Genomic DNA, 111,716 nt, shown 5'->3' with positions numbered 1-111,716 from the left:
TAATTTATCTATCTATATATCACCTATGAATCTATATCTATATAATTCTATATATCTAACTTATGCTGTGCTATCTATCTGTCACTATCTAACTTAGCCTATATGAATGTGTCACTATATCTATCCTAACTATATGTCACTGTCTATACCTATCAGTCAATAGCCTATATCTAATTTAAATCTAGCCTAAATATAACTAACCAAAGCGCACTATAAATCTCACTGCTATCACAAAATCACTGCTATCACAAAATCACTCTCCTCTCACAAAAACCCACGAGGTGAAGATGGATTTACTTCACTTTTAAACTGTGGTGAATTAGGTACAGATGTGTGACTGTGTGGCTTGTTCCCGCCCCCTTTAATCAACGCAGTTTCGGCAGCGCCACCTGATGAAACACTTTGAAGCTTCATTTAGCCATAGTCACGTGACATGGGTGTTTCGAATCACAGTTCGGAGCAGTGTTTCGAAATATCTGCGCTTCGGGATCTCGGCAATGCCCCGAAACGTCTGTTTCGCATCTGCCATCCCTATGGATTACCCGTTTGCCTGTCTCTCCTGTCTTGTTTGCCTGTTTGGACTGCTTACCTGTTATGACCTCTTGCCTGTTTTTGACTACGAGTGTGGATTACCCTCTGAATAAAGCTGCATTTGGATCTTCTACCTTCTGTCTCAGAGCAGTACGTTACAGCAGGGCTCCAGACTAACTTTTTTCACTAGGAGCACAATGGCCCCCAACTGAAAATTTTAGGGGCACAACCAGAAAATTTAGGGGCACACACCGTAAATCAACATGCTTACCAAATCTACTAATTTCCACTGTATTACAAATAGGGATGGGTATCGTTAAGGTTTTAACGGTATTACTACTCTTACCAATACTGCTTATCGATCCGGTACTTTAACGGCATTCTTATCAGTTCTTTTTATTATACTGTTTTTGTTTTTTTTTTATGAAAAAAACAACATAATTAACATGGCTTTATAATCTGAAAAGTAAAATATCTATAGCAAAAGAAACTATAGAAACTTTCTTTTCTCCACCGCCATTACTGAACTACAACTCAAACTAGCGCACAACATCAACGTCATCGTTCTCAGCCACTCCCTCTGTTCGCTGATTGGACCGGTAAAAAATTTTTCGGAGAAAACCTAAGACTATACAGCAGTTCCCAGATGGAGTACTGAAGGACGTACGACTGAAACGTGGACAGTCTGGACCCTAGATATACATAATAAAGGCTAGATGTCTTACGGCGGAGTCTCTAACGTCATCACCGGTGGCCATCTTGTCAAAGGCAAGCTTTCTGGCGGGCTCTGTGGTGCCTGATGTAAGGTGAGTGATCTGCACGAACACAAATACTCCTATCTCGCTGAAATCTTGACGGATTTACAAATGGTTTGGTTTCATACAAACGTTATTAACGTGGCTATAATTATGTATGCTTGAACAAATTATGAATAATTATTCATAAGTATGCTGTGTCATAACTACATCTCTGACGTTTATAATAGGGCTGGGGAAAAAATCGATTTGATTAAAAAATCGAGTTGGTAGGTCAAATCGATTCATATTTTCAAAAAATCGTTTTTTTTTTTTTAAATTCTCCCCCTCTGCAGTATAGCGCAATACATACATTTTGCATTCGCCAAATCTTCCTTCAGGGTTTCTAGGGACTAGGGATGGGCAACAGTGGTCGAGTAATCGAGTACTCGAACATGACAGCGATCATCGATCATGAGAACGATGATCGCCCTGACTTTAAAAAAATTGTATTGGTTATTGCGTCATTTTGCGCGGTACCGGAGGTCTGATTGGTTAGCGTTATATACAGCACGCCTCCAGACCACGTCGAAATAAAGTGAAACTGAGGCGTGCACTGCAGTGATGTCTGGAATCACTGTGATCATTGAATGGTTAGTGCAAGATGCGCCAATCTGCAGAGGTGTCAAGTAACGAAGTACAAATACTTCGTTACCTTACTTAAGTAGAAATTTTGAGTATCTATACTTTACTGGAGTAATTATTTTTCAGCCTACTTTTTACTTCTACTCCTTACATTATCAAGCAATTATCTGTACTTTCTACTCCTTACATTTTAAAAATAGCCTCGTTACTCCTATTCCATTTCTGCATGTTTTCATTCCGGCTTGTCATAAAAAAAAAAAAAACTATCCAGACAAATCGCGCCATCTGGACAGAGTGAATTTGATTGTGGTTGGATGAGAAGGATAAACACAAACCATTCCGACACCCTATTGGGTTGTAGGCGATCAATCACGCCTGCACCTGCACAAATCACACACCATGTTGCCAGATAGGGCGGGTTCTCGCCGACGAGCACGCACTTTCAGCCAATCAGCGATCAGCAGGCAGACGTGCTCAGCCTCATTCATGACTTTAGCCGGGTTTTTAGCGCGATAACTCATAGCTGTATATTCCAGTGATCGCTATGGCAGTGGCATAAATATACAGTAAGTTGTATCTACAGTAAAGAGTGGGAGAGTGACTCAACTCTCAAACGTGAATTACACCTGTGACACGAAGACTCTTTTTAAATATAACCGTGACTCCTGTCCATCATCATATACACACTTAGGACATCTGACTGCAACTAGCAACCCCTACAGCTGCTGAAAGAGGTTTAAATCAACGATTAATCCATTTTGACTGTGCTAAGTGCATGTGCCATGTACTTCACGAAAGACATACTGTAGTTTTGTCAAAGCAAAGTGCAACACAAGGGTAAGCGCATTGTTATTTATTTGTTGACGGATTATTGTACAGTATAAATGAATTATGCATTTTGACAGTGGTGTGTGCATTAACGTGTGAAATGCCTGTTAATTACATTGCTTTTTCCAATCTCTATATTGGGCACTTTTTGCAAGTAAATTGGCATCTTACTGTTGACATTGAAAATCTTGTGTTTTTCTAAGGGATTGCTGTTTTGACAGTTTCTACCTGGACATATAGTCATATTTGAACCATTGTACTGGGATTTTTTTTTTTTTTTTTTTAATCATCAATGTTATGCTTTAAGGAGATAAAATGGTAACTTACTTATCAACATTGATTGGTATGGCAATAAAATAATATCACATTATTTTGGCAGTTAAAGTTTTGGGTTTTTTTCTTGGAGTGACTAGTTGCCTATATTGTAAGAGGTGCAAAATTGTTATCAATAACCAGGCATGTTATCAATAACCATTTTTAAAAAATATATATATAAATGTACATTTGGTGAGGTTTTTGGGCTGGAAATTGTTAACCCAATCTGGCCACACTGATCACACATTCAAAAAATGGTTATTGATAACATGCCTCTGAATTTTGACTTTTTGCACCTTTACAATATTTATAGGCAACTAGTCATCAAATCTTCCACTCCATGAAACACGTTAATGCTCAGTAGTACACAATATGGTTCTTTAATGTATTTGCATTGTCCTAAAATGCGTTAATTTTCAATGGGAATATATGCGGCTGAAACGCGTAACCAAGTGCATCTAAAAATGTTCAACATTAACTTTTTAATATAACATTATAGTCATTATGGCCTTCAGAAAAATGTTTTTTTGAGGAGGTGGGGTATGCACTGTGGCGCGGTCTAATCTTTTGTCCTTAAAGGGATACTTCACCCAAAAATGAAAATTCTGTCATCATTTACTCACCCTCAAGTTGTTCCAAACCTGTATGAGTTTTTGTTCTGAAGATATTTTGAAGAATGTTTGTAACCAAGCAGATAGAGCAACCATTGACTGCCATAGTAGGGGCAAAATGCTATGGCAGTCAATGGTTGCATATAATCTGCTTGGTTACAAAAATTCTTCAATCTTCAGAACAAAGAAACTCATACAGGTTTGGAACAATTTGAGTAAATTATGACAGAATTTTCATTTTTGGGTGAACTACCCCTTTAATGGCATTTTTTCCCCTTACATTACTTTTACTTTTATACTTTAAGTAGTTTTGAAACCAGTTACTTTTACACTTTTACTTGAGTAAAAAGCTTGAGTTGATACTTAAACCCCAGTATCTATACTTCTACCTGAGTAATGAATGCGAATACTTTTGACACCTCTGCCAATCTGTCATAGCCTACATAGCATTATAATGAGAATACGATAGAAATAGAATGCTGTAAATTCTCTGTGCTTAGTTGCCTGTGTATCAGCTGTTAAAGGAAATCCACAGAGAAACTAGCGAGAACACTCAGACTAGCGCGTGAAGTTCATGTGCGCATTCACGTCCTTTCTGCAGATGCACGTTGTAAGATTACTTTTATGTTGACTATATCTGATTAATCTAATATAAGAAGCGTTTGGTTGAGCTTAATAAACTAGAAAAGCGCTGCCGTTATACCGGCTGTTGTTCATTCTCTTCAGTTTCAGCTCAAATGCATTAATGCTCGACATTATGGTTTAGAGACGGTCATATTCTTTTTAGATATAGGCTATTTCTTTCTCAGAATCATTGATATTAGTAATGCAGCAGTGCTATACTGTTCTCATATTTTTTAACAGTAGACCTAGTTTATTTAAAGTTGTTTTTCGTTATGAGTTCGAAAACGCGCAGTGATGTCTGTAAACACTTCGATCATGAATAATAAAATTAAGTGCATGATGTGCAGAGTCAATCTGTCATAGCATTATAATGAGAACACTATTTTAATAAAATGTTGTTTCTGTGTGCTTTCGTTGTCCGTGTATCAGCATTGTTAAGGAAAGAGCGCATTCAAAATGTTCTGTTTCAAACCATAGCCTGTAAAATCTAGCATGCTGAAGTTCACGTGCACATTCACATCCTTTTGTGTTAATTTAAGTTGTAATAGGTTCCTATTAATCTTCATATTAATATTGATATAGGGTGCGTTTGGTTGAGTTTATTAACCAGCTAGCAAGCTCTGCAGGGTGGTGTTATTTCACAGTTTCAGCTCAAAGGCAATGCTCGATATTATTGACTTGGTTATTTGAGACGGTCATTTTATAAAGATGTTTCTTTTTCAAAGACATTTATGCATCATAATCTAGCAGTTATTTTTTCCTTGAAATGTTCATGTTTTCATATACCCGTTTTCATGTCACGTTTGTATTTGTCAACAACCATTTTCATAACAGTATTTTCATTATCTCAATGACGGACATGCCCCGCCCCCTGCACATGCCCCGCCCCCGAGTACTCAAGTATTCGTTTTTGAGACCTATCGATGATCGAAATGAGAAATTGACAAAAATGCCCATCCCTAACACAAACAACATGGCAGAAACAGCCGGCGAAAGAGAGCAGCTCCTTCCAAAAAAATGCTCTTCGACTTCAGTCGTGTGTTTAGTTGGTTTGGATTTACGGCATCTGATGAGGAACAGACAACACCTTGATGCAAACTATGTCTTAAGGCTGTTGTTGTTGCTGGCAGCAGTACGACAAATCTGTTTCAGCATTTAAAGCGAAGACATGCGGCTGAGTGGGAAAAGTGTTGCCTTCTTCGAAAAGAAAACCACTCTACCACCTACTTATTGGGTCCTGAGGTGGATCCTGACACTGACCCACTTGAGTGGTGGAAGCAGCATCAGCCCAACTTCACAAGACTCAGTCGTCTGGCAAGAAAATACCTGGCCATTCCTGCAACTAGTGCCTCATTGGAGAGGGTCTTTAGTGTGGGTGTTGAAATTTTAACCTGTAACCGAGCTTGCCTCAAGCCTGCTGTTGTTGATAGGCTCATTTTCCTTGCAAAGAATGTTTAAAATGCAACTAATTTTTTTATGGCGAATGGTGTTACTGTTTACATTTTCAATTCAACTAAGAGTTACCTCAGGATTTTTTGTTGTTTATTAGCTCAATCCAAATACAGTATAAATAATTTGGATGTTTAACAATCTTTGTTGCACACTGCACAGTGTCTTTTCAGTTAGATAAAGGGTTTACCTTTGCAATTTTATGTTGATTCACTTTAATTAAATATAATAAATATATATTTTTAAAATATATGTACAGTTTGCAATTATTTTGTTTTAAATGGGGGGCGGGGAAAAAAAAAATCGAATCATAAATCGAGTTTTTTAGGGGGAAAAAAAAATCGCCCAACCCTAGTTTATAACAAACCAACAGCTTGAAAATCGGTAAAAAATTTAGCAAGTTATGCAGTGTTTCCCCTACCATTGTTTTGGGGGGGCGGCCCGCAAAAATTAGTTTTTGTTTTTCTTAAAAGCAACAAAATCCAGAGAAACAACTCAAGCAAAGCCAACCTCTTTAGTGTTGTAAATAGTTGTGTGATGTATAAATAAATGTAAATATATATTTACCAGATTAATTAATTTATTGTCTATGGCAACACCACGTATCCGTAACACTCCCGCTCCGTGGTACTAGTAGTTTCATTCAAATAATTGTTTTAATTATTTGGTTCATTAATATATGTTTAAATGGACTAAAGCAATGAACATTTTGTCAGATCCTCTACTTTGCATGTTTGTTTAATTCTAATGTTTTTTTTCCCCTTCAGAATCGTGGGAGAATCTTCATTTTACACAAGAAAATTGTGATTCTCAGTTTATCAAGAATCATGCAGCTATTACAATACTTGTGCCTGTGTTTGCTTTCAGATTTCGTTGAAGATCGGCATGAGAAAGGATCCTCTTTATTCTACATCTGTCTTTTTTCCTTCATTGCGGTTTGTGTCATCATCATGACTGTGGCAGTGATCATCAGGAGAAGAGCTAAAAGTGTGTTCATGTCTCATATTTACTTGCACATATCTTTGTGTTTTGCTCAGCAGAATGTATTTTTTCAACAGGTTCAGTGATTACTGGGACAGAATATACTATATGGATGTATAAGAAGACAACAAGTAGAGGCAACAAATCAATTAATCAGTTCAGATTCTCTGCATGCTGAACTGTAATACTCATGACTGAATACTCTTTAAAAATAAAAGTAAAATACCATCATATTCATTTTATCTACATCTTATTTTAATCACAATGTAAAAAAAATTAGTAGAATTCATAACCATGAATTAAATCTCTATTATCTACAGTTCTGCAATCATACTTTTTTTTAATCTTCATTTGTAATTTAGAAGTGTGTGCATTTAAAATAAACGCATATTTTATGTTCTTATGTGTCTTTACATATACATTTGAATATGTAAATGAATATATCATGGCCTTATATCTAGGTGAACTCTTTGTGCACTTTTGTTTACACAGACTCCATCAATCCCACCACAACTGATACAGGCAATATAACCAGGGGCTCCCAATTCCAGTCCTCATGACTGACGCCCCGTCCACTCGGAGATGCGTTTAGCTGTATACGTAAACATTTCGTATTGTTTCAACTAGAGTTGTTCCGATTCCGATACTAGTATCGAAATATCACAGATACCACAGCAAATTCTGGCATCGGTATGGGCGAGTACTTGAACCCATGTACTGATCCGATACCATTTTCTTAAACAAGACCTAGTTATTATGGCCGCTAGCTTTGCCTAACTGCTAACGACTTCTTCGCTGCTCAGAATGCATTGCAAACACAGGAAGTTGTGCTGTGTTGCCACAAGCAACCACCGTTTAGAGCAGCGAAGAAGAAATTAAAAAGCGTTAGCAGTATGTCTGCTGTTTAGCAGTATTTCGTCTCTGTGTGGATGGTGGGCGCCTGCTTCGGCGAGCTTGTGTCTTTCCCTCGGCAGAGCTTCCTCTGCCGTCTCAGTACGGTGTTGTTCCCCTGCCTGCAACAGGCCGGGGCCACCCCTGGGACTTCCGGATGTTGCACTGCCCAAGGCCAGTCCATACGTGTATTCTCCACATGGTAACTCCCTCAGGGCATGATGTGGCTTCCGCAGCGACCCTCCGGGCACGCTTTCCCAGCGTTATCCAATAGTCTGCTGAGTGGGTCTTGCGGAACAGCAGTGTGACTCTCCCTGCGTGAGTTTTCCCGCCCGGTTCAGACGGGGTCTGAGGGGCTCTCGCTGGGCACTGGAAGTGGTAGTAACTAGGGCTGGGAAAAAAATATTGATTTCTCGATTTTAATCGATTCTCACTTTTACAAAACAATATTGATTCTTAAATCCAAAGAATCTATTAGTCATCCTGTTTTCAGTTAGTGAATGAAATAAACATTGTAGCGCACCTCCCATCCAATAAATCACAGTAATCTTTGTGCTTTATTACAAGTGATATGAAACAATGTCTCAGATTTCAGATTACGTCTATTTTTTACGAAATTCAAAAGCATAAATGCCGCTTTGGCGCTGTGGTGCGAGATCGCTCTGCCGCAGCTCAGCTCAAGAGAACCGGCAGAGCGCACATGAACGGATCTTCTCTACCGCCTTAATACCAGTAACAGCGCGAAATAAACATGAATAAGCATCTGAAAGTGTGTTAAAAGATGCAGGACAACTTGCTGAAATCCGTATCATGTCACATAGAATAGCTCAAGTGTTTTAACCGCAGAAAGACGTAAGTAAAATGGCTTGTAAACAACGTCACATATAGCTCAGAAAAACCATATCCAGTGTCCATAAACTCGTTTGTCAGCTTTAGTCAGCTAGAAAAATTTACTCTAAAGAGGAGCATTTTGCTAATTATATGCACCATTACATAGGCTATTGATTGTCATTTTTAATGTTCTTCAATATGTAATGCATGTATGTAGCCTATGAATAATCTGGAAAAATTTTATGACAGCCAAATGTTTATATAAAAAAAACTAATTGGAGTAGAAACATGATTATATAATTGTAAATTATAACTTTATTATTATAAAAACTAAAATCATTAAGGGTAATTTAAGTGTTTGTATACAAATCAGTAAATGTTTACCTTCACTATTAGTTGGCTAATGTAGTATCAACTGACTCCCATAGTTTACAGCATTAGTTCAGAGATTTGTTTTCCTTGAGAAAATTGGCCATGTATTGTACCTGATATATATCTAAAATAATCGAAATTGAATCGAATTGTGAAATTTGTGTCAATACCCAGCCCTAGTATTAACTGTGGCATTTTCCAAAGGGATCCCAATTCATCGGTACAACCGACGTACGTCGAACGTGACCGACTGAAAGGGAACGTCTTGGTTACGTATGGTAACCCTTGTTCCCTGAAGGAGGGAACGGAGACGTACGTCCTGTCGCCACAGTTCCTTACCATCACTGCATGGCCGAGTCACTAGTTCGGCTCCTCAGTGAAAAACGTCTTTTGAAAAAACGCTTCTGGTTTATACCCACAGTGCGGGGCGGATGCAAATCTCGCACACCAATGGCCCATTGGCCTGTTCTCTATATCTCGAAGCTGATAGGGGCTCCCTGAAGTGATCCCGACTAACCCTGAAGTGATCCCGACTAACAGCAAACACAACATCGGCATGAATACAGTAAGAGCTTTGTGCAGCATAACAGCGTCATTCATTATAATGGCAGTTTGGGCAAGTGTGCAGATACACTCGCGACTTGTGATTGACAGATCCGAACATTATAAAGACACTGTCATATAGGGAAGATTCCAGATCAGCTCAGGACATAAGGCAGAGCAGGACACCCAGAACTCAGTTTACACCTATCGAAATTTCTAGCCACTTGGGGACCATATACAGGCAAGGGGAACTCATATTAATGTTAAAAAACCTCATAAAGTGAAAATTTCATGCCATGGGACCTTTAAACCATCTATATTAAAAGTTTGTTTATTGCTTATGAATTTCCAAGATTTTCTATATCAGGGGTTTTCAAACGTTTTAATGGATCCCTAATCAATCCCCTTGTGAGATCAATTCTTTATTAGGCTTACACTATAATACAATTATAATAGCCTATAATATAATGTAAAAACTAATGGAAGTATTTAAACTGATAGTATATTATATCAGTTTATACTACGGGGCCGTTGAATGCTTGAATCTAATTGGTTGATGAACGTTCTGAGGTGTGCAATTATTTTCTGGGAGACGCACAGCGAACGTAGTTCCAGGCAGCTCTTGACCGCATTACAGTTCCATATCACTTCGCATAGTTAACTGTAATAACGGAAATTACAGGACTAAAAAAAAACACCATGACAGACGATTTTCCTAAAGTTAATTTTAATATTTACGGGAACTATAAAACGTTCAACAAATGGGCGGCAGGAGTATTAGACGGTCCAGATGAAGAACAACATAAACGGAAGCGGACATCAAAGACAGCCGGCGGCAACAACAAAAGACATAAAATGATTAGCGAAGAACAGCTAGACATACTCGAGGGAGAAAAACACGAAGAAAACACCAAAAAAACAACAGCTTGGGCAGTTAATGTGTTTAACGACTGGCTTAAAGCCAAAAATACTCCGCTTCGCATCGTGACCGCATCACCACCTCGGGTGTGCATTATCATTCTAATAATTGAACGGCCCGTCGTCAATTATTCCTTACTTAAATGCTTCAATTTGTTTAAAAAAAACTAACTGAAGTAATTAAATAGATCTAATAGCTAAATATGTTCAAGGGAACAACTTTTATAGTTATTTAAACATCACCGAAACCCAAACCACACACACATCTCTATTTAAACTGATGTGTGTTACTTGATTTAGCAAGATGGCGCCGCCGAGTTCGGTCGCCGTCCAGGTCGCTCCGCTTAGACTGTGTTTTTAATTTACTTTTTTATCTACTTTTGCTTTCTCTTTTTACACACATAACGTCTGCACTGATCATCTACGACAAAGAAACACTTTTGGACATTGGACATCGCTTCACTGACCTGTTTCAGGACACTTTATCCTCCAACCCATCGTGGCCATGTGAGATTCTCCGGAACGCCGAGATGAACAATGGCCACCTGAATAATAACCACCCTAGGCGACGGATCAAGAAACACCGCGGGAAACGCGCTAGGATTCGCAACAGACTGAGAAAAAGAGCCCTCAGTCCTCCTCTACCGAGCATTTTGCTCGCCAATGTCCAGTCTCTGGTGAACAAGATGGACGATCTTAGAGCCAGGATAAGTTTCCAACGGGACATTAGGGACTGTAACATTCTTTGTTTGTCAGAAACATGGCTCACGCCCTTGGTCCCGGACGCTGCTGTAACGCCATCTGAAAACTTCTCTGTCTTACGGATGGACAGAACAGCCAAGGCCACTAAATGCAAAAGTGGAGGAGTGTGTTTCATGATTAACAAGAAATGGTGTGACCCCAGGAATATCTACACTCTGTCGCGCTCCTGCTCGCCTCATCTGGAACATTTATCCATTATTTGCCGCCCATTCTATCTCCCCCGGGAGTTTTCATCGATTATCGTTACTGCTGTTTACATCCCACCACAAGCAGACACCGGCTTGGCTTTGTCTGAGCTTCACGATGCGCTCAGTGGCAACATCAACAAACATCCTGATGCTGCTATTATCATCGCTGGTGACTTTAACAAAGCCAAACTCAGGCAAGTCATGCCTATTTTTTATCAACATGTATCCTGTCCAACTAGAGGACAGAATACACTGGATCATTGCTACTCTCAGTTTAAGAATGCCTACAAAGCTCGCTCACTACCGGCTTTCGGCAAATCGGACCATGCCGCCATTTTCCTCACACCGGAATATAAACAAAGGCTTGTTCAAGATCCCCCGGTGCTGAGGTTGGTGACGCGTTGGTCCGCCCACTCAGAAGCCATGCTACAGACGACTCTTGATGACGTAGACTGGGACATGTTTCGGGCAAGTTCATCTGACGTCAGCATTAAGCTTTGTAAACACGCTAGCCGAACAAGCTACGGATACAATAACTATAAGGACCTTCTCAAATCAGAAACCATGGGTGGACAGATCAATCCGTGCAGCAGTAAACAAACGCACTGCCGCTTACAATGCCGGTCTTTTGTCGGGAAACATGAGCGAGTACAAAGCATCGTGCTATGCTCTCCGACGCGCTGTAAGTGCCGCCAAACACAGATACAGGACACGCATAGAGTCACATTTCCAGCTCAATGACTCCCGACGCATGTGGCAAGGACTTAGGACCATCTGTGCCTTTGGAAATAAATCCTCTGCACAGGTGAGCGTAGATCCGTCGTTGGCTGACGAGCTAAACATTTTCTACGGCCGCTTTGAAAACAATCTAAGCAGCGCGAGTCTGCCGATCAGCGCGCTGGGAAGCAGCAGTCAGAGCAGCGATAATCATATGATCACCGTGTCTGAGGATGATGTTCGGAGGGCATTAAAGCGAGTGAACGTCAGGAAAGCAGCCGGACCTGATGGGATTTCTGGCCGTATTCTGCGGTCCTGCGCTGTTCAGCTCGCTGGTTTGTTTTCAGCTATCTTTAATGAGTCTCTTGCTACATCGGTGGGTCATTATCCCTGTGCCTAAGAACAATAAACCCTCTTGTCTGAATGACTATCGTCCAGTGGCCCTTACATCAATAGTCATCGAGGTCTTTGAAGGACTGGTTAAAAACGTCATCTGCTACTCCATCCCTGATACTCTGGACCCCCTCCAGTTTGCTTATCGCCCGAACAGATCCACGGATGATGCCATCTCTCACATTCTGCACTCTTCTCTCACACACATTGACAGTAATAATAAGAACTATGCAAGGCTGCTATTTATCGACTATAGCTCAGCTTTCAATACTATAGTCCCCATAAAGCTAGCTTATAAACTCATGGACCTTGGCCTGAATTCTTCACTTTGCATCTGGATTCTTGATTTCCTTACCGGCAGACCTCAAGTGGTGAAAGTAGGCCAGTACTCATCCAACTCTATCACCCTGAACGTAGGAGCCCCACAGTGCTGTGTCCTGAGTCCCCTGCTCTACTCTCTCTACACACATGACTGCGTGTCATCCCACATCTCCACATCTATTATCAAATTTGCTGATGATACTGTGGTTCTGGGCCTCATTCACAACAATAATGAGACCGCATTCCTGGGTGAGGTAGAGAGATTAACATCATGGTGCCAGGACAACTGTCTCTCTCTGAATGTGAGCAAAACTAAAGAACTGATTGTGGACTTCAGGAAGAGACAGCAGCAGCCCTACACTCCTCTTATGATCAGCGGGACCCCTGTGGAGAGGGTGAGAAGCCTCAAGTACCTTGGTGTAAACATCTCTGAGGACCTGACTTGGACTACCCACATTCAAACACAGGCAAATAAAGCCAGGCAAAGACTTTACCATCTGCGACAGCTGAGGAAATTCAGGGTCTCACCAGCAAACCTGAAAACTTTCTATTCAGGGGCCATAGAAAGTGTACTGACTCAGTGTATCTCAGTGTGGTATGGGAACAGCTCTAATCAAGACTGCAAAGCCCTTCAGAGAATTGTGCGCTTAGCTGAGCGCATCTCAGGGTCTGCTCTCCCCTCTCTACAGGACATATACCTCAAACGCTGCAAAAGCAGAGCTGTTAAAATTATCAACGACTCTATCCACCCCATTAACCATCTTTTTACTTTGCTGCCATCTGGTAAGCGCTTCCGTAGTCTGATGGCAAATACTGAGAGACTCAGGAGGAGTTTCTTCCCCCAGGCCATTAGGCTCTTAAATTCAAAACCAGCCTCTTAACATCTTGATGTCTCTACTTAATATTCACTTTATCAGTAAGATCTTCATCATTCACTACCTCAATGTGACATACTGTCAGTGTCGACCCGTTTGCACATTTACCTCTAATACATTCCTGTGTATCTTAATATTTTAGACTACAGTATAATGCACATATGCACATTGCCTCTTGTACATCATTAACCTTAATTCATTTTCTCATAGCTATATTTATGAATATTTTTTATATGTGTATATTGTACTTCTATGTATATTTTCATCTGTGTTGTATTTTTTTATTTTTTTATTTAATATTGCACTGTCCATGGAGCGGACCTGACTTTCATTTCACTGCTGGTTATATATGCTCTATATAATTGTGTATGTGACAAATAAATCTCTTGAATCTTGAATCTTTGGTGTTAAGAGTTTGCACGCTACACTTGTGGTGGGTGTAACTGTAAATGTCTGTTTTGTTACCGTGCTGTGTCCATCATCTGTTATTTCCACCACTTAATCAAGCCACTCTTCTTTAGAACATGATGAGGTTTTATTCCACGTCTTTGCGTTTCTCGTTGCCTCTCATTTTGAGCTATTTGGACCGACACTTTCCAGATCCTCAGAACTGGAAAGCTGCATCAGAGGTGCCTCAATCGGGGCGGAAGAAACCGCAGGGCGTGCTTCCAAACCCAGAGAGAAGGCACTGGATCTATCAGGTGAAGGAAGAGATAAGGCTGGGCCCATCTCTATCCTCGCTGATACATCCATTTGCGAACCCCAGGACTGTGATCGCAGCTGTGCCTCGGCAGCAGCAGGACCAGAGCCCTGAGGAACGCTAGCCTGAACGTCCTTGCGAAAGAACGCCAGGCGGGATCGGAGTGTCCGTAAAGGAAGCAACTCTAAAGTGAAGAACGCTGACCGTGCATGCTCCTCTCCCAAACAAGCAACACAAAGAATGTGTGTGTCCCCACCCGTAATGAAACGAGGGCAAGGGTGAACACACACTCTAAACTGCTGCTTATCCGCCATAGTGTTTGTTAGAATTACTTTACTGAACTAGAAAAACACTGAATCACTGATCACACAAAGCGCTACTGAAGACAACAGAAGCTAGAGCGGCTTTGTTTTGGCAGGCTTTATACTTCCTGGTTCATGACGTCATCCGCCTCTGACGTTCCCTCACACTATTGGACTGATTTCACATGTGCTTCATGACTTCATCACGCAAGCGTTCCCCATAGCGTTATTCGATGCAACGGGAGTTCCCTTGAAAGGGAACATCTCCGTCTCCATATTTTCATGGTCCCTATGGTGGCTAAAACAGAACAAAATTTTGCATACCTTTTTGCCTCCTTTTTTTGAAGCCCCCCCAACTGCATCCCCCTGACCACTTTCTTATGGACATGGCCTAAACTTCCAAACACCAGAGTTATTCATTTACAACTGTATCCAAGTCTGTGAATGAGATCTACCAGTGGTTGATATTTCAATAGTTTGGAATAGTAACAAGTCTCCATATACAGGTCAAAGCAGCAGCCCACCTCAAAGATACACACAGATTTCATAACCTCTTTTACAACCACAATGTCAGGAGTTATTGGGAATGTTTTTAAAGTAGTCACTGTCAGATGTGTTCTGATGAAACCAGTTACAGTGCTATGCTTGTAAATCTTACTATCGTGTCTATAGATTAACTTTTGCAAGTCCTTTGCAACCAGATTGACATGTCTGGCAACATACAGTTCTTTATAATTGTGGCATCCGTTTAGTATGTGAGCAACCGTCTCATTCTCCTGCTGTGATGGATGTAATATACAGTAGGGCTCATGCTGTGATGGATACCATGTTGCCAGATTGTATTTAGTTGGGAGACACTGTAATCTTGCTTTAATCATGAATATTAGGATGTCATCTGAGATTGATGGGTTTGTCAGAACAGAATGAGACACTGAATGGTCCGCAAATTGAAGTAATGCAAGTTTTCCTTGTAATCTGAGGCCCGTCCAGTGCTGTCCGCTTTGGGTCCGTCTAAGATTAAGAATCGAAGCTCTTGTGTGTTTAATCTGTAGCTGGTGAGGTGTATCGTCTTTATTGAGGATCGCCAGGGTGGAAACCAGCGGATCAGTGATTATGTTGTCATTGAGAGCAACTACTTCCCCGTCGGGTCCCAGCCAGGACAGCTGTATTCCTGTACGCTAGCATAGATCATTTAAATCCAGCCAGTCCAAGCGCACTCCAAATCCGGGAGCTCTGATGTCCAACTTTCCGTTCTGCTTTAGTTTGAACCCCAGAAACTGGGACTCGTTTGTGGAAGCAGCAGGTATTTTGCGACGCTGTAGATGTAAAAACAGCGATTGCCGTGATAGTTCTCTAACAGTTGTGTCATCATTATTGAGCATGTTTAGAAAATGTCCTGTTCTGGAAGCGCTGTAGAGCCATTCAATGTTTGGGGCGCCGAGACCTCCGTCTCTGCGCGGCTGGAAGATAATGTCCCGAGTTGTACGACTATTAAGACAAAACCATTTCCTCACCAGCTTCACCGTTTCATTGTTCATCGCTGACAGTGTATGTTGTGGAATATGTACGATCGGGAAAAGATGTTGGATTTTAGCTGCTGCGATCAGCCTGATGGCCTCAACTTTCATCATTATGGGAAGTGGGGCAACATCGATCAGCCCGAGTCTTTGGGTGTACTCGTGACACAGCTCTGTGATCTGTTCCTCCCAATCGCCGCTGACATTAAATTTATGACCCAGGTAAGGATACGTTTCGTGACGTTCATACAGTCGGATGGGTTTCTGCATTAATGACAAGGCAGGGGGTTTGTCAGACTTTGCTTGATACCATCTGTTTCCTCCACTGCGTCTTTCATAGAATGCAGCACATTTTGTATGTTTGATGTCCAAACCAGACCACCTTATGAACTCATCTGTGCGGATAATAATTCGATTAATAATTCGATTTTTATTTTGGTCATTGTTTTTTTCAGTGGAGCATGTTGGTAATACACTTTCATCACTTGAGGAGATTTCGACATCGTCCGCAAAGCCTTGCACTGGGTTTGGGGATCGTACACCTGCTGGCGCGCACTGGCACAACCACTTCATCCAAGAGTTAATCGCCAGTATGAAATTGACGGCGCTCCACGGGCACCCTGTTTTAATGCCGATCTTGAGTGGTATAGGATCGGTTAGGGCGCTTCCACATATGACTTGGATGTAAGAGCTATTATAAACATCTTTAAATTACGTTTGCATATAGCTGTGGGAGTCTTATTTCCTTTAATGTGTGAGACATGACATCATGGGGCAGTGTGGCAAATGCGTCACGAAAATCCAAAAAGACAGAAGACGTGTTCATTCATCCCCTGCTTATTGATATACGCTTTTTGTTTTGGTGAAAGTATTCCTGTCTCTACTAACCAGGGAAGTATTCGTGACAGCATACACTTCATAAACACCTTATAGACTGTAGGTAGTAATGAGATGTCTCTCCAGGTAGACGGGTCGTCAGGAATATTATCTTTTTTGGGGATACGGTGGATCAGGGCCCTTTTCCATGATTCTGGAACTTTACCATTCTCCAGACAGATGTTAAAGGTCCCATGGCATGAAATTTTCATTTTATGAGGTATTTCAACATTAATATGAGTTCCCCTAGCCTGAATATTGTCCCCAAGTGGATAGAAATGTTGATCGGGGTAAAACCGAGTTCTGGCTGTCTCTCTCTGCCTTTGAGAAAATGACAGGCCCGACTAGCCAATCCTGAAGGCTCCTGGTTTGACGTCCAAGCAGGCACGGTTTCCTCCCTTTCCCCCGCCCAGAGAATCTGGCACGCCCATGCAAACACTCGAGAGATCATTAACGTTACTTGTGAACGAGTGAACACTGGCAGTTTCTCAGTGTTTGGATGTACAAATGAAAACAGAAGTCTTTCTTCAGTTCCTTCTGATCTGTGATCAGTGATTTCTGATGTGTAGCTAATTATTTATTATTTGTGGACACGCAGCGGCTTCTCTCTCTCCCGACAGAACGGTGTTTTCGTGTTTTCTATCTTGAGAGTCAGTGTTTTTGTACGTCCTCGTCGCGTCTATCTGTTCTTAAATGTGCATACAGTCTTTTCTGTTTAACATCAGCAGTCACATCTTTAGAGATAAACTTCACACACGCCGAAGCTCGGCCTCCAACATCCCCGACCCCCAGTACTGCATCTGGCCCACAGCGGAGGCACCAAACGCGGCGTGAGATTAAGCAGAAGGGGGGTAAGCGTGAGGGTATCTGGGCTAGGCTAGCCAGCTTTCCCCACAATAAACTGGATTACATTCGATTACAGCTGTTGTGTCTTTGTTTGCGCTGTGTAAGTTACTCAATGCGCGTCAACGACGCTATTCATATGTTTGGAACATATCTAGAAATAATGCTATATTCAACACTTACTAACTCGTTCATCTCGCTGTAATGATACATTGCATGTGTTACAAAGTTGGTAGAATAATGATGAAGAGGACTCGGTGTGACTGGGACTCGTGTTTATTCAGAACTCTCAGATACAAACACAATAAACTCGCGCTGACTGACAGCGCTCTCATAACTCAGTAGTTACTATAAATAACTTTGTTAGCAATCGCTTCGTCTCCGTGATGTCCGGTTCGCGAACGAATCATTCTTTTGAATCGGTTCTTTTTAGTGAACCGAACCAGTTCACCAAATCGGACTGAATCGTTCTGAACGGTTCGCGTCTCGAGTCAGCGCTGATCCATAATTTACTAAAGTTACTAACTTTCTGACATGAGTGACAGTCCCTCCGACTAGAAATAAACTAATAACCTGAAGTATATGCTAGTAACTACAACAGTTCACCCTGAACTGAGACATGCTGAGAGAACTGATGAGAAGTGAACACAGGTCCATCCGTCTCTCTGGCAGACTCGTGCCTGCTCGTGCCTCGTTAAACCACGCCCCCTCCGCTCATTTAAAATGCAAAGATGTCAGCCAATCACAACAGTGGGCGTTTTTACTGAAGTCTCACAGCAGACACGCCTCTTGAAGCAGGGCATTCAGCCACAGGGCAAACAGCAGTATAGAAAAAATGCCTTTTATTTCTAAATTATGACATTTTATGATGTAAAAATCATACTAATAATATAAGTACACCTCAGGAAACACTATAAAATAATAGAAAAATGCCATGCCATGGGACCTTTAAATAAATTGGTCAGAATTGGACACACTATTTGTTTGTTAATTTTCAGCGTTTCATAAGTCACGCCATCAAGTCTGCTTGCTTTATTATTGGGGAGGTCATTAACCACTTTCTCCACTTCAGTGGCAGTGAACAGCGAAGTGTTAAGTTGGCTAGATTGTACGGGAAATAATGATCCAGTCCATGGCGGTGCATTTAACACGCCCTCAAGCTTCACTTTGAAGTGTAGTAGTTCTGCACAGATAGTATATTATTTGCGCCGACTGGTACATTTGGGTATGTACTGTTGTTGAGAATAATTTGGATTGCTCTAGATTTCCTATTCTGATATCAATATGCAAGTTTATCTTTGCCCACCTGCTTTTGTTGATGGTTTCCACTTTGCGGCGCTCCCAGTGCTGGCTGAACGATGTCCCGCAAAAAGCCCAGCGCCTCAGGAAGGCCTCCGCTGGCTTGCGGCATTCTCTTGAGTACACAAGTTGTGAACTTCAGGAAAGGTAATCCAAACTGCCTTCCATTCTGCAGGATGATTGTAAAAGTTCCGTTCTTATGTTGAGTAACAAATGTCTTAATGTTCTTAAAATGCGGATGAGTCTGATCCATTTTGTCGGCGATTCTCCCGATAAGTGGAAGTTATGTTTATCCTCGAGGTGTTTCGTGACCAGGGTCTTTCTAAACGCTCTTTCCTGATTTTTAAATATAATCCACTCATCCTGGCCTAGAGTTCTTACAGTGGTCGAAAAGTCTGTGTATTCTCCACCAGCTGGGTGATTGGGCACAGGATCGTGAATAGTCCAGCTTTGTTTGTAGATCCTGCCGGTCTGAATCGCGTCTTTAAACGCGCTGTTTACTGTTGTTATGAGGCACATTGTCAAAAGTAGTAGCCAAAAGTCAGCCATGTCAAAATACACTTCCCTGCATTAACGCTGGCAGTTACAACGGGTGTTGCTGTTAGAAGATCATGCAGGTGTGCACTCCGTTGCGGCCATCTTGCGCACACACCGGCACACACACACACACATTATTATTCATATTAAACGATTTTGAAGGAAAGTCTGCGTGAACTTGAATGATTAGCTACACATAAGAAAACACTGATCACAGATCAGGCATTAATGAACACTGCGACTGATAAACTGAATCCACTTTCTCCTAATTCTCTGAGCGGGCAAAGCAGAGAAAGGGGAGGTAACCGTTCCCTGTATGATGACATACAGGGAAGATTCCAGATCAACTCGTCTGAGCTTTCATTTTCTCAAAGGCAGAGCAGGACACCCAGAACTCAGTTTACACCTATCGAAATTTCTAGCCACTTGGGGACCATATACAGGCTAGTGGAACTCATATTAAGGTTTAAAAAAAATTTTCATGCCATGGGACCTTTAAACCATTTATATTAAATGTTTGTTCATTGCTTATGAATTTCCAAGATTTTCTATATCGAACGTTTTAATGGATCCCTAAACAATCCCCTTGTGAGATAAATTCTTTATTAGGCTTACACTATAATACAACTATAATAGCCTATAATATAATATAAAAACTAATGGAAGTATTTAAACTGATAGTATATTATATCAGTTTAAATGCTTCAATTTGTTTAAAAAAAACTAACTGAAGTAATTAAATAGATCTAATAGCTAAATATGTTCAAGGGAACAACTTTTATAGTTATTTAAACATCACCGAAACCCAAAGCACACACACATCTATATTTAAACTGATGTGTGTTACTTTGGTGTTAAGCGTTTGCACGCTACACTTGTGGTGGGTGTAACTGTAAATGTCTGTTTTGTTACCGTGCTGTGTCCATCATCTGTTATTTCCACCACTTAATCAAACTCTTCTTTAAAATATGATGAGGTTTTATTCCACATATTTGCGTTTCTCGTTGCCTCTTATTTTGAGCTATTTGGACCACAAACACGATTCCCTGCTGCTCAATCGTGACATCATTGTCTTCTTCATCTATCTATTTAAACTGATGTGTGTTACTTTGGTGTTTAGAGTTTGCACGCTACACTTGTGGTGGGTGTAACTGTAAATGTCTGCTTTGTTACTGTGCTGTGTGACATCATTGTCTTTCTATGAAACCTGTGAACCGCACCTACCGGTTCTAACACGATAGCGATACTAACTCTATAGTGATTGAACAGAGCACTGCAATTATTTATCATTTTTCATGACGTTAGGAAAAAAAAGGTTAAATAAATTAGCTGCGCACTGTGCGCAGTACTTGGTGGCCTTGTTGTCTGCCTAAATGAATTATAAATATACATAAAATACTAGTAGGCTATTTGCATTATATTAAATAGTTTTTGAGCGGATTATTTTGCACTGAAATGAGTCTGACACACGAGTCTGTCGGCTCTGACAGCGTTGCATCACGTGCACCTGCGCAATATCATAGCCTATGATTTCCCAAAATAGAGTACTATGTTGTCAACTAGTGCTATCATCACAAGAACATTTGAGGAATATGAAACATAATTTAGACAATTGTTTTTGTCATATGTATTATAATAACTGACAGACACTATCATTTCAGCCGCTCTGTGCAGCTCGAACATCAGCTGAGCTTCGCGGCTGAGACACAAATAGACTATTAACTTAAAGCTTTTACTCTTAAACACAAAAGGCACGTCCACTTTAATAAAAAAGGAATATTTATTAAACAAGCCAGATCAAGAGCAGAAAAAACGCTCTCAAAATTAAATAAATAATATACAGCAAACTAGCCTACTTCAGTCTCTGTACAGATCCACTTTTGCGGCACGACTGAAGCGTGGTGTTGTGATGCTTCCCCTCGTGTGTGTGTTGATGGGCGTTCCTCAAGTTTACCGCTATGGGCGTGCGTTTGAGCCAGCGGGGAATGAAAAACAAAGGACCCATGAGAGACTTCCCTCAGTCTCCATGTGCTCTACTTCATTTGCATAAAGATGGGCTTCTGGCAGCTTTTTTTGACGCGCGGCATTTGTTCAAATGCAGCGCCGCCTTCCCGGAATGCTTTACGGTAGGGCTGTAACGATTTGATTGATTGATTGATTGATTGATTGATTGATTGATTTTATTTATTTTCAATCAATCAATCAAATCGTTACAGCCCTACCGTAAAGCATTCCGGTAAAATGCTTTTTTACCGGAATTTGACAAAAAATAAAAATCTTGATTAATTGAACATTTTACCTTAATTACGATTAATGAACGATTATTTTGCTCTTTTTTTTTTCTTGCTTTCCTTTTTTTGCCCTCATAGTTCACTGATGAGGTTTGTACTGTAAATATTTTCTACTATTAAAGGTGGGATATTTTTTTCTAATGAAAAAGTGCATTTCTTTGTGATTTTAAAATACTTGAAGGTAGCGGTTCACTTTCAGCAGTTATTGTCTATTGTCTAAGCTTCAAGATAAACGTTTCTGTAAAAACCACATTATAAAATACATTTCAATTGTATCGTTACTCATTCACATGGGCCATTGGTGCTTGCACTCCGATCATTTATATAGAACTACTACCTTGTACATATAAACTTTACTTTTAGAGGCATTTTAGATACAAATACTTGCACATCACCTAAAACACATTCAGCGATCACTAAAGTGCGCACATTGCATTGCTGATCTCAAAGCTAAGTGTGGTTTGGTGTGGTTTATGTGACACCAAGGCAAATGTCACAGTGTCTTAAAACTATAATCCTGTGGTTGTGTGGTCTAACGGTTCAGAAATGCATGTCCAGATCGCCACACAAATTTGCACGTAACATCTATAAATGAAGAGCTAGGCCTACATTCAAATATTTTGTATACATATTGTATACAATGATAAAATATGGTACTGTTTGCTGCAGATTTTTATATATTTTGAAAAACCAGCAGAAATTGGAAATAGACAGTAAATGTTCCTCATGAGAGGCACTTCTGCTTTCTCCCCACATCTACTCTGCATTTTTTCTAGTTAAGACAAAGGAAGTCAGTGTGACTGTCACACGAGTGTCTCAGAAAGCTGTAGCTCTCTATTCTGTGACAGCATGAACCTGCTTTATATCCTTTTATTGGTCCTTTGGTCAGCTTTCAGTAAGTGAATCACATTTATTTGCCTCAGATTTTCTGTCTTTACTGAGTTAATAACATTTTGCTGTGTTTTTGTACAGATTCGTCTGATGCACGATACTACTATACAGGTGCATCTTTAATCTATACATGTTTCTGTATGTGTGTATATATACACATGTATCTGTATTAGGGGTGTAACGGTATACAAATTCGTACCGAACCGTTTCGGTACAGGGCTTTCGGTTCGGTGCACGCCTGTACCGAACGGTTTCCGAGTGCAATCTCTAACAGTAAACAGTCGACTTGTTTTAAGCGTGAAGTGAACACACTTCAATCCGAGTTCCCACACAAAGTATTTAGTCCATTTTATCACGAAATTCAAACGATAAATGCTGTTTTGACGCCCTATGTGGTGTGACTGATCACTGATCACAGTTCAAGCGGCTGCGCGTGAACGCGATCGATCTCTTCCTAAAGAATAAACATGAATGAACATCTGAAGGTATGCTGAGGATACATTACAACTTACTGTCATGTATCATATGTGGTGTAATCACTAAATCAGTGTTTCAACGGCGGAAAGACGTCAATATAACTGCTTGTAAACTAAACAATGTAATGTAACGTTAACGTTAGCATCACATTTACCTCAAGTAGTCATTCAGTGTCCACAGAATTTAATTCACTAGAGAAATCAACTCTTTCACTAAATATATGCTCTATATTAGCCGTTATATTCATTATATTCTACTTAACCTGTTAGTGATGTCTTGATTATTTCATGCATGTTAAATAAACCTGTCATGAAAATGACAGACACTATGTATAAATGATTATATTTCAACAACGAATTGGAGAAAAAAATGAATTTAGGCTTATAGTTTGGGCTCTGTTGTTAACCTCTAATATTAATGTGCAAGTAAGGGCTCCCTATATCATTTACAGAAATATTTTCAATAAACTTTTAGTTATAACTAAATTTATTCAAGGACAGACACTTTTTCTTCTTCTTCAGTAAACCACTGTTTAATAAAAATAAATAAAAAAACATTTTGTAAAACTGCTGTACCGAACTCGTACCGAACCGTGACTTCAAAACCGAGGTACGTACCGAACCGTCAGTTTTGTGTACCGTTACACCCCTAATCTGTATATATTCTGTATATGTTCCTATATAATATTCTGAGATGTTTTCAAATGCAAGGATAGCAGTCAATATAATTTTTGCTGTGTTTTTGTACAGAAATGCCTAGTACTACAGATCAACCTTCACAGACAGGTGCATTATCTAAAATCTCACTTTATTTCATCTATACTTTTCTTTTTTATTCTGTATTCAGTTCATATAATTTTATATAATCTGCATAATATTTTATATATTCAGTCAATATATAATTTCTTATAATTTTAACATGTGTCAGTCGTTATATTTTTTATAGTTCTGTTAGAGTTTTGTAGAGTTTTGTTGAGTTTGCACATCAACATCAGGCGCATTATCTAATGACTTTAATCTAGTGCTCTATTTTAAAAACACTTTAAAGTGCAATTTAATATCAGGAAAGACCTTTGCGGGTACGGGTTGTGTCGAGCCATTCGTTAGTCTGGTTGTTTAATGAGAAAAATATGAAATGTAGTTGCAATAAAGAATCCGTACAGCTGTAACAGTGCAGGACTTTTATTCTGCTGTGCGGAACTGAGGAAGAATTGATGACGGAACAGTTTGATCTTCCACTGACTAATCAGCAGAAAGGGGCGTATAATTCCTGCCCATGTGTAGAAATCGAATATTAAAACGGTTTGTTCATTTTTCTACCTCTGAACGAAGAAAAAAAAATCAAGCTGAAATCTTGTTGTTCGTTTTTTTTTAAATAATTAAAAAAAACGAAAAACGAGCTGTTTTCTATTTTTTCTTCTTTCAATATTAAATCAAAAATCGACTGAACGAATGATACACGGATTCCATTACACCATTAGACTGTGCAACAAGCCACAGTATTATATTTTATGAGCCTTTGAAAATGCCAGAGAAACAGTGCTTTACATCTCTGTTATGGGAACAATGCACTATGGAAGCTTCACGTTATTCAAGATAGAACTGAAAAGCATCAATAAGTAGCTGACTAATGAATAACTGGATTCAACATCGTGATAAACATTTGTGTAATAGGTGAAATAACTGTCACACAACAGGCAACAGCATTTCCCACTTCTTCAATCAAGCAGTTAATGACACATCTAACAATCTATAAAGCATTATAAATAGTATTTTAATGCATTAAAATACATATATTACGACTAGGGATGAAAAGGTATGGAAATTTCACATCACGATTATAGTGACCCAAATTATCACGGTTATCAATATTATCACGGTTTTCTTCAAATGAGACGAATGTGTTCAAAAAGATGCACACAGATGCAAATAGATGCACACACTGAAACCATTTCAACAAGTTTTATATTTGAAAATCAACGAGCAACAAATAAATCAAGCAGCTCTATGCACTTTTTTTAAGCTAGATTCTATTCTGTGGGATTTCCTTCCTTATAATGGCCGTCGTCAATAGCAACGCATAACGCATAAATAATAATAATTTGGTGTAAATATAATCTCTAATATTATCTCTATAAATATATTCTCAAGCAATATTCTCATCAGTGTTCTATCAGCTATGACACATTTAAATCTAGCATATTTTGTGTACGAGCCCAAACAGTATCCTACTGAAATAATGCATATCCATATTTTCATATGATTTGACAGTTTATTTGAATAAATATCAAAAATACAAAAGGTGTGCATCATACCTGACACCTAGATGAACACTTTCCAGTCAGTTTTATGACTGTAAGTCATTCTCTTCAAATGCTATTGAAGTTAGAAATGTGTATACCAATCTTGTATGTAACTTTAGAGACGGTCTCTAAATTCGCGAATCTCGAACGTCAAGCCGACTTTATGCCAGTCATATCAGATGCGCTGTGGTTCTGCTGTGTTTGTTTGAAACAATTTTGCTGATGAAATAGAAGAAAAACAGTCAACCACTGTATGACAAATGAATCTCCTGCGTACATCACACGTTTTGAGCGCAGATTTCAGCGAGTGAGAGCGCGCTCTGAACAAAACTCCGGCTCATCTGAACGCCTCTGATTATTAGAAACACGTGTGGTTGGTTATAATGCGCAACGCGATTTTAACAGATGGCTTTTGAGAAGACTATAACAAATTCAACCGATAAAGAGGCTAGTGTGAGTGGTAGTAATACCAGATGTAGTTTTGGTATTGAGGTCAAAGTCCACTTGCCTTGCTCGCAGATTTGACGCGTTTCCCCCTATTACAGCGACTTTCTTCTTGCATGTTCTGTCATGTCATGTCCTGTCTTGTCATGTTTTGTTGTCCTTTGTAGTTTTTCATGTTGATTAGTCTTCCCAGGTGTTTCCCATTTACCACATCCCCTCCTTGTTTTCTTGTTAAGCTTGTCTGTCTGTGTGTATATATATGCCTGTGGTTCACTTGTCTTTTGTCGGTCGTTGTTAGCTGTTGAACTGTTTGTGTCTTAGTTCTTGAGTCCCCGGATGTCCCTGTTTTATTTATGGAATAGTTTCATTAAAGTTGTGTTTGCAAGTGGATTCCATCTCTCTGCTTCATCTCTCAGCATTCGTAACACCCTGCTGGTGGGACTGGTACAATGGACCATGTTATCGGGCCCTAAGTAAGTGTGCAGATAATCATATACATATATTATCATATATTTGACATTCAGTTGTTCAAAACTATCTGTTTCTCTTTGTTTTATTAAAACTCAAGCTCAGTTTCAAATTATTTATTTATTCATTTATTTTAATGAATGAACATTACTAGCACATACTGGTGCATCAAAGGTGTCTCATTTCCTTCTTAGTTATCATTTAGTTTCTAAATGTTCCTTGTAATGGTTTAATGGTCATAAATTCAGCTCTTTAAACTGTAAAAATAATAAAACCGCGTCTCTTTATCTTAATGAAGCTCAAGCCTCTTCCTGGACAACGTATTACCAGTTGACAAGTAAGCAGCAGATTTATAGTGTTGTACTGATGAATATTAAAGTAAGATGACTTTTATTATTTATTTGTATTTTTTTTTTTTAAATGTATGAACATTAATAACACCATACTGGCGCATCAAATGTGTCTCACATTGCCTTCTTATTAGTGATCTTTTTTTTTTCCTTGCAATGGTTTAATGGTCATAAATTCAGCTCTTCAAACTGTAAAAATAATAAAACTGTGTCTCTCTTTATCTTAATGAAGCTCAAGCCCCCTCCAGTTACCAGACACCAAGTAAGCAGCAGATTTATAGTGTTGTATTGATGTATAATTTTGGGTATTAAAGAAAGAGCGTCTCAGTTGCAAATGTAATCCTAGTTCCCTGAAAAGGGGAACGTCATCAGTGACCGTGAGTATAAGAGGGTGCCTGTAGTACATGTCATCAACTTCTAGCCTGTCATTATCACTAGAGGCTCTAGCTCTACCCCTAGACACCCCAGAGGAGCTAAAAAAAACTGTATTACCTCAGTAGAAAAGTGTCACTCCCTGTCTTACTATAGCCAGAATCTCAAGAGACCAGCACTCCTAAAGGTGCTTGCCAATGAGAAGGGATGCAAAAAGGCAAAACGCCACTTCTCATTTGAGTCTCAGTCTTATTATAGTCACACTGCTAAATGTCGCTGCTAATTTAGCAGCACATTACTGTAAAAACCTACAGTACAATACAGCATTTTTATATTACAGCAAAATGCTGTAATTTGTATTGCATTCTGGGTAATTTTGTTTGAGTGGGAATATTTTACAGTATAGTTTAGTGTTGCTGTAATCTAGCTGTAATTTGGCTGTAATATGCCAGGAAATAATACAAGACTGCTGTAAACAGCAAAAGCGTGTCACCTGACTGACGTCAGAACACACAACTGCAGCTCACTCACGGATATCTGGATGTCTCATTCGATGGATACCTGGAAGTTTGGTAAGTTAATTTTTAATTTTATAATTAGGTTTAAGGATTTTACGATATAGTGTACAGTGTTTACTAGGGCTGTCATTTTTGAGAAAAATCTAATTCGAACGGATATCAAATATCAAGCAATGTATTCGAATATATTCGAATATCTACGAGCGCCCCACCCCCCGCAAAAGAAAACGTGACTTAATGTACTAAGACACTGTTATAAAGAGACCAAACTCAGTAAACAAAATACTAATAACGTATACTATGTACAAATCAGATGAGCCCAGAATATGAACGCAACGCGTTTAATTACACGTTAAGCGTTTTTCTCCCATAGAAAACCATTAGGCTATAAAAAAATGCTTAATGTGGCTTAATGTACTAAGACAGTGTTATTAAGAGACCAGACTCAGGAAACATAACAAAAATACTGTTCGATAGAACTGCGTGTGCTTGGTTTGATACCACAGTTATCTGCGTGCTTCCTCAGCGATGAACTTCCACATTTACGGCTATCTTTTCTTCAACTCCTCAGGATCCATCTCGACGAGTGCAGGCAGATCGCACAGTTGTGATTCTCCTGGGAGGGGGCGCGCGCGCTGCGCGGGCACAAATAAACTAATATGGATTTGAAATTATTTTATCATCTTGAAATACAGGCAAGGCATATGTATTGTAGATGATTTTGTAAATCTACAATATACATGCATATACTTTTTATATATATTCGTTTGCACGTGACTGTTTAAAACCCGTGTTTAGACCCGTGTTCTCCCTTGTCCTACCCGACTCTGCATGGCACTTTAAAAACCGGATAGTTTATTTATAGTTCGATTACGGCTATTTCACATCATGTTCGAATGCATATTTGAATATCGAATAAAAAGTGACAGCCCTAGTGTTTACATAGTTTTAGTGTGGAAGTTTAGTGAACGTTGCAAAAACACCGTTACAGAGTTAACTTGTTAGATGTCTATTTACTCGCTGTTTCCCCGCTGCTTGTCCTGACATTTTCAAATATAACTCGGCGAATTACCTGGTTTATTTCAAACAAACCAGACCTTGTGATTGTTTGAACGGTGGAAAGACAAATCGATATTGTTTTGTCGAATTTGAATGTAACGTAATAGTGTGTTTTACGATGGTCTGCGAGGTAAAGTTAAGTTACTGCATTTGCTAATGGAGTCTGCTAATTTTGGAGGATATAATGATAACAAGATAACACTGCTAAAAAGATGCGCAGTCAGTTTCCCGGATAATGGCTGCAGCGGTCACGGACTCGCGGTCAGTACTGGACCAATTTGAATAAGTCGTTTAGAGATACAAAAATACGTGAAAACAAGTCTTAAAACTATGGAACTTTCCTTTGTAAATAAAAAAAAAAATATGCAGTCGAAAAGTATTTTAAGAGAGAACAATATCACTGACAATATTTGACGAGTTTTACTCATAATACTCATGTTTTATGTACAGTAGTTACTTCATATTCTGTACTTTGATTCATGTTGTTTTAATATGTTTAGGTCACTGCAACCCATGCATACATTGAGGCACAGCAGGTGATACCAGACACACCCAGTCTCATTATGCTTGGTAAGTACAATCACCTAAAGGATTATTATGATTATTTAGAAATGTTGGCCCATATTGATAGGATAGCATCTTGCAGTTGATGGAGATTTGTGGGATACACATCCAGGGCACGAAGCTCCCGTTCCACCATATCCCAAAGATGCTCTATTGCGTTGAGATCTGGTGACTGTGGGGGCCATTTTAGTCCAGTGAACTCATTGTCATGTTCAAGAAACCAATTTGAAATGATTCGAGCTTTGTGACATGGTGCATTATCCTGCTGGAAGTAGCCATCAGAGGATACATGGTGGTCATAGGTACATAGGTCAAAAACAAGGTCATAGGTCAAGGTACATGGTGGTCATAAAGGGATGGACATGGTCAGAAACAATGCTCAGGTAGGCCGTGGCATTTAAACGATGCCCAATTGGCACTAAGGGGCCTAAAGTGTGCCAAGAAAACATCCCCCACACCATTACACCACCACCAGCAGCTTGCACAGTGGTAACAAGGCATGATGGATCCATGTTCTCATTCTGTTTACGTCAAATTCTGACTCTACCATCTGAATGTCTCAACAGAAATCGAGACTCATAAGACCAGGCTGTCCAATTTTGGTGAGCTCGTGCAAATTGTAGCCTCTTTTTCCTATTTGTAGTGGAGATGAGTGGTACCCGGTGGGGTCTTCTGCTGTTGTAGCCCATCCGCCTCAAGGTTGTGTGTGTTGTGGCTTCACAAATGCTTTGCTGCATACCTCGGTTGTAACGAGTGGTTATTTCAGTCAAAGTTGCTCTTCTATCAGCTTGAATCAGTCGGCCCATTCTCCTCTGACCTCTAGCATCAACAAGATGATGAGGACAGGACTGCCGCATACTGGATGTTTTTCCCTTTTCACACCATTCTTTGTAAACCCTAGAAATGGTTGTGCATGAAAATCCCAGTAACTGAGCAGATTGTGAAATACTCCGACTGGCACCAACAACCATGCCACGCTCAAAATTGCTTAAATCACCTTTCTTTCCCATTCTGACATTCAGTTTGGAGTTCAGGAGATTGTCTTGACCAGGACCACACCCCTAAATGCATTGAAGCAACTGCGATGTGATTGGTTGATTAGATAATTGCATTAATGAGAAATTGAACAGGTGTTCCTAATTATCCTTTAGGTGAGTGTATGTGGTTTTCTACTACAATATATTATGTATACACACACACACACACAGTGACACATATCCATCATACACTCATACACACAGGCACACACACACACACACACACACAGACGGCACGCGCAAGCCCCGAAGCCAGATCGTTTTCACTTTTGTCCTCATAAAGTTTGTCAAGTAAATGCGTTTAAAGGCGTGAACATTTAAAGCAATTGTGCACTATTCAAAAACAACAATAAGGAAAACTTATGCGTTCAGTGCTCAGCTTTTTTCTGTGACACAGAGAGCCGAGCCGTGTCGCGTCTCAGACAATGCGCGTGCCTTGAAGGCAGATCGCTTTCACCTGCGTCCTCACAAAGCTTTGTCATTTGTATGTGTTTTAAGGCCTGCCAGTTTGCATATTAAAGCGATTTTAGACCATCAGATGTGTATTATGTTGAACTAATGCCTGATATATTGTGACAAACGAACACTCAGACAGAAGTTCGCACATCACGTGAAGATTGCGCGCAGAGGACAGCACAGAAACGCAGTGTCAACGCGGTCCTGTGACTTAAGTAAAGTCACTAAAGTAGCTTAGAAACTCAACTGTTATAGGCATATAGGCATATATATATATGCACACAATCACTCTCTCATTAATGCATTCAAATAAATGTAATGTAGGTCCACTACTGTGTTAATTTATCTGTATCTGATGTACAACAAGCAGAAATCTGCCCCATAGACAATAACTGCTGGAAGTGAACCGTTTCCTTCAAGTATTTTAAAAACACAAATAAATGCACTTTTTCATTAGAAAAAAATTCCACCTTTAATATGGAGGACCAAATTACTCAAAATTAAATAATTCAATAAATAATGAATTCAATAAAACAACAATTAATTGTACCAGTTTATTCTGAAATAATTAAATAAATGTATCTATTTCTTTTGTAAAATTACATGAAAACACAACCTTTATTGTTTAATATATTTCAGAATTACCTTTTCCACACACACTATTGTTTAAAAATAGATTTTTTCATTATTAAATGTGCTATTTCAAAAAGCCGTTTTTCATAATAATATGCTGCATTTACGGATGAAGCCTATTTGACGAATCATGCATTCGCCCGCATTTCGGTTTCGGTCCTGCCGCTGGCTCTCCGGAGTCCAGCGGTACCCACATTCTCAGAGCAGTTTCCTCCCTCCCTGGGCCCTGAGAGGGTCAGGTGGGCAGTGTGCGACGCCCCCCGGGCCTTGCCACTCCTTTTCTTCCTCTCCCCCTCACTAGGGGGCAGCAGTGTGGGCACCGAGGAGGCCCCCGGGCCTTCTCACCCACACTCTGCCCCACCTGGAGTGCTCTGGCAACACTCTTGGCTGCCTCCGGGCCTCCCGAGTCGGGTCTGCATACTCCACCTCGCTGCCCCACCCCGGGTACGTCTGTGGTTCTGTTGGTCCCGCTTGTTCGGTCCCTGGGGGCCTGGCTAGGTCTCCCCGGACGGTCTCGCTGGCTCATCCATACCATCAGACTCGGCCACGCGATTCAGTTCGCTCGCCGGCCTCCCAAGTACAGGGGCATCCTCTTCACCACCGTGTGGAGCAGCGATGCCCATGTCTTGCGGTCAGAGATCGATGTCCTGCTGGCGAAGGACGTGGTTCCTCCAGCCGATATGAAGTCAGGGTTCTACAGGCCCTACTTCATTGTACCCAAGAAAGGTGGTGGGTTAAAGCCAATCTTGGACATGCGCATTCTGAATCAGGCCCTGCACAAGCTCCCGTTCAGAATGTTAACACAGAAACGCATTCTCGAATGCATCCGTCCCCAAGAATGGTTTGCAGCAATCGCCCTGAAGCCCTTCGAGTTGTCCCTGTCGCCTCACGGCTTCACGAAGTTGTGTGAACACAGGGACATGGTGCTCCGTCACCTCAGCCGGTTGGGCCTTCGGGTCAACCGAGAGAAGAGCAAACTCTGTCCCACGTAGAGGATCTCTTATCTCGGTATGGAGCTGGATTCGGTCAACCGGACTCCGCGCATCACATGAGAGCGAGTCCGGTCAGTGTTGAACTGCTTGAATACATTCAGAGGCAGGACAGCGGTCCCACTGAAATTCTTTCAGAGGCTCCTGGGGCGTATGGCATCTGCAGCCGTGGTAACGCAGCTCAGATTGCTTCATATGCTTCAAAGCTGGTTACACGACCGAGTCCCGAGATGGGCGTGGCAGAGTGTGAAGTACCGGGTCTCAGTTACTCCTTACTGTCGCCAAACCTTCAACCCGTGGGCGTACCCCTCGTCTCTCTGGGCCAAAGTGTGGACAGGCATGCCGTGGTCTTCACGGATGCCTCATCCACGGGCAGGGGGGCCACGCACAACTGCGTTGGCATATAAATTGCCTAGAGTTGCTGGCGGTACGTCTTGCCCTGGCCCAGTTCAAGAAGCCGCTTCGGGGCAAACACGTACTGGTCCATTTGGACAGCACTGCGGCCGCTGCGTACAACAACCAACAGGCTGGTCTATGCACAACTGCGTTGGCATATAAATTGCCTAGAGTTACTGGCGGTACGTCTTGCCCTGGCCCAGTTCAAGAAGCCGCTTCGGGGTAAACACGTACTGGTCCATTTGGACAGCACTGCGGCCGTTGCGTAAAACAACCAACAGGCTGGTCTACGCTTCCGTTGCATGCTCCGGCTCGCCCGCCATCTCCTCCTGTGGAGTCAGAAGTTTGTGAAGTCACTTTGTGCCATCCACATCCCAGGTGCACTGAACCAGACAGCCAACGAGCTCTCTCGTCAGCCGACACCTCCGGGCGAGTGGCGACTCCACCCCCGGAGCATCAAGCTAATATGGGACCACTTCGGAGCCGCGCAGGTAGACCTGTTCGCCTCTCCGGAGTCGACCCATTGCCAGTGGTACCATTCTCTGACCGGGGGTACCTTAGGCACAGATGCACTGGTGCACAGCTGGCCCCGGGACCTACACAAGTATGCGTTTCCCGCAGTGAGCCTTCTCAGGGAGGACGAGGAGCAGGTCTTGTTAGTTGCGCCCTACTGGCCCAGCCGGACCTGGTTCCCCGAACTCACACTCCTCGCGACAGCCCAAGGAATGACCTGCTTTCTCAGGTGTGGGGCACTCTATGGCACCCGCATCCAGACCTCTGGAATCTCCATGTCTGGTTCCTGGACGGGATGCGGAGGTTCTAGGTGCCTGCCACAAGCAGTGGTAGACACCATCACTTCGGCTAGAGCCCCACTACGAGGCGCCTCTACGAGGCGAGCGAGTGGTGCTCTTCCCTCCGGGAAGACCCCCGAAGGTGTTCGATTAGTGTTGTGCTTTCCTTTCTGCAGGATGGGTTGGAGCAAAGGCTGTCGGGCCGGCGAACCCCCACGTTGTCCTGAGACCCCGGCCTGGATACGTGCCCAAGGTTCCCACCACTCCCTTCCGGGACCAGGTGGCGAACCTGCAAGCGCTGCCTTTGGAGGAGGCAGACCCAGCCCTAGCTTTATGTCCCGTCCGCGCTCTTTGCGCTTACGTTAACCAGACTCAAAGCTTTAGAACCTCACAGAAGCTCTTCGTCTGTTATGGAGGCCAAAAGAAGGGAAAGGCTGTCTCCAAGCAGAGGTTAGCCCACTGGATAGTCGACGCTATCATCTTGACTTACCAGTCCCAAGACGTGCCTTGCCCGTTCAGGTTGCGAGCACACTCCACAAGGATTGTAGCTTCCTCCTGGGCGCTGGCTAAGGCGCCTTGCTGACAGATATATGTAGAGCTGCGGGCTGGGCGACACCTAACATGTTCGCTAGTTTTTATAGCCTCCGTGTAGAGCCGGTATCTTCCCGCATCCTCGCCCACAGTGGACAGTAGCGCTAAGTACCCGTTCTAGTGTCGGCTTGCAATGCCACTCCCGCCCTCTGGGCCGGATACGTGCATCTATTTTGCTCCAGTTGAGTTCCCCGGAAACGGCTAACCCTGTGAGTTCCTCTGTCACCCCTTCGGTGTCAGACATAGCGGCCATCTGACGCCAGGCCTGCACCCGTATGCTTGTGGAATGTGTGTGTAGGCTGGGTTCCATATGTTGCGGTCCCCTAACGGCTACCCCATATGTGGGGTCATATGTGTTCTTCCCCCCTGGGACCAGGTTGGATCCACCCCAGAGACTGCCATAGGTAGCACTACCCTGATAGGTTAGTCCTTATGTGTATTTCGCCATCTCTCCTTCCATTGAAGGACGTGGCTCCGCAGCGTACCATCTCCCGAGACGGGCACGCTTTCCCAGCGTTATCCAATAGTCACGCTGAGTGGGTCTTGCAGGAACAGCAGTTCTACCAGAAAGACTCGGGAGAATAAATACTGTGACAATTATCCATTTATTAACAACCCAGCAAGCAATAAAGTACTTTGGCATAGGCCCCGTCCGTATCTCGCAATCTGAGGGTCCGGACTCTGCATATCCTGCCTGAAGACGAAGGCAGAGGTGCAGCCGACCCCCACGTGAGGTATTGAAGGGACCATCCTGGTGGTGGTGGGGTGGATGTAGGGAAGGATTTGACTTAGAGGTGGTGGGGAGGATGGCGGTGAATTGGAGTGTCAGCATCTGCGAACTCAGACATGAGTAAGTACTGATCTTTTATACCCAAGTATTAGAATGTGATTGGATAGATAAAAAAGTTGAAGTGACGTGACAATTAAGTCTTACCGGCAGAACTTATGCTAAAGCTTTCATTGACTGTCCTTCCCTGCCGGGAGCCCAGACTCCCACTCCAACGCAGGAGTGGTCCAGTGAGCTCAGGCAGGGCACTGGAAGGGCCAGCATCCCTGGCGTGTTGGTAGGGATCCCAATTCTGAAAGGGAACGTCTCGGTTACGTATGTAACCCTCATTCCCTGAAGGAGGGAACGGAGACGTACGTCCCGTCGCCAGGTGCTGTGCTTCAGCTGAAGGCCCGAGTCACTTATCTCGGCTCCTCAGTTGAAAAGCAATGATGCGGTATTCCACTTCTGTATTTATACCCGCGCAGCGGGCGGTGCGTGGAATGCGTGAACCGCATGCCAATGTCCATTGGCTCGTTTTTAATCACTCGAAGTAGATTGGTCTCTGAAAACAGATCCCATTTCCTCGGTCAGTTCCGACGTACGTCTCCGTTCCCTCCTTCAGGGAACGAGCGTTACATACGTAACTGAGACGTTTTCTCCACACATACCGCTTAGAATTAAGGCCAAAAAGTTCTATCTTGGTCTCATCAGACCAGAGAATCTTATTTCTCAACATCTTGGAGTCCTTCTGGTGTTTTTTTTAGCAAACTCCATGCCGGAGTTTATATATATATAATGTGTGTGTGTGTGTGTGTGTGTGTGTGTGTAATATGTGAAGTCATGCATGGACTTTGTTGACATAAGGTTGTTTTCAGAATAAAACATTGTAGGTTATTAACTTTGCATTCTTTCATTTTCAGGACATTCAATCATGACAGCGTCCAGGTGGATGATATCCATTGAGGGAAATGTTCTCTTGACTAGAGCTTGTTCAGAGGCAAGTGAATTTCTTTCTGCATTTTACTTTTGTATTGTAATTAAATCAGGTGTGCAACAGTTGAGTAAGAATTAAAAGTTGGAGGACAGGAAGAATTTGAGGACAAGTTTGAGTGCATTAGTCTTTTTTTAAGCATATTTATTGACTGGTATGATGTTGCTAACAGGTTCCTGGTCAGAATCAACCCTGAAGATGGAAATGCCCGACAGATAGTAAAGTGTACTGCCAGAAAGGAAACCAAGAGGACCAAGAGGGTGGTACAGAGGAAGGTGACATCCATCAACCCATGTCAATAGTTTTATTCTGTCCTTGATGGAGTTAGAATGGAAATTTACCCAACCCTTTTCTTGTATGTTTTTGTTTCATTTACATTTGTGCACACTTAAACGGATAGTTGTCCCAAAATTGAAAATTCTGTCATTTACTCAACTTCAAGTTGTTGCCAAACCAGTATACGTTTCTTTCTTCTATTGAACACAAAAGAAGATATTTTAAAGAATGTTGACGGCACCCATTGACTTACATCGTTTTTTTTTCTACTATGGAAATCAATGGCTACTTCAACTGTTTGGTTACCAACATTCTTCAACAGAAGAAAGAAACGTATACTGGTTTGGAACAACTAGAAATTGGGTAAATGACAGAATTTTCATTTTTGGGTCAACTATGCCTTTAACAGCCATACCTGTAAATTGCTGATGAACTTAACATGCAATGGTTTCAAATAAAATGGTTTTAACAGTTTAATTGATTGAATAAAAAATATTTTTGACAAGAACATTGTCTTTTGATTAGCAGGTATTCTGAAGTAGTATTATAAAATTACTTCATATAGATTTATGCACTGTAATAACTACATATTGTATAATTCTAATATAATATTATTATTAGTAATTAATTTGAAAAGTATAGTAATATTTAGCAGTAATATCAATATAGATATTACAGTACAATACCGTATAATTACAGCATAAGCAGACCAAAATGGCAAAATACAGTAAAATACTTTTTTTTAGATTTACAGTACGGTTCCTGACCTCATGACAGATTAAAATGTTCTCTGATATAATAAAAAAACTATACAAGACAAACTAAAATATTGTAAATAAAATACCATTATTAACTTTTCAAATAAAATAATGGCATTTTTTAATAATTAAAAATATTTTTTTTTACAACAAATAGACTGCAAAACACAGATACAGAATAGCTCAAATCATAATAATAATTTCTGAACATTGACTCTCAGTCTTTTTCTAAGAGAGAATGAAGAAGAATTACACATTTTTTATAATATAATAGTTCTAATAAACTCTAAAAAATGCTGGGTTAGAAACAATCCAAGTTGGGTTAAAAATGGACAAACCCAGCAGTTGGGTTAAATGTTTGACCTGTGCTGGGCCACTTTATTTAACCAAACTATTGTTTAAAAATTACTATATGGCTGGCTTAAAATAAACCCAAAATAGGTTAGAAATTAAAAAATCAGACACATAATTACTAGAGGCAACAATAATAATTATTAATCGTGCTCATTCAGTAAACATACCGTATTAATAAATGTTAATTTCCAACTTTGGGTTCAATTTAATCAAGCAATACAGTAATTGATATGTATTAATACTGTATGTTTAATAAATGAGCATTATTAATAATAATTATTATTGTCTGATTTTAAATTTCCAACCTATTTTGGGTTCATTTTAAAGGTCCCATGGCATGGCATTTCTCTATTATTTTATAATGTTTCCTGAGGTGTACTTATATTGTTAGTATGATTTTTACATCATAAAATGTCATAATTTAGAAATAAAAGGCATTTTTTCTATATTGATGTTTGCCCTCTGGCTGAATGCCCTGTTTCAAGGGGCGTGTCTGCTGTGAAACTTCAGTAAAAACGCCTACTGTTGTGATTGGCTTTGTTGTCTTTTGTCAGCCATTTGAAATGATTATCAGATCTTGTAGTGGAGGGGGCGTGGTTTAAGGAGGTCTACGAGTTCACTTCTCATCATTTCTCTCAGCACGTCTCAGTTCAGTGAACTGTTGTAGTTACTAGTGTTACAAACAGAGGTGACACGGGTAACAGAGGCAGGTGAAAGCAGAGTTTATTTGCAGAACCAGGATGTGAGCAGATGAGGTGAGAGTCAGATTGAGTGATTCAGGTGAATGCTGGATAAGCTGATGATACTGTACGTTTCTTGATTGTAGAACAACGGGACAATGGATCGAAGGAGACGAGGACCAGGAGACAGAACGAGACGAGGAGACACTCAGGATACGAATGAGATCAGGTAAGTAGTCAGGTGAGTCCGAGGAAGCAAGCATGAGTAGTAGCATGTGCAAACGATACCGGACAGTGACTGAGTGAGAGCGTGGGGCTTAAGTGCAGGTGGTGATTGCAGTGATGACGTGCAGGTGTGTGTGCTCAGTACTCCGGTGATAGGGATCGTTGTGGTTGTGAGAGGGTGGAGCCTCCTGGCTCCGGGGTAACGCCAGGCTCTGGGGAAACAGAAACAGAAGGGAAGTGAGGTTTCAGGAGAGACACGTGGAAAGTGGGGTGAATCCGGTACTGAGGGGGTAACTGGAGTTTATACGTCACCGGATTGATCTGCTGCAGGATGTTGAAGGGGCCAATGAATCTGGGACTCAACTTCTTACACTGCAGACGCAGTCTGATGTCCCGGGTGGACAGCCAGACCTTCTGCCCAACCTGGAAAGCTGGTGCTTCTGAGCGGTGAAGGTCGGCTGTCAACCTGCGTCTGCAGAGGGCCCGTTGAAGTTGGTGGTGGGCTGAGTCCCAGACCCTCTCACTCTCCCGGAACCAGTAATCCACCACAGGGATGTCGGAGGGTTCCCCGGACCACAGGAAGAGGGGAGGCTGATAGCCGAGTACGCACTGGAAAGGGGTCAGGCCGGTGGTTGGTTGTCGGAGGGAGTTCTGTGCGTACTCGGCCCATCCAAGGAACTGGTTCCAGGAGTCCTGGTGGCCGTGACAGAAGGTATGGAGAAAACGGCCAATCTCCTGGATCTTCCTTTCCGTCTGCCCGTTCGTCTGGGGATGGTATCCTGACTTGAGGCTTACGGTCACACCTAGGAGCGAGAAGAAGGCTTTCCATACTTTGGAGATGAATTGGGGACCTCTGTCTGATACGATGTCTTCGGGGATGCCATAATATCGGAAAATGTGGTTAAACATGGCTTCTGCGGTTTCCAGGGCTGTGGGTAGTCCTCGTAGTGGGAGCAGTCGGCAGGACTTCGAGAAGCGGTCAAGCACTACGAGGATACAGGTGCAATTGTCAGATATGGGTAGGTCTGTGATGAAGTCTACCCCTAGGATGACCACGGACGGTTGGGAACGGGCAGAGGCAGGAGTTTCCCGGCAGGCAGGTGTCGAGGGCTCTTAGCCATGGCACATTCCCGGCATCCCCGCACGTACCTTCTGACATCAGCTTGCATTTGTGGCCACCAGAAGCGCTGGCGTAGTAGCGAGAGGGTTTCCACTTCAACGACGAATGGGAGGTCAGGATCGGGATGGACCAAGAGGGAAGCTGTCGTGAAGGCGTCCTTCAGGGTCTGGAAGGCTTGGGTGGCAGATGGGGTCCAGGACAGAGACTTGGGCTTGTTGCGGAGAAGGCTGGTAAGGGGGCTGGCGATGGAGCTGTAATTCTGGATGAAGCGTCGGTAGAAATTGGAGAATCCTAGGAATCGTTGAAGTTCCTTGACAGATGATGGGGTTGGCCAGGACCGGATGGCTTCCACCTTCCTCTCATCCATCCGGATGCCACTGTGATCGATGATATAGCCGAGAAATTGCACCGAGGGCTGATGGAAAGAGCATTTCTCGGCTTTAACCTATTCCCTGTCACCGTCCCGCTGGCGGGACACCTGGCACTCTTTTTTTGATCAGCTTTTTTTTGTATCATATATTTGAGTAATTATCATAAATTAGGTATCATTCGAAAGCTTACGAACTCAAAATTCATCCTGTGAAAACCGTTTTGAAATTGGACATTGCGTTACCATGGAAACGGTACTTTAAATTCTTCTTGTGGGCTCCTCCCCTAGTTGGCGTCGTCATGTTTTATATTACAACATTTATTTTAACTACTTTATAATAAAAATCTTTTCTAATCTTGACAAAACACATATCGTCGGAAAGGTCTGAGTCTCAGGGTTCCATATTTGGGGACCATTTTGTGATGGAAGGGATATTTGGACAGAAATTTACAGAAAAATGCATCAAAAAAACAATCAATGGAATATGTGTGACACCCGGTGGATATTTGTGGTACAGCGCCTAAACAAAATCTCATGGGAACTTCAATTTTTGTGATATCAACTTTAAATTTGGAACACAACTTGGTTAGACATATGGCTTTGATTTTATAGTAATTTTAGATTAAAACATTTTTGTAAAATATATATTTTATAGAAAATAAAAATATTTAGTACAGTATTTTTTATTTACAGTAAATTTCAATTTCCATAACTTTTTCATACTTTCATATTTTGAATTGTGTTCACTTCAGCAATAATCTGCCGAGTGTCTGCTTTAAAACAAGACCAAACTTAGGTCTATATTCCAAAGCATTCTTGAATTACAGCCCTTTAAGTTTGGATAGTGCAATGTCATGTGTATTCTCAAAAAGGGGGGTGACAGGTAAGGGGTTAAGTTAGAGCTGGTATTTCCTCAGGCATTGAAGGACCTCCGCAACGTGACGGCGATGGTCGGCCATGCTCCGGGAGTAGATCAAGATGTCATCTATGTAGACCAGCACAAACCTGTGGAGACACTCCCGGAGCACCTCATGTATGTATGAAGTCCTGGAATACGGAGGGAGCGTTGGCGAGTCCATATGGCATCACGAGGTACTCGTAGTGTCCTGTGGGCGTGACAAAGGCGGTCTTCCACTCATCCCCCTCACGTATCCGGATGAGGATATACGCGCTGCGGAGGTCCAACTTCGTGAACACAGTGGCACCACGGAGATGTTCCAGGACAGCTGGGACGAGAAGAAGGGGATAACGGAACTTGACTGTGATGTTGTTCAGGGAGCGGTAGTCAATACAAGGCCGCAAGCCTCCGTCCTTCTTTGCTACGAAGAAGAAACTCGAAGCAGCAGGGGAGGTGGATGGACGGATGTAGCCTTGCTCCAGCGCCTCCTTAATGTAATCCTCCATGGCCTTCTCCTCCGGAAGGGAGAGGGGATAGATTTTCCACTTGGGCACTGGTTCACCTGGCAGCAGATCGATGGCACAGTCCCATGGCCGATGGGGAGGCAGCTTGGAAGCCCGTTGGGGACAGAAGACATCACTGAAGGGGGCGTAACAGGCGGGGACATCCACCGATCGTCTCTCTACCGGACTCTCGATGGACGTGGCACAGACAGGGAGATCTTGGGGACGCGGAGAGGGACGAATCGGTGGAGATGGGAAGCAGTCCGGGAAGCAGTTGTCGCCCCACTTCAGGACTTCTCCCATCTTCCAGGAGATGACTGGGTTGTGCTGCTCTAACCATGGGCGCCCTAGGATGATGTCAGCGGTGGACTCCTCCAGAACCAGCAGGTGTAGTCGCTCCATGTGGAGGATTCCGACTTGCACTCTGATGGGACCCACGGAGCGACTAACCTGCCTCCGACTGAGTGGTCTACCAGTAATCGACTGGACTTGGTAGGTCGTCGAAGTAGCAGACGTGCGGAGCTTGAGCTGGCGGCAGAGGGTTCCCGAGATGAAGTTCCCGGCTGACCCAGAATCGAGGAGGGCAGTAACTGAAAGGGAAATTCCAGCAGCAGTAAGGTTTACAGTTGTGGTGAGTGGCTTCATCTTATTTAGAGAAGGGATGATTGCACTCATCATGGGTCGAGGAGGACAGACTGGGCATTCGGAGATGTAATGCCCAGGTAGACCGCAGTATAGGCATAGATTCTGGGTCAGCCGTCTCTGCCGCTCAGCCGATGTCAGTCGGGTGTTCTCCAGTTGCATGGGCTCGGGGTTGGGTTCTGGAGAGCTGACATCACCTGGTCGGCGGAGGCATGATGAAAATGACTGGCCCTGGTGTTCTTCAATACACGACTGCATACGAGTGGCGAAGCGGATGGAGAGTTGGATGAAGCGTTCTAGCCCGATAGTATCCTCGTATGCAGCGAGATGCAGCCGCACCCGAGGATCCAGACCCTGTCGGTTGGTCGTAATCAGGGACTGCTCATTCCATCCACTAGCAGCCACGAGGGTTCGAAACTGTAGAGCATACTCATTAACAGTGGAGGTACCTTGTTTCGTGGATTCCGGAAGTGCTCGCTGGTGAAGGTGCAGGTGCGCTGGTGGGGAGAGCTCGCCGAACGGTGTCGACGAGCTCCTGGAAGGGATCCGGGGTGCTCATCCTGGTGAAGTGCTGTGTTGGTCCGGTATTCTGTTACAAACAGAGGTGACACGGGTAACAGAGGCAGGTGAAAGCAGAGTTTATTTGCAGAACCAGGATGTGAGCAGATGAGGTGAGAGACAGATAGAGTGATTCAGGTGAATGCTGGATAAGCTGATGATACTGTACGTTTCTTGATTGTAGAACAACGGGACAATGGATCAAAGGAGACGAGGCACGTGCAGGTGGTGATTGCAGGGATGACGTGCAGGTACTTCAGGTTATTAGTTTATTTCTAGTCGGATGGACTGTCACTCATGTCAGAAAGTTAGTAACTTGAGTAAATTATGGATCAGCGCTGACTCGAGACACGAACAGTTTAGAACGATTCAGTCCGATTTGGTTAACTGGTTCGACCGGTTCACTTAAAAGAACCGGTTCAAAAGAATGATTTGTTCGCGAACTGGACATCACAGACCAGAGACGGAGCGATTGTTAACAAACAAAGTTATTTTGTACAGAGTTGTGAGAGCGCTGTGAGCGCGAGTTTATTGGGTTTGTATCTGAGAGTTCTGAATAAACACGAGTCCCAGTCACGCAGAGTCCGTCTTCATCCTTATTCTGCCAACTTTGTAACATATGTAATGTACCATTCTAGCATTATTTTTAGATATTTTCCTATCATATGAAAAGCGCCAGTGAAGCGCATTGAGTACACAGCGCAAACAAAGACACAACAGCAGTAATCGAATGTAATCCAATTTATTGTGGTGATAGCTGGCTAGCCTAGCCCTGAGACCCCCACGCTTACCCCCCTTCTGCTTAATCTTGCGCCGTGTATGGTGCCTCCGCTGTGGGCCAGATGCAGTACTGGGGGTCGGTGATGTTGAAGGCCGGCCAGTCAGTGCAGCCCGAGCCTCGGCGTGCATGAGGTTTATCTCTAAAGATGTGAGTCTGCCGATGTTGAGCAGAACTGACTGAATCAGTTACTCACGACTGTATTAGAACAGATAGACGCGACGAGGACGTACACACAAGACTCACAAGATAGAAAACACTGTTCTGTCGGGAGAGAAGCCGCAGCACGAATATTAAAGTTCTGTGTGAACTTGAATAATTAGCTACACATCAGAAATTATTGATCACAGATCAGAAGGAACTGGAAAAAGACTTCTGTTTTCATTTGTACATCCAAACACTGAGAAACTGCCAGCATTCACTCGTTCACAAGCCATGATCTCTCAAGGACAAATATAGCGCTGCATGGGCGTGCCAAATTCGCTGGGCGGAGGAAAGGGAGGTAACCGTTCCTGTTATGACTTCATAACAGGAAAATTCCAGATCAGCTCGTCTGGGCTGTCATTTTCTCAAAGGCAGAGAGAGACAGCCAGAACTCGGTTTACACAGATCAAAATTTCTAGCCACTTGGGGACAATATTCAGGCTAGGGGAACTCATATTAATGTTGAAAAACCTCAAAAAATAAAATAAAATATTATTAAAAAAAAAATAAAAAAAAACATGCACAGACAACTTCAAATTAATCCATGCGGCTCGTGACGTGAAGTGCTGCGCTTTCAGGGCTGTTGGACATGGTGTTGTATTTGAGGTAAAAAATGATATAAATACTGTTCGGTTTATCGCACAAACCGATCGTTTCTTGTCTTAAGACATTAATGTGTCGTCACAAGCCGCATGAATTAATTTGAAGTTGTCTGTGCATGTTTTTTTTACCCTAATAGATTTAGTCACCATTGACATCCATTATATGACTGACACACAGCAACGGTTGAAGTTAAAAATCTCCATTTGTGTTCTACTGAAGAAACAAAGACACCTACACCTTGGATGGCCTGGGGGTAAGCAGATAAATGTCAAATTTTCATTTTTGGGTGAACTATCCCTTTAACTTGATTAAAACACTGCAACCCTCCCCCGCTCCTTGACGTGACGACGGCTCGACGGTTGATTGAGCGCGGGCTGTTTGAATTCTCTTCAATCTCCACCAGAGCAGTTCCTTCTTCTCAGCGTTGCAGAATTGGTGCATTTTAGAGGGCTGCATTGGGATTGAGTCCCGCCGGGTCCCGCGGGACCCAACGTAAATCTCGCGGGAGCGGGCGGTTTGAATTTTGCTGCGGGCGGGAATGGGCGGCTAAAAAAAACACTGCGGGAATCGCCGGGATAGGGAGGTTGCCTAACGACATGATGGAGAAGATGTCAATAGATGATGTAGAAAAGAACCTCAAAAGAGGTATTTATAGCACAAAACCTAAGCAAGGAAAGTCTGACATTTGGAGAAGTTTCTCAATTGGTTTGGTAGGCAAAGTCATGCGGTATAACGTTATATGTATCCACATATTGCGCAGCTGGCAAATACATAGCTACTTGATCATACCTCACCAAAAACGCTCAGCACTCTCTGCAGGTCAAGTTGACTGTTTGGTGTTTTTGACAAACAATACATAGAAGTTTAGTGAGTGGAAATGGATTGTTTCTAAATGTCCGTTTGCTATTTTGTGTTCACATTACGTTCTGTTGAAGCATGTTTTCTCAGGTTTCCTTTCAGTCGGTCACGTTCGACGGAATTGGGATCTGTTTTTTGTTTCTCAATCTGGTTTTCTGTTTTGCAAAGCAGTCTATTTTTAGGTGCAAAGTTTTTGATAAAAACTAAATTATATTTGAATGTATTTGTCTTTTTTTTTTTTTTTTTACATGCAGGCCAGGGAAACGAAACAAACAACCCCATGAATCTCTTTAATAATATCAATACAAATACGTGTTTTTTTTCCCCTGCGGGACGGGAGAAGACACAAAATCAATGCATCTCTATTATTGTGCGGGAATAAATTCTCAGAGTTCTGCGGGTGCGGGCGGGAGTGGACATACATATTGCGGGAGCGGGCGGGAGTGTAACACATACGTTGCGGGAGCGGGCGGTAATGGTCAGAAATTCGGCGGGTGCGGGCGGGAGCGGGATGAAGAAAACAGTCCCGCGCAGGGCTCTAGTGCATTTCCTCTGTGAAATTCAGGTTTGTGTGTTTTATTTTATCTATAAAATCATTACTGTGCTTAAAATAATTTTATTTCATGCAAAACAACATACAGGGATGCAATGCGAGTCACCTAAACGTGTGTGGCATCTGTCTTTGAAGCCATAGCACACGACTTTATTCCTTAAGATAATGAATATAATTAATTTGGATGATAAAATGTTTTTAAAACTGTGCACTGTTTGTTTATTGGCAGGTTATGGAGTTAGGCGCGTTGCAGCATCTTTAAGCTACGAGTGAAACGCAGGACGGCGGTCTGAAGTTCAAAGTCCACCCGCAGACCGCGAGTCCATCTCAGGCTCCAGAAACAGCGCTGATACGGTGGAAATGGGATAACAGACAGGTTTATTACACTTGAATTACTTTTAAATGTTTAATTTTTACTTCTAAAATGTTTGTACATAAGTTTAAATGTTGCCAATATTGTATACAAGTCAAAACTGTAATATATGCTGTATTGCTGTACTCATCGACAATAAAGGCCAATGTCATGTATAAGTGTGGTGTGGAGTGTATTTTACAAAGGTTTAGAGGAAATTAATATTGAAGTTATACTATAAGAGTTAATATTACTCATGAATAAAAACAGTTAATATTACTTATAAATATTGGTTTTTAAATGTTTTTCCTTAATTTTTTTTATTTGTAAACGTGCCAAATGTAGTTACTCAGATCTACTTAATTTTTTTACTTGCATTTGTTCAACTTATACGGTGTATGTAATTGATTACACTGCTTTAAATTTACTAAATTTTTTTAGTGTAAAAATGTTTCACCTAAAAAATGGAGTAAATCATAAATGTTTTTAGAGTGTAGTGCTGGCTGCGCAATGCCAATCATCTTTCAAAGCTCAGCGTTTCCGATGGATTTCCTCTTCACGGATCATCAGCCTCGCTTTTAGTCTCTGTTTGGGGGCCGAGAAGATTGAAGACGGGGTCAAAGTTATCCTTCAGCCCTGCATTGTATCTGACCCTGGACAAACCTGGGAATGTAAAGAGGAGAACTTGTTTGGCTTGAAGGGATATCCACTGCACCTGAATTATGGAGATTATGACGAGCCAAATATGAAGTTGTATAAAGGATCAGGGTCATTAACTCGATTACAAAAATTCCTTGATGCAAAAATTCTCCCTCGAAGCCTCGTTAAAATCCCTGCACTATACGCGCAGGGATTTTAACGAGGCTTCGAGGGAGAATTTTTGCATCAAGGAATTTTTGTAATCGAGTTAATCGAGTAACTCGATGAATCGTTTCAGCCCTAATCTTATGGCTGTCAAAATGTTAAATGTTAAAATAGGTAAAATACTTTTGCTTTTTTAGTCATTTACGTTTTCCAGATCACATAAACCTCTAATTTCAGTTCTTTATGTTCTGCAAAGGTGACTACTATAGGTGGTAATTCAGATGGGAAACCATGCCAGTTCCCTTTTAAGTATAAAGGCCGGTGGTACGCTGACTGCACTGTGGATGGCATGAGTGATGGTCGGCTGTGGTGTGCCACAACAAAAGATTAAAGCTGCGAGCAGCATTTATCGGGGTTCAAGCATTTAAGGTCTTTAAGCATTTAACGCCTTTTGCATTTAAGGCCTTTAAGCAGTAAATTAGTTAAAACAGAGCTTAGGTGAAATGAAGGGATAAATTGAAGTGATACAATTACTATTTTGACCAGCAGGTGGCAGCAGAGAACTACTCATTGGCTCACTTTCATTTTAAAAGTGTTGTTTGTTTGAAGGCACATTTTCTATGTTAACTTCTTTAAACATGCTTACACACAAACACATTTTATTGCAAATATAGATACATATAGATAATGATATTTGAAAAGTTTATTTTGACTAAATGTGATTGTAAATGTTATAATAGGGAATTTATAATGTCAAAATATGAATTAAAGAACAATATTACTAAGAATTATGACAAAATTACTATTTTGACCAGCAGGTGGCAGCAGAGAACCACTCATTGGCTCACTTTCATTTTAAAAGTGTTCTGTTTGTTTTAAGGCACATTTTCTTTGTTAACTTCTTTAAACATGCTTACACACATACAAATTTTATTGCAAATATAGATATTGATATTTGAAATAGGTTTATTTTGACTAAATGTGATTGTAAATGTTATAATAGGGATTTTATAATGTCTAAATATGAATTAAAAGAACAATATTACTAAAAATTATGACAAAATTACTATTTTGACCAGCAGGTGGCAGCAGAGAACCACTCATAACCACTCATAACTTCATTTTAAAAGGGTCTAGATATATATTTTATATAAATGATAGGTTCTTATTCTAGGTTTCCCCTATAAAACAATTTATTATCTTATTGTAAAGTAATATTATTGCAAAAACATACCTCAAGTGAACAAATGAATTGGTAAACCTTGAATTAAAACACAATAATATTACTAAGCATTATGACAAAATTACTATTTTGACCAGCAGGTGGCAGCAGAGAACCACTCATTGGCTCACTTTCATTTTAAATGTCTGTTTTTCATTTAATAGGCACATTTTCCAAGTTAATGCCTTCAAACGTGCTAACTTACATGCACATTTTGTTGCAGATATAGATATTTGAAATAAATGATAGTTAACAAATAGCTTATTCGAGGTTTTCCCCTTTAAAACATTTTCAGGTCTTATTGTAAATGCAATATAATATTATTGCAAAAACATCCCTTAAATTAACAAATTAAGTGGTAAATTTTGACAAAATGTGATTAGTAGTGTTATTATAATGATTTTATACAGTTTAAATATTGTATATAATTATATTAGTGAGCATAATAAACCAATGAGTGGTCCTGGTTTTGTAATTGTAAGGAATATGTAATATGTACGCGTGCACTGAATGGCGGAGAGGGAAGTGCTTGGGGTACAACTTTGATGTTGGCACACTGCCTACAGATGAACTCGTAACACTGTGTAGGATAGTGTTATGTTAGGCGGCGCACTCCTGAAGTGGGCGTGTGCCACACCTCCCTAGTTGTGCAGATTGTAAAGTGGATGCGTTCTTGCAAGATTAGTCCACGTGCACACTCAGCGGCAGGGCTCTGGCAGTCATGGATAGCGCGTGCTCTGCAGGCGCGGGTCTGCCTGGCCACTAGAAAAAGATTGATTCATTCTCTGATTCATTGTAAATAACATTAGAGTACTCACGGCGTAAGCCGGTGAGAGAGTTCACAGAGGTAAACGCGTAACAGCATTAGTGTGCAACCGAGCATGTTTGACCACAGGCTAGTTAATTGCAATATTTACATCTCCAGTCACCTGAACCAAGGGAACTGGGAGAATATCGGATTTATTGAGTGATTTTGTGGCACTGAATGAACAGTGCTTATGCAGGAGTGCACACTATGTAGTGGACACATTACCTACAGTGTTGAACCACTCCAGCCGCCTGAATAGAGGGGACTGGGAGAAGTGATATAGTGAAAAAAGGGCGCAGGCTTGGCAGCCATATTACGATACCGTTAAGCTCTAGACAGAGAGCGTGTGCTATGACGCAGGACGCGCTCTAGTCAGCGAATGCGCGCGCTGCCATTTTATAACTCCCTTGGCAGCAAGCGCGCGCTGCAGTGAGAACGGCTGTGATGTAAGCCGCGTTCTCGATATATCCAGCAGCCTGAGTTCGCTCGTCTACTCTAGCATTCTCTGTCCGCGGCTATTATCAGAGCGGCGGGAGCGAGAGAAGAAGAAGAGTAGAAAGGAGGAAGAGTGAGGAGAGCTTAGGCTTGAGTTCAGCGTTGCGGGAGTATAGCATTCTCTGTCCGTGGCCATTTTCAGAGCGGCGGGAGTGAGGAGGAGGAAGAGTAAAGAGAGAGAGGAGAGCTCCGTATGTCCACGCCGCCATTAGTGCGGCTGGAGTATAGCATTCTCTGTCCGCGGCGCTTATCAGTGCGACGGAAGCAAGAGAAGAGGAGAGCTCCGTATGTCCGCGGCGTTATTTAGCGCGGCGCAAGCATAGCGTTCTCTGTCTGCGGCGCTTCACAAGCGCGGCGGACGCAAGAGAAGAGTGGGGAGAGCTTAGTAAGCTCTTAAAAGTGGTGTTGCAGCGGCAACACACACACACACACACACACACACACACACACACACACATAGACACAGTAATAAAGGATATTTAACGTCGGATGGCGCAGCTGGAACAGCAGGCGGCTGAAGGCGGAGGCCAGGCGGGAATCCGGTGTCCTCAGGGCTGTTTCTCCTAGCGTTTCGACGGCGGGCTTCAATCCAGAGCTCAGCGAGGTGAGTCGCTGAAGAATAAATAATCTGACTAACCTGGCGAGACAGGGTCTTTAATACCCTTGGCTATGCAAATTCTGCTGCCCCCTGTGGCGGGAATATTAGAGGGACCTGATTGGTCCTTCCCGCCCAGCGTTCTCGCCATAGGTTCCCACAGTTGCAGCAGCACAGCCAATCAGTATGCAGCTGCTTCCTGCTGAGAGCTGTGCAGCTGCACTGCATTTTACATGGTATTTTTAGGATAAAAATTGCTTCAAAATCTTGAGGAAAGGAAATTCCCCATAGCATTTAGCAAAACGCAATACGAGAGTACTCTCGAAAAGGGAACTCATGAAACTTTGCACACGTGTCAGAAGTGGTGAAAATTTACGTCTGATATGGCTTTCAGAATTAGGCGTGGCAAAATGGCTCGATAGCGCCACCTACAAAATTTCAATTAAGCGCCATTCGAGCTACATTTCACGTACGAGTATGAAATTCGGTAGACATATGTAACAGCCCAATACCTACAAAAAAGTGGGTAAAAACGGCGGGTGGCCGTCCTCGGCGACGGGCAGGCGGAGGCGCTGCGGCTGGCGGCGGAGTGGGAGCAGCAGCTGGGCAGGATGTGCTTGATGGCCTCCGTCTGCTTCTGGGCGGCCGAGAACTGTTGGGTGAAGCTCTCGACCGCGTTGCAGAACAACCCGCCCGACGAGATGGGGGAGTCCAGGAACCGGTACTTGTCGGTCTCCCTCATGTCGGCCCGGTCGAGCCAGAGATGTCGCTCCTGGACCACTAAGGTGGACATTGCCTGACCGAGGGATGACTTTCATCGACCAGAGGGCGAGGTCTATCGCCGTCCGGAGCTCCCGGGGGAGCTCTGGGTCAGGCCTACCCTCGTGCATGTCCATGAGCGCCTGGGCCTGGTGCACCTGGAGCAAACTCATGGCATGCAAAGCGGACGCGGCCTGTCCGCAGGACCTGTAAGCCTTCGCAACTAATTTGGAAGAGAACTTACAGGCCCGGGACGGGAGACGTGGGTCACCGCACCAGTTGGAGGCGGTCGCCGGACACAGCTGCATCGCGACGGCCTGCTCAACTGGTGGGATCCCCACATAACCCTTGGCCAGTCCGCCATCGAGGGTAGTGAGCTGCTAGGTCTGTTTCTGGCACTGAAAGGCGCCGTCCACGACCTAGAAAGCTCCTCATGCACCTCCGGGAAGAATGGTACCGGAGCGGGATGCTGAGAACCAGCGCGAGGGTTCCACTCAAGCCCAATCTTTTCGGCGGCCCGGGAAAGCATAGCCGTCAACTCGGGGTCCCTCCCCCCCATCCGTCGAAGTAGGTCTATCCTGCTGGGCAAGGATAGCACTAGATCAAGGTATGCGGAGGGGGACTCCACCTTCCCGAAGGTAGGCGAGTCTCAATCTAAGCTCCAAGATAGTTTGTGTGACCACTGCGGGAACAGGACTATCCACAAACGCTGCCTCAGCGTGCTGAACGCCCAAACACGCGAGACAGCGATTGTGACCGTCAACAGATGATAGGGAACGACCGCATCCAGAAACGCATGGGTGGAATGACATCTTGAAAAAGACGGTGTCACACCCGTGTTGCACTTTTTGTGAGGAAACACTCTTTAAGAATGTGCTGAAGCACCCAGGGAAGACCGCGGGAACGTGACTGACTGAAGGGGAACTTTGCACACGTGTCAAAAGGGGCGGAAAATTTACGTCTGTTATTGGTTTCAGAATTAGGCGTGGTAAAATGGCTCAATAGGCCACCTACAACATTTCAACGAAGTGCCCCTCCCGCTGTTTCACGTACAGGTATAAAATTCGGTAGACACATGTAACAGCCCTACAAACATTTTTGCAAATTTTGCCATTTCCAGACGTACTTTAATCAACTCCGACTAGAGATTTAGTCAGATCAACATAATATTTGGTCAGTCTAATCTCAAGGCCTTGGCAATGTTAAATTGCATGTCCGTGGCGGCCTCACAAATCTTATTGTTTCGCCATCAAACAGGAAGTTGTTGTAACTTGGACATATAATGTCCGATCTGCCTCAAACTTCACGTTTGATAATAGTTCTGACCTGAAGACATCTACATGGCAACATTCAGTCATAGTCAAAGCGCCACCTGCTGGCAGAAGGAAGTGTGGCACATTGAAGTGAGTTTGCCATATTTCTCCTATATTTACTCACTTAAATACATGTCGCCCACTATTCACTGTTTTCCTGAGGCCATCGGGTGGCGGAGCATGTGAGAGGGCCCTTTCATCGCTGCGTGCAGCTTTAATTTTAGATGGATTTGATTATATATTTTAAAAAACCTCAAAGACTATTCATTATAAAGTTTTAGATAATTTTTTTATTAGAAATAATTATTTAAAGTGTTAGTTTTTGCATTATGATTATAATAATAATTATTATTATGTAAACCTAGTCATTGTGTTAGGAAGACAAAGCAAGGAAGCATTTTACTACTCATTTTTTTTATTCAGAATTTGTATTAAAAAAAAAAAACATTCATTCAATCATAACACTTTGTTTGAATTATGCATTTTGTTTTTTAAAATGCTCAGAAAGATGCAAAGGATAAACCCCGAGCTTCCAAGTGCACAGTTTGTGTGTGTGAGTGTTCGCGTGTGTGTCTCTTCAAACTGTAAAAATAATGAAACTGTGTGTCTCTTTATCTTAATGAAGCTCAAGCCTCTTCCAGTTAGAACAGTTGTTTTTTGTAAATTAATGAACATTACTAGCACATACTGGTACATCATGTCTCATTTCCTTTTTAATAGTCATTTTGTTTCTAAATTTCCTTGTAATGGTTTAATGGTCATAAATTCAGCTCTTCAAACAGTAAAAATAATGAAACTGTGTCTCTTTATCTTAATGAAGCTCAAGCCTCCTCCAGTTACCCGACATCAAGTAAGCAGCAGATTTATAGTGTTGTATTGATGAATAATTTTGGATATTAAAGTAAGATGACTTTTAATTTCCTTGTAAAAGTTTAATGGTCATAAATTCAGCTCTTCTAACTGTAAAAATAATAAAACTGTGTCTCTTTATTTTAATGAAGCTCAAACCCCCTCCTGGAGGAGATCACATTACCAGATGAAAAGTAAGCAGCAGATTTATAGTGTTGTATTGATGCATAATTTTGGATATTAAAGTAAGATTACTTTTTTTGTTTTTTGTAAATTAATGAACATTACTTGCACATACTGGTACATCATGTCTCATTTCCTTTTTAATAGTCATTTTGTTTCTAAATGTCCTTGTAATGGTTTAATGGTCATAAATTCAGCTCTTCAAACTGTAAAAATAATGAAACTGTGTCTATTTATCTTAATGAAGCTCAAGCCTCCTCCAGTTACCCGACGTCAAGTAAGCAGCAGATTTATAGTGTTGTATTGATGCATAATTTTGGATATTAAAGTAAGATGACTTTGAATTTCCTTGTAAAAGTTTAATGGTCATAAATTCAGCTCTTGAAACTGTAAAAATAATGAAACTGTGTCTCTTTATCTTAATGAAGCTCAAACCCCCTCCTGGAGGAGATCACATTACCCGACGTTAAGTAAGCAGCAGATTTATAGTGTTGTATTGATGCATAATTTTGGATATTAAAGTAAGATTATTTTTTTTTGTTTTTTGTAAATTAATGAACATTACTAGCACATACTGGTACATCATGTCTCATTTTTCCTTTTTAATAGTCATTTTGTTTCTAAATTTCCTTGTAATGGTTTAATGGTCATAAATTCAGCTCTTCAAACTGTAAAAATAATGAAACTGTGTCTCTTTATTTTAATGAAGCTCAAGCCTCCTCCAGTTACCCGACGTCAAGTAAGCAGCAGATTTATAGTGTTGTATTGATGCATAATTTTGGATATTAAAGTAAGATGACTTAATTTCCTTGTAAAAGTTTAATGGTCATAAATTCAGCTCTTCAAACTGTAAAAATAATGAAACTGTGTCTCTTTATCTTAATGAAGCTCAAACCCCCTCCTGGAGGAGATCATATTACCAGATGACAAGTAAGCAGCAGATTTATAGTGTTGTATTGATGCATAATTTTGGATATTAAAGTAAGATTACTTTTTTTGTTTTTTGTAAATTAATGAACATTACTTGCACATACTGGTACATCATGTCTCATTTCCTTTTTAATAGTCATTTTGTTTCTAAATGTCCTTGTAATGGTTTAATGGTCATAAATTCAGCTCTTCAAACTGTAAAAATAATGAAACTGTGTCTCTTTATCTTAATGAAGCTCAAGCCTCCTCCAGTTACCCGACGTCAAGTAAGCAGCAGATTTATAGTGTTGTATTGATGCATAATTTTGGATATTAAAGTAAGATTACTTTTTTTGTTTTTTGTAAATTAATGAACATTACTTGCACATACTGGTACATCATGTCTCATTTCCTTTTTAATAGTCATTTTATTTCTAAATTTCCTTGTAAAGGTTTAATGGTCATAAATTCAGCTCTTCAAACTGTAAAAATAATGAAACTGTGTCTCTTTATCTTAATGAAGCTCAAACCCCCTCCAGTTCCCCGACGTCAAGTAAGCAGCAGTTCCCATTCAGTCGGTCACGTTCGACGTACGTCGGACGTACCGACGAATTGGGATCACTTCTGGGAGCCCCTATCAGCTTCGAGCTATCTAGAACCGGCCAATGGACAATTGGCGTGCGAGATTTGCCTCTCGCGCCCCGCCCTGCGCCACGGGTATAAACAGGAAGCGAGAGCGAATGCACGCTGTCATTCACTTCGGAGCCACACAGGCATATGAAGAGGACTCACTCATCTATGAAGACGAGTATTTTCGCTGCTACAGCAAGACTTCTAGGACCGGAGAGAACCAGAGGAGGACGCGTGTTGGAGAAAACGGCACCTTTCAGCGGGACCGCGCTGACTCATCCAGCTGCCTCTGAGATAACAGAGAAAACTGCTGTTATCACAGCAACCCCGTTGGTCTGGGTAGGGCGTTTTCCCGTCTGAGTACAGGCACGGGCTGCACTACAATCCCGTGCGCTGTCGCGGTTCCCCTGAGTGCTTCAGCACAGAGCGTTTTCCTCACAAAAAGAGCTTCACGGGTGACGTGCCGTCTTTTTCAAGATGTCTTACCACCCGTGCGTTTCTGGATGCGGTCGTTCCCTGTCCCCTGCTGACGGTCACAATCGCTGTCTCACGTGTTTGGGCACACAGCACGCTGAGGCGGCGTTTGTGGATAGTTCATGTTCCCACTGCGGGAACATGACTATCTCGGAGCTAAGATCGAGACTCTCCTACCTCCGGGCTGGGGGAGTCCCCTTACCCATCCCACGAACTAGGTCTGCCCCTAACCCGGGCGGACCTGCTTCTTTGGATGGCCAGGGTGATCTGAGGATCACGTTTAGGGCAAACCCGCCGAGTGAATCTCCGCAGGCCCCTATTCCCTCTGCTCCGCAGCCGGTAGAGCCTCCAAGGGAACCCGCTGGACCCTCCCACGGGAGACCAGTGGTGACTTTTGGAGCTCCAGCGGACGAACAGATGTCAATCGCTGCATCGGAGGGGGAGTTTCAGTCCTCGGGGGATGAAGGGTCAGTTGTACTGCCTCCCTCTGGGAGAGTGGCAACGGCTGCCCCGGACCCTGAGATGGCTGCTATGCTTGCCCGGGCCGCCGAAAGGGTTGGGCTCGAGTGGGACCCTCCACCGTGTCCCGAACCCTCTAGGTTGGACGATTGGTTCCTCGGGGTGGGTCGCGCTGGTTCTCAGGGTCCCGCCCCGACACCTTTCTTCCCGGAGGTGCATGAGGAGCTCACGAGGTCGTGGACGGCACCTTTTTCTGCCAGAAACCGGCCGAGTGACTCCTCCCCCCTCACTACCCTCGACGGCAGGCCAGCCAAGGGTTACGTGGGGATCCCGCCAGTGGAGCGCGCCGTCGCGATGCAACTGTGTCCGGCGACCGCCTCTAACTGGCGCGGTGACCCACGTCTCCCGTCCCGGGCCTGTAAGTTCTCTTCCGGTCTGACCGAGAAGGCTTACAAGGCCTGCGGACAGGCTGCGTCTGCCTTGCATGGCATGGCGTTGCTTCAGGTCCACCAGGCCCAAGCACTCCTTGACATGCACGAGGGTAGGCCTGACCCAGAGCTCCTCCGGGCGACGAAAGTCACCGCCCGTGCCATCGGTCAGGCGATGTCCACACTTGTGGTCCAGGAGCGTCATCTCTGGTTGAACCTGGCTGACATGAGGGAGACCGATAAATATCGGTTCCTGGACTCCCCCATCTCGTCAGCTGGGTTATTCGGCGACGCGGTCGAGAGCTTTGCCCAGCAGTTCTCGGCCGCCCAGAAGCAGACAGAGGCGATTAAACACATCCTGCCCCGGCGGCCCGCTGCTGCCTCCACCCCGCCGCCGGCGGCAGCGCCTCCGACTACTCACCGCCGAGGACGTCCACCCGCCGCCGCCCCCGCCAAGGCGCCGCAGCACCCTTCCACCAGCCGTCGGCGTGGGGCCGGCCGTGGGAAGGACGTCCAGCCCGCTCAGGCCGCCGCCAAGCCAGGTGGCAAGCGTCGTCGCAAGCGGCCCTGAGACGGGCCACCCAGAGATGGAGGAAACTGCTCTGAGGGAGATGGCTGCAGCACCACTCCTTCCCCCGGAGGAGGGCCGGGGGAAAATCTTTTGTTTGTCTGTTCCGCCTGTTCAATAAAAGAGCAGTTTCCAATATCTCTGGGTGCCAAGAGAGCGCGCTTGGCGGTGGTCGACGCTTCCATGCCTCGCCACCCTCAAGTACCTCTCCATTCGCCAGCAGGGGACGCCGGCTGTCGGGACGCACACAAGCGGCCTCCCCACACTCGCACGTCTGGCTAGCGCTTCCCAGCCCGTCTCGGTGGCTCCTCCGTACCATCAGACTCGGCTATGCGATTCAGTTCGCCGGGTGTCCCCCCAAGTTCAGGGGCGTTCACTTCACGACTGTAGTGGAGGCGAACGCCCCCGTGCTCAGGGCGGAGATCGCTGTCCTACTGGCGAAGGACGCGATAGAGCCGGTCCCTCAAGCCGATAGGAGGTCCGGGTTCTACAGCCCGTACTTCATTGTACCCAAGAAAGGCGGCGGGTTACGACCGATCTTGGACCTGCGATTCCTGAACCGGTCCCTTCACAGGCTGCCGTTCACGATGTTAACGCAGAAGCGCATCTTCAGGTGCATCCGTCCCCGAGATTGGTATGCAGCGATCGACCTGAAGGACGTGTACTTTCATGTCTCGATTCTCCCTCGACACCGGCCCTTTCTGCGCTTCGCGTTCGAGGGACGGGCATATCAGTACCGCGTCTTACCCTTCGGCCTGTCCCTATCGCCCCGCGTCTTTACGAAGGTTGCGGAGGCGGCCATCGCTCCCATGAGAGAGCATGGCGTTCGCATCCTCAACTACCTCGACGACTGGCTGATCCTTGCCCAGTCGCGGGAGCAGTTGTGCGAACACAGGGACAAGGTGCTCAGTCACCTCAGCCAGTTGGGACTTCGGGTCAACTGGGAGAAGAGCAAACTCTGTCCCACAGAGAGGATCTCTTTTCTCGGTATGGAGATAGACTCGGTCGCCATGACAGCGCGCCTCACCGAGGAGCGCGTCCAGTCAGTGTTGAACTGCTTGAATTCGTTCAAAGGCAGGACAGCGGTACCAACATTTTCAGAGGCTCCTGGGGCATATGGCATCCGCAGCCGCAGTAACGCCGCTCGGATTGCTTCATATGAGACCGCTTCAACGCTGGCTACACGATCGAGTCCCGAGATGGGCGTGGCACAGCGGTTCGCTCCGTGTCCAAGTGACTCCGAGGTGCCGCCAAACCTTCGGCCCGTGGTCGGACCCTTTGTTTCTCCGGGCGGGAGTCCCCCTAGAACAAGTGTCCAGGCACTCCGTTGTCTCCACGGATGCCTCATCCACGGGTTGGGGTGCCACGTACAACGGGCTTGCAGCTTCGGGTCTGTGGACGGGGCCTCAGCTGCAATGGCATATCAATTGCCTCGAGTTGTTAGCAGTTCGTCTTACGCTCAGCCGCTTCAAAGTGCCGCTCAGAGGCAAGCACGTTCTGGTCCGGACGGACAACACTGCGGCCGTAGCGTACATCAACAAACAGGGTGGTCTACGCTCCCGTCGCATGTCGCAACTCGCCCGCCATCTCCTCTTATGGAGTCAGAAGCATCTGAGGTCGCTTCGTGCTGTTCACATTCCGGGCCTGCTCAATCGTGCGGCCGACGAGCTGTCACGTCAGCAGGTACTTCCGGGAGAATGGCGACTCCATCCCCAGGCGGTCCAGCTAATCTGGAGTCGTTTCGGGGCCGCACAGGTAGACCTGTTTGCCTCCCCAGAGACGACCCACTGTCAGTGGTTTTATTCCTTGACCGAGGGGACCCTCGGGTCGGATGCCCTGGCCCACAGCTGGCCCCGGGAAGAACACAAGTATGCGTTTCCCCCAGTGAGCCTTCTTGCGCAGACACTGTGCAAAGTCAGGGAGGACGAGGAGCAGGTCCTGTTGGTCGCTCCGTATTGGCCCAACCGGACTTGGTTCCCGGAACTAGTGCTCCTTGCGACAGCACCTCCCTGGCCCATTCCTCTGAGGCAGGACCTCCTGACTCAGAGACGGGGCACCCTATGGCACCCGCGTCCAGACCTCTGGAAACTCCATGTCTGGTCCCTGGACGGGACGCGGAGGTTCTAGGTGACCTACCGCAAGCGGTAGTTGACACCATCACTTCCGCTAGAGCCCCCTCTACGAGGCGCCTCTATGCGTTGAAGTGGAACCTGTTCGTCGATTGGTGCTCTTCTCGCCGAGAAGACCCCCGAAGATGTTCGATCGCTTCTGTGCTTACCTTTCTACAGGATGGGTTGGAGCGAAGGCTGTCTCCCTCCACCCTCAAGGTCTATGTCGCCGCTATCGCCGCTAATCATGAGCTCGTAGATGGAAAATCTCTAGGTAAGCACGATCTGATCGTCAGGTTCCTTAGGGGAGCGAGGAGATTAAATCCACCTCGTCCTCCCTCTATACCCTCTTGGGACTTAGCTCTGGTGCTTACTGCACTACAGAGAGAACCCTTTGAGCCTCTGCAGTCAGCTGAGTTGAAAATCCTGTCGTTAAAGACTATACTCCTGATTGCGTTGGCCTCCATCAAGAGGGTAGGGGACCTGAAGGCATTTTTGGTCGACGAATCGTGCCTGGAATTCGGGCCCGGTAACTCTCATGTGATCATGAGACCCCGGCCTGGATACATGCCCAAGGTTCCCACTACTCCCTTCCGGGACCAAGTGGTGAGCCTGCAAGCGCTGCCTTCGGAGGAGGCAGACCCAGCCCTAGCTTTTCTCTGTCCCGTCCGTGCTCTCCGGACTTACGTGGACAAAACGCAAAGCTTCAGGACCTCAGAGCAGCTCTTCGTCTGTTACGGAGGACAGCAGAAGGGAAAGGCTGTCTCCAAGCAGAGGATGGCCCACTGGATAGTGGATGCCATCGTCTTGGCTTATCAGTCCCAAGACGTGCCCTGCCCGCTCGGGTTAAGAGCCCACTCCACTAGGGGTGTTGCCTCTTCCTGGGCGCTGGCTCGTGGCGCCTCGCTAACAGATATTTGTAGAGCTGCGGGCTGGGCGACACCTAACACGTTCGCTAGATTCTATAGCCTCCTTGTAGAGCCGGTCTCTTCCTATGTGCTCACTTCCCATAGTCAGTAACACCGAAGTGCCCGTTCTAGTGTCGGCTTGCTGCGCCATTCCCTCCCCTATGGTAGACGGATGCGTGCGCTTATTCTGCTCCAGTCGAGTTCCCCGGAACGGCGAACCCTGTTGAGCCCTCCGCAACCCGCGGCAGTCGGACGTGGCGGAGCGTTCGACGCCAGGTCTAACACTCGTATGCATTGGTGGAACTTGTGTTAGGCTGGGTTCCATATGTAGTGACCCCCACGGCGGTCCCATATGTGTATTCTTCCACGGTACAGCTCCCTACGGCGAGCCCGTGTCTTTCCCTCGGCAGAGTTCCTCTACCGTTCCAGGTACGTGTTGTTCCCCCTCCACTAATTGGCCGGGGCCACCCCTGGGACTTCTGTATGTTGTGCTGCCCTCGGTCAGCCCATACGTGTATTTTCCACATGTTAACTCCCTCTGGGCATGATGTGGCTTCCGCAGCTGCCTTCACAGGCACGCTTTCCCAGCGTTATCCAATACAGTCAGCTGAATGGGTCTTGCGGAACAGCAGCTTGGACTCTCCCTGCGTGAATTCCCGCCCGCATCAGATCGGGGTCTGAGGGGCTCATCGCTGGGCGCTGGAAGTGGTAGTAACTGTGGCGTTTTCCATAGGGGATCCCAATTCGTCGGTACGTCCGACGTACGTCGAACGTGACCGACGTACGTCGAACGTGACCGACTGAATGGGAACGTCTCGGTTACGTATGGTAACCCTCGTTCCCTGAAGGAGGGAACGGAGACGTACGTCCCGTCGCCACAGTTGCTGTACCATCACTGCAGGTTGAGCCATTACGTTTGGCTCCTCAGTGAAAAACAGCGTGCATTCGCTCTCGCTTCCTGTTTATACCCGCGGCGCGGGGCGGAGCGCGAGATGCAAATCTCGCACGCCAATTGTCCATTGGCCGGTTCTAGATAGCTCGAAGCTGATAGGGGCTCCCAGAAGTGATCCCAATTCGTCGGTACGTCCGACGTACGTCTCCGTTCCCTCCTTCAGGGAACGAGGGTTACCATACGTAACCGAGAAGATTTATAGTGTTGTATTGATGCATAATTTTGGATATTAAAGTAAGATTACTTTTTTTTGTTTTTTGTAAATGAATGAACATTACTAGCACATACTGGTACATGTCTCATTTCCTTTTTAATAGTCATTTTGTTTCTAAATTTCCTTGTAATGGTTTAATGGTCATAAATTCAGCTCTTCAAACAGTAAAAATAATGAAACTGTGTCTCTTTATCTTAATGAAGCTCAAGCCTCCTCCAGTTACCCGACATTAGGTAAGCAGCAGATGTATAGTGTTGTATTGATGCATAATTTTGGATATTAAAGTAAGATGACTTTTAATTTCCTTGTAAAAGTTTAATGGTCATAAATTCAGCTCTTCAAACTGTAAAAATAATGAAACTGTGTCTCTTTATCTTAATGAAGCTCAAACCCCCTCCAGGAGGAGATCATATTACCAGATGACAAGTAAGCAGCAGATTTATAGTGTTGTATTGATGCATAATTTTGGATATTAAAGTAAAAAAAATTTTTTTTAGTTTTTTGTAAATTAATGAACATTACTAACACATACTGGTACATCATGTCTCATTTCCTTTTTAATAGTCATTTTGTTTCAAAATTTCCTTGTAATGGTTTAATGGTCATAAATTCAGCTCTTCAAACAGTAAAAATAATGAAACTGTGTCTCTTTATCTTTATGAAGCTCAAACCCCCTCCTGGAGGAGATCACATTACCAGATGACAAGTAAGCAGCAGATTTATAGTGTTGTATTGATGCATAATTTTGGATATTAAAGTAAGATTACTTTTTTTCTTTTTTTGTAAATTAATGAACATTACTAGCACATACTGGTACATCATGTCTCATTTCCTTTTTAATAGTCATTTTGTTCCCTTTCGTTCAGTCACTACGACGTAACGTTAGTGACTAACGAATGGGGGTTTCGCTTAGAAGCCTATCAACTTCGAGTTTAGAGAAAACGGCCAATGCCATGGGGCATGCGGAATTTGCATACGTAACTCCGCCTCACCGCGTGAGTATATAAGGAAGTACGTGGCAATATCGCATTATGTTCTGCTTTCGGAGCCAAGAGTACCTACCTCTTCACTCCTACAGCCTTCTGAGACTCTTTCAGCTTCTTCGAGACGAGCAGCTTTCCAGTCGGTGTTGGTGTGGCGGCGCGTTCCAGTGATCGCATACTTCCTGCCTGCTGATCTGTGCAGTGGTCCGTTTGACAGCTGGTGTGTGTTTCCCTGGGCGCTTCGGCATCGACTGCGAGGCTTTCCTCTCACAAAAAGAGCTTGCGCGTGGCACGTCTTTTTCAAGACGGCTCGCCCGTGCACTTCCGGGTGCGATCGATTTTCCGCTGCTGTCTGTGGACGCATTCACTGCTCGAGCGTGTTTGGGCTTCAGCACGTTCGGGCAGTGTTTGCGGATGTGTCACGTTTCCATTGCGGGGGCGTGACCATCGCGATGTCGCGGTCGAGACTCAATGATCTCCGTGAGGAGAGAGAGTCCCCTCTGCCACACCCCAATCTACCGTCCCCGAGTGAGATGGTACTTTGGCTGGTGGCCAGGGTGACCTGAGGGCGGTGCTGTGGTATTAAGAACCCCGACGTTCATTCCTCGGGCCACGCCCCCTTCTTATACATCGCTTCCGTGAGTGTTGGATTGAATCTACGGCCCGTCTCTGACGCCCCGTTCGTTCAGTTCACGCTCCGGATAGCAGTGAGATGTCGATCGCCGCATCCCAAGGTGGGCTGGAGTCCTTTGGGGATGACGATTAGGTTGTGCTCCGCCTCTGGGTGTGTTAGCACTGCCTGATCTGACCTAAAGTTGACAGCCATGTTATCTCGGGCAGCCGCGAGTCTCGCGCTGGTGTGGAACTCCGCCCAGTCGCGGGTGCTCGTGGTTGCGCGATTGGTTTTTGGGGGCGGCACCCGACAGCTGTTGGGCCCCGCCCCCAATGCCTTTCGCTCCCGGGGTGCATGAGGAGATCACGCGGTCCCCGAAGTCCCCGTGCTTCCTGTGACCGTTTGGTGGCCTCCTCCGCCTTCTCTGCCCTTGATGGGGCCGCGGCCTAGGGTACACTGGGGCCCCCTCCCCCCCACTGTTGAACTCTCTGTTGCGCACTACGGTGTCCACAGAGGGCTTTGACGTGGCGTGGTGTGGCTGTCCTAAGCACCCCCCCCAAAGCCTGTGGGCTCGTCTACTTCGGTGGCGTGGTCCCGCAGAGCTACGGGCAGGCCGCCGCCCCTTTGCACATGCACAAGGGTGGAGCCGACCCAGGGCTCTTCATTGAGCTGCGTGCCGCAACTGACCCCGCCCCCGGGCGGTGAAGGTGGCCACACGCTCCCTGGGTCGGGCGATGTCCACAGCTGTGGTCCGGGAGAACACCGGGCCTTACCTGGTGATGTGGAGGACGTTGAGCGGGCCCGCCTCCTCAACTCACCCATATCCCAGGCTGGCCTCTTCGGCGGCGCGGCTGAGAACTGCGCCCAACAGTTCTCGACCGCCCCAGAGCAGACTGAGGCTGTAACACGTACTGCCCCGGCGGCCAGCTGCTGCACCAGCCGCCGGCCCAGTCGCCTCAGTCCGCTCGCCGCCGAGGGCGCCCTCCCTCTTCCCGCCCGGCCCCAGCAGCAGCCTTCACCTGGGCCGCGCCGTGGAGGTGGTTGAGGATGTCGCCCAGTCCGCTCCCCAGACTGGTTAAACGCCAGGATGGAGGTGGACAACTCAGAGATGGGTTCCAGTTCTTCCCAGGGGATGGTAGCATGGCCTCTCCTTCCCCCGGTGGAGGGCCGGGGGAAAATCCTTCCGCTGCTGGCCCCCGGGCTAGCAGCGCTTGGGAAGAACTCATGTTCCTGTCTCTGAGCACCCAGAGACCGGTGATGACAGTGCGCGCCACCCTCGGGTCTCGCCACTCGCATCCCTCTCTGTCACCAGCCCCCTGGCAGAGCAGACCCCAGTGGAACGCGAGTCCTTCCCTGGTCTCCTCTGTCAGGGCGCAGCCGTTAACCGTGCTCCGACCCCGGGACGCCCAACAGCCTCCCTTGTCCGCGCCGGTAACGCTGCCTCGCTGCCCCACCCAGGGTACGTCTGTCGTACGTATGACCCCGTTGGTGCAGTCTCTGGAAGCCTGGCTTCAGCTTCCGGGGCTGTCCCGCTGGGTTGCCCGGACCGTCAGGCTCGGCTACGCGATTCAGTTCGCGCAGGCTCCTCCCCGTTACTGGGGAGTCCGCTATACCGTGACCGGGGCCCATGCCCCCGTCATGCGTGCGGAGATTGCCACTCTACTGGCGAAGGGTGCGATCGAGCCTGTCCCTCCAGCCGAAATGAGGTCGGGGTTCTACAGCCCCTACTTCATTGTACCCAAGAAAACCGGTGGGTTACGACCAATCCTGGACCTTCGCATCTTGAACCGATCCCTTCACCGGCTTCCGTTCAAGATGTTGACTGCGAAACGCCTTTTCGAATGCGTTCGTCCGTACGATTGGTTTGCAGCGATCGACCTGAAGGACGCCTACTTCCATGTCTCCATCCTTCCTCGACACAGACCATTCCTACGGTTTGCTTTCGAGGGGCGGGCATACCAGTACGCGGTTCTCCCATTCGGGTTATCTCTGTCCCCTCGCGTCTTCACGAAGATCGCCGAGGCAGCCCTTGCGCCCCTTCGGCAGCACGGGGTCCGCATCCTGAACTACCTCGACGTAGCTCAGAAATTATCAGAGCGTCCAAACGGTCCATTATAAAGTGGGTTCGCGGTAGGCTGTTCTCGGACGCTGCGCGCCGCCCCCCCGAAATTTTTGGGGGTCCGGCCGACGACGCCCGACGACCCTCCCCGGCCGCTCGATGACCCTGATCGGGATTTCGGGGGGCCTGACCCCACCGGGGGCCGGACGGGAGCCCCCCCAAGTATGAGGCCCACAGATGCAGTACTGCCTTCGCCCACAGTGTGGCTCCACCACCAGGTCCACGGCCCCATTAGTTCAATGGGATCTCGGGCCATTGGTTTAGGCTGCCATTGGACGCTTTCGCACTTACCCCCGATTCCCGGGGCCCCTCTGACCCCCCCCCCCCCCCCCCCACATCCACGAACCCACTATTTGTCCGATTACCCACTAAGTTGGGCAAATGACCCCAGGACCCCCCCCCCACCCACCGTACCCCCCCCCCACATCCACGAACCCACTATTTGTCCAATTACCCACTAAAGTGGGCAAATGACCCCAGGACCCCCGCTGACCCCCCCCAGGCCACGCCCCCTCCCACGGAACCACTATTTGTCCGATTACCCACTAATTTTACGGACCGCCCCCGTTCGGACACGGAAGGTCGTTGGATCTTGAGATCTGAGATCCCGAGGCTCAGTGGGCCCCCAACTCGGGGCCCCGAATCGCGGAGCTCTGCGACATTCCATTTTTTTTCCCTACGCACTAGGGCCACGCCCTTTGGGTATGCCGCTCAAGGGGCCCCCACGAGCCACTGTGCAAAATTTCAAGTCATTCGGGGAATCACGGTACGAACGGGAGCCCAAAACACAGACGTCCCACTTCTCATTGAAGTAATGGGTGCCAAATAAGTGGTCCATGGAGTCAGTGTTTATGGATGATAATTAACATTTATTGTCAATTAAACACATCTACTGTACTTGGCACACTCAACTGAACACATTGATGTAACTTTCAACTCATTTGAGCGCTTAATTTGCATAGAAATGACAGTCTCCGTGGACCACTTATTTGGCGGCCACTACTTAATTGGGAATTGGACGTCATGTGTTTTGGGCTCCCGTTGGGGTCTGGAAGGGTCTAGGGCCACCATTCTTGTGCTCCTATCTACGCCTCAGCGCCCCCTATCGGAATCCAGAGTTTGGAGACAATCGGAGCAACTTTCGGACATTCGGAGCTGGAAAAGCAAAGACGTCCCACTTCTCATTGAAGCAGTGGGCGCCAAATAAGTGGTCCATGGAGTCAGTGTTTATGGATGATACTTAACATTTATTGTCAATTAAACACCTCTACTGTACTTGGCACACTCAACTGAACACATTGATGTAACTTTCAACTCATTTGAATGCTTAATTTGCATAGAAATGACAGTCTCCGTGGACCAATTATTTGGCGGCTACTACTTAATTGGGAATTGGACGTCATGTGTTTTGGGCTCCCGTGGGGGTCTGGAAGGGTCTAGGGCCACCATTCTTGTGCTCATATCTACGCCTCAGCGCCCCCTATCGGAATCCAGAGTTTGGAGATAATCGGAGCAACTTTATTTTCCGACCCCAAAAAACTGTAAGGGGTATTGGAGGGTAATTTTGGAGTTTCTCCGATCTTCTCCAAACTCTGGATTCTGGTAGAGGGCATCGAGACATAGACAGGAGCGCAAGTTTGGGGGCCCTAGTACCTTCCAGAGCCGAACGGGAGCCCAAAACACAGACGTCCCACTTCTCATTGAAGTAATGGGTGCCAAATAAGTGGTCCATGGAGTCAGTGTTTATGGATGATAATTAACATTTATTGTCAATTAAACACATCTACTGTACTTGGCACACTCAACTGAACACATTGATGTAACTTTCAACTCATTTGAGTGCTTAATTTGCATAGAAATGACAGTCTCCGTGGACCAATTATTTGGCGGCCACTACTTAATTGGGAATTGGACGTCATGTGTTTTGGGCTCCCGTTGGGGTCTGGAAGGGTCTAGGGCCACCATTCTTGTGCTCCTATCTACGCCTCAGCGCCCCCTATCGGAATCCAGAGTTTGGAGACAATCGGAGCAACTTTCGGACATTCGGAGCTGGAAAAGCAAAGACGTCCCACTTCTCATTGAAGCAGTGGGCGCCAAATAAGTGGTCCATGGAGTCAGTGTTTATGGATGATACTTAACATTTATTGTCAATTAAACACCTCTACTGTACTTGGCACACTCAACTGAACACATTGATGTAACTTTCAACTCATTTGAGTGCTTAATTTGCATAGAAATGACAGTCTCCGTGGACCACTTATTTGGCTACTGCTTAATTGGGAATTGGGACGTCATGTGTTTTGGGCTCCCGTTGGGGTCTGGAAGGGTCTAGGGCCACCATTCTTGTGCTCTTGTCTATCATTCGGGGGCCCCTGGAGAGTGGGAATCTCCAATCTCAAAGCGCCACGACCTTCCTCCTCCGAACGGCAGCCCCGCCTCCAACCCATTAAACGTGCTGGCATTTGGTGGACGTTCGTCCCTTTTTTGACCTTTTGACCCTTGAACGAGGTCAAAGGGCCACCAAACTTGACCGCCTGACTCAGGGGAACGTGTCGAGAAGAAAAATGGCCTCCCCTAGTCGATCGGCCCTTCCCAAGCCGTTTCGTACACATCCATGAACCCACTATGGCAAACGCATTAGTTTAATGGGTAGGTGGGATTTTTACAGAAAGGTCCCAGGGGCCCCAGATTTGGCACATTGGCTCCTGGGAGGGCCCTGATCAACATACCCAAAGGGCGTGGCCCTAGAGCAAAGAGAAATCTTTTTCAGCCCCGCCTCCAACCCATTAAACGTGCAGGCCTGTGGTGGGCTTCGGTCCCTTTTTTGACCTTTTGACCCCTGAACGAGGTCAAATGGCCACCAAACTTGACCGCCTGACTCAGGGGAACGTGTCGAGAAGAAAAATGGCCTCCCCTAGTCGATCGGCCCTTCCCAAGCCGTTTCGTACACATCCATGAACCCACTATGGCAAACGCATTAGTTTAATGGGTAGGTGGGATTTTTACAGAAAGGTCCCAGGGGCCCCAGATTTGGCACATTGGCTCCTGGGAGGGCCCTGATCAACATACCCAAAGGGCGTGGCCCTAGAGCAAAGAGAAATCTTTTTCAGCCCCGCCTCCAACCCATTAAACGTGCAGGCCTGTGGTGGGCTTCGGTCCCTTTTTTGACCTTTTGACCCCTGAACGAGGTCGAAGGGCCACCAAACTTGACCGCCTGACTCAGGGGAACGTGTCGAGAAGAAAAATGGCCTCCCCTAGTCGATCGGCCCTTCCCAAGCCGTTTCGTACACATCCATGAACCCACTATGGCAAACGCATTAGTTTAATGGGTAGGTGGGATTTTTACAGAAAGGTCCCAGGGGCCCCAGATTTGGCACATTGGCTCCTGGGAGGGCCCTGATCAACATACCCAAAGGGCGTGGCCCTAGAGCAAAGAGAAATCTTTTTCAGCCCCGCCTCCAACCCATTAAACGTGCAGGCCTCTGGTGGGCTTCGGTCCCTTTTTTGACCTTTTGACCCCTGAACGAGGTCGAAGGGCCACCAAACTTTTACGCCTGACTCGGGGGGACGTGGCGAGAAGAAAAAGGGCGCCCCCTAGTCGATCGGCCCTTCCCAAGCCGTTTCGTACACATCCGCGAACCCACTGTGGTAAACGCATTAGTTTAATGGGTGGGTGGGATTTTTACAGAAAGGTCCCAGGGGCCCCAGATTTGGCACAGTGGCTTCTGGGGGGGCCCTGAGAAACATACCCAAAGGGCGTGGCCCTAGAGCAAAGAGAAATCCTTTTCAACTTCTAACCCTAATATGGTGGTCGTTCGTCCCTTTTTTGACCTTTTGACCCCTGAACGAGGTCGAAGGGCCACCAAACTTGACCGCCCGACTCAGGGGAACGTGGCGAGAAGAAAAATGGCGTCCCCTAGTCGATCGGCCCTTCCCAAGCCGTTTCGTACACATCCGTGAACCCACTGTGGCAAACGCATTAGTTTAATGGGTGGGTGGGATTTTTACAGAAAGGTCCCAGGGGCCCCAGATTTGGCACAGTGGCTCCTGGGGGGGCCCTGAGCAACATACCTAAAGGGCGTGGCCCTAGAGCAAAGAGAACTCTTTTTCAACTTCTAACCCTAATATTGACCTCAGGCCTCTAACACTCATACCATCTAAGAGCCTTTTGAGTCAAAGTTGGATAAAATTGGGGCACTTCTGTCAGGAACATGCCAGGGTTTCGGGCTCTGGCCCCGTCAGTCGGGGGCCCCTGGAGATTCGGAATCCCCAACATCAAGTCGCCACGACCTTCCTCCTCCGTATGGGAGCCCCGCCTCGCTCCCATTAAACGTGTAGGCTATTGGTGGACGTTCGTCCCTTTTTTGACCTTTTGACCCCTGAACGAGGTCGAAGGGCCACCAAACTTGACCGCCTGACTCAGGGGAACGTGGCGAGAAGAAAAAGGGCCTCCCCTAGTCGATCGGCCCTTCCCAAGCCGTTTCGTACACATCCGTGAACCCACTGTGGCAAACGCATTAGTTTAATGGGTGGGTGGGATTTTTACAGAAAGGTCCCAGGGGCCCCAGATTTGGCACAGTGGCTCCTGGGGGGGCCCTGAGCAACATACCCAAAGGGCGTGGCCCTAGAGCAAAGAGAAATCCTTTTCAACTTCTAACCCTAATATGGTGGTCGTTCGTCCCTTTTTTGACCCTTTGACCCCTGAACGAGGTCGAAGGGCCACCAAACTTGACCGCCCGACTCAGGGGAACGTGGCGAGAAGAAAAATGGCGTCCCCTAGTCGATCGGCCCTTCCCAAGCCGTTTCGTACACATCCGTGAACCCACTGTGGCAAACGCATTAGTTTAATGGGTGGGTGGGATTTTTACAGAAAGGTCCCAGGGGCCCCAGATTTGGCACAGTGGCTCCTGGGGGGGCCCTGAGCAACATACCTAAAGGGCGTGGCCCTAGAGCAAAGAGAACTCTTTTTCAACTTCTAACCCTAATATTGACCTCAGGCCTCTAACACTCATACCATCTAAGAGCCTTTTGAGTCAAAGTTGGATAAAATTGGGGCACTTCTGTCAGGAACATGCCAGGGTTTCGGGCTCTGGCCCCGTCAGTCGGGGGCCCCTAGAGATTCGGAATCCCCAACATCAAGTCGCCACGACCTTCCTCCTCCGTATGGGAGCCCCGCCTCGCTCCCATTAAACGTGTAGGCTATTGGTGGACGTTCGTCCCTTTTTTGACCTTTTGACCCCTGAACGAGGTCGAAGGGCCACCAAACTTGACCGCCTGACTCAGGGGAACGTGGCGAGAAGAAAAAGGGCCTCCCCTAGTCGATCGGCCCTTCCCAAGCCGTTTCGTACACATCCGTGAACCCACTGTGGCAAACGCATTAGTTTAATGGGTGGGTGGGATTTTTACAGAAAGGTCCCAGGGGCCCCAGATTTGGCACAGTGGCTCCTGGGGGGGCCCTGAGCAACATACCCAAAGGGCGTGGCCCTAGAGCAAAGAGAAATCCTTTTCAACTTCTAACCCTAATATGGTGGTCGTTCGTCCCTTTTTTGACCTTTTGACCCCTGAACGAGGTCGAAGGGCCACCAAACTTGACCGCCCGACTCAGGGGAACGTGGCGAGAAGAAAAATGGCGTCCCCTAGTCGATCGGCCCTTCCCAAGCCGTTTCGTACACATCCGTGAACCCACTGTGGCAAACGCATTAGTTTAATGGGTGGGTGGGATTTTTACAGAAAGGTCCCAGGGGCCCCAGATTTGGCACAGTGGCTCCTGGGGGGGCCCTGAGCAACATACCCAAAGGGCGTGGCCCTAGAGCAAAGAGAACTCTTTTTCAACTTCTAACCCTAATATTGACCTCAGGCCTCTAACACTCATACCATCTAAAAGCCTTTTGAGTCAAAAATGGTTTGATGGTGGGGGAGGGGCACTTTTTTCAGGAAGGTCCTAGAGTTTCGTGCTTCAGGTCCATCAGTCGGGGGCCCCTGGAGAGTAGGAATCTCAAACCTCAAGGGGCCACGACCCTCCATCTCCGTATGGGAGCCCCGCATTGCTCCCATTAAACGCGTAGGCCTTTGGTGGACGTTCGTCCCTTTATTGACCTTTTGACCCCTGAACGAGGTCGAAAGGCCACCAAACTTGACCGCCCGACTCAGGGGAACGTGGCGAGAAGAAAAATGGCCTCCCCTAGTCAATCGGCCTTTCCCAAGCCGTTTCGTACACATCCGTGAACCCACTATGGCAAACGCATTAGTTTAATGGGTAGGTGGGATTTTTACAGAAAGGTCCCAGGGGCCCCAGATTTTGCACAGTGGCTCCTGGGGGGGCCCTGAGCAACATACCCAAAGGGCGTGACCCTAGGGTGTAGGGAAAAAAATTGGAATGTTGCAGAGCTCCGCGATTCGAGGCCCCGAGTTGGGGGCCCACTGAGCCTCCGGATCTCAGATCTCAAGATCCAACGACCTTCCGTGTCCGAACAGGGGCGGTCCGTAAAATTAGTGGGTAATCGGACAAATAGTTGGTCCGTGGATGTGGGGGGGGGGTGGGGGGTGGGTCAGCGGGGGTCCTGGGGTCATTTGCCCACTTTAGTGGGTAATTGGACAAATAGTGGGTTCGTGGACGTGGGGGGGGTGGGGGGGTGGGTCAGCGGGGGTCCTGGGGTCATTTGCCCACTTTAGTGGGTAATTGGACAAATAGTGGGTTCGTGGATGTGGGGGGGGGGGGTATTTGCCCTCGACAGCGCCCCCTATATGGTACAAATACCCCCTGTCCCGGGGCAATCTGCGGGCAAGGGGTAATCACGAAACGTCAGTTTGGTCAATTAAAAAGCAGGCATTTGGACTCCCAATTGGCACTACGATCCCTCGCAGTCATTATGCGCCCAATGGCAATCGATTAACATGGGCTTTTGTCCACGAACCCCCTATATATACTACCTCGACGACTGGCTTATACTAGGCCACTCTCGAGAGCAGGTTTGCGGACACAGAGATCTGGTTCTCCACCACTTAGCCCGTCTGGGCCTTCGGGTCAACTGGGAGAAGAGCAAACTTTGCCCCGTGCAGAGGATCTCTTTTCTCGGTATGGAGATCGACTCGGTCGCCATGTACGCGCAGCTTTCGAGCGAGCGCGCGCAGTCTCTGCTGACTTGCCTCCGACAAATCGAGAGCAAGAGTGCGGTTCCACTGAAACTATTTCAGAGGCTCCTGGGGCATATGGCATCTGCAGCCGCGGTAACGCCGCTCGGATTGCTTCATATGAGACCGCTTCAGCACTGGCTTCGCGATCGAGTCCCGAGATGGGCATGGCAGTCTGGCACACTCCGGGTCCAAGTGACTCGGGCCTGCTTACAGACGCTCACCCCGTGGTCGAACCTCAGTTTTCTACGGGCCGGTGTGCCCTTAGAACGAGTTTCCAGGCATGTTGTCGTATCGACGGATGCCTCTGCCACGGGCTGGGGTGCCATGTGCAATGGAAAAGCAGCCGCGGGCTCCGTGACAGGACCCCAGCGCCTCCTGCATGTCTATTGCCTCGAGTTGCTGGCAGTACGGTTCGCCCTGCACCGCTTCCGAGCGCTGCTGAAGGGTCAACATGTGCTTGTCCGGACAGACAACACGGCCGTAGTAGCGTACATCAACCACCAGGGCGGTCTACGCTCCCGCCGTATGTCTCAACTCGCCCGCCATCTCATCCTATGGAGTCAGAAGCGCCTGAGGTCCCTTCGTGCTGTCCATATTCCGGGAGTCCTGAACCACGCAGCCGACGAGCTCTCGCGGTTTCAGCCTCTCCCGGGAGAATGGAGACTCCATCCCCGGACGGTTCAGCTGATTTGGGAACAGTTCGGCGACGCACAGGTAGATCTGTTTGCCTCCCACGACTCTTCCCACTGCAGCCTGTATTATTCCCTGACCGAGGGCACGCTCGGCACGGATGCACTGGCGCACAGCTGGCCGCGGGGCCTACGCAAATATGCGTTCCCCCCAGTGAGCCTACTCGCACAGCTCCTGTGCAAGATCAGGGAGGGCAAGGAGCAGGTCCTTTTGGTCGCCCCGTACTGGCACGGCCGGACCTGGTTCCCCGAACTCATACTCCTTGCGACAGCCCCTCCCTGGCCTATTCCTCTGAGACCGGACCTCCTTACTCAGAGACGGGGCACCCTTTGGCACCCGCGTCCCGACCTCTGGAGCCTCCACGTGTGGCTCCTAGACGGGACGCGGCAGGTTTGAGTGGCCTACCACCTACGGTGGTCGCCACCATCACTTCCGCTAGGGCAGAGTCCACTCGGCATGCCTATGCGTTGAAGTGGAACCTCTTCGTCACCTGGTGCTCTTCCCGCCAAGAAGACCCCTGGAAATGCCCGATCGGGTCCGTGCTTGAGTTTCTCCAAGAGGGGCTGGAGCGAAGGCTGTCTCCCTCCACCCTCAAAGTATATGTGGCCGCAATATCTGCCCACCACGATCTCCTGGAGAACAAGAAGGTAAGTCAGCACGACCTGGTCATCAGGTTTCTGAGGGGAGCCAGGAGACTGAATCCTCCTCGCTCTCCTCTCGTACCCTCTTGGGACCTCGCAGTAGTGTTAACTGCTCTGCTGAGGCCTCCCTTTGAGCCTTTGCGGTCGGTTGATATTAAGTTTCTGTCTATGAAGACGGCTCTGCTGACCGCATTGGCCTCAGTCAAGAGGGTCGGGGACCTGCAGGCATTTTCGGTTGACGAAGCGTGCCTGGAATTCGGGCCGGCTAACTCTCACGTGATCCTGAGACCCCGGCTTGGATATGTGCCCAAGGTTCCCACCACTCCGTTTAAGGACCAGGTGGTGAACCTGCAAGCGCTGCCTTTGGAGGAGGCAGACCCAGCCTTGGCATTGCTCTGTCCAGTACGCGCCCTCCGCGCCTACGTAGACATGACGCAGTGTTTCAGGACCTCAGACCAGCTCTTGTCTGTTATGGTGGAGAGCGGAAGGGAAGTGCTCTCTCAAAGCAAAGGCTGTCTCACTGGATAGTGGACACCATTGCTTTGGCTTACCAGCAGCAAGGCCGACCATGTCCCCTTGGTGTGAAGGCACACTCCACCCGGAGTGTGGCCTCCTCTTGGGCTCTAGCGCATGGCGCCTCGCTAGCAGACATCTGCAGAGCTGCAGGCTGGGCGACACCCAACACATTCGCCAGATTCTACAATCTCCGAGTGGAGCCAGTGTCCGACTATGTACTCACCCCCCCCCCGAGGGGCCGGTGATGGGCCAGGTTCAGGTGTCTTCGCTTGCTCGCCACTCCACTCCACGGACTGGATATGTGCGATATTTCCTCAGATGAGCTCCCCGAGAGCCCTGAGCTCCTCCAGCACTGTCGACGCCGACATCAGTTCAGTCTGCCCTTTCGAGCCCAGACCCTCATGTCCGGCCAGGTGCCCCATGTGCACGGTTCCCTCCGGCGACCCCCACATGTGTATTTCACCGTAAGTCTCCGCAGTGAGCGGGTTTCTTCCCTTGGCGTGTCCCCGCCACCCCTAGGGTTAAAAATCCACCTTCGGCTGGTACCCTAGATATCTTCCATATGCAGCCCCTACCGGCTCATATGTGTCTCTTAAGTCCTCCCCACGGGCAGGCGTTTTTGGCATTCCCTCACTGGGATATGCTTCCCAGTGTACCTTGGTATTCCTGTGTTAAGTGGGAGTCCTTCGTCCGTACTAGTCTTACGACAGGGTACTCACACTTACGCAGGGCGCTGGAAGACAGCTGAGTGGCGGGATTATATTGGGACCCCCATTCGTTAGTCACTAACGTTACGTCGTAGTGACTGAACGAAAGGGAACGTCTCGGTTACGGATGTAACCCTCGTTCCCTGAGGAGGGAACGGAGACGTAACGTCCCGTTGCCACATCAGCTGTGCTACCTGGAACGCAGGAGTTCAGTCTTGGCTCCTCAAGCAGGTAACATAATGCGATATTGCCACGTACTTCCTTATATACTCACGCGGTGAGGCGGAGTTACGTATGCAAATTCCGCATGCCCCATGGCATTGGCACGCCATTGGGCGTTTTCTCTAAACTCGAAGTTGATAGGCTTCTAAGCGAAACCCCCATTCGTTAGTCACTAACGTTACGTCTCCGTTCCCTCCTCAGGGAACGAGGGTTACATCCGTAACCGAGACGTTTCTAAATGTCCTTGTAAAGGTTTAATGGTCATAAATTCAGCTCTTCAAACTGTAAAAATAATGAAACTGTGTCTCTTTATCTTAATGAAGCTCAAGCCTCCTCCAGTTCCCCGACGTCAAGTAAGCAGCAGATTTATAGTGTTGTATTGATGCATAATTTTGGATATTAAAGTAAGATGACTTTTAATTTCCTTGTAAAAGTTTAATGGTCATAAATTCAGCTCTTCAAACTGTAAAAATAATGAAACTGTGTCTCTTTATCTTAATGAAGCTCAAACCCCCTCCTGGAGGAGATCACATTACCAGATGACAAGTAAGCAGCAGATTTATAGTGTTGTATTGATGCATAATTTTGGATATTAAAGTAAGATTACTTTTTTTTTTTGTAAATTAATGAACATTACTAGCACATACTGGTACATCATGTCTCATTTCCTTTTTAATAGTCATTTTGTTTCTAAATTTCCTTGTAATGGTTTAATGGTCATAAATTCAGCTCTTCAAACTGTAAAAATAATGAAACTGTGTCTCTTTATCTTAATGAAGCTCAAACCCCCTCCAGGAGGAGATCATATTACCAGATGACAAGTAAGCAGCAGATTTATAGTGTTGTATTGATACATAATTTTGGATATGAAAGTAAGATTATTTTTTTTAGTTTTTTGTAAATGAATGAACATTACTAGCACATACTGGTACATCATGTCTCATTTCCTTTTTAATAGTCATTTTGTTTCAAAATTTCCTTGTAATGGTTTAATGGTCATAAATTCAGCTCTTCAAACAGTAAAAATAATGAAACTGTGTCTCTTTATCTTAATGAAGCTCAAGCCTCCTCCAGTTACCCGACGTCAAGTAAGCAGCAGATTTATAGTGTTGTATTGATGCATAATTTTGGATATTAAAGTAAGATTACTTTTTTTTGTTTTTTGTAAATGAATGAACATTACTAGCACATACTGGTACATCATGTCTCATTTCCTTTTTAATAGTCATTTTGTTTCTAAATTTCCTTGTAAAGGTTTAATGGTCATAAATTCAGCTCTTCAAACTGTAAAAATAATGAAACTGTGTCTCTTTATCTTAATGAAGCTCAAGCCTCCTCCAGTTACCCGACATCAAGTAAGCAGCAGATTTATAGTGTTGTATTGATGCATAATTTTGGATATTAAAGTAAGATGACTTTTAATTTCCTTGTAAAAGTTTCATGGTCATAAATTCAGCTCTTCAAACTGTAAAAATAATGAAACTGTGTCTCTTTATCTTAATGAAGCTCAAGCCCCCTCTACAAGTTCTGTTATGTCCTTTAAGTTGCTTTGGTACAAAATATCTAAATTCAACCAGTAACCATGTCTGACAGAAATATGATGATCGAAAAATGCCTTCATCTCTAAATCTGCACTGAAAATACATTCATTTCAACATTACTAGCAAATAAAGTGCTTTTTCCTGCTGAACTGAGATAAATAATAACAAATCAATGAACGCAAACCCCCCAGGTTAAAAAAAAAAAAAATCTGAAATCTCATAACACATTTTATGTTTATTCACATGTATAATCTCTACTTAACGAAATGTCTCTAATATTGAACACTGCTCTCTTCTGTGCTTCAAATTGCACTGGTAAAATATCATTAGCAATATCATTCAGAAACACAAACAGGCAAAAATAAAGTGCCACAAGTGTTGGAAAAATTTAAAGTGCAAGAAACATTTTATTTAATGTTTCCACTTTTGACAACCGCAACAGAATCAGAGCAAATGAGACACACAGGCCTCGTACAGGATGCAGGAAGAATAAATGCGATTTCTTTCCACCCATTCATCTCGGAAAACTCGGTTTTCAGCGTCAAATTTCCTAATTTTTGAAAATGCCATTGTTTTTGAGCGTCGCTTTCTGCTCTCAGTCTCTTCTTCACTGCATGTGTGACCGCACGTCTGAACGTAGCAACAGTGAGCAAAGTAACGCTAACTGTCGTCGCAACCTGTAGCGACATAGGACCCAAACGGTTCTACTGAGCTGCCTTATATAAATGTGATTTTTATTTTATTTTATGGCATTTGGCATTTATTTATTTAATTACGTCGAAAGGCTTCGCAGTCCGGGTGGACGCATCTCGCGACCCCGGTTTTACCATAAAAGTCACCAAGTTTCATATCATTCCGATGAAGCTGTGACCGAAGAGCACCAGAGGGTTGTTTAATGTAGCTATCTAGAGAATAGGGGTGACACAGTACATGAAAGAACCATTCGGTTCGCTTGTCTCGGATCGGAGTGTGTGTGCGTCGCAAGGTTCGACGCATACGCATTGTAGCCTCGTGCCTGAATGTTACCTCAGACAGTGGGTAACCTTTTCGCGAGAAATAAGAGGTGTGTGTGGACATACAGCAAAAGAAAAAAAAGACAGTAAAAGTGGAGTGCTGCAGGTCAGGTCGTGTAGAAATGGCAAGTGGGAGAGATAAGGAAGGCTGTCCGGAGTTGGAGGATGCACATTGGCAGGGCAGAAGCAGTGTGTATGGAGAACGGTGTATTGCAAATACAGACGAATATTGTCCATTCTGTCCCATTTTCCGGTGTTCTCCTCCGACCCCAGTCTGTATCGTGCTTTGATTTATGATGGGCAGCATATCTGCTGCAAATGCGACGTGTTCCCCTCTGTCCCAAACACACATGCATTTAACATGTTGTATATAGCCTAAGTAGTTCACATGATAAATGTAACATTAAAGTTAAGATATGCTTATAGTTTTAATCATTTAAACAGGCCTTTGAAGTTTGGGCAAAAACTTCTGGCAGTGTTGTGTTTTCGTGCATTTTATAATTTTTTTCACAGCGCTTGATGTCATATGGTGATTGTGAAACACACGGAACACTTCACTACATGATTTCATGGTGTCATTTGTTATTTTTCATGTTAATCAATGTCAGCTTCTCACGCTGAATTAAAGCCACAGTGCATTGTTTGGATAAAAATTTACATGATTAACAAAGGGATAGTTCACCCAAAACTGAAAATTCTGTCATCATTTACTCACCCTCAAGTTGTTCCAAACCTGTATGAGTTTCTTTGTTCTGCTGAACACAAAAGAAGATATTTTGAAGAATGCTGGTAACCAAACAGATTGACTACCATTGACTACCATAGTAGGGAAATAAATACTGTGGTAGTCAATGGTTGCTCTCTTTGCTTTGTTACAAACGTTCTTCAAAATATCTTCTTTTGTGTTCAGCAGAATAAAGAAATTCATACAGGTTTGGAACAACTTGAGGGTGAGTAAATGATGACAGAATTTTCATTTTCAATTTCCCTTTAACATGAAAAATGTTACACCAATGTGTCGGACTCGGTAGACAGCGTAAGCAGGAGACAGCCAGTTAGGAAACAACTTCTACATGATATAACAATTTTGTTAATACTATATCCTAAATTGTGGATAATTAAGCTATATATCATATGCTGAAGTACATTTCTGGAGTGTTAATGATTTAAAAGAAAAAACAACAACAACAAGCACCGTACAGAACCGAAAACCGTTACCCTAAAACCGTGATACGAACCGAACCGTGGGTTTTGTGAACCGTGCCACCCCTACTAGAGAATGTGATTCAAGGAATCTGACCAGGGGAGCAGAGGACCCTAATTAGGAACCCTGAACAGTATGGAAGGGAATACTTTATACTTGACCCCAGGAAACTGCTTATCAAGGGGAGCCAGTGGAGCACTAGCTGCAACAACTCAAATTACTGCATTCCCGTACCAAGGTCTCAAGACTCCAGCACTCCCGAAAGGTGCCCTACAACAAAAAAGTGGTGAAATACCACTTCTTGTCAGGTTCTAGAGATCGGCCTGAGTTTAATCAGTGTGTTTAAGAGTTCTACTCCACGCTAAACCCTGAAGACTCACTAAATTATGTTTTAGTAACAAGTTTCAGGAGAAGCACGTTCAGATAATTGACACAGGTGGAGAGCACTCAGCTAATCAACAATAGAGGTATATATATACACGCAGTAGTCCTACTTCCGTTTGTTGACAGTTATCAGCAACCCTTCCACCACCCCTTCGCCACACCTTTTAACTCTAAAAACACTTACATATTCGGGGGGTACTCTGGGTTCGGGCCTAATTCCGAGTTTGAAGCCCTCCCCCCGGACAGCACGCCAAATACGTATTGAATTACTCTCTATAAATTATATGCAAGTGCGAACTCGTGAATTAAGGGGCGCTTGTAAAAAGCATAAATCACACCACTAGACAGAGCCACTAAACAGGAATCATGTCAAGCTCTCTCACAGGGGGTGGACGACCCTCACTGAAAGAAATCCCAGCAGTAGGGAAGGGTTCTACTGCACACCAAACCCTGAAAACCTGCGAATCAAGGGGAGCCCAAAAGGTTTTTAGCTATAACCACTTGAAATCACCATCTAATCCAGATCTCAAGACTCTAGCACTCCTGAAGGTGCCCTGCAACAAAAAGGGTTCACACACTGGGGTGAGAAAGCCACTTTCAACTGGGTTCTAGAAAGTCTGGGAATACTGTTTTACTGTTGTCAAGTACTCGATACTGTTGTCAAGTACTCGTACTCGTACTCATAAAACTACCCCAATACAACCGCTCCCGATACCACTTTATGGCAACGCATTTTCGGATACGGAGCCGCGAGAAAGTTACATAATTCGCTGTGCACACCCGCACACCACGGCGCCAAGTGCAAAGGGTTCTCGCGCTCTCAAAGCGCGCGACTGCCATAGTATGGCGTCATTATTGCCGCGCGCACCCAAGCGCTAGTGCGGACACGGCGAGTATAAACCAAGCTTAACCGCTCGTGAGGCAGATACCTCTCGGTAGTGAGTGCCAAAATTGAAGGGCTGTTTAGTAGGGATGTGCGCAATGACTAGCCTAACCCCAGTAGTATAACAAGCCTAAGCAAGCTTAATTGTTATACTAGTTTGACTTGACATGGAAGGAAATGGAAAAGTTTTGTGTAAGCTTTCAAAATCCTCCTTCACCCAAGTGGAGATTTAACTGAAGCCTCCGCGAGCGCCAGAGAAAACTGCTCGGGTTATGTATATAACCCTTGTTCCCCAATATCGGGTTCTTCCAGGGGGCCTAGCCCTTTGAGACTCTACACGCAGTAGCGTGTTGACGCCTTCTCAGAGAACTGTGTTCCTGGGAGTCGTATGCGATTCTCTGCGTTGTGGGCACAATTGTCTCCCGCACGTATAGAGTCCATACGGGCGGTGGTCTCTAAAATGTAGCTAGGCCACAGCATCACTGTGAAGCAGTTTAAGGACTGCTGGGGCTCATTGCGGCTGCGTCCAACAGAATATCTCTTGGCCTGCTGCATGAGACCCTTACAGTGGTGGCTGGGAATCAAGGGGTTTTCCTCGAGGGGAAAACCATTCTGTATGATCAGGGTAACGCGCAGATGCCTTCGTTCCCTAGTCATATGGAAGAAACCTTGGTTTCTGTCCCAAGGGCCAGTGTTGGGAGCGTCCTGTTGCCGAGAATCCGTTTCAACAGACGCCTCCCTCACTGGCTGGGGCGTGGTCATGGCGGCCGCTTTGCGAGAGGTCTGTGGGAGACCCGGTATTTCTTCTGGCACATCTACTGCCTGGAAATGCTGGCGGTCTACAAAGCTCTGAGGAGCTTTTTCCCGGACCTCCGCGGCCACCATGTCCTGATACGGAAGTGAACCAGGTGGCTTTCCTTGAGGGGAAATCCATTCTGTATGATCAGGGTAACGCGCAGTGGCCTTCGTTCCCTAGTCATATGGAAGAAACCTTGGTTTCTGTCCCAAGGGCCAGTGTTGGGAGCGTCCTGTTGCCGGGAATCCGTTTCAACAGACGCCTCCCTACTGGTTGGGGCGCGGTCATGGACGGTCGCTTTGCGAGGGGCCCGTGGGAGGGCCGTCATTCCTCCTGGCACATAAATTGCCTGGAGATGATGGCGGTCTACAAAGCTCTCAGGAGCTTTTCCCCGGACCTTCGCGGCCAACATGTCCTGGTACGGACAGACAATACATCTGTCGTAGCGTCCATCAACCATCAGGGGGGTTTGAGGTCGCGCCCTCTTTGTAGACTGCCGCATCACATCCGCCTGTGGTCCCAAGGGAAACTGTTGTCCATCAGGGCAATGTATGTCCCGAGGGTCCAAAATCAGGGAGCAGACATCCTGTCGAGGCAGGGGCTGAGGCCCGGGGAGTGGCAACTCCACCCAGAGGTGGTGGAGGCCATATGCAAGAGGTTCGGCCCAGTGGAAGTGGATTTGTTTGCGTCTCGAGAGACGTCCCACTGCCCACTGTGGTTTTCCCTCACGCATCCAGCCCCTCTGGGGTTGGATGCCATGGTTCAGACGTGGCCGAGGCTGCGTCTGTACGCATTTCCCCCGATTGCTCTGCTCCCGGGAATCCTGGAGAGGGTCCGGCAACAGGGGGTCAGTCTACTGCTGGTAGCACCCCGTTGGCCAACTCGAGTTTGGTTCTCGGATATCATAGCTCTGCTAGCAGGTCAGCCATGGGAGATTTCTCTGAGGAGGGATCTCCTATCTCAGGCGGCGGGTACGATATTTTACCCCCACCCGGAGATTTGGAACCTGTGGGTCTGGCCCCTGAGGGGACCAGGTATCTAGAGGCTGGCCTATCGGCAGAGGTGATAGAGACCTTACTCAGTTCCAGGGCTCCGTCTACGAGGAGACTGTACAGCCTCAAGTGGAATGTATTTTCCACTTGGTGCTGGGAGCGTGAGGTGGACCCAGTTAACTGCCCAGTGGCTTCAGTGCTGGAGTTCCTCCAAGATCGCTTCTCTGCGGGTCTAACCCCGTCCACACTCAAGGTGTACGTGGCTACCATTGCGGCTTTCCACACTCCTATGGGTGATGGGCCTCTGCGTGGGGCTCGGAGGATGAGGCCTGCGGCTTGTTCCAGAGTTCCAACCTGGGACCTGGCAGTGGTTCTCGAAGGCTTGGCTGAGGCCCCCTTCGAGCCATTGGAGTCAGCTGAACCAAAGAACCTGACCCTTAAGGTGGCTTTTCTCTTTGCCATTACCTCTCTCAGGAGAGTGGGAGATCTCTAGGCCTTGGCGGTAACGCCAACCTGCCTGGAGTTTGCCCCGGCTGGAGTAAAGGCCATCTTACACCCTAGGCCGGGCTACGTGCCTAAGGTGCCATCAAGGGTGGTCAGGTCATTGGTTCTGCAGGCATTCCATTCTCCGCCTCACGTGACGGCGGAAGAGGGGAGACTTCATCTACTCTGCCCGGTTAGGGCTCTCAGAGTTTATTTGGCGAAGTCTGCACAGTGGAGGAGATCGCAACAACTTTTGGTGTGTTTTGGCTCACCCAGGAAGGGATTGCCTGCGTCTACTCAGACAATCAGTAATTGGATTGTCCAGGCAATTACCATGGCCTACCAGGTGCGCAGTTTGCCTTCACCTGTGGCCGTGAGGGCTCATTCCACCAGAGGCATGGCCTCTTCGGTGGCCCTTCTTTCTGGGGTCCCCTTGCAGGATATCTGCGAGGCGGCCGGGTGGGCTACCCCACACACCTTTATCAGGTTCTATAGCCTGGATCTCCCTACGACGCCTGGTGCTAGGGTGCTCCAGTCCTAGTTGTGCCCGGTCTCCGGCTTCAAACTAGGGCAGGCGCTACCCTCAGTGTGGCCTAGTGAGTACTCGTTCCCCAAAGTGTCGTTCCGATGCAGTGCGAGTTCCCTCGAAAGGGAACTGCTCGGGTTATGTATATAACCCTTGTTCCCTGAGATAGGGATTGAACACTGCATCCCGACGCCACACCTCGGCGCGCCTGGAGCGCATGCTGAAGAGCAATAACTGCCGACATTACGTTCTAGATCCCCTTTTATACTTCCGGGTATGCCGTCACAGTTACGTCATCACGCATGCAAATCGGATTGGCCTAGTTGTCATTCTGACTTCAGATTCGCTGATGCAAAGGGATCATCCCCAAAGTGTCATTTCCGATGCAGTGCGAGTTCCCTCGAAAGGGAACCAACGGATGCAAAACCTGAGGTAAAATTAAATTATTTTGTTTTGCTGCAGATATACTCTTTTCAAAATAATATATTAATTTCAAGATATAACATTAACACGACAGTAATTTAAACATAGCCTTTGTAAAAAAAATATATATATTTAAAGCAAAACCTTAAATGTGCCAAAAAAATGTAAACGACTAACGTTAGTATTTTAAAAGTCGTCTAGCAGCAGCACTAACGTTTAATCGACTAGTCTCGCACATCCCTAGCTCAGTGTCACACATTGTAGATGAAAACAGAAACAGGCTCATAGCTGATAATGCAGAGAAGCTTCTTTTCATCTCCAAAAAGGGCTGTATGGCTATGATAACATAGAATAATTTAATTCAGTTGTTCTGCTACTATGTTGTGTGGTACTGGAATCCACTGAATGTTACAGGTTACATTTATGTGAAATGGGCAGCAGTGCCATGTTTGTTTAGGAGAACACCAAGTTGAATGTTAAAATGTCAGCAACAGCATCAATTTGTGTATTTACTATGTTACAGTCAGAAAGTGAAAAAACATCTGATGAAAATAAAACATTGTTAGAAGAACTGTAATGGTATTAAGTACTCGGTATCGGCAAGTACCCAAATGTAAGCACTTGTACTTGTACTTGGTCTGAAAAAAAGTGGTATCGGTGCATCCCTAGTATAGGGCAAAACCACAATTTGTCCCAGGCTGTAAACATGTGTTCTTCTGCTGTAAAGTTGGGCATTTTAACATGAGCTCAATGAGATTCTGCTCCTTCTGGAGTCTGTCTCTAGTGGCCAGTCGATGAATTGCAGTTTAAGTCACTTCTGTATTGGCTTCAAGAGAAACTGGGGGAGATTGCCGCTTGGATGGGACGAAGCACTTAAAAACCGATATTTAGAAGAGATAGCAATAGGTGAGTAAATGTCCTTCAGATTAGAAGCAAGCCGTAACAATCCATAAAATAAAGTTTTAGACGTATTTAGACTTAACAAAAATTACGTATTAAGTTACGTATTTAGACGTAACAAAAATGTAGACGTCCTCTCCTGTCATGAGTAAATCCATTCTAACTACCAACTGCCAACGACCAACTGTAAACAGCCGAGTGGAGTCATCTGAGACGATAAGATCCAAGCAACGGTCCCAATATTAGTGCTGACTGATTTTACTAGTTACGGTCAAAAAAATACAAATGAAATCTAAATCTAACATTAAAGTTTAAACCAAAGTCGGGTGGAAATGCGGCGAACAGACAACGCCAGCGTCCTCTCCCCCTCGTTGCTAGGCAACCCAAAATGAATGAACATTACTAGCACATACTGGTACATCATGTCTCGTTTCCTTTTTTCTTTTCTAAATGTCCTTGTAATGGTTTAATGGTCATAAATTCAGCTTTTCAAACTGTCAAAATAATGAAACTGTGTCTCTTTATCTTAATGAAGCTCAAGCCTCCTCCAGTTACCCGACGTCAAGTAAGCAGCAGATTTATAGTGTTGTATTGATGCATAATTTTGGATATTAAAGTAAGATTACTTTTTTTTGTTTTTTTGTAAATGAATGAACATTACTAGCACAAACTGGTACATCATGTCTCATTTCCTTTTTAATAGTCATTTTGTTTCTAAATTTCCTTGTAATGGTTTAATGGTCATAAATTCAGCTCTTCAAACTGTAAAAATAATGAAACTGTGTCTCTCTATATCTTAATGAAGCTCAAGCCTCCTCCAGTTACCCGACATCAAGTAAGCAGCAGATTTATAGTGTTGTATTGATGCATAATTTTGGATATTAAAGTATGACTTTTTTAGTTTTTTGTAAATTGATGAACATTACTAGCACATACTGGTACATCATGTCTCATTTCCTTTTTAATAGTCATTTTGTTTCTAAATGTCCTTGTAATGGTTTAATGGTCATAAATTCAGCTCTTCAAATTGTAAAAATAATGAAACTGTGTCTCTTTATCTTAATGAAGCTCAAGCCTCCTCCAGTTACCTGACGTCAAGTAAGCAGCAGATTTATAGTGTTGTATTGATGCATAATTTTGGATATTAAAGTATGACTTTTTTAGTTTTTTGTAAATTGATGAACATTACTAGCACATACTGGTACATCATGTCTCATTTCATTTTTAATAGTCATTTTGTTTCTAAATGTCCTTGTAATGGTTTAATGGTCATAAATTCAGCTCTTCAAATTGTAAAAATAATGAAACTGTGTCTCTTTATCTTAATGAAGCTCAAGCCTCCTCCAGTTACCTGACGTCAAGTAAGCAGCAGATTTATAGTGTTGTACAGTCCTTTCAGTGATTGTTGCAGGTAAAAATCCTTGATTATGCGGCACGTTTTCTTAAAAAATGCGATGGAAAATGCGGGATATGCATGCAATTTTATGCGATAAAATTGCGGGAACTTGCAAAAACTGCAGTTTGATGAAAAAGAGAAAAAAAGCACTACATCACTGAAAGTGCTGGGAATATTTAAGTTCTCATCTTGTTTTATTGAAGACCTTAATAAACACATGGCTAAAATGTACAAAACATTGAGTCAAACAAGTTCTGTAGCTTTAAAAAAGGAATATGCTACAATTTATGAAAAAAAATGAATAAATAACTTCCTGTTTTACAGAGGTAGCTATACAAACAGACATTTGAGTGCTTCCAATGCACAAAGTGCAATCTCTTAAAGGGTTAGTTCACCCAAAAATGAAAATTCTGTCATTAATGACTTCTCATGTCGTTCGACACCCATAAGACCTCTGTTCATCTTCAGAACACAAATGAAGATATTTTTGTTGAAATCCGATGGCTCAGAAAGGCCTCCATTGGCACAATGCACTTTACACTCTCAAGACCCATAAAAGGCACTAAAGACGTTGTTACAAAGTCCATCTCACTACAGTGGGTCTACAATAACTTTATGAAGCGACGAGAATAGTTTTTGTGCACAAAAAAAATCCTAAATAAAGACTTATATAGTGATGACCTATTTCAAAAACAGCATCATGAAGCTTCGAAGCGTTATGAATCAGTGATTCATGATTCGATTCAAACTGCTGAAATACATGACTTTGGCAATCGAAACCGCTGAATCGACTCACTGATTCATAACGCTTGATGCTGTTTTTTTTAATTGGTCAACATACCGGGAAACAGCTTTGCGCGGCCTTTTGCTGTTATTTTTGTTGGCAAATGGGTATTTGCGTGCTTCATCATGGTTTCACCGATATCTATGGTTTCACCACGGGGTTTGCATTTTTTAGATGACGTTCACGTCGGGTAATTACGTCACTTCAAAATGTTCCCATGGGGGGAAATGGAGGCTCTTGTGTGAAGTAAACTAACATTTTTCAACTTTCTGCTAATATATATGACTTTTTTGTAACGAAAATGTGGGGATTATGAAATCATGCTAGCCCCGCATATTTTGCACGCGGAAATAGGCAGTTTACGCGGCGAAAGTGCGCCGAATTTGAAAAAATGCGGCCCCCACATAAATATGCGGACTTTGGCTGATTATGCATTAAATCATGCGATCGCATAATCGCGTTTTTCAGGAGGGACTGGTTGTATTGATGCACAATTTTGGATATTAAAGTAAGATGACTTTTTTTTGTTTGTAAATAATAATAATACATTTTATTTATAATGCACTTTACATTAAACAAAATCTCAAAGTGCTACAGATTTAAAACAATAAAAAAATAAATAAAATAAGAATAAATACAACTGAAAAATTAAAGTAACAAATTAATCGAAAGCTCTGCTAAAAAGGTGGGTTTTAAGACCACATTTAAAAGCATCAACAGTCTGTGGGATCCGCAAGTGGTCAGGGAGAGCATTCTACAGACGAGGGGCTGCTGAGCAGAAGGCCCGATCTCCCATAGTACAGAGTTTGGTTGTGAGAGTTTTGAGAAGATATGTTATAACAGACTGGAGGTTACGTGTGAATGTTTGTGTGGTGAGGAGTTACTTGAGATAGGTGGGTGCGCCACCATGGATGCACTGATGAGTGAGGAGGGAGATCTTATACTCAATCCTGAACGAGACAGGAAGCCAGTGGAGAGATTTGAGAATGGGGGTGATATGGTCGTATTTGCGCACCCTCATCAGGATCCTAGCAGCGTTGTTCTGAATATACTGCAGCTTCTGGAGATTTTTGCAAGGGATCCCGATAAGGAGCGCATTGCAGTAGTCCAGCCTGGAGGAGACAAAGGCGTGGACAAGCTTCTCCGCATCTGCCAGTGTTAGTAAGGGATGAAGTTTGGCAATATTTCTGAGGTGGAGGAAGGAGGTCTTACACAGACGCTTGATGTGGGCTTCAAAAGTAAGTTGGGATTCCATTCTGACCCCCAGGTTGGTGACTGATGTGGAAAGTGGAATGTCCTGATCAGAGAAAGCAATGCTGGTGATAACGAATTTTCCAGACCTGAAGTGGAGTGCCGACTAGGATTGCTTCGGTCTTGGAGCTGTTTAGCTGCAGAAAGTTTTGCTTCATCCACACCTTTATCTCATCCAGGCAAGTGATCAAAATGGATGGAGTGAGGACAGCAGAGGGGGAAGAATTTGTCCTTAGGTAAAGTTGAGTGTCACGGCCAAGGGGGAGCATGTAGAGAATGAACAGGATGGGGCCGAGCACTGAGCCTTGAGGGACACCGCAGGTGATGTTGTGTGACAGGGATGTAGCTTCTCCCAATGCAACATATACAGTTCTACCAGTGAGATACGATGAGAACCAGTTGTGGACAGAGTCAGAGAGCCAGATGGTGGAATGTAAGCGGTGAAGGAGGATGTTATGATCAACCGTATCGAAAGCTGCAGATAAGTCCAGGAGGATGAGAAAGGATGGGGACAGGGGCGTAAATTTTATCTAACAATAGGGGGGGACGATAAACATGAAATTTCTTAAGAGCAATTTTTGAAGGGGACACAAATAATATAGCCAAAATCGTACTTGTAAGGATATGTGTACCACAAAAAAAAAAAAAAAAAATTGTGCTTATTTGGCGTTTTGGTGCACTGAATAATTATCTAATGTCCGTTTTTCTTTTCTCTGTCATTTTATCTGACCAACAACACAAAGCAATAGTTGTTTAAATATGAGTAGGTTCACCACACAGTCATATTATTTAAAATGATCTTGCATCCTCCACATAGTATTTTATACTATGATATTCAGATCTTTAGATATTCAACTGCAGCAAGCCCTCTGATCTGCCACTTATCATATTGAGCAAAACCCAACACAGATCTGACAGAGCGCCGCGCGCATATAGGCTACTTTAGATTTAGAATTAGCGCCAATTCGAGGGTGGGTTGCTTGAATTATGGGTTCATTAGCCTATTATTCTTAATGAAAAACACAGCAAGAAAACAGTACAATGACACACTCCCTTAAATAGGCACTTTTACATTTCGCTTTGAAACCAAAACTTCCGCGATCATCTTGTCTGTCAGCTGTTTGCTCTAATGATGAATGAAATCTGACTCTCGTTCGGCTCGTGCTGTATTGAGCAGACACGTTCAGTTTTTAATTGTTGTGTCTGTTCTCTAACTAAACAAAATTATTTTATTACTATAAAAATGAAAACAACGGTGGCCCGGGGCGGTGCCGCGGTGGGCAAGTGACGCTAACAGTGTTTTGCCTAATCTGTATTAAAGAGAAAAGAGTCACTTCATCTGATGTTTAAAGTGAATAAAATAGTATTGACAGCTTACTGGAGTTTTACAACTGCTGTCTGAAGAGCTTTGTTCTCTCCCCAAACTTGTGGTGGTAGTTTTTTTTACGTTCAATGGGTAACGTTAGTTGAGGTGCGCGGTGGATCAAACCACTGTGGGGCAAGGGGGAGGGGGGACTCAAAATGTTTCTAAACTTAAACGCATTTTTTGTCCCGTTTGCTTTTGTATTGTTTTACTACTTACACATTTATTTTAAGTATATATCATTATATTATTTACAATACTCAGCATGGTTTTTAGGGGGGGACAGCCCTCAGATTGGGGGGGTCCTGTCCCCCCGTCCCCCCCGTGATTTACGCCCCTGGATGGGGAACCAGCATCTGCCGCCATCAATAGGTCCTTTGTGACCCTGACCAAAGCGGTTTCTGTGTTGTGTCCAGTGCGGTGTCCAGTGTGGAAACCAGACTGAAATTTCTCATAAAGATTGTTTTTTTTTTTTTTATGGACCTGAAGCTCTGCAGCAACAACTTTTTCCAGCACCTTAGAGAGGAATGGAAGGTTGGAGATGGGTCTGTAGTTGTCAGTAATATCTGGGTCTAAAGTGGGTTTTTTAAGAAGTGGTCTGATGATAGCAGTTTTGAATGATGAAGGAACATGGCAAGCCTGGAGGGAATGATTAATGATCTTGGTTATAAGGGGACTTAAGACACAGAGGTTAGATTTTACCAAGGCTGTGGGAAAAGGATCCAGTGCACAGGTGGATGGTTTCATCTTTCTGAAGATGTCCTCAATCTGGCGCTGTGTGATGATGGAGAAGCAGCAGAGATGTTGGAATGTCCCAGGCTGTGGATTGTCAGTCGGGACAGGCAGAGCGGAGGTGCTAGAAAGGTGAAAGTGGATGTTGTCTACTTTGTTCCTAACAAAGGTCCTGAACTTATTGCACCTCTCTTCTGTGGCTTCTGAAAAAGAGCGAGTTTGCGGTTTGAGGATGTGGTTTATAGTGGAGAAAAGTTTCTTGGAGTTTCCAGGGTTATTGTTAATGATGCAAGAGTAGAACTGCGACTGAGCATCTCTCAAGGACCTTGCGTATGCCTTCTGATGCTCTCTATAAGCTAGCCTATGAACAGTGAGTCCTGAAAGCTTGAGACGGCTCTCAAGTACACGCCCAACCGTCTTCATCTTCCGGAGTTCGTCTGTGTACCAGGGGGCTGAGTGCGAGAAGGTGACCATTCTAGCTCTGACAGGGATGTGAAGATCCAGAATGTTGCTCAGAGATTGGTTGTAGAAGTCAACCGACTCCGTGACTGAGGAGAGATTAGCAGAGGAGAGTTGCTGGAGGTCTATAGCTAGTGTCTTGGTTAATCTTTTTCAGGTTCCTGAAGCAAATTTGACGAGTATCTTTGGTATGAAAAGGGGGCGTGGCAGCTCCATTGAGATGGCCTGGTGGTCAGACACACCCAGATCATACACCAAGAGGTTTCTAATATGAGGAGAGTTGGAAATGACCAAGTCCAGAGTGTGCCCCCTAGAATGAGTGAGGACATCCACATGCTGTTGGAGATTGAGGCAGTCCAATAATTGCAGAAACTCAACTGTCAGGTGGCAGAAGGGCGTATCAACATGAATATTAAAATATCCTAATATTAAAATGTTGGCAGAAGTAGAACAGAGAGTTGTAAGAAAGTCAGTGATAAAAACAGAATTTGTTTTGGGAGGCCGATAAATAAAAAATGATGACACTGTGGGCAAAGGGAGAAAAGACAGCTCCAATGATTGTCTATGAATTACAGCTAAGCCACCACCACGACCAGTGTTACGGACTTTCTCAAGGTAGCTGTAACCAGGGGGACAGGCTTCATTTAGTGCTGAGTAAACGGCAGGCTGATGCCATGTTTCCGTTAAGCACATAAGGTCTAATCCCTTATCCATGATGTGGTCTTGGATGAAAGATGATTTATTTGTAAGGGATTGTGCATTAAAAAGTTCCATTTTGAGCGTTGATGGGGTGATGAATCTCGTTATTGGCCGTAATACACTGATGACGCGGTAGATGTGCTACAGTGGTCCAGATTGATGGGATGGTCGAAGCAGAGTGTTCAGGCTGATGGTAAACAAGCCCACGACGAGAGCCTCTATGGATGTATCGCGGTCGGCGCAGAAGTCCATGTTCCTTAATGACCGCAATTCACGCCGGAATGGTGCGGTTGTTGAAATTTAGCAGCTGCGGGATGGAATTTTTGAGCTTCATGACGGCCGCTGAAAGGTTTTGACTAGCGCTAGGCATTGTCAGGCACAGCGAGAAGATGGTCCATACCATGACATGAGCCAACTCCCAGCTAGTACTGCAAGGGCAGCGGTCCTAGGCTCGAGGGCAAACTGCAACGGGACAGCTGATGGGGATCACCAGCAAACAGCCGATATTTAGAAGAGATAGCAATAGGTGAGTAAATGTCCTTCAGATTAGAAGCAAGCCGTAACAATCCATAAAATAAAGTTTTAGACGTAACAGCGGGCGTCCTCTCCTGTCATGAGTAAATCCATTCTAACTACCAACTGCCAACGACCAACTGTAAACAGCCGAGTGGAGTCATCTGAGACGATAAGATCCAAGCAACGGTCCCAATATTAGTGCTGACTGATTTTACTAGTTACGTTCAAAAAAATAAAAATAAAATCTAAATCTAACATTAAAGTTTAAACCAAAGTCGGGTGGAAATGCGGCGAACAGACAACGCCAGCGTCCTCTCCCCCTCGTTGCTAGGCAACCCAAAATGAATGAACATTACTAGCACATACTGGTACATCATGTCTCGTTTCCTTTTTTCGTTTCTAAATTTCCTTGTAAAAGTTTAATGATCATAAATTCAGCTCTTCAAACTGTCAAAATAATGAAACTGTGTCTCTTTATCTTAATGAAGCTCAAGCCTCCTCCAGTTCCCCGACGTCAAGTAAGCAGCAGATTTATAGTGTTGTATTGATGCATAATTTTAGATATTAAAGTAAGATTACTTTTTTTTTGTTTTTTTGTAAATGAATGAACATTACTAGCACATACTGGTACATCATGTCTCATTTCCTTTTTAATAGTCATTTTGTTTCCAAATTTCCTTGTAATGGTTTAATGGTCATAAATTCATCTCTTCAAACTGTAAAAATAATGAAAATGTGTCTCTTTATCTTAATGAAGCTCAAGCCTCCTCCAGTTACCCGACGTCAAGTAAGCAGCAGATTTATAGTGTTGTATTGATGCATCATTTTGGATATTAAAGTAAGATTACTTTTTGTCTTTTTTTGTAAATTAATGAACATTACTAGCACATACTGGTACATCATGTCTCATTTCCTTTTTAATAGTCATTTTGTTTCTAAATGTCCTTGTAATGGTTTAATGGTCATAAATTCAGCTCTTCAAACAGTAAAAATAATGAAACTGTGTCTCTTTATCTTAATGAAGCTCAAGCCTCCTCCAGTTACCTGACGTCAAGTAAGCGGCAGATTTATAGTGTTGTATTGATGCATAATTTTGGATATTAAAGTAAGATGACTTTTAATTTCCTTGTAAAAGTTTAATGGTCATAAATTCAGCTCTTCAAACTGTAAAAATAATGAAACTGTGTCTCTTTATCTTAATGAAGCTCAAGCCTCCTCCAGTTACCCGACGTCAAGTAAGCAGCAGATTTATAGTGTTGTATTGATGCATAATTTTGGATATTAAAGTAAGATTACTTTTTTTTTGTTTTTTGTAAATGAATGAACATTACTAGCACATACTGGTACATCATGTCTCATTTCCTTTTTAATAGTCATTTTGTTTCTAAATTTCCTTGTAATGGTTTAATGGTCATAAATTCATCTCTTCAAACTGTAAAAATAATGAAAATGTGTCTCTTTATCTTAATGAAGCTCAAGCCTCCTCCAGTTCCCCGACATCAAGTAAGCAGCAGATTTATAGTGTTGTATTGATGCATAATTTTGGATATTAAAGTAATATTACTTTTTTTGTTTTTTGTAAATTAATGAACATTACTAACACACACTGGTACATCATGTCTCATTTCCTTTTAAATAGTCATTATGTTTCTAAATGTCCTTGTAATGGTTTAATGGTCATAAATTCAGCTCTTCAAACAGTAAAAATAATGAAACTGTGTCTCTTTATCTTAATGAAGCTCAAGCCTCCTCCAGTTACCCGACGTCAAGTAAGCAGCAGATTTATAGTGTTGTATTGATGCATAATTTTGGATATTAAAGTAAGATGACTTTTAATTTCCTTGTAAAAGTTTAATGGTCATAAATTCAGCTCTTCAAACTGTAAAAATAATGAAACTGTGTCTCTTTATCTTAATGAAGCTCAAGCCCCCTCTACAAGTTCTGTTATGTCCTTTAAGTTGCTTTGGTACAAAATATCTAAATTCAACCAGTAACCATGTCTGACAGAAATATGATGATCGAAAAATGCCTTCATCTCTAAATCTGCACTGAAAATACATTAATTTCAACATTACTAGCAAATAAAGTGCTTTTTCCTGCTGAACTGAGATAAATAATAACAAATCAATGAACGCAAACCCCCCTGGTTAAAAAAAAAAAAATCTGAAATCTCATAACACATTTTATGTTTATTCATATGTATAATCTCTACTTAACTAAATGTATCTAATATTGAACACTGCTCTATTCTGTGTTTCAAATTGCACTGGTAAAATATCATTAGCAATATCATTCAGAAACACAAACAGGAGAAAATAAAGTGCCACAAGTGTTGGAAAAATGTAAAGTGCAAGAAACATTTTATTTAAGTTCCCTTTCGAGGGAACTCGCACTGCATCGGGACGACGCTTTGGGGATGCTCCCTTAGCATCAGCGAATCTGAAACCAGAATGCCAACTAGGCCAATCCGATTGGCGTGCGTGATGACGTCATCGTGACGGCATACCCGGAAGTATAAAAGGGTTGCTGGAGCGTAATGGCGGTAGTTATTGCTCTTCAGCATAGCGCTATCTGTTACTGTCTGTCTATTTACTGTTGTTTGTCAGTGAAAGTGTGTGAGAAAAGTAAAATGGAAAGTGTGAGAGTGAATGAATTCAAACAGTGTGTGCATCCGTGTCCCAGGTTCATGTCGGGCTCGGATACACACCTGCTTTGTGTGCACTGCCTGGGCGTCCAGCATGCCCAAGCGGCTCTCGAGGGAGCCGCTTGTGAGCACTGCGAAAAACTGACGCTCAGGGTGCTTCGCTCTCGGCTGGCTGCGTTTGATGAGGCCGGCCAGCCTCGTGAGCCTCGTGGTTCTGGACCCGCAGTCGCTGAGGCGGCTCGGCGTCGCAGATCATGGGGCTCACAGCGGGATTTGTCAGAGGGTTTCGGGACTGCTGCGGCACTTTCCCGATCCTCCTCTGACAGTTCCGAGGATCTTCCTCCCCGTGTGGAAGCCCGCGCTGCGGCTTCTTCCCCCGGGGTGGGAGGTCCGATGCTTATTCTCTCCGGTTCCGAGGAGCCGGAGGAAATAGGCACCGAGGCGGGGGATGAAGCAGGAATTGTTTCATCGCTTCATCCACCCGCCCAAGAGGAGCTGGTCGAGGTGTTGGCCCGGGCAGTGGTCAAATTAAATATAAGTTGGCCACAAGAGGCTCCGGAAATCCAGCTACCCAGCAGGCTGGATGACCGGTTCCTCTCACACCGGGTTCAAACACCTCGCCGGGGCCTGCCTTTTTTCCCGGATCTACACACCGAGGTGTGTAGATCATGGAAACGGCCCTATTCTTCGCGTGTTTGCAATCCCCCAGTATTGGACTATTCCAATGTTCTGGGGGCACGCGAAGCGGGCTATGGGGCGATGCCTCGGGTGGAGGAAGCTCTCGCGAGCTATCTTTCACCCGACTCTGCATCGTCCCTTAAGGCTCCGGTTTTGCCCACCAAACCCTGTCGGGACACCTCATCTTTGGTGGGCAAAGCATATATGGCGGCTGGTCGGGCTGGTGGTTCCCTGCACACATTATCAATTCTGCAGGCCTACCAGGCCGACCTCCTTAAAGAGTTGGACGAGGGAGATGGTCCCTCTCCGGAGGACATTCTGGAACTGAGGAAGGCTGCAGATTTGTCTCTCCGAGTCACCAAGGAGACGGCCCGCGCTATCGGCCGCTCCATGGCTTCCATGGTGACAGTGGAGAGACATCTCTGGCTGAATCTGTCGGGGATAAAGGAGAAGGATAGAGCTTTTCTCCTGGACTCCCCGATCTCGCCTTCTGGGTTGTTTGGAGACGCGGTTAACACCGTCGTTTCCAGACACCAGGAGGCGAAGAAACAGTCAGCAGCCTTCCACCAGTATCTCCCTCGCCGCTCTAAACCTGGGAAGGCTGGCCCTAGCGGGCAGCCTCAGCCGTCATCCAGCTCCTCGCACCGGAAGGTGCAAAAGGAGAGCGTCGCTTCTAGAGCCCCTCCCCCGGGAGCCTGGCAACAGAGGCGGCGCTCTCAGCAGCAACCTTCAGCCCCTAAAGGCGATCTTCGGAACGTCCTTCAGGCGCGGAAGGCTGCTGGGAAGAAGTCCTAGCCACGGCTGGGCTTCTAAGAGCGGTCCCCCCCGCGGAGAAACAACCGAGGTTGTTTCCTCCGCGGCGCTCTGGGAAAATCGATGTGGTAATCCCGCCGTCTATGACGCTTCGGGCCACATCGATTTCCCGCGAACGCATGCTGCACCAGCCGCCTCTGGAAAGACCTGCGGCTGGTCAGCTCGCGCGTCCGCACACGGAGAACCGTTCCCAACTACTTCCTGCCGGTCAGCCGCTTCAGGAGGTTGGGAACGGGAACCGTGTAACACCCGACGCCAGCCTCGAGAGGCTGGTTCCCATAGTAGATTATTTCGGCGCATGGAAATGCCTTCCGAATATTTCTACATGGGTCCTGCGTACTGTAGAAAAGGGGTACAAACTGCAGTTCGGTTTTCCTCCTCCACAATTCAGGGGGTTATACTGGACAGCAGTGATACCCGAGCAGGTTCGGGTAATGGAACTAGAAGTAAAAACTCTTCTAGCGAAGGAAGCCATAGAGCGTGTTTCTCCGCTGGAAAGAGAGTCCGGGTTCTACAGCCGGTACTTTATAGTTCCCAAAAAGGATGGAGGGTTGCGTCCGATTATAGATCTGAGGGTTTTGAATCTGTCTCTGAGGAGCTTCAGGTTCAAAATGCTCACTATTCCCATGATCGTGAGTCAGATCCAGTCCGAGGACTGGTTCGTCACGATAGATCTAAAGGACGCATATTTCCATATCTCCATCCTTCCATGTCACAGGAAGTACCTGAGGTTCGCTTTCGGGGGCGAAGCGTACCAGTATCGAGTGCTTCCCTTTGGCCTAGCCCTCTCCCCACGCACGTTCACGAAGTGCATGGATGCAGCTCTGGCTCCAATGAGACTTCAGGGCATCCGTGTGCTGAATTATATCGACGACTGGCTCATACTGGCCCAGTCGTACGAGGTGGCGGTTCGGCATCGAGATGTCGTTCTGAACCACATGAAATGCTTGGGGCTGAGACTCAACACGAAAAAGAGCGTGTTGACGCCGTCCCAGAGGACTACGTTCCTCGGGGTCGTGTGGGACTCGACAACGATGCGGGCACGATTGTCTCCCGCGCGAGTCGAGACCATACAGGCGATGGTCTCAGGAATAAGGCTAGGCCACAACATCACTGTGAAGCACTTTCAGAGAGTGCTGGGTCACATGGCAGCAGCGTCCAACATAATACCTTTTGGCCTGCTATACATGAGACCCATCCAGTGGTGGTTGAAAACCAAGGGGTTTTCCCCCAGAGGGAATCCTTTCCGTATGATCAGGGTAACGCGCAAATGCTCTCGTTCCCTAGCCATATGGAAGAAACCTTGGTTTCTGTCCCAAGGGCCAGTGTTGGGAGCGTCTTGTTGCCGGAAATCCGTTTCAACAGACGCCTCCCTCACTGGCTGGGGCGCGGTCATGGACGGCCGCTTTGCGAGGGGCCCATGGGAGAGCCGTCATTCCTCCTGGCATATAAATTGCCTGGAGATGATGGCGGTATACAAAGCTCTCAGGAGCTTTCTCCCGCACCTCCGAGGCCAGCACGTCCTGGTACGGACAGACAATACGTCTGTCGTAGCGTACATCAACCGCCAGGGAGGACTGAGGTCGCGCTTTCTGTACAAGACAGCACGCCAAGTCCTCCTGTGGACCCAGGGGAAACTGTTGTCCATCAGGGCAATGTATGTCCCGGGGGTCCAAAATCAGGGAGCAGACATCCTGTCGAGGCAGGGGCTGAGGCCCGGGGAGTGGCGACTCCACCCAGAGGTGGTGGAGGCCATATGCAAGAGGTTCGGCCCAGTGGAAGTGGATCTGTTTGCGTCTCGAGAGACGTCCCACTGTCCACTGTGGTTTTCCCTCACGCATCCAGCTCCGCTGGGGCTGGATGCCATGGTGCAGACGTGGCCGAGGCTGCGTCTGTACGCATTTCCCCCGATTGCTCTGCTCCCGGGAGTCCTGGAAAGGGTCCGTCGACAGGGGGTCAGTCTACTTCTGGTAGCACCCCGTTGGCCGACTCGAGTTTGGTTCTCGGATATCATAGCTCTGCTAGCAGGTCAGCCGTGGGAGATTCCTCTGAGGAGGGATCTCCTATCTCAGGCGGCGGGTACGATATTTTACCCCCGCCCGGAGATTTGGAACCTGTGGGTCTGGCCCCTGAGGGGACCAGGTTCATAGAGGCTGGCCTATCGGCAGACGTGATAGAGACCTTACTCAGCTCCAGGGCTCCGTCTACGAGGAGACTGTACAGCCTCAAGTGGAATGTATTTTCCACTTGGTGCAGAGAACGTGAGGTGGACCCAGTTAACTGCCCAGTGGCTTCAGTGCTGGAGTTCCTCCAAGATCGTTTCTCTGCAGGGCTTACCCCGTCCACACTCAAGGTGTACGTGGCTGCCATTGCGGCTTTCCACACTCCTTTGGGTGATGGGCCTCTGGGTAGGCACCAGCTGGTTGTACAATTCCTCCGTGGGGCTCGGAGGATGAGGCCTGCGGCTCGGTCCAGAGTTCCAACCTGGGACCTGGCAGTGGTTCTCGAAGGATTGGCTGAGGCCCCCTTCGAACCATTGGAGTCGGCTGGACCGAAGGATCTGACCCTTAAGGTGGCTTTTCTCCTTGCCATTACCTCTCTCAGGAGAGTGGGAGATCTCCAGGCCTTGGCGGTAACGCCAACCTGCCTGGAGTTTGCCCCGGGAGGAGTAAAGGCCATCTTACACCCTAGGCCGGGCTACGTGCCTAAGGTGCCATCAAGGGTGGTCAGGTCATTGGTCCTGCAGGCATTTCATCCTCCGCCTCATGTGACGGCGGAAGAAGGGAGGCTTCACCTACTCTGCCCGGTTAGGGCTCTAAGAGTTTATCTGGCGAAGTCTGCACAGTGGAGGAGATCACAACAACTGTTGGTGTGTTTTGGCTCACCTAAGAAGGGATTGCCTGCGTCTACTCAGACAATCAGTAATTGGATTGTCCAGGCGATTACCATGGCCTATCAGGTGCGCAGTTTGCCTTCACCTGTGGCTGTGAGGGCTCATTCCACCAGAGGCATGGCCTCTTCGGTGGCCCTTCTTTCTGGGGTCCCCTTGCAGGATATCTGCGAGGCGGCCGGGTGGGCTACCCCACACACTTTTATCAGGTTTTATAGCCTGGATCTCCCTACGACGCCTGGTGCGAGGGTGCTCCAGTCCTAGCTGTGCCCGGTCTCCGGCTTCACACTAGGGCAGGCGCTACCCTTCGGTGTGGCCTAGTGGGTACTCGTTCCCCAAAGCGTCGTCCCGATGCAGTGCGAGTTCCCTCGAAAGGGAACTGCTCGGGTTATGTATATAACCCTTGTTCCCTGAGAAGGGGAACGAGCACTGCATCCCGACGCCACACCTTGGCGCGCCTGGAGCGCATGCTTCAGAGCAATTACTACCGCCATTACGCTCCAGCAACCCTTTTATACTTCCGGGTATGCCGTCACGATGACGTCATCACGCACGCCAATCGGATTGGCCTAGTTGGCATTCTGGTTTCAGATTCGCTGATGCTAAGGGAGCATCCCCAAAGCGTCGTCCCGATGCAGTGCTCGTTCCCCTTCTCAGGGAACAAGGGTTATATACATAACCCGAGCAGGTTTCCACTTTTTAAAACCGCAACAGAATCAGAGCAAATGAGACACACAGGCCTTGTACAGGATGCAGGAAGAATAAATGCGATTTCTTTCCACCCATTCATCTTCAATTTTTGAAAATGCCATTGTTTTTGAGCGTCGCTTTCTACTCTCAGTCTCTTCTTCACTGCATGTGTGACCGCACGTCTGAACGTAGCAACAGTGAGCAAAGTAACGCTAACTGTCGTCGCAACCTGTGGCGACATAGGACCCAAACGGTTCTACTGAGCTGCCTGATATAAATGTGATTTAATTTTTAAATTTTATGGCATTTGGCATTTATTTATTTAATTACGTCAAAAGGCTTCGCGGTCCGGATGGACGCATCTCGCGACCCCGGTTTTAGAGTGTCACCCCTTTACTGCTGTGTACTTTTTTCAGCATTGTGGCCGATTTGTAGATTGTACACACAAATATTCAGTGAATTTTTTTATTTTTGCCGATTTCCCATTCATTTCCTATGCTCAGTCATTTGTGGCCGAAGATAATGAACGCTAGTATTTTTTTATGACCACTTAGCATGCTCGAATCATGGGCCTCAATTGTTTTGTGTGTTTACATACCTAATACCATAACAGTCACCAAGTTTCATATCATTCCGATGAAGCTGTGACCGAGGAGCACCAGAGGGTTGTTTAATGTAGCTATCTAGAGAATAGGGGTGACACAGTGCAGAAAGCCACTTTCCATTGGGTAGGGATGTGCGCAATGACTAGCCTAACCCCGGTAGTATAACAAGCCTAAGCAAGCTTAATTGTTATACTAGTTTGACTTGACATGGAAGAAAATGGAAAAGTTTTGTGTAAGCTTTCAAAATCCTCCTTCACCCGAGTGGATTTATCTGAAGCCTCCGCGAGCGCCAGAGAAAACTGCTCGGGTTATGTATATAACCCTTGTTCCCCAATATCGGGTTGTTCCAGGCGGCCTAGCCCTTTGAGACTCTACACGCAGTAGCGTGTTGACGCCTTCTCAGAGAACTGTGTTCCTGGGAGTCGTATGGGATTCTCTGCGTTGTGGGCACAATTGTCTCCCGCACGTATAGAGTCCATACGGGCGGTGGTCTCTAAAATGTAGCTAGGCCACAGCATCACTGTGAAGCAGTTTAAGGACTGCTGGGGCTCATTGCGGCTGCGTCCAACAGAATATCTCTTGGCCTGCTGCATGAGACCCTTACAGTGGTGGCTGGGAATCAAGGGGTTTTCCTCGAGGGGAAAACCATTCTGTATGATCAGGGTAACGCGCAGATGCCTTCGTTCCCTAGTCATATGGAAGAAACCTTGGTTTCTGTCCCAAGGGCCAGTGTTGGGAGCGTCCTGTTGCCGGGAATCCGTTTCAACAGACGCCTCCCTCACTGGCTGGGGCGTGGTCATGGCGGCCACTTTGCGAGAGGTCTGTGGGAGACCCGGCATTTCTTCTGGCACATCTACTGCCTGGAAATGCTGGCAGACTACAAAGCTCTGAGGAGCTTTTTCTCGGACCTCCGCGGCCACCATGTCCTGATACGGAAGTGAACCAGGTGGCTTTCCTTGAGGGGAAATCCATTCTGTATGATCAGGGTAACGCGCAGTGGCCTTCGTTCCCTAGTCATATGGAAGAAACCTTGGTTTCTGTCCCAAGGGCCAGTGTTGGGAGCGTCCTGTTGCCGGGAATCCGTTTCAACAGACGCCTCCCTCACTGGTTGGGGCGCGGTCATGGACGGTCGCTTTGCGAGGGGCCCGTGGGAGGGCCGTCATTCCTCCTGGCACATATTTTGCCTGGAGATGATGGCGGTCTACAAAGCTCTCAGGAGCTTTTCCATGGACCTTCGCGGCCAACATGTCCTGGTACGGACAGACAATACGTCTGTCGTAGCGTCCATCAACCATCAGGGGGGTTTAAGGGTCGCGCCCTCTTTGCAGACTGCCGCATCACATCCGCCTGTGGTCCCAAGGGAAACTGTTGTCCATCAGGGCAATGTATGTCCCGAGGGTCCAAAATCATGGAGCAGACATCCTGTCGAGGCATGGGCTGAGGCCCGGGGAGTGGCAACTCCACCCAGAGGTGGTGGAGGCCATATGCAAGAGGTTCGGCCCAGTGGAAGTGGATTTGTTTGCGTCTCGAGAGACGTCCCACTGCCCACTGTGGTTTTCCCTCACGCATCCAGCCCCTCTGGGGTTGGATGCCATGGTTCAGACGTGGCCGAGGCTGTGTCTGTACGCATTTCCCCTGATTGCTCTGCTCCCGGGAATCCTGGAGAGGGTCCGGCGACAGGGGGTCAGTCTACTGCTGGTAGCACCCCGTTGGCCAACTCGAGTTTGGTTCTCAGATATCATAGCTCTGCTAGCAGGTCAGCCATGGGAGACTACTCAGACGATCAGTAATTGGATTGTCCAGGCAATTACCATGGCCTACCAGGTGCGCAGTTTGCCTTCACCTGTGGCCGTGAGGGCTCATTCCACCAGAGGCATGGCCTCTTCGGTGGCCCTTCTTTCTAGGGTCCCCTTGCAGGATATCTGCGAGGTGGCCGGGTGGGCTACCCCACACACCTTTATCAGGTTCTATAGCCTGGATCTCCCTACGACGCCTGGTGCTAGGGTGCTCCAGTCCTAGTTGTGCCCGGTCTCCGGCTTCACACTAGGGCAGGCACTACCCTCAGTGTGGCCTAGTGAGTACTCGTTCCCCAAAGTGTCGTTCCGATGCAGTGCGAGTTCCCTCGAAAGGGAACTGCTCGGGTTATGTATATAACCCTTGTTCCCTGAGATAGGGATTGAACACTGCATCCCGACGCCACACCTCGGCCCCCTGGAGCGCATGCTGAAGAGCAATAATGTCAATAAAGCAGTGCGAGTTCCCTCGAAAGGTAAAAAACCTGAGGTAAAATTAAATTATTTAGTTTTGCTGCAGATATACTCTTTCCAAAATAATATATTAATTTCAAGATATAACATTAACACAACAGTAATTTAAACATAGCCTTTGTAAAAAAAATATATATATTTAAAGCAAAACCTTAAATGTGCCAAAAAAATGTAAACGACTAACGTTTTTAAAGTATTTTAAAAGTCGTCTAGCAGCAGCACTAACGTTTAATCGACTAGTCTCGCACATCCCTAGCTCAGTGTCACACATTGTAGATGAAAACAGAAACAGGCTCATAGCTGATAATGCAGAGAAGCTTCTTTTCATCTCCAAAAAGGGCTGTATGGCTATGATAACAGAATAATTTAATTCAGTTGTTCTGCTACTATGTTGTGTGGTACTGGAATCCACTGAATGTTACAGGTTACATTTATGTGAAATGGGCAGCAGTGCCATGTTTGTTTAGGAGAACACCAAGTTGAATGTTAAAATGTCAGCAACAGCATCAATTTGTGTATTTACTTTGTTACAGTCAGAAAGTGAAAAAACATCTGATGAAAATAAAACATTGTTAGAAGAACTGTAATGGTATTAAGTACTCGGTATCGGCAAGTACCCAAATGTAAGCACTTGTCCTTGTACTTGGTCTGAAAAAAGTGGTATCGGTGCATCCCTAGTATAGGGCAAAACCAAAATTTGTCCCAGGCTGTAAACATGTGTTCTTCTGCTGTAAAGTTGGGCATTTTAACATGAGCTCAATGAGATTCTGCTCCTTCTGGAGTCTGTCTCTATTGGCCAGTCGATGAATTGCAGTTTAAGTCACTTCTGTATTGGCTTCAAGAGAAACTGGGGGAGATTGCCGCTTGGATGGGACGAAGCTCCTAGTAGAGCATAGAACACCACTTAAAAACCATTTTAAAAAATCTGGTGAGTGTCCAGATCTGCACTCAACCCTACATGCGGACCCAAGCAAGTTAGCAGATTCACACTATTGTTGCTATTAATGTACAAACTGGATTTTAAAACTTTTTTGTCTACTTTGTTTTTACAACAATATTTTCTTTTGTATTCTTTCAAATAACAGCATCATATTGGCGCATCCAAGGTAAGTTTCATTTCCTTCAAATTAGTCAACATTTAAATAAATAAATATGCAGGATAACATTTTGATTTCGTTCATCTTGACTTAGTTTAGAGCACAGTTTGGAATTAATGAGCATGTCAATGTGATTTCAGACGCCCCAGTGCCCAGCATCACAGTGTTCAGGCCGATGCAGGACAGAGAGCATGTGATCGTGATGTGTTCATTTGGCAGGAGGTTCATTGAGAGCTCTTTCCAGCTGTCAGTGGAGGGTGATCACAGCTACACACTGAAGATCCCACTGTGTTGTTCAAATGAAAAGCGTTTGTTTGATGTGAACGTGAGCACACCTGTTTCCTTCACCTGTGTGCACGAGATTAATTCTGCGGTGAACCGTCACAGTGAGACCTACGCCTACAGCCCATCTGGTAAAACATACGGTAAATACACTACAAATTACATTTTCCAAAGTATTATAATCCTAATGCTCTGTTTTGCTGGCATGTTGGATTTTGACACCTCAACACACGTCAATGTGATCTAAATACTTTAAAATGTAAGATTTGTCCCCCTGTAATGTTTAAAGTATAACTAAACCCTAAACCAACTTTTTTTAGTTAATGATCTGTAATACTGGGGCTTTGTTAATGCTGTTTATTGATTAATTGTTAATTGTTAATTGTTTATTGATTTATTATTATTGAGTAAATGTTTTGACATTTGAGTATAAAGTGTTTTAATTCTATAAAATATGGTGTAAAACCGCCAAAGTGCTGCCCTCTTAAGGTTGAAGGTGGCTACTGCAGTTGAATTTTCCTATTGGACGTTGTGGTACATCGTGACGTAGGATGGTACCTCCAACGGCTCACTATCCGCGCCTCTGGCACGAGCTCACCACGCCCTCAGAAATGTTTCCCCCAATCACATGATTCACTCCAGTATGAACTCTCATGTTACATGAAGTAGAAACATTATGAATGAAACTGACTTGACACTTACTTTAACATTGTAATGAAGAAAATACGGTTAAATAATGCAGTTGTCAGTACACGTCAGGCTTTTTTGCGATATTATTGCCGCCCGTCATGTGTACAGATCATTTTCATACATGAGACTCGCTTTCAAACCCTGACACGCAAGTGGTTGCCGCGGTAACGGACAACAATACCGTAACGTGCTGGCTAACTTATTTGAGGAAATCTGTTTATAATAGGCTTTTAGGTCTTAACTTATTGGTCCTGCGCTGCTTATTGATTCAGTTCATTTGAATGAAAATCGTAGGTATATCAGATATCTGATCTATTTTAGTGTTATTCAGTGTAAGGATTTGACTGTTCATAGATTAGGTCAGTTCTCTTGTGCGGCTGCTTCATTAGCATCATCGGCATCGGGAGTTAACGCAGTTTGAGCAGCGGCTCGCATTGATAAGGCTCTGGGTCTGTTTCTACAGACAATCCACCTTTCTCCACTTCAGGTGAAGGTAGGAGAAATGACCGCACTGTTGCAAAGCTGGCGTCACTCCAGTCATTCTCCATTTTTGCGACTCGCAGGTCTGACAGCTGTCAATCAATCCGTCACTGCGGGTCTCAGGTCACGCCCTCCGCTCAGCCCCGCCCTCGGTTCATCCCCTCTGTCTCCGCCGGGCTCTGCCCACTTTTCCAGCATTTTTAAAAAATTGCTCTGAGCAGGGGTTTAGTTACCCTTTAATGAGGTTTCCTTCCAATGGATTAATGGCAGTAATACAGCGGCACACTGGTTCATTATTTCATGTTCAGTAATTAAAAAATATATATATCTGTTTTATTGAAGCACAACCCATCAACATGAGAAATTTGAAATGAAGGTACCTTACTAGCAACATGTGGGAGCATCAAAGATATATAATTTCCTTTTTACTAGTTAAAATTTTGTTAAGTATGGCCATTATATAGCCTTTCAAAATTGTAAAAAGTATGCGTCTCCTTACATCTTATAGAAGCTCAAACCAACATGAGCACACCGTATTACAAGACACATTGTAAGGCCTTTATTAACCCCCGGAGCCGTGTGGAGCAGTTATATGATGGATAGATGCACTTTTATGGACTTAAAAAACAGCCCATCAAGTCAATACTATTATAAAGCTTGGAAGAGCCAGGACATTTTAAATATAACTCTGATTGTGTTCGTCTGAAAGAAGAATGTCATACACCTAGGATGACTTGAGGGAGAGTAAATCATGGGATAATTAAAATTTTTTGGGTGAACTATCCCTTTCATTGAAAAAAATTGCTCTGCTCTGTGCTGGTGGACACGGACCGTAAGCGATTTAAAATTGAAGTGGAAAAAGAGGGAAAAACGTCAACGTCAGTTCGACATGTCACACAATGATTAAGCAGTGGGAAAATGTCCTCACTGTCACATCCCTCGTCCGCAGCAGGTTTATTAGGCTGCTGTCACTTTAAAACCGAATGCAAAGACCTAATACACTGACAAGCATTCAATTGCTTTCCCAACTCTTTAAGTGAAAACTCCCCAAGGTGGACATTCTGAAATATTTTTGTGTGTATTTGTCCGTTTATGCCACACCCGAAGCTAGGGCTGCAGCTATCGATTATTTTTGTAATCGATTAATCTAGCACTTAATCGATCGATTAATTGGATTTTTTTTAAAAATGTGTTGAGAGGGAGAAAAAGAGGAAAAGCAATTTAATTTATTAATATACACAACAGGTTTCAGGCTGTAATCTAGCCCTGACATCAAAGTAAATATCTGTATTATGTAGATTTCTACACCTGCAGCATTTACCATTAGGCTACTAACAAATAATATATAATTTCTGGGGTGAGCCTATTTGTTATGTTAACCTAGCAACCTGTGTGTGTGTGTGTGTGTGTGTGTGTGTGTGTGTGTGTGTGTGTGTGTGTGTGTGTGTGTGTGTGTGTGTGTGTGTGTGTGTGTGTGTGTGTGTGTGTGTGTGTGTGTGTGTGTGTGTGTGTGTGTGTGTGTGTGTGTGTGTGTGTGTGTGTGTGTGTGTGTGTGTGTGTGTGTGTGTGTGTGTGTGTGTGTGTGGAAGAGTGACGCCCCAGTCAGACCAGTTGCTTCATTGCAGTTTGGTGCGGCAGAAATACATACATTCATTTTCAAAAGAACGCTTAATTTGGCTTGCATTGCGGTGCATTTAAGGTGAAGCATCCGTTCGAAAAATCGCGTCACAACATCACGTCCCGGTGTATACAGTGAATGCTGAAATTATTGTTGCGTGGCTACATAAAAGTTTAAGCATATGTGATGCATTGGCACGATTGGTCTGACTGGCACGTGAGAGAGATGTAACAGATGTTATAGGCTATCAATTTATTAATTTCACAAAATTTCTCCCTTTATCAATTTACACAATTATTTTGTATTCTTTTAATATTATTTTCTGTTATTTGAGCTGTTTTCTATGTTTATATATGCATTTCTAAAGTGTTTGTTCCCCTTTAAGAAATGAGTTCCGGGTGAAGGCCTCTTTTTCACAAAGTGTCTTTTTTTATTCACCCAGAATAAAAAATGGTCTTTGGAATTTCTGTTGTCCGGTCCGCCTTAATTGCCAACACAACGCAGAGCGACGATCCAGACCGGTCACAGAGACGAGAGTGCATGCGTGTGTGTGTGTGTGTGTGTGTGTGTGTGTGTGTGTGAAGGGGTTCTTTTTTTAGGCTATACTCTCTTGCAATTGAACGTGAATACGTTTACTACTTAAAAACATCAAAGCTAAACATCATATCTAGTCAAACCGCATCACGACATCACTACAAATACAGTATGGGATTAAAATCAGCGAACATCAATGTATAGGCTTAGGCTACGTTTCAGCTACGCTTGGATGCTGAATCATTGAAGTCGTACTGCTGTGGAATGCCAGGTTTACTTTGCAGTAGATACTTTGCATCTTGTTCTCTTCTTTTTTAAGAATCTAATGGTACCAAACTTTATACATTCTCTGCCATTTATGGACATCTTTACTCTCCGCCATCGCGCCAACTAAATTCAAAATGTATCACGCGCTATGGTGTGCTTCCTGAATTAACGAGGCTTCGAGGCCACAAGGAATTTTTGTAATCGAGTTAATCGAGTAACTCGATGAATCGTTCCAGCCCTACCCGAAGCCCAAAGTAGCCTATACTTGTTTGTGTTTCGCTCCATCTCAGAGCATGCACAGTAAGCCGCCTTGATAGCTAAATATAGTTTTCAACTTTTTAGTATAGAGCAAGTCCAGCATGACGATAGTAAAGCTACATGTTTTCTGTAAATGTTTATTTTTTTCTCTTACAGAAAAACCATGTTTTCCAAATGTGATCACATGGGAACTGTTCCAAAACCATGTTTCAAAATGTGTTTCACATATAAAATTCATGGGTTTTTTTTTTTCGTGCTTGTGTTTGCTTCCAGATTTTTCTGCAGTCTTGGATCAGCATGAGACTGGAGTATCTTCATTCTACATTGGCTTTTTCTCCTTCATTGTTGTTGGTCTCTTCGCCATGACTGCAGCAGTGCTCATGGCCAACCTTAGGACTATGAGCAATGCTAAAGGTGCGCATTTCTCCAAAACAACAACATACACATAAAACTACTGTATACATCAGGGGAACGTTGATCATGGAGGGCCACTCTCTTGCAGAGTTTAGCTCCATCCCTAATCAAACACACCTGAAGCTAATCAAGGTCTTCAGGATTACTAAAGTTACAGGCAGGCGAGTGTAGTTTTCAGGGTAAGAGCTAACATCTGTAAAAGTGGCCCTCCAGGATCAACGTTCCCCACCCCTGGTATACATCATTCATGTTGTAGCATTTGGTTTTAAATAAAAGACTACTACACTTTTCGTTCCATTGACTTTCATATGCATGCGAATATGTCAGACAGCAAATGCAAGCTCATGCGAAAAGTTTTGTTCAGGTTTGGTGAACTCTCACGTGCATTTGCATCAAATCATGAAATTAAAATAATGATATTTTTGCAGTAAAGTCGAGTAGATTGCATATTTTTACATTTTGAAATGTATTATTTAAATTAATGCATTTGTTTCAACAGGTTCAGTGATTACTGGGGTAGCGAATTACTATGATGATGTATAAGAAGACTTAAGAAGAGTTTCTGAAGGGGAAAGAATGGACAACGTCTCAGGTTACTGGTGTAACCTATGTCCTCTTTCATAGGTTCACTCAACGCTGCGTAGCTATGATGCAATGATATACCAGATAACATACATGGCCGGATCAAGCAGATAGAACATGCAAACCCAGAGCCATGTCGAGATCAAAACTATAGAATCTGACAAAAGTGTGCGGGGAGGACCAACCTGCCGCTACACAAATGTCCTCCAGAAGAGCCCCTCTAAAAAGCACTTGAGAGGAAGCCACACTTCTGGTAGATTGTGCCTGAATGCTGAGAGGTGAAGGTAAACCACGCACCTCATATGCCAACAAAATAGCCTCCGTCACCCAATGGGAAATTCTTTGTTTTGATGCGGCAAGCCCGCGGCGGTCGACACGAAACATGCCAAGAGCTGGTTTGATTTTCTCCAACCACCGGACCGATCTACATAAAACTTCAACGCTCATACAGGGCAGAGCAAATTAAGCTTTTCATCCTCTTCTGAGGCGAAAGGAGGAGGGTGGAAAGAGTGAAGGGTGATAACTTGAGAACAAAACGATGTGGACAGAACTTTGGGCACATATCCTGCCTGGGTCTTAGGGTTACCTTGACTAGACCAGGAGCGAAATCCATACATGTCTCGTTAACAGAGAGAGCTTGTAGGTCTTTTTTTTTTGTAGAGAAAATCTCTCGTCGAGTCTAGACGACTGTGACTCACGGGGCTTGTCCGGCCAATCAATAGCGAGCTTTTCAGTAGCACACGAAAGTCACGTCGACAAGCTCAGCGTAGGCTGCCGAAAGTCGTGCTTCCTGGAGGCTAGGTGGGAAAGCGTTGTCGATTAAAGCAGGCCCGAAATCCTCTGAGTCAGACACTGCAGTGAAAATGACATCATCTAGCCCGAAAGAAACCGACTCGCTTCCGGGCTAGGACATAAGTAGTCGTGTGAAAACTTGTGCACGTGCTCGGGGGATGGAGGGAGAGAAAGGGTGATCGCACTCCACATCCTCGAGCTCTATATCCGAACCCCAGGTCACGGATCCGAGGGAGGCCTGAGCGGCTTCAGGAGCGCAACAGGGAAAAACAGACGACTCCTTCTCAAAATACACAAGCCTAGAGCGAAGGATTTTGAGAAGGAGATTATCGCAGAATTTGCATTTAGAAGAGCGTGTGAAAACCCCAAGCATTTAACACACTTACTGTGAGGGTCATCATTCGCAATAAAGCGAGTGCATGGCGGCAGGCAGCGACGAAACTCCATGACACTTCACCACAAGGGGAACAAAGTTCCACTATCTGCAGTCGCTGAAGTGCTGGTGACGAAAGTTGTAAGAATTCCAATATATTTGGGCCAGAAAAAACGAAACCGAAGGGCTAGAAATGGCCGCCTCGTGAAGGCAGAGAAATCTGAGGAGCGGATGGTGCGCGCTCCAGTATAATATGACGACGTAAGAGCATCGGGACGGTGCCCGCACCATCAGCCAATGAATTGCCGTGATTCTATAAGGGCTTCAGACAATCGACACACCCAGAGGGCGTTCCCATTGCATCATAGCTACGCAGCGTTGAGTGAACCTATGAAAGAGAACTAATCAATTAATCAATTCAGATTGATCAAATCATTTTCTGCATGCTGAACTGTTACTGTTTTATAGGCTACATCTGTATAGTGAGATGGAAATGTTTTTTAATTATAACTAACTAACCAAATTTGCTTTTACCTAGTAATAGAGAATTATACATACTGCATAAAGAACCAATCATATTAGAGAAAAATGTAATGTAATGAATCATGTAACCTTTGCCTTGGACTTACTCTATAAACTGTTGTACTCTTTTGGTCTGGGGATTCTCTCTCCCGGCCGTGATTAAAGCATATTCAAAGGCACTGTCTGGAGTCTGTCTGCTTACTGCTGGCCAGACACTAGAGATCTTACTTCCATTGCCAAGTGATAGTGTTTCTGTCAGGACCACTATCGTCAAAGATGATTGATTGACTATTAGCATACAGTTTGGATTGGCGGTAATGGTTCCATGCAGCCTATCATGGATAAGAGCAGCAATAACCTCCCTTAGGGTAAACAGAACAGAACCAACACAATGTATTGCAGATATCATTAATGTCAATATTAAATGTACAAAATAATTCAGGAATTTAGTCTGATTTAAAGGGCTGACATCTTTGCATTTGAAATGAGCTGAGGGGGCGTGGTTTAACGAGGTCTACGACGCACGAGCTGCTGCCAGAGAGACGGGTGGACCTGAGTTCACTTCACATCAGTTCAGTGAACTGTTGTTGTTACTAGAATATACTTCAGGTTATTAGTTTATTTCTAGTCGGAGGGACTGTCACTCATGTCAGAAAGTTAATAACTTTAGTAAATTATGGATCAGCGCTGACTGGAGACGCGAACCGTTTAGAATGATTCAGTCCGATTTGGTGAACTGGTTTGGTTCACTAAAAAGAACCGATTCAAAAGAATGATTCGTTCGCGAACCGGACATCACAGAGACGGAGCGATTGCTAACAAAGTTATTTATAGTAACTACTGAGTTGTAAGAGCGCTGTCTATCAGCGCGAGTTTATTGTGTTTGTATCTGAGAGTTCTGAATAAACACGAGTCCCAGTCACGCCGAGTCCGTCTTCATCATTATTCTACCAACTTTGTAACACATGTAATGTACCATTACAGCGAGATGAACGAGTTAGTAAGTGTTGATTATAGCCCTACCTTCTCCATGGTTCCTCCCTCTGTCAACTCCGCCCTGGGGTCTCCTCCTGGCTTCCCTCTGGCTCCGCCCCCATCCACTCCTCCTTGGACTGTTTTTGCTTTGCTTTGGACTGTGTTTTTCTGTTGTTTCCATGCCCCCTCCCACCCTCCTCTGTTGGACTGTTTACGGCGCGAGGACGCACCTTCCGGGAGGGGGAGCTAATGTTACATGTATGCCCTGTCTGCCGTGTTCCTTGTGTTTTTAGTTCAGTCCCTGTGACCTAGTTTCTCCCCATTCTGTCTAATTAGTTATTTAATTTACCTGTGTCCCATTAATCCCCTTGTTTGCCCTGTGTATTTAGTCTTCAGTTTTCCCTCAGTGTTTGTCTGTGTTCGTTATTGTATATGTTAAAATAGGAAAAATATCAAAACTCTTTGGTCATTATTTTATATATATATATATAAACACATGACCCTCAGTCACTCCTCAGACACCAAATACACACTTTAGAAAACATATATGAAAAAAAAAACAATCAGCGGTATTGATTAATAATAACTGGAAATAATCATTAAAAATCATAATAGGAGGATGAATAATAATAATAATAATAATAATAGGATTGAATAATGCTTTGAGAGAGCGAGAGCGCTTTCAGTTCATTCCTATGGAAGTTGAGCTTGTGAAGCGTTGGTGTTTGCGTGAGTGTGAAGCTCAACTTCAATGGGAATAAATTGAAAACGCTCGCTCTGCTCTGTGTCAGTGTGCACACCGTCAAACAGGGCAATGACAAGTGCGTAGATGTTGACCATTGACTCATTCAAATCGGAGGTGTGGCGCCATTTTGACTCTTTTTCTAAACGTGTACATGGATTTTTTTTTAATATAATTTGTTGATTATTATGGCACATTTTTCTAAAAACTGTTCTGTTTTTCTAACTCTTGCAAGTGTTCAGTTTCTCATCTGGGAAAGAGGAAGTATCTATATAACTCATTATGTAACAAAAACGAGCTGTTCTACTGTCTAATTTTGAATTTGAAACCTGTTTGTGTTTGTGTGCAGATGGAGGAAAATTAAATGGCAAGATTGGCTTGAAAATAAATACAGAATGTTATTTAAGACTGTCTCCTTACTGTTACCCTACAGATTAAAGTCACATTAAAACAATTTTGGTCATTTTTACTTGTATTTAATGATTAATTCAACAGCTGCAATTCTTCTACTCTGAGCATAAATATTATAATATGTTACCACATTATTGGTTACCATTAAGAAGCAATCTATGAAATGCATTACACACATCATGACCAGGTCATTACTATATGACACAAGCTTTTCAACTCGACTAGAAATCTCGTCACAGTTTAGTCTGGAGATCTCGTGGCACCCCTAGTGAATACTGTCTGTCCCTCTCACTGAGAGAAAGCACATGTTATCACTGTGTTTTGGGAAACTTTCTGGTCAGGACTGGAGCTCAACCAACTCCAACCTTGGAGAGACTGTGTATCTGTGTATGTGCGTGGTATTCTGTGTTACAGATCAGGCATCCTCGGGAGAGTGACAGGATGTTGTTCTCCAGGATGTCTGCTCCAGACCTGGAAGGTCACAACGTGCCTAATTCCGGGGTGAAAACATCAACAAGTGATCTATGGACACGTGAAACTGATAAACCCACAACGTGTGGAAATGTACTATGGCTGTCATTTAGCCTGAAGTAATGACATGGCTAGACCTTGAAGAGTGTATAACTGTTGGGCCTACAAACTCATCGTGAGACCTGAAGCTGGCAAACTATTCTTCAGTATATTTCTCTTTAATTAATTGCACACCTGACTCTTGGTCTT

At 45.1% G+C, this 111,716-nt stretch overlaps 1 protein-coding gene and 1 long non-coding RNA gene across 3 annotated transcripts; both read left to right on the top strand.

The window, feature by feature from the left end:
• The first annotated feature begins 22,683 nt into the window (after nt 1-22,683).
• LOC307133175 (uncharacterized protein) lies at nt 22,684-109,046 on the top strand. Of its 2 annotated transcripts, XR_013817373.1 has the most exons (37): nt 22,684-22,789; nt 22,867-22,896; nt 24,012-24,047; nt 26,425-26,481; nt 26,775-26,813; nt 27,059-27,088; nt 52,541-52,570; nt 52,722-52,763; nt 53,000-53,029; nt 53,181-53,222; nt 53,462-53,491; nt 53,641-53,682; nt 53,919-53,948; nt 54,185-54,214; nt 60,606-60,635; nt 60,787-60,828; nt 61,067-61,108; nt 74,351-74,380; nt 74,532-74,573; nt 74,807-74,848; nt 75,086-75,115; nt 75,353-75,382; nt 83,708-83,737; nt 83,978-84,007; nt 84,241-84,270; nt 84,504-84,533; nt 90,861-90,890; nt 91,130-91,159; nt 91,397-91,426; nt 91,578-91,607; nt 91,846-91,875; nt 92,112-92,141; nt 102,045-102,065; nt 102,197-102,481; nt 106,459-106,599; nt 107,099-107,200; nt 108,730-109,046. XR_013817373.1 is itself a non-coding variant. In XM_079828025.1 (36 exons), exons 1-36 carry the CDS (start codon nt 22,744-22,746, stop codon nt 107,140-107,142), a joined length of 1,593 nt encoding a protein of 530 aa, XP_079684151.1. In that variant the 5' UTR covers nt 22,684-22,743; the 3' UTR covers nt 107,143-109,046. The 2 variants fall into 2 exon arrangements, 1 of the variants encoding a protein (XP_079684151.1); XM_079828025.1 differs by having other exon boundaries at nt 107,099-109,046.
• LOC307133180 lies at nt 27,648-45,716 on the top strand. Its single transcript, XR_013817379.1, has 5 exons — nt 27,648-27,770; nt 29,276-29,345; nt 35,922-35,998; nt 36,165-36,267; nt 45,602-45,716. It is a non-coding gene; the product is annotated as an uncharacterized lncRNA (long non-coding RNA).
• Nucleotides 109,047-111,716: the final 2,670 nt, after the last annotated feature.

The sequence above is a fragment of the Gobio gobio genome (genome assembly GCF_949357685.1).
Source record: "Gobio gobio genome assembly, chromosome: 10".
In the NCBI taxonomy this organism is placed as follows: Eukaryota; Metazoa; Chordata; class Actinopteri; order Cypriniformes; family Gobionidae; genus Gobio; species Gobio gobio.
This window is presented reverse-complemented; position numbering and strand designations above follow the sequence as displayed.

Excerpts from the sequence above, each read along its gene's own strand:
- LOC307133175 (XM_079828025.1), top strand. The coding sequence starts at position 22,744 with ATGAACCTGCTTTATATCCTTTTATTGGTCCTTTGGTCAGCTTTCA. Across the intron at positions 53,492-53,640 it reads CTCCAGTTACCCGACGTCAA|CTCAAACCCCCTCCTGGAGG; the intron begins GTAAGCAGCAGA and ends ATCTTAATGAAG. Across the intron at positions 74,574-74,806 it reads ATCACATTACCAGATGACAA|CTCAAACCCCCTCCAGGAGG; the intron begins GTAAGCAGCAGA and ends ATCTTAATGAAG.